This window comes from Cuculus canorus, chromosome 21, assembly GCF_017976375.1.
Source record: "Cuculus canorus isolate bCucCan1 chromosome 21, bCucCan1.pri, whole genome shotgun sequence".
Lineage (NCBI taxonomy): Eukaryota > Metazoa > Chordata > Aves > Cuculiformes > Cuculidae > Cuculus > Cuculus canorus.
In genome coordinates, this window is record NC_071421.1 from 2,291,638 (window position 1) to 2,435,816 (window position 144,179).

Below are 144,179 nucleotides of genomic sequence, written 5' to 3' on the forward strand. Positions count from 1 at the left end.
TCCATGGATACAGGAAGGAGCAGGGTGGGTAAAAATAGCTAAATGAAAATGGTCTGAGTTCCAAGGATTCAACTCTCTGAAAAGAAAAAGATAACTGTTCTTGCTTAAAAACAGTCAGAAAAAGCTGTGTTTTGTGAAGCATTCTTAAGAATGAAGGAGAAGGGGAAGGGGCAATATTTGCTGACTGTAATTTTTCTTCTTTTCTCCAACCAAAACTTGAAATTTTGTCTTATTATACTCATTTCACCCAATCCTCAATGGCCTGGTTCCCAAAAGAGAGAATGCTTTGTCAGTAAAGTCCTCTCCTCAGACCTCAGAGGCTGTTCTGATTAGAGTGGTGTTCTGGGCTAAGTACATGTGAATGCTTGCAGACACAAAATTCTCTCGCTCCCTGACTGATACAAAACACTGCTGATCAATGAATGAGAAAATTCCATAACGTATAGAATAGTCAACTTTTCAGGATTTCAGTTTGCCCAAAGCCAGCAAGCAACTAGATTGAAGTTTCTATATTTTCTTGTACTGAATTGTATATGCTGACATCCCCCTCTGCCGAGTTTCACATCTTACCTATTAACCAGAAAGCTCTTACTACAAGAAAGAGAAAGAAAGAAAGAGAGAGAGAGAAAAAAACCAACCAATTTACTTATTTATATTTTAAGTTTGTGAATTTCTGAACAGATGGCAACACACCACAATGGAAGTTTTATAAAAATTTCCATCTTTTAGCTGAGTGCAGGCCTGAAATTTTTCCCTGGTGAAAATGCGGAGTGTGAGTCATTAAACATGCTATGCGCTATCTGCATGGGATTTTCACTGACTGCATTCAGAGCAGTCAGAGAGTCGTTCTTCCATTACAGTAATGGCTTTTTTATTCTCCCCCCTTCCACCTGGGCAAGTGGCCAATTCCATCATCTCAGCTCAGCAGCAGGAACAGGGAAGGTACAGTCTGAGGAGGGGATGTGATGCACAGACAAGGCAAGAGGCATTGTTCCACAGTCCAAGAGCAGGAGTCAATTTCTAAAGCTTAAGCAATTGTCAAAAGCAATGGCCTGAGTTATGATTTCTCCAGTCCAGTATGAATTCATTAATTGAAAAGTTATGGCCTGGTTCTACAAGTGAGAGGTTAAATTGCCTGCAGAGTGTTCAGCACCTACTTCATCTTGGCCCTGAATTATCATTACAGAGATAGGGAGTCTAAACGTAATCTTTGTTTAGACTCCATTTGAAATTTGGCATGGATTGCTGTGGGACAAACGAGGCCCGGAGATGCTGAGTGTGATTTTCTGCAGGTCTACAGATTTGACCTTGGAGAGCTAGAGGAGTTCAAGCTCTCCAGTCTATAGTACGGTTCATGTTAGTAAAGTTATAGAACTTCACTGGGGGTTGGAATTTAAAGGGATTTTTACATTGAGGCTTCAAGGCATTTGTAAAATCCTGTGGTTCTCTCCAGGGCCCTGACTGCAGCCCCTGATGCCTTCTCCTCACTACGCAGTGTCTTCCTGAGGGCTGCCATGCTCATGGGTTTTGTCAGCCTGCTATTTCTCATACACATGTAGATCAAAATTACTTTGATCTATCAGGATCTCAAATTTGCAGTTTGGAATTTCCTTTGTATCATCTCAAGGTGGTATCTACACCCGTTTGGGAGTGGAGATGTGAAAAAAGCCCAAGACATATTGCCTCTTCATTCCTTACATTAATGGGCATGTTAGAAATGCAGAAAGATGAAAGGATGGATGGATGGATGGATGGATGGATGGATGGATGGATGGATGGATGGATGGATGAATGGTTATATCATCTTCCAAAGTCTCTGTCATTCAGGAACACATTTGTTAAGTGTTCTCAGTCTGCGTGATACTTACTGACATGTAGAAGAGAGGTGAATGGCATCTTGTTGGATGGCCAGAATAATACAGAACACAATTTCCCCTGAAGAAATAGCTCACATACCTTATATAATGAATGAGCTCATTTCGCCTGTGTTTGCCAGAAACAATAAAAGTTAGAAAACGTCCCAGTAATTAAAATAAAGTGTTACCCAGATTTATGGTGAGAAATGTGAAATGTCAGGCAATTGAGCACAGCTCCACACTCACAAATAAGCTTCATGTTCGTTAGAACAGGTTGCATTCATTACTAAGAACAGTGTGGGTCCAGTGCTAGCCCCAGAAGGCAATGAATGGTTTCTCCTGCTCAGGGAAAGAAAGCAGAGGGGAGGGAAAGGTGCCAGCTGGCGTGTGAGCTGATGGATCGTGTGTCCTGGTGGTGATGCTGCAGTATGCACGGTACAGTCATGATCATTGCTTCAAGATGGGCTTTGGATGACATGATGGATAGTTGGAGGGAGAGAGAGTACCATTCTTAGGACTGCCACACGCAGAAAGGAACTCTAATAGAAGTTTTTGAAAGGGTGGAGATGAAAAAGGGGAATCTAAGCAAGGTCAGCCTTTCCTGCAGTCCTTCCTCTCACAGTCACTGCTTATTACTTTTCTAAATACAAAAGCTATACCTATTAATAGTAGAGAAACTCATGAGTTCATTGTTGTTTAAAATAATACTAATCCCTAAGTATTCCAGAGACCATTTTGTTGTCAGAGGGCTGCTAAGATAAGTGAAATGGGTCAATCTATATCTATTCTAGGCCTATAGACTTAGGGAATATTGAAAGTGCAGAAGCGTTGGAAACAGAAGTGAAACTCTCTGCAAGCCTATAGAGTAAGCTCATTTGAGCAGTGCCTGTGAAAGTAAGGCTGAAAAATCCCAGTTGCCTTTCCGCTCTGCATAGCTAGCAGAGGGTAGGCTGCTGAAACATCCTCCTGTTGTGACACAGGAGTTGTGAGATTAAGAATCTGCTGCCTTCACAACTTTTGTGGCTTGTTTTGCCCTCCTCTTTTCTGATATAGATAATTAAAAAGTGAAGAAACTCCACACACAAAACCTAGTCTGACAATTCCAGCTGTCCAGAACCTAAACTGTTAAGTATCTTTTCCTAAAAAGAGAATGGGGCAACGTTAAGTCACAGACTCTTCAGTAAATCCCAGTCTTGTGGAGGAGTTCTACCAGACTGAAGTGTCCCATTCAAAACCAGCCTGTCTTGCCTACAGGACCATGAAAGAGATCTTAGAGACAGAACAAACAAACCAACCTTCTACCTTTTAGTGATGGATTCTCTCCTCGCATAAATTTCATTTGAGAACAGTTGTAGGAATATCAGTGGAGTTTTGTTAGAAATAATTGGTCACTAAGTAAAAGAGTTGATTTTAACTTGCTAAAAGATTTGGATTCTGATCAAGACCTGCAGGGTGGCCTTAAGCCAGTTGTATATCCTCCCTGTTCTTCAGCTCCACATCTATAAAGTGACAATTTGAATTCTTTTTCATCACATGCTTGTAAGAAAAATCTTATTATGTTAATGAGGTGTCCATATGCTTTAATCCAGGTTCATTCAGAAAGCCCATCAATAAAATAAATATGAGATCAACCCATAAGAATTTGTGACAGAGGAGTAGAAATTCCAGATTTTGAGGACAGCAAGTTCTGAATTACTTAAGTGATGAAGCAAGCACTTATCTCCATAGGGTGCCTAGTGCTCTGTGTGTTACAGATAGGAGGCACAGGCCTTTAAAATAAATTGCAAGTTCATGTGTCAGAGCAGCAGAGAGAGGATCACTTTACAACAAAGAACAGATATCATAAATTTCAAGCAGAACATAGGGCTCACTCTGCACCATGATTTTGGATCTGAAACTGTTGGAAAGCGTGTGCCAAAGAACATGAGAAGACAGACTAGCATCAGAAGCCTTAGTGATAACCCAACTAGCAGATAAGGTCTTACAGAGTTGTTATAGCAAAGATGTGCTTAAGCCTATCAATATTATTTGCAAAATATGGATACCATGATGATGACGATGTTGAGAAATTATCTCAAAGATGGAAAAGATTTCAAAGAAGATAGGTGCGTTGCCTGTGAGAGGCTATTTGGGAAGAGAATGTTTGGCCTTTAAAAGTGCAGATGGGTTTCAGGTGAAATGGAGATGAGGCAGAATTAATTGTATGGTTGTACAAGTTGACACATGCTGGTTGTCGAGCCTAGCTCTGTTGCCCTTTTACTCACCACAGCAGCTGCAGCAGATCAAATCAGTGTTCTCACAGCTTCTCTTCATGATAGAGCGTGTGGGAGGGCAAGGGAGGGGAGTTCACCCGCTTTGTTTTGGTGAAGCTCAAAGCTGAGGTTTTACTAATCAGTGAGTTCTGGTGTGCAAGGCTGGCACACTCATTTCCTTTGATACAGGTTGGTTTGGGATACACTAGATAACTGTAAGTTCTGAGTTAGGAGTGATACTTTGCTTATGTTTTAGGTCTAACTTTGTCTTAAATCTGTTGGTTTTTTCTTGCCTAGAATGGTAACAATGACTATTCATTAACAGCCTGTGTAAGGACCATGCTGAGAGGAAACACTGAGGGGGGATAGCAACAGTTCAGTCACTCTTTTTACAGGGACAAGGCTTTGGCTTATTCCTTTCTCTGTCGGATGTGCATGCTATGCCTTGCTTGTTTATTGCTGCATGTGCTGAGAAATGAAAGATTCTGGGTTCATATAAATGACAAAAAGTCTGTGCAGCCCTGAGCCGCTTAACAGGACTGTTGTAAGCTCCTTTGGGAATCCCAAGAGTTCCAGCTTGTATTCCCCTTTCTGACTTTTCCCAGTAAATTAATTTTTTTATTAGCAGTAGGAAGCAGTTGTTTTTTGGTTTTTGGTTTTTAATGAGGCGTTTGGCAGCATCCACTGGGGCATGCAGGTACAGAGCGTGTGGGTGGGAGCAGCAGCCCTGAGCCGCATACCAGGCAACCTGGGATGAACAAATGCTAAGAGAGCTCTTTCATGTGCTTTTAACAGCCCCTCACCTCCTGCATTTCCTAGGATGCCTGATGATTTCTTGCAGTTTCAATGTGAATGTTAGGTGTGAGAACAAGTCAGGTTTTAGGCAGGTCATATGTTCATTATGTGCATTAATCATGGATGTATGCCCCGTAGTCAAACTCTGTGACAATTCAAGCCAGTCGTTTAGTCCGCTAGAGTGGGACAGCTTGTGTTGTGAATAGCTGCTGCACTGTGTTATTGTGATAGCTCTGGTCCTGGCCAGCACTGGGGACTTCTGGAGCAAAAAGCATCAGTTGCTGTAATCTGAGTTTAAAGGCTGAATTTTATCCTAAACTGTTATCCTCTGAGGATCAGGAATAGAGAGGAATATAGGCTGTATATTTATCAAGAGGTCCTGTACTTTGGAAAGAAATAAAAGATGTGGAGGAGATAGACTACGGAGCTGAGCTGGACAGGAACAGAAAACTGTGAATGGGGTTAAGAAAATAATGATGGTTTCTGAACCCATAGCATTATTGTCTTAGTGGTGGCAAAATATGGTAAAACGTACCCAGTTAGCTGAACCAAACCCGTAAAATATAGCATAGCTAGCTGTGATCACTGAAAAGGTCAGGTATTAAACCAACAAGTTTGGTAGAGAAAGGAGAGGCAAGGCCTTGGAAAGGAGCAGCATTCTGGAGAGAGATTGCTTTATCACCTATGCCTAGGCCATGGATGCTAACAGAAAGGTAGATAAGATCCTTCTGTTTTACGTATGCCTTCTTTGTTCCTGTATTCCCAAATTCTGTCACTGACATTTTTTCTTCAGTTTAATCCTTGGTCTTGAGTTTCTCTCAAACTATGGAAGATTGTACATGATGGTCACGCTGGTTCTGCCTCCCTAGGAGATGGTAGGACTCGGTAGGTGGTAGCCACCAGAGAGCTCTTTGGCCTGAAAGGCATTGTGTAAATGGTTGATTTTTCCATTAATTGAAAAAGAGAACATTTTTATTGATGCAAGTCCATGTCTGACCTTCTCAGAAAGTGACATTTTATGTTTGTTTCATCTAAATATGACTGATTCACGACACTTTTTTCTTGTGACAATTTATATGTTTTAAAAATCACTTAGTACTTTTCTAAGCGATATAGGTAGAAAAAAAATTGTTGTCTTTTTAAATGTTTCATAACTTCTTTTAGCCAAAAAAGATAAGAAGTTGGTACACATTTGTGAAATAATCTTCTGTAAGCAGAAACTGTGTTTTGATGAAACATGAAATATTTGCTTGAAGAAGACCGCCTCATTCCCAGAGATGTCTTCTCCAACAGAGAGTTTGAAACCTCATTCTGCAGTTATGGATAGGCTGGCATTCCCTGGTTTCACTGTAAGGGAAATAATCAATGAAAATTATGACATTTAGGAGATGGGCTCTAAAGGAAAGGAGGGGAGGAAATATCCTGGTCGTGCAGAAATTGTTTTACTTCAGTACTGGGATGTCACAATTAGGAGTGAATATAATGAATACATGCGATATAAATGGAGAAATTAGAGGTTCACTGCTATAAAGAATACACTCTCTAACGTGAGCTGCAGGAATTTTGATGTGGCGCATTTGCACCTCATTTTCATTTTTCACTTCCTTTCCTTCTTCACAATCTTCACAACAGGCCCTTCCCAAACGTTTGTGAAGGAGCTGCAATATGCAGCGCAGTCCTTGATAATCCCCAGTTCTTCCTGAGTAAGCAGGCATCTAAAGCCAGAAGGGGACTGGGGTGAAACTATTTAGAATATACATTTCTTGTGCCTGTATAAAAATATGCATAAACATGACACCCTGCACTAGGGGAACGTGTAAAAGGTGGGGCAGGATATTTGTGAGAGGCGAGTTCTGCAAATGAAGGCGATGGGGAGGGAAACAAATTGCCTGTTAAATATGGAAAATGGAGTCTGCTTTTTGTTCTGGGCCTTTGGAATCTGTGGGTGGATTGGAACTGGCAGGCAGGGAGCAAACACCCACCCACCATAGGGCTGTGTGGTTCAGAAGTTTACAAGAGTGTTTGTGTTCCAGGAGCTGTTGGCCTTGAAGCCAATGGAGAGGGGGAGGAGAAGAGGGAGAGAGTGAGAAAAACAGTGTGGTGTTAGGGCCCTTCCTCGGAGATATTTTTCCCCTCTTCTCTCTCCTGCTAGAGGGCTTTGGAACTGGAGCAAGACAAACAGTTACTGGGGGAAAGATTAACATGATTGTAAGATGTGCAGCGCTCATGGTCTGTCATGAGGGGAGGCAGAGACTTCAGAATGCACTGCCACCTTAATCCCAAATGACAGTTCTCACTGCTCCCCCTTCCCCTGCCCTGCTGCTCTTTAATTCCGCATATACAGATATGGAAGTTCTAGTGTATTGTTATCACAGGAGTTGAAAATCAGTTTCTGTCCCACTCTGAATTTAGGTTCAGAAGCTGCCACGCTAATAGGTCACCATCTGGATATTGCAGATACAGCAACTACGGCAGAGAGACCAAACAACTTGCCCAAGGCAACAGGAAGTCTGTGGGAGATCTGAGAATAGACCCCAGATGTCCTGAGTTTTCTGTCTTTAACCACAAGATCATCCTTCCTGTCTTTTTGATAGTCCCCTCTGCTTCAGGAATTCTGTTTATTAATTCTACCCATAAACAAGGCATTGCACGATCCAGTGATTTACTTGCATGAAAGACTCATTTGGGAGCAAAAATGGCACCTCTCTTAAACGAACTGTGGTGACTGCTGTCCTTTCCAAAGGACAGGGGAGAGGGAGTGCAAAAACCAGCTTGCAGCGCCAAGAAGCTTCTCCATTACTATTCAACTTCTGCAAGCATTAATATTGTTCTCTGAAAGGATCAGGAACTCCATACGTGATGTTTGAGTGTATCTGGCTATTTATTATTTTAGTGAGTGAAAAAAAAATGACTGAAATGGAACAAAATCCGTCTGGGGAATTACCTGCTGCTGTTCACCATTGTAGCTGAGCACCTGTGCTGCCAGCCGGTGTGATTGCTGTCCCCTAATGGACTTCACTGAGTGCCCGGTGCCTCTCCATTCTTATAGTCAGAACTTTCCTGGGATGGGGCTGTGAATGGTAGGGAGGGTTTTCTTTCCAATAAAGCACACTCTTTGGTTGGAAATGATGGAATGTATGGAATGTCATAGATGTTTCCTCAAAAGGTGCCATACATAGTTTCTGAAGAATATTATTGAAAATCATTCTTAACTAAAACTTTTTAGATACCCCCGTTACTCAGTGAAGAAAATTCCTAGCCCTGCTGCCTCTTAAGGTTATAACCTCTTTGGCATCAGGAATCAACCAGTATTGGATGACTTAGATTGTTAGGTCACGTCTTCAGACCTTGGCATTGTGGTAATGTCTAAAAATTCCACTCGTGCAATGCACACTATGAACAGAAACTCGAATAGTCCATCTTGACACCAACAGCTTCCTATAGTAAAGCACTTTGGTGATGACACTTTAGGTGTTTCCTCTCAGCACATGAAGACACAACTGGTGACTTAGAGAAATGTAGTTGCTTCTTGCCTTCTCAGAACTCCCCTTGAACACTAAGGCTTGATGTTGAAGTTGGTTACGTGAGCAGGTTGGTTCCCCTCTGCAGAAAGCTTTAACTGTGAGGCCAAAGCTCTTCTGCAGCTCTGTAACACCTTTCCTTTGCTGGGAATCTGATTTCAGAATATACATATCAGAGCATGATCCCTGCCCCATTCCACTGGTTCTAAGTAAATCACCACCTTTCTGGTTTCTGCTTGCTCTTTTGAACAGTTTTTGGATACTGGTCTACGTGTTCCTCCTCTTCTGTCCTGATCTGCCTGTGTTTTCTACCTTTCTACTGCAGTGGTGAGCTTTTGAGTCTGTGTCACTCGACACAGCGAGGGTCTGTCCTGTGACAGGGCTGTAAGTCCCTGCTGCATGACAAACAACAGTTGAGCAGTCGCACCTGCGTGAAGCCGCTCTCCAGCCCATTTTTGAACCACAGAACCTTCATAGCTTCAGTTAGGTTGGAAACGACCTTTAAGATCATTGAGACCAAGAGTTCCGAGACAACAGACAGAGCTTTTTAAGCCCGTTTGTGCTGTTTGTCCTTAAAGCTGGCTGGAATTGTGTTTAGAATCCCAGTTACGGAAGAAAGGGAGAGGCCAATGTTTTTCCTTTGCACATAGTTGGAGCGCGCCTCCCTCCCTCAGCCACCCGGGCCTCTCTCACCGGCGCCGCGGGTGTGCGCGCCTCTCCCGGCAGGGGGCGCTCGGCTCCGGCTCTGCGGGCCCGCGCAGCCGCGGAGGGGCCGGCGTGGCCGCGCTGCCGCGAGCGGGGCTTTTCTAGCGCGGCTCTGCCTCGCTGCGCCGTGGGGGCTCGGGTAGCTCGCCTGCCCTCTGCCTGCTCCTGCGGCAGCTGCATCTCACGCTCCTTTCGCGTGTTAAACGCGCACAGGCGTCGCATGTGGGCCGGGTGTGCGCAGGGAACGCGTGTGCGCTTCTCGCCACGTTGCGCATCCGAGCATCTGCCGTCGGCTGCGCTGTGTTCGGCCACAAATCGTCTCTGTGCGCCTCCGATTTCTGCTTAGAGAGAGGTGTGCGCTCAAAGTTGAACTCGGGCGTTGTAAGCGGGTTTCGGGACCTACGCTTTTTTTTCTGGTGCGCTTGCACTTTGCGTGCGTACGAGGCAGACGCGTTCCCGTCCGTTCCCACCGCCGTCCTGAGAGCGGCCGGCGAGAGGAAAAAGCCGTCGCCCGCCCGCCCCTCCTCGGCGGCGCGGCGGTCCGTGAACCCAGCAGTTTACAGTCCCTCCCTCCCGGCCCGCGCTGCCGGCGGGGCCGCGCCGCGCGCTGCCTGCGCCGAGCGAGGGGGGAGGCGGGCGCTGTTCCTGGAAGAGCCCGGCCCGGGGAGTTGGTCACATTCTTGGCTGGGATTCAATGACTGAGGCAGACACCAACAAACAGAGGGGGGGAGGAGGAGGAGGAGTGAGGGAGGCTGAGCCAGCCCGCATTAGCTCAGCTCTCAGGCACTCTCAGTCTCTGCTGGAAAGAGGAGCTGGGAGGATGTGCGCTCTGTTACCGCGGTTCCCCACGGCACGGCGAGAAGACCGACAGAAATAAGGGAAGAAAGGCGAACCGAGAGACGAGGAGTCCTCCCAGATCACGCTGAGGGACCACGAGGGGGAAGGGAACCTGCTCATCGCCCGTCCGAAGCCCCTGCGCCTGTTTGGAAGTGCCAGAGATTTGGGCCTTTTCTTCTGCGTCCTTCCCTGCCACAGACCAAGCTTTCTTCCTCCTCCTCCTGCTTTTTCCTTCCCACCCCCGCGCCTGCCTTTCGGTGGATATGGACAGAAGGGCGATTACCGCAGAGAAGCAGCAGCCGCCAGAACATATTTGAGACCCGGGTGCTGGGAGCGTGGCACAGACTTCTTGTATTTCCGTGGGTGGCGAGTGAGTGTATGTGTGTGTGAGTGAGTGTGGTGGAGGTGTGGGAGGCGGGATCGGTTTGCCTGGGGGTTGGCTGAGGGGGTGAGTGCTCGGATGAAGACCTCTTTTTGGCGTGACTCTGTGCTCCATCGGGGCATCTTGGAGACTTGGAGGGTTTGAAATTGTAACCAACCGAAAGAAAAGAAAGAAGAGAGAGACACGCATACAAAAGGATTTATTTCCTATTCGTTAGTGGATTGTTAAACCCCAGCGGGAAGGAGAAAAAAAAAGAAGGGTGGGTTCTATTTTGTTCGTAATTTTTTTTTCCTAAAAAAAAAAAAAAATCCCTTAAGTGGATTTGTACGAGGGTGGACGATAACTGGGGATTTTTGCTGTTTGTTTTGGGAATAGAAACTAAAAAATGGAGACTGTAAGTAGAAGCAGCTTCCAGCCTCATCCAGGACTGCAGAAGACCTTGGAACAGTTTCATCTGAGCTCTATGAGCTCCTTGGGTGGCCCTGCTGCTTTCTCAGCACGATGGGCACAGGAGATGTATAAGAAAGACAATGGCAAAGATCCCGCAGAACCTGTACTGCATCTGCCCCCCATCCAGCCGCCTCCGGTGATGCCTGGTCCCTTCTTCATGCCCTCGGACAGATCTACGGAGAGGTGCGAGACCATCCTGGAAGGGGAAACCATCTCCTGCTTCGTGGTGGGTGGAGAGAAGCGGCTTTGCTTGCCCCAGATCCTGAACTCGGTGCTCAGAGACTTCTCCCTGCAGCAGATTAATTCGGTGTGTGATGAGCTACATATTTACTGCTCCAGATGCACTGCTGACCAGCTGGAAATCCTCAAAGTCATGGGCATCCTGCCCTTCTCTGCTCCTTCCTGCGGGCTCATCACTAAAACTGATGCCGAGAGGCTTTGTAACGCCTTGCTTTATGGTGGCACCTACCCTCCTCACTGCAAGAAGGAATTCTCTAGCACGATTGAGCTGGAGCTTACGGAGAAGAGCTTCAAGGTGTATCATGAGTGCTTTGGGAAGTGTAAGGGACTCCTGGTACCAGAGCTTTATAGCAACCCCAGCGCAGCTTGCATCCAGTGCTTGGACTGCAGGCTTATGTACCCACCTCACAAATTTGTGGTCCACTCTCACAAATCCCTGGAAAACAGGACTTGCCACTGGGGCTTTGACTCTGCAAACTGGAGATCCTATATCCTCCTCAGCCAGGATTACACTGGAAAAGAGGAGAAAGCTAGGCTGAGCCAGCTCTTAGATGAAATGAAAGAAAAATTTGACTATAACAACAAATACAAGAGGAAAGCCCCCAGGGTAAGTGATGCCTTCAATTTTAAAGCGGGTGGGGGGAGAAAGGGAAAAGGAATTTAATGTAATTTCGGTAGCATCCGTTGATAGCCCCAATTTGTTACCAGCTGCTTCTCCTTTGAGTTGTTTAGCAATCTAATCGCGTTCTTAATTCTCACCACGTGTGCGGTAATGTAGAGGAGCAGTGTCCGAGGTGGCACCTTTTTTCCTCCGGTTGTTCTGAGCACGGTACTTGGAGTTTGTTTAAATTATTCGTGTGCGTTTGCATATCTCTCCGTTCATGGAACCTCATCTTTGAAAGTCATCACACTACCCTGGAGTTCGGCAGGAAGCGAGTGATTTCGGGTCTTAAGAGCGTCAGCTGGGGGTAAGAACAAGAAGAAGCCAGAAAAAAAATAACTGTTCCTGATGGCTCCAGGCGCAAATCTGGACAGTTCCGGGCTCAGCTGCGTGCGGCAGGGATAGTGGTGGGGGCTAAGTTGTCTGAATGCTTATGTGGAATGAAAGGTGGCTGCTGAGAAAAATTCTGACAGCAGTGCAGGTTCCTGCTGTTCAGATTAGGTGCGCAGAACGCGAATAAAGTCCGTGCTTTTAGAGTATCCCTGTGGAGTCTGACTACCCCCACCAGACAGGCTTTTGTATATTGGATTATGTATGTGTACATTCAGTAAATGAATCTGTCCGGGGCCAGCTGCAGCAGCTTCCCGAGGTTGGCCACGCCGGGCTGAGCCAGACGGCTAAAGTGCCTTTCTTTTTTTTAGGTGTCTTTTGTTTTTCTTTCAGTCTGAGCTGCCTTGAGATCCCAGAATCCCTGGTGTGTGGGTGGGAGGCTGCCTTGGCATCTGGCAGCGCTCCTGATCAATGGGCAGCAGTGCCAGCAGGGCTGAAATTACTGCCTTCAGACACCGGGATGGCTGGCTGAGGGGATGAGCAGTTCCCTTCCCGCTCCTTCCACCCAGGATAAGGTCAAAGCAAACTCTCCCCTACCGAGTTCTACACAGCAGGTCTGTTGGTAGGATTCTGCCTCCTCTGTCAGTCATTTCCGAACTTTCCTTTGGTTTTGCGTGCTTGGAGAGGAGGGGCAATGACTCTAAACCTCAAAAGGAGAAGTGACTCTCAAAGCCCACTGAGAATGTTTGGTAAAATTCTTAATTGACTTACCAAATACTTTTTAAAAGGGGGAGATATACACCCAGACTTAAAGAGAGCTTTTATTTATAAAAAACGCAACAAAAATCCCCAAACCAAACCCGAGGTTTGTAAAAAGGATGCAGTAATTCCACAGCTCTCCTGAGAGGCCTACGGAGCTTGTTTGGTTGGCTCCGCGTTGTTCCAGTGAGGAGTGGAGCCTCGCTCGTTCAAGTTCCAGTTTCTCTCCTGCTTTTGTGCTTAGCCCCCCTTGCAGTCCCTGTCCTCACCCCTCCTTCTCCTCCCGCTGGAGTGTCAGAGCGGTGACAAAGCTGGGCTGTAATGAGCCACATTATCTCCGTGGTTGGAGGTGGATGCGTTTTTAATGGCTTGTCTATTCTCCGTCAGTCATGTGCTAAGATGGAATGGTGGGAGAGATGTATGTGCATGTCTGTGAGAGGAGAATGCAGCTCTGGAAATGGAGACTTTTTTTCTTCTCGGGAAATAAATTTTTTAGGGCATACTTTGTTTGGGAAGCAAAATCAAGAAATCTCCGTGTTCTTTCTCCAGTAAAGTACTGTATCACTAGCTCGGTCATTTCCAGAGTTTAGAGCGTGTGAATGTTAATAGAAGGGTGCCCACAAAGCTCTTACGGCATTCTGTTCAGTTGTAGGATTTATTCAGCACCCCAGGTGAGGTTGCAGGTGGAGATTAAGAAAAGACTACTGAATCCTGGCTTTGTCGGACTTTTTTGGTGACCCTTTAATAGGTCCTAGTTCAGAACGTGCCAACCCTCCTCACCCACCCTCCAAAATCTCCATGCAGTGCAGCAATTCTTGGAGAGTGAGTTCAGGATACCCAATAGCAGACGCCAAAAATGATGCAAGGAAATCGTGGTCATCTGTTTTGCAGAAAATTTTGTGGAAAATCCGTCGTCATAAAATGTTAAGTCTCCTGCACAGATTCATTTGGGAGGTGGCGAGGAGTTTAATGGGGAAGAACAGTGGTAGTAAGTGTGTGCTTAACAATGGAGTAGAGAAAAAAGAACGCTTTTGCATACATCCTGTGCAGAACTGGGCTTAAGTTTCAAGGTTTTTGAGCTGTCTTCAGGGCTCTCCTCTTAATGTGATGCGGTCTGGAGGAGACTGATAGTGCTGGCAGAGTTCTGTACACTTATCCTTCCTTTTTCTGAAATCCTTTTCCAGTGGGTTTAGCCAAGGGATATCATATGCTAAGGTCATTTGTGTTGTAGCAGTGTGTGCAGGTAATTACGGAGATTTAATCAGGCTCTAAGAGTGTTAGACTGTGGCCAGGGGCAAGTAACAGTGGGGTAAAGTTGAGATGCCATGTAAGGAAATGAAAAGATGGTTCCACGTCTGTGGCTGTGTGTTTGCGTTGATTACTGTCGATCTGCTGGGGTTTGGTGTGTCTGTTGGACTGTCTCTGTGGATGAAAGGGTGAAGCACATGTGTCTTTGTGGTGGGATTCCTCTTTGATGTAGAGCTCTTCGTTGCTTTGTTCTGTTTTGTACAGAGGTGTGTCTGTGTGGTGCGTGCCCTAAACTGCCGGGTCAGATATTTGGTCTTCTGCTTACAGAGTGGGCTTTTTATCAGTTTCACAGTGGATGTAAGTGTGGACGAGTATCTATACATTGTTGTGTGTGTTGTGTTTTCCCGAGGGCTCTGGTAGTAGGTTGGTAGCATGAGATGCATGTGACCGTTTTGATGGCTGTTTGAGAAGCAGTGAGGTTTTTGACCTTTTTGTGTGTCTTCATGAGGGTTATATGGTGAAGTGTGTAGATGTCTGCCAGAACAGCTCTGCCTTTTAAGAGTCTGACTTAAATGGAGGAGCTGGCTTGGCACGAGCCCCCATTGCAGACTCAGTGTAAACTCAGTAAAACTGCCTTTTTCCTGTCTCTCTCTCTCTTTTTTTTTTTTCCCCCTCCTTCTTGCCCTTTTTTCCTTCCTAGGAGGCATAGCTTTACCTAGATGCTTCATTCACAACACATATTTCTGTATGCATCGAGTATCTGTTGTGCATGTCTATCTGATAGTCTGTATTGAGAGATGGATATGTAGGTGCAGGTAGGTTGAACCAGATGCATGTTGCCTGGCTTTGCCACTTGAAGAAGAAGCTTTTACATAGATCTGTGTGAAGTCAGCAAAGGGTCTTAACCAAAGACTGGAGGGAGTCGTGGTAGCAGGAACCACAGAGGCACTAGCCACTTTCCTTACCCTCTTCTAAAAATTGGATTTTTGTATCCTCCCTGTTCATCCTTGGATGGGGGGTTGACCTCTCATAAGGTCCTTCACCTTCCTACCGCTTCCCAGAGCCCTTTTTTTCTCTTGAGTGATACGATAACCTCTCCGTTTTCCTTTGTTTGGTTCCTTGTCTGGGTTTTCAATCTTCTCGTGTGCTTGTGCAAGGTTTTTTCTGCTTTGTTTCTCTCCGGTCTTTCAGAGTCTCCATGCACCACAGCTTTTACTTGAGTGGGTGTTGCGCTTCCTTACCTGTCTCTCATTTCATCCACTGATACTAGCGTGGAGCACAACCATTACATTCTGGGCTATTTCTAGACATTTAAAATGTGAATAACTTTGACATGGTTGCAAAACAGAGTCCTAGAAATCCATTAGCAGTACCAAGTTTTTCTTGAGCTTAGCAGCTGGTGCACATTAAGTGTTCCCTTGCTGGTGTGGATGTGGCCTTAGCGTGTCTCTCACACTCTCTTTCTGCTTCTGTGTGACAGACAGTTCTCTGCTTTCTGAATATCAGTGTGCTTCCGCTGCAGTTGGATTAGTTCAAAAAGCAGACCTGAAGGCTTTATTGGTAGCTATTTCCACTAAAGGAGGGTGGATTAGACTCTCTTTTTGAACCCTTTTTCCCCCTCTTTAAATATTGAACCGAGCAGCATTTGACAGCGCTTTTACATTTCCTACCTGTGTGCCAGACATCTGCACTGTTAGCAAAGCTGCGTGTGATCAGACACTGAGGGAATAGGAGAGTGTTCCCTGCACACGTGTGAACACACCCGCACCAGCCCTGCGGTGTTCCCACGGTTCCAGTCCCAGCAGCAGTTCTATGAAGTGGCTGGAAGCTGGAAGGGGCATTCTGGGTACTGACACACAAATGAGCACACAGGGCCTCCCACTTCATTTCACAATGCCTACCAACCCCGTGCTGCCACAACACGCAGCTTTCTTAGCTGGGCTGAGGTTTAGCCAGGTCAAGTGTGCAGCAAAATCAAAGAGCAGAAATTGCTGAAGGTGAAACAGTGCAGTGTGGACCGAGTCATGGGGTGGCTGTGGGATTTGAGGTGCTGTGCTTTATGGCCACTCAAAATGCTGCAATAGGAGAGCTAGAATGTGTGTCCTTCTTTTTCTGTATCCTAGCATCCTGCCTCCTAGCAGCAGTAATCTTTATTTGTTAACAGTATATATCCTATGGTAGATAGAGATTCTGATTTTTATTATCAGGCAGTGGTGGTCAGACAACTGGATGGATTTACTCTTTTTGGTACAAACTGAATCATAGAACAGTTTGGGTTGGAAGGGACACGGAAGATCATCCAGTTCCAGCCCCCCTGCTGTGGGCAGGGACACTGTCCACTGGATCAGGGTAGTCAGAGCCCCATCCAACCTGGCCTTGAAAACCTCCAGGGGTGGGGCAGCCACCACTTCTCTGGGCAACCTGGACCAGTGCCTCATCACCTGCACAGGAAAAGTTTTCTTCCCTATATCTCATCAAAATCTCTCCTCTTTCAGTTTAAAGCCATTCCCACTCATGCTATGCCTGCACTCCCTGATCAAGAGTACCTCTCTAGTTTTCCTGTTGCCCCTTCCTGTACTGGAATGCTGCTATAAAAATGGTGTATAATCTTGATAAATACTCCTGGGAAATTTTGCCTAAAAAATGAGCATTCAATTACTTTTCCATGGAGCAATGAAGGAATTTTGTTCTTTTATCTGGTGTTCAAGAATTATATTGGAGATTCTCCAGTAAAGTATTTTGAAGTCCCTGAACCAAGGATGTTGAAGTCTTGAGGCAGTGGTTTGGTTCGGAATCCTTTTTCAGCTTAAAAGTTGAACTTCAAAACTGATGCCACTCTTTAACTGAACCCTGCATACCTGAGGAAATGTCAGTGTTTAAGCAGACATCAGCATGCAAACAGTTTTACAGATGTTGTGGATCAGGAACAAAGAAGCGCAGGTACGTGCATGTGTCTTAGACAAAGAATGTGCTGGAAATCATGATTTAATGGCGTTGAGTCAACTGTGGCTCTCTGTTGCCCCAAAGTAGTTCCCAAGTCTCTGAATTCAGTCCTCTTGAATTAGAGAGGGAATTATATGCAATCTCTCCTTTTGAAAATCACTGCCTGAAGTATTTGAACATCTGCCTCTCCCTTCATTGTCTGGAATGCCTCACTTGCCTCTCCATTTCTGTGGTTTTGGGCTGGGGTGTATGTTCTGCCCAAACAGTAGCGTGCTTTGAAGATGCATGTAAACACTGTTTATTTTTCGGATGTGTTGGGAGCCTGACACCTGCTCTCTGCCAGGATCCGAACATGGTTATCAGGGGCTGACTGACCGATGAGGGTGTGTTTTGCTTGCTGAGAGTCGTGTTTAGATCAGTGTTGTAAAAGCATCTGGAGGCGTCTGCATGAGGCTGCTCAGAGCATGTCTAGACAGCGCAGCGGTTACGATTCTGGCAACTACTTGTGCCTTATCTGCACCTTCCTTGATTCTCAGCGTGGCTGGAACAGGGGGAACTTTGGGGCTACATCCAGGTGGTTGAGTCCAAGCAAGATTTGGGTATCTAAAGAGGAGCGTTGTTTGTTTATATTGAAAACTTATGTTATTTTTGTCTGTTAGGGAAGTCATTTTGCTAAAGTTAAGGGGTTTGAGTGGTACTGACAAAGGTAAGGTAAGGAGTGGGCTGTTACAGGTGTGATAACTGATGATTGGAACTGACAGTGCTGGCTTAGCTGGCCAGACTGCTTTGTCATCGCACAGAGAATTGTGTCTCAACGTGCACAGTACTTGGACCCAGAGAATATCTTAATTCTCACCTGCTTGGTACTTTTTACAGTGAACTTTGAACTTGACACTGTAACTTTGGAGAGAACTGTCATGGAATAGTTAACGCTAAATCCGACAGGGGGTTCTTGGAAAGAAATTAGAGCTTAGGCAAAAGTAACTTAGACTGAATTGCAGAGAAATCTATCGATAGAATGCTGTCAATTACTGGGCTAATCTATTTTAGCAGAGTGGCCATAGAGCACTTAATTCACATTGATCTTCACATACAGGAAGCATTACTTTAAAATGTAGTAATAGAGCATGCTTTTGTTTTAAATTTGTAAATTATTGTGTGGAAATGCTATTTATTTATTAGATAATTCCTAATTTGTTTGCATATGTTTTCCGAATCTGGGTAATATACATCAATAAATCTGCACCACTTTTAATGGTATTCCGCTGTCAGTCTCTAATACAGTCAGTATGTGTTCTTGGAAAGTAATTACAGACAAGTGACTTTGCTTTGAAAAGATGTGCTCTAGTCCCTTGCCTTCCTCATTTGTACCTTAAAACAGTGTAGTCTTCTGTCTTCCACATTTCATGGTCAGTGTAGAGACTTAAACTCAGATCGTTACTAAAATCGCCTGTTCCTATGTCTTCTGGAACAGACAAGGTTAACTGGAAGGTTTGAGGCTTTGGGGCTGGTTCTGCAGTTCTCACTCAGGCAATCAGCCGGCAGAGTAATTGGAACCAGTTCCCCCACAAACCACAGAAGGCTCGTATGTGTATCAGCTGTCTTCCTGCATGTTGACCGACAGTCACAGAAGAGGGACAGATTCTGAACCAGGACATACTGGAGTTGACACAAGGTAGAATAGTTTGGTGACTCTACCTGATATTCAGAGGCCTGTGCTAAAGCCCATAGCAGAATCTTTAGTTCTGCCACTGCAGTATCCTCATTTTACTCATTAATGGGGTTTTGGTTTCATGGGCATTTATGGTACTCTGATCCTTACTGCCATTACTGAAAGGGGCAGTTGTTTCTGTGAGCTGGCTTCAGCCTGGAAGGATTTTGTCTGTTGGTCACTACATGCAGTGTTGGTGTTGAAGGTTGCGGTGGATATCTAATAGGGTGGGATTTTGTATTCCTGTTTTTAGGATTTGTCAGGGGTTTTTTAATTTGATATTTTTACTGATGAGGCAATATGCCAACAGCTGGGATAAGGGCCAGCCTTTTTTTCTGATGCAAATTCAAGGACCATAGTCTCAGCCTCGAAACTGCACTGGGTGCAGGTGCAGTTCTTGGAGTGTGCCTATTCTGTCGGATTGGGCAACGCTGATGGAGATGGCCCCTCTGCACAGAGCTTACTGGTTTGCTTTGGGTTTTGGTTGGGTGAGGTAACAAAAACACTGCTACGAATTCAGGCTTTGATCCTGTCACTGTTTCATAGGCAGAGCCAATGGGAATTCCCATGAGTGGAGCTCTTATCACTGGCTCCATCTATGGTTTGGTTGCCATCACGTAAAAGTGGGCTTCTCTGAGCAGTGGATGCATATTAAACCAACTTTATAAGCTGTGTAGTTGTATCTTCTGTTAAATGAGGCAGGTCCTGCCCCCTTTACTTGTGTTCAGTAGCCTTTCCTTGTTTGAACAGTCGTCTTTAAAAAGCCAGGGAAAATGTACACAGGGAAAAAGTCTGTGTGTATGTAAAAACTGCAGCATCATTGTGGAGCTAATCAATAACCTGGTTTCTGGCTTTGTGGTTTATTGATTTATATACAGTTACCTTTGCACAGGCTTTGTCGAAAATTTGACTTTGTTTGGGTTTTTTTGTTTTCTTTTTAAGTTTAAGTGCTTTCTCCTTTGGTATGAGAATCATTTGCACTGGAAGCACAGGAATTGATTAGGTTTTAAGTTGTAAAAGACAGTAGAAACATTACCAAGATACAGCCTAGTGCTTGTCTTTCCCTACCGAAGATTTCAGGGATATATTCAGAAGACGTGTTCCCCTGTGCTTTGTTCCTTATCCTCTGCTCAGTCAATGGTATCGTTTTATAGAATAAGGTCATTGACTTGGATTGCTCAGTGGTTTCTCAACCCTTTTCATCAGCCAGTTTGTGTAATGTCTGTCTGAAACATTGAGTAAGGGCATTGAAATAGCAGACAGGATATCAAGTGTTAGGAAGTCTGGGTTAAGTATAACAGACAGTTCTGGCTGGTGAAAGGGGAGCAGCCCCTTGAGCTGGGTTACAGCTCAGTCTCTGTGGAGACGGCAGACTGGTCTCTATGTCCCTGTTATAGCTCTTCCCTCCGTTCTCTCCACACCCATGTCATTAGTTGTGTGTGGGTGCCCTGGTTTTCTAGAGATGTGGCTTCCTTGTTTCTTAGTGGCACAGAATTGTGTGTAATGATGTCTCTTTCTAAGGATTACATAAGTTGAAGATGATTTCTCCACTGGGAGAATTATGCAAGTTTAAACAGAAATGTATTTAGAAAGCTTTTCTGTGTGTGTTTTCCAGCTCACAATGCAGAGGGCAATTTATTTGCATCCTTAATTGGACAACATCTGTTGGGGTTGGGAGAAAAAACATTTCATATCTTCTCAGTGTCATAACCTGCCTTTTTATCGAGTCCCTTACCCCTCTCATCCTAGATTTCCTGTGTTACAGGCTCTGATTCACCGTGCTTAGGTAGGATCAGCCAGGCGCTCAAGCTGGACACTTCTGGGAAGGGATCTGCAGGATTGTTAGCGCATACCAGCATTGGTGCTATGTGCCAGGGGTACTGTTAAAATCGGCAATGATACTACCTCTTTTCATTCCGTCTCTAGATTTTCTCCTTTTATAAGAAGCTGTTGCCTTTATTACCATTAAACAGAAGATAATGATGGTGAAGCTTCCCAATTCTGCCAGCGAAGAGTCTGAAATATTTCTGTAATGCCGCTCTGAGTCATTTTTGACCATTTAGTAAAAACGTTCCTGCTGCTTCTCAGCAAAATTAAGCTGGTTTGTGTCTCTCAACACAGGAGAAACCTACTGCAGTCAAGTGCAGTTATTGAACCTGAAGAGGCCAAAGTAACTTCTTGCTTGTATGTGATCTTCTGCACAAGGCTGTTTGTGTGACTGTGTCCTGCAGTCCATGATCTGGCAGCTGACCTGGGCACAAAACCCTTATTGATTTTGTGGATCCAGAGAGATGGCTATGCAGCTCAGGTGGCATAGATGGGATCAGGATAGTAATTTTCCTTCTATTACTGTGTAATACGAGCGTGCTGCCTGTCTTGGACTGCACACACAATGCTTGTTGGTGCTGTTTTCAGGGTCTAGCTAGCAAAATTAATTCTGTTGAGCATTAAAAAGTACAGGTCGTGTGGGGATCCTGCTGCTTACTAAAAGAGAGATTGTATTGGTACCAATTAGAAGCAATGAATTGCTTTAAATAATTGAGAAGCCCTCTGTAAATGTTGTTTCTCTAGGTTCTGTATTTTTGGACCAGTATCTTTAAGAAAAGCAAACATCGTCAAAATTGTTCAGGTTTACATATTTATAGCAGTAAAATAAGTTTTGTAGATTTTATACAGAGTAATGGGCTAGAAAGGCAGAAAACAGACAACATTAAAGCTACAGTGTGGTCTGATTTCGGTAATTCTCATTGATGTAATGGATTTCAGATTTACACTTTTATTATTAAGAACTTTTCATGAAATTATGTGTTAAACATGCTTTTCTGAAGTGCCATCATTCCACAGTTGAAAAACTTATCTGAGTTGAAAGATAATGGAGTGTCATTCAAGGGAGGGGGGAAAAAAAAAGCATTCGCCATTCTTAGCTCCCCACTAGGAGCTTCAGTTTATTCAGTGGGTGTGAATTATCTCACCATGCTGGTATGATTTAGAAATATTCCTTTGAAATAAATGTATTTAGAGTGGTGCAGAGCTGCTGTGAGAAGTAAATCACGTTCAAAAGAGTACAGACAGCAGCGTCAGGTCCATTATTACTATTTCTTTGTTCCCATTCATTCACTACTAAGAAACATGCCATACGATGAGCCCTTGCACTAATATATCCAAAGATTTAGTCTTGTTTGGCTTTTTGCCTTTTTCTTTTTTTGCCACAACACTGTAGTTTTTTTCAAAACCGGTGAAGCCAAATAATCTTTGGACGGAGTTCAGCAGTAGACAGTGATGTTAGTGGTGAAGTGGTGTGAAGTGCTCTGTTGTGCTCTTCAGTGGGTATGTGGAACTGCTGTTCAAAGGCCTTGGCCCTCATGGCATAGCAAATTAGGAGTTCCTTTTCTAAAAACTGTATTTCTAGAACCGTAGTTATGTGAAGATCTTTTTGATAATGGATTAATTGATCCTTCTTGAGCCCTGCTAATTCTAGAGCCAAGACTGTGTGTATAATGTTACTAAATTTTGAAGGAAAAAAGTTTAAGTATATTTTTATTATTATATAATTTTATTATATAAAATTGTGTGAATACAAAGAAAAAGGTTAGTGACGTGGAGGGAAAATGTGGCAGATGAAGTTGGCAGTGCTGTAACTATTTGCTTATATTTACCATATGACTTGCATCCTTATTTAAAGCATTGTTTAGCTTACCCGTTTGTCTTTTAAGTAAATTCGATCTTTTTGCAGTTATTTTAATAATTAACCTAGAAGTGATGAGTCTGGTATGAATCTGGTCTGCACACCTGTTTAATATTACAGATCAGGCATTCGGTGCTTTGTGGCTTCAGCTTGAAATTCAAGTTGCTTTGAGTCATCCCTTTCCTCCTTTGTTTGGGTGGAAAAAAGGAGTGGCAGCAAACGGCCTGCAGCTAAGAAATGAAAGAGTTGAATTTGGTTTTAGAAATGTTAGTCTTGGCATTTGGGACATTTGCATTTGTACAGACCTTCATGCTTCACTTTATTTTATGTTGAGTTTAGGAGCTTAGTGCTCAGGATAGAAAATGTTACCTATCTTTCCACTGGAAGAGTGGGAAGGAGCTGGAGTCTGAGCTGTGGATTCACATTTTGACCAGATTACATGTGACAAGAGGCCTATAGATTATTGTCTCACCTGTAGTTCCTATGCTGTGCTGCACAACTGACTCCATTTTTTTCTTCCATGCTAATTCCATGGAGCAGAGGACAGTCTGGTCTTTAAAAACCAGAATGGGTCAATGAGAAAGAGCTGCAGTGTTTTCTTTGTTCCGCTTGATTTTGGGTTGGTGTGTGAAGTTCCATCAGTCGAAGGGCAGCTGTGGGAGAAGCTCTGCTCACACAAATGGAGGGGACAGTGTGTAGGAGAGAACAGCAGCAGTATCTTCCCCCGCTTCTTCTCATCCTGGCTGGGTATCATGTAAACAGCCATTGCTTGTGTCGAATTACTGAATTGCTTTGGTGTGTAGAGTCATATTTACGTATTTATGGATGTGTAGATGAGGTTTAACATCTACCATTATAGATGAGAGATAATGCTTCCAATGACTCTGTGGTCTAGACCTTGAGGTCTTTAATCAGTTTATTTTGTCTGGTACGCAGTAAGAATAACCCACTCAACATCAGCTTAGTTGTGCTGTCGTGCAACCTGTGCCAGGAACTGATGGCAGTAATAAAAGAAATAGGAGCTGCTTTGAAAAAGACCCCAAAGTACAGCCATAATCAGACCTAATGCCTTGCTTTAACTTGAGGAATGTCATGAAGCAAGGTTTTGCTCTGTGGTTTGACTTCAGTGAGGCCAGTGGACTTGGTCCAAGATTATCACAATGTATCTTAGAGTAGAAATCACTTCTCATAGCCAGTTTTTGCCCTCTGGTTATGAGCTGAGGGTCAAATTCTGCTGAGATTTTACAGCTGAAAATGCAGAGTAGTTAATGGGATTTCAGTGGAGGTTATATTTTCAGAATTCTGTTTCTATATTCAAATTCTACTGTCACAAATTTATGTGCAAGTTTATAATTTAGAGTTCTAAAAATTTATCAGATTTGCCCTCATTAGCTGAACTCATCTACTGGTGCAGTTTTCTCTTACGATAACTTGATTTCAGTAGATTCACACTAATGAAACTTCCTATATTTCTTTGTTTTGAAGAGGGATGGTTGATAATTCATGTTCTCCTTAAAAAGCAGCTGGATCCCATCCTGACAGATGTGAAAACCCTGACTTTGAAGTTGCTGGATTTTTTGTGTGTGGGTTTGTTTCTTAAAAAAAAAAATCTCTCTTTTGAATGTTCTTACTCCTGCAGTCAAAATCATAATCCCTTGTGTCATCAGAAGTGATTGCTGCAGTCAGTTTGGATGCCGCAAAGTCAGCATTAGGTCTCAGGGAAGAGAAATATGGAGACACGCAGGTCCTTTTTCGAACAAGGTCCTGTTTCTAAACTAAGAAAATGTTGCTTGGGTTTTGTTTTCCTTTTGAAAACAGAAACAATTTTTGCTTTAGATTATAATTGCAAAGTAACAATTGAGTTGCTTCAAATTCACCCCCTACATCCACCTCCATAATCATGTAAAAGATCCTCCAAACCGGTTTGCTGTAATTCCCATTTTGGCAGTGCAGAGTGGCGGTTCTGTGGGTGATGTTCCTGCGGGGCCGAAGCTGAATTGCTACCCTGAAAAAAGGGCTGGCCTGGTAGGTCCTAATCCTAAAGCAGTCATTTGCAGAAGTTGGCTCGTAACGACAGCTGGGTCGCTGCTCTTCCTAGACCAGTTCTGGACACACTGGTGGCTTTTTTTTTTATTATTTTTGGGGGATGGTGGTTTGTTTTTGTGTTTTGGTTTGTTGGTCTGTGTTGTTTTTTTTCCAGGCTCCTGCTGTAGGCTTCTTGCCCGAGTGCATCTCGGGATTTCCCTTTTGCTGAATGAGCTGCTTGTTCGAGAGGGGGAAGTGAGGGCCCTTCTGGATTCGGAGGGAATGGGGGTGGAGGGTGGGAAGATGTCCTGTTTCATATGCAAAGCACACTGAACTGAAAAAAAAAACCCACATGAAAACCTTTTAACAAAACCATCCATGTCACTGCCTGGCAGAGCAGCTGCTGGCTTTGTCGGGGGCAATATTAATGTTTGAGACTTGCAGAGCCTTTAAAAAAATAAGATAAGGGGTGTGTGTTTGGTTTTTTGTTTGTTTGGGTTTTGTTGGGTTTTTTTTTTTTTAGATATAAGCTGAGGTAAAAAAAAAAACACGAACCCGATCTTATCAGTCTCTGTGAATGGAATGTGCTATCAACTGATGCGATATCAACTTCCCCAGCGGAGACCTGAGCCCAGTGAGAGATGCTGTTATGATCTCTCCTTTTTCTGAGATTTGGATGTAAAAACGGCCCCAGTTTGTCAGTTGCTCAGATCAATGTTACCTGGTGTAATTTGATTGCAGTTAAGTTTCTCTTGCCTGGCCTAATAAGTCATGGAGCAAAAGAAAAAGCTTGCTTTCCTGATTTTAACATAATGTTGCTTTGGCTGAGAGCAGTAAAATCTGTAGGAAAAATGAGGAGTCCAGTGTTGAAAATTTCTTTTTTGTTTTGCATCAGGTGGGGGAGTTTCCACAACACTCCAAGTATGGAGGGAAACTGTACTTGTCTGTCTGCAGTCTTCATTCCCCTTGCTGGTCAGGTCAGCAGGAGATAATTAAAAAACAGTTCAAGGTAAAGAAACAACCAAAAAAATCCAGCCCTTGCTTGTATTTGTCTCATTAAAGATATAATAATAATTAGTGTTAAACCCCATTTAATCCATAGTGCAGATGCAAACCCCTAGCTCTTACCATTTCATCATTACTCAGTCTCACCTGTAAAGGCAGATACTGATGCAGAGCATTGCACTGATTTATGGCTGCGGAGGCTGTGTTGTAATTGGTGATGGATGATGTGGAAGTGGTATCAGTATCATCTGTATCAGCATGAGCAATGTGAGGCTGACCCTGTGGCCATTCCTGATGATGTTGGTAAGGCTATGTGTGTTATAAAGTGATTGTTTCCATTTCTGGAATAGATGGGTGCTGCTGTTAGATTAGAAAGTTTCTTCCTGGATTATTGGTATAAGAAGCCTGACCTGAAAAAGCAGGCTATTAAAATGAACAACTCACAGAACTGGCCTTTCTTCTCAGGAAAGGCTGGTTTGCAAGGAGCAAGCTTGGTGGCAATCCCATGTAATCCTGCTTTGGTAATGGTGCAGCTCTGGGTATCAGCAGCGTTCTTATGTTTTTTTCACTGGCAGCATGTAAAATTCTTTGCCTTGAGATACATGGGCTAAATGTCTTGCATTGTTTCTGTTTTTCTAATTTAGAAGTTGGTAATGTAATGATAACACTTTTCAACTGTGAATGTATTTCTGTCAAGTACAACAAGGATGACATTCGGAGGCAGAGGGAAGTGCTCTTCTGCAGGCCTGGCAGAGTTCTGGTTTGTATGATGAACTCGCGTTCTTGCACAACATTTTCAAATGCTATGGAATCTCCTCTTTTAAAAAGGGAAGTACGTTAGCATCATTTCTGCAGTGGTAACCTTCCAAACGGGAGCAGGTATTAATGTTTGCTGTAGTGCCTTCCTCTCTCTGTTAACCTGCCTGAGACAATGAATCCATTTCGTGTTGTCAGGAGGCTGTGTTCCTGACTTGGACTCTCATGTCCAGTTAAATTAAAAAAATCATAATCTGACATCCGTGGAGCAAGTCTTCTACCAGCCAGTTCCATCCTGCACGCTGTGGGTCATTTATGAACAGTGTCGCTAACAGATAATTGCATGTTTTCTTTGACTCCGGTTGGTCTTAGAGACAGAGGGGTTTTTTTCTTGCTACAGGTCTGAAAGTTTTCTCAAACCTGTCTCCATGTTCACACTAGGTTTAGTGGCACAGAGGGGTAGGCATTGGTACTTTTCCTCCTACAGTTATTGAAATGAAGGCATTTTCGTTTTTTTGGCAGGAATTGGTTCTCTTGGATGTAAACCCATGTCTCAGAGTAAATGGGAGCTGCACCTAGGAGCAGACAGCAGTGGTCACAGGTTAAAATAGGGGAACAGTTAGCATGGATATGAAACATCTGCTGCAGTTCTGAGTATTACTGTAGGAACAGTACCTGGTTGCAATCATGTATGTTCTGATGTCCTTAGCAAAATATATTGAAAATCCCAGTTCAAAATACCTATTTCATTCAGAAACAGTCATTGCTTTTCCTTACTACCCTCAGCTTGTTTTGCTTAGCTGCTTTCTGCACAAGGAAGTGCTTGTGTAATGCCCAAGCCGTTCCCATTCCTTGCCGAATGATATGCAAATCTAGTCAATTAAGCAGGGGGGATTTAATTAGCAGTTTAAGTTCATGTGTGAAGTGTCTTGCCTTAATTACTTAACAGTTTTGTTGCAAATTTGCTAAGTTTTTTTTTCCCACAAAACTATCAAAACTGTGATATTATTTTGTGGCGATGTTTCAAGCACTGAGCATTGCCCAGTGCCTATGACCTTTGCACTGCTTCTGCGTGTGCACATCCCTCTGTTTATAAAGCTCTTTTCAAAGCTAAACTATGTTTATTGTCTCAAAGCAGAACAATATGTTAAAAAAGAAAAAGACCCCCAGGATTTTTGTACTTAAAATTTGGAGTAAAAGGCCACTTACGAGTTGTTCCTTGTAGCTGGATGACACCAATGTAAGAGTATCTGTGTACCTGCCTGATATGGCTGTCAGGTGTTTTATTAAATGGTTTCTGTTGTTTCATGTTGTGTTGGGCCAAGTTGCTTTTCTAAACCCCTGCAGAATGTCAGTGTATTGCTGTGTTGGTGGAGTTGCAGTGATGCAAAGAACTCGATATTAATACAAACAGGAATACGTCTGTGCTGGTGCAGAACATGGTGAGGTTTTGTTTCCCATCTCCTCATTTGGAATATCTGAGCATTTAGGAGTGGCACCAGTTAATCCTGTGGTACTCGAAGGCCATCCTTATCGTCCTGATTTACGTATCAGGATGGTGCTGTCTTGTGGTCTTGTGTTTGGTTTCTTAAAAAAGTAAGGGTGGGAAAATGTGCTGTGGAGCGATGTGGTATCACCCATTACCATATCACCACTGATATGATTTAAATATGTGTTGGGATTGTAAAATCATCAGTTACTGTAGCTTCATATTTTATTACTTGTCAGTTTTATGTTGATGGTTGCTTTGCATTCTTGCGCTGATAACCAAAGCAAGAGGACTGTGTTTGTGAAAATACTTTGTTCAAGAGGCTCAGTATGTTTTTCAGATTGCAAAGTCACAAGAAAAACACTTCGAGCTCAAATGGGTGCCTACATCATCTGGCCCAGGACCATACGATTTAAAACATCCAGACTGCAGCTAGATTCCTTCCTTCCTTCCTTCCTTCCTTCCTTCCTTCCTTCCTTCCTTCCTTCCTTCCTTCCTTCCTTCCTTCCTTCCTTCCTTCCTTCCTTCCTTCCTTCCTTCCTTCCTTCCTTCCGTGAATCTCTGGTAGTGGTAGAATGAAGACAGAAACCGAGAAGACAGAGATGAGATTAATTTCTATGAATTCCTCCCTTAATAACCCGAAATTGCATTTGAACATATCCCAGGATAGATGTGACCCTCCCCTCCTCTGGCTCAGCACAGCAGATGGCCTACCTGCCGAGATTCCTGGCACATGGCAGGAGAGGCAGGCGATAAGTGGAGAGGTTTAAGAGTTTGGATGGTCTGCGTGCGTTGTATGCTGATGTTATGTACGAACATCTAATGTTGTTAAGCAGAAGCGAAGCTTGCTCCTTGGAGCAACTGTGATATGTGGTCAGTGACCCCGTGTTTCGTTGAAGGACTTCATTATCATCACGGTCAACCACTGCTCATTGCTGCAGTTTGAAGATGACACAGCAGGAGTACTGGGGAAGGAAGCGGGGTGTTGGGTAGCGGGATGCTGAGCAGGGTTTGCCCAAATGAGCATTTGGGAGCACACCTGGTGCTGTGTGGCTCGCCAGCAGTTTCTTGGGATGATGGGTCCTGTGGCTTGTGTGGTAGGAGGAGTTTTACTGTAGCCTGACTCCACTGCTGTAGGACTGAGCCATTGTGAACTGATACATTGAGGAGTTTCTGGTGTTGATGTCTCATAGCAATGTGCTGACTGTAATTCCTTTCACTGCCTGTTGGCTGCAGGTTTGGGTTATTACATGAACATGCATGGAGGCAGGGCTGGGGAGGAACAGGAACATTTTCACTTACAGTCCACTGCACTGCAGATTTGCAGGCATTACCCCATGGTTGCTTTGAAGGGTCTGTTTTGTAGGATCTGACATAACTTTGATTTTCCTTCAGCACAATTAGAAATTTGCTTGTTTGTCTTGCATAACACACAGACTGCCCAAAACTTTTCTGCGTAGCTGATGGGTACACAGTTCCTCAGTTTAAAGCTTTGAGACTTGAACATGGAGTTTCTGCCAACCATGAGTTTGAGACGCACGGGTGAGGAAGTGCTTTATTAGTTCTAGTGACTGGTTCTCGCTTCTGTGTATCTTGTACGGTATAGATTGTAAATAATTTAAGACACAGGTTAGAGCCTGCAGTAGCAGTGTTAGAATCACTTCAGTCAGCAGACATCCAGTCTGGGCAAAAGGCTAGGATTTCATGTTTCCTTCAGGTCCTTTGATTAGAGGATCCTGCTTAAAGATTTACTGTAGTGCCACATGATGGGATATTAATCTTAATAATTCTTTTCATGAAGACAGAATAAATGTTTCTAAACCAGAACTCCCTGTTGCATATAACTGCTCTTCGGAAATTGCTTTTGTGAAATGAAGCTATGTTAGAAAGAAAGAAAAGATAATGCCACACTTCTGATACTTAGGATTTCAGTCCTAGCTGAGTCTCCACCACCCCAACCCCCAGTATTAGTGGAAATGTCAAAGGATTCGGGAACACAAAGTAATTCTCCCTTTCCACAAAGGTGCAGTCTGTTTTATATAACCCTGTTCAGGTCTTGCTTCCTGATCGCAATGTAAGGGGATCGAGAAAGCAAAAGTTAACCAAAACCATGGAGTTAACTGACCTGCTTGGTTTCCACGTAGTAATGTAAATGCTGTGATTCAGAATCTTTGTTTTCCTTTTAAACATCATACCACTTAAAAAATGTGATAATAAAGAACATCCACCTTTTGATTGCATGTGTTCATTCCTTCATTTTTTTGTGTGATTTCCCAAGTGAGGATCTGGAGGCACTCTCCTCAGATTTATTATTTTTGTTAATCTTATTAAGATCCTGCATTGGTGCCAGGATATTTTTAAATAGAATTTATTTCCACTTCAGCCAGGGCAATCCTTTTGTTGAACCTTCTTTTGGATAGTATTCCCATGTGCTGTGAAGGTGCTGACACATGACCCCGTTACACATAGAAAATCCTAAATGTCCTGCCCCTTGCCAAACCCATCACAAAACTCCCCATCACCCCCTTTTCAGGATCCCAGATGGTAAATAGCAGCAGGAGGTGAAAGGGGAGCTTTGTCTCCATTCTGAGTCCTGTTTTAAGTATTCTGTGTCTGTCTGTATCCCTCTGCTTTTCCCACTCTGCCCATAAATTAGCAAGCCAGCTTTTCTGACAAGGGAAGACAAAATGTCCATAAGCTGCAGTAACATCACCTACTCAAGATAACGTTTTTGAGTGGTCTTCAGTTCTGTTTTATGTGATTGTGGTCTCTTCATTTGGGTAGAACGTCTGTCTGGCCTGCTAATTTCAGGGAACTGCAGCTTTTACTGAATATCTGGCCATGGTTTATAATTTCTGTGGCACCTTCAAAAGGGAAAGTATTCTCACGTTGATGTTTATCAAGTGTTCTGCACCTGGAGTGATTGAGCTTTGATTATATACTAACAAACAAACAAATCCCTAACCCCAAACTAAAATCCCCTACAAAAGTCTGCTTGTCTTCTTCTGGTTTTTTGAAACAAAATTGTGAGAGAAGCAGCAGTTCCTGCTGGATGCGGTGCCCCGGGAGCATCTGGCTTTGAGCACATAAAGGGATTTATCAGCTGGGCAGTGAAAGGAGCAGGGATACAGGCAGTGGATACAGCAGCAGAGACGTGGTTGCTGTGCAGATCTGTGTCCATTTTTAGAAGCCGTGCTTCGCTGCCAGGATTCACCAATCGGGATGTTGTCTTTGCACACTCTTCCCATGGAGTTCCCCTCAGTGGCAAGAATTTCCTCTCGCTTTGTGCAGGAAAGGCGGTGTGGGCTTCTGTGCAGGAGGCAGTTGCGTAGTGTGAGATATGCTGCTGCTCTGGGATGATCCTGGCAGTACCTCTTTGTATTGAGATGGTAGCTTAGTGTGGTGCAAAGGACGTGTAGCATTTATACAGTGATAGTCTCTCAAAGATGGTATCCCATCCAAGGATGTGTGCAAGAACAGCAAAGTTGTGTGCTTTCCAGCTATTTACAGTTTTCATATTGTGTGAATCTGGTAGTTTCTACTTGGAAGCACTGATTTATGCTGGCTGAGCATGTGTCCTTGTTTGTTGGGGACAGGTTGTTTGGTTTTCCTTAATTAAGATGCTGCGTTCTCCTTAGCCCCTTATAATTCCAAATCCACCCTGCATTCATCCGAAACCTGAAATCTGGCAGCTTTGGGAGTGTGGGATTAGTCTTCCCTCTGACCTGGGCTGCAGCTGAAGTAATGACTTTCCAGTTTTTGCTGATTGGAAATTAGAGACTGGTGAACTGAAATACTGACGGCTTAATGAATTCCCTGCACTCCCTGGTGGTTTTTTGGTACATCTTTATTTTAAACTGTTGAATATTAATGAGGAAAGGGGAGTGGGAGTGCAAGGCCTGTTTACTGTCTCCTACTTGAAAAGGGTATTTTTTTTTTTGTTTGTTTGTTTCATTTTATGTTGCAAATATTATAGAAATCCTGTGTGCTTGCCAGGTTCCTACCTAGCCTTTGGATGCCAAGTGAGTGTCAACTGGGAAGCTGCTGGGAGGGATTTAAAGCAATATTGCCTCTTTTGCAAGTGCTGTGGCTCTCAAACCTAGAGTGAATCCACCTTTGAGCATTTTTTAATGAGCCTTCATTTTTAAGTGATGAGAAGGATTATGAGAGAGAGAGAGAGAGAGAGAAGAGTCCGTGTGTCTCTTCCTCTGTTTTCTGGGTAAGAATACTCTGCTTTCTACCTTGGAAGTTAATTAGCAAAGTTTTTTTCCACCCCCGGGATCTCCTGTGTTTTTCCTGACCTGTAATTCTATGTATAGTCATCAAGTAAAATAGATCTGATGGGCTCAGTTCTGACACGTTGTATTCTGACAGCACATTTTGTTCATACTGAGTCAATATTTGTGAAGCCGTAGCTGCTTGGTCACTTTAATTTGACATGTACCTAGCTGCTGCCAAAACTCCTTTTGGCTTCTGCCCTAACACCAGCCTACTGTTCCTGTCACCTCCTCTGACTGTCACCGGTGCCTTTATGGCTGCACAATGTGCAACAGCTCCCCAGGGAGCCAACCTGCCTGAAAATTGGGCATTGTAGAAGGGAGAGTCACAGAAACTAACCAAACACATATGCTGCTGGGCATCCAGATGAAGCAGGTTGGGGTTGGAAGGCTTATGTATTGTTGTCTGAGATTGCCAAAAGTATGAAAGTTTCAGTTCAAAGTATGGTTTACATGCTGGATCTTTATCCAGAAACCCAGGCAATGTCAGGAACAGCCTAGCAGTGGTGGGAGTGTGAATTAGATAAAATCAAATAGTACTTCTTCAGCCCTGGCTTCTGTAATTTCTTAAACTTGCGTGTGGCTACTAACGATTAGGTCAATCTCTTTCCTTTAACACCTTATTAGGCTGTTGCTCTAAACTAGGAGTTTCTGGGAATGCATTTTTTTTTTTGAGAGGCTTTTGATGGATGAAGCTGTAAAATGAATAGAAATAGTGTCTCCCTCTTCCTTTTTCCTCCTACTCAACGCTCACACACAGTCAGCCCTAGGGTCTTTTCTTTCTGTGTGGTTGGCAGAACAGAGAAAGAGAGAGAGAGAGAGGAGACTGTCTGGGCCCCTGGTGCTGTCATGAGAAGAATGGCAGTGCTGTTACCGCTAAATCTAAAGGGACAAGCTTGTGTATGTATGCTGCAGCAGCCAGCGGGCTGAATTAGTGGCATTTAGGCACTGCTAAGAGGCTAATTGAGTCACTGGTACTTGCTGATTAAACCAGCAAATCCAATAATATATGGATGTGCATGTTTGTGTTTGGTTCTGTGCTTGCTGAAAAATAAGCATGCTGGGTTTTCTTTAACATTTTCCATTTTGATGAAGTTATTCAGTAGCTTAAGGAATATCAAAGCATCTAAATAAATATTTGGGGGAGATCTGTCTTCTTTATTCCATTCTTTTCCTCTTGCTCTGTGCCGTGGGATCGGATGAGAAGGCATTAAAACAGTTCCATTGCCGATTGCTGAACTCCACCAGTTTTAAAAATGCCATGTTAAGTGAGCCTGTGGTTTAATATGGGATAATCCGAATTGTGAGGTGACAGAAGGTAAAGAACTGAAGCCGTCCATGATAAATGATACACCCATGCCACACAGGGATGACAAATGAAGCCTGTGTTGGAATTTTTCTTGGCATCCATCTCAAACCACTCCACCTTTCTCAGAATTGTGTTAGTAACGCATAGGTGATGGTTGCACCACTGCTCTGAATATCTAATGGGGTAAATGCACAAACAACTCAACTGTCCTATATAACGATGAGGATTATAATGAAGGCAAAGAAAATTCCAGTTTTAAGCGGAGTATATAAGGAATCTATAAGGCTAACCTAAACTTTAATACACCCCTGCATATATTTTCTAATCCATTGTCACTCCTGAAGTCTACCCACAGGCAGGTCCCGCTTTGCTTACAGTGGTTGTTATGGGGATTGTGGCTTGATTTACTTCAGTGGAATTATTCCTCATTTGCAGCACTCTAACTGGAGAGCAGAATGAGATTCTTGTGTTTTCCTTTGAAGTATGCCAGTGGTCTCAGAGAGGCTGTTGTGTTGAGGGCACATTGCTTTCAGTGATGCTTTTTAATTTTGTTTTTAACGTTTAAGAAGAATAAAGTACCTCTCAATCCAAACCAGAAGGACACGTTTGAAAAAATAGTACGCCTTATAGAGGCGAATGGTGGGTTCAGAACCTTGTGAGTCATTGTGGAGAGATTGACAGTTTGGGAACATGAACGCGGAGGAGTGAGGATGGGATGCTCAGGGGCTGATGAGATAAGGGAGTCTATAGAATGTCAGCAGAGGGGTCAGCAGCAGCGTGCACTCTTTCCAGAGTTAAACTCTGGCATTGGGAAATGGCATTCCTTGATGGCAAACACAATCTGACAGTTCTCAGCTAGCTACAGTATTCTCCTCCTCCTTCCCCCACTCCATATCAGTGGATGCTTTGGAGATCATGTCTGTTCTTGCCTTCAAAGCAGCAACAACAAAATATTTAAAGCCACAAGCACACCCTGGAGGCTCTGCAGGGTAAGTCAGGTTAGCAGGACATTTATGTACTTTACAAACTGTGTCCCTGTTGAGGCAGTGCAGTTCTTGGGGCAGTCAGTCTGGTTTATCACCTGTTCAGAGGTTACAAAACTTTACTCTGTATGTAGCATTTCACTTCTGTCTTTCTTCCTCTTCTTTCTTTTTTTTCTTCTTCCTGTGCATGCGTATGAGAGAGAATTTCCTCCTGTTGGTGGGCAGGCCTGGACTGGACCAGCTCCTGGAATTAACCATATAGGAGTTCATTCATTCCTCCTCTGGAATTTACTTGGTGTTTGCCAGGTAAAACTTGGTCACCGGTGGTGGGGAAGGAACTGTCCTCCCCCTGTTATTACCACAGGTGCAGGAGGGAATACTGCTTTGGTTGGTAGGGCAGGAGCTGGAGTTGAGAAATTCTTTATGGTCCCAGCTCTTCACACCATTTAACTGGGTGACCTTGGGCAAGTTTCTTTGCTTTTCTGTGGAACAGGAATAGCAATGTTTACCTCCCTGCCCAACAGGGGCGTTAAGGGGATTTTTGTGAAGCATTTTACATATATACAGGATTGTGTTATTGCTGAGTATTCTTGTTTCTTTATGAATATGTATGAAAGGTGCTGTTACCTCACCTCAGCATTCACACGCAATTCATTACCTAAATTCAGAGCAATCACAAGCCTGTAATGGAAGAGACAGGGACTGTTGTCCTTGGGAGCTGTTGACATCCTCAGAAGACAAAGTGGCAAACTTAATTTTTCTTTCTCTAGTTAGCACTGTGTTAAAACTACATTTATTCTGAGTGTGCAGTCCTTTTGGTAGTGTTCTGGGGATGGGGCCTGGGAAGGCTCCTGTCAAATTAAGTATGTGTTATTGTTCTGTAGCCCATTCTGTAGATCCTGCAGTACAGCCCTTATTGCTGAGGCAGAGGGGGGAGAAATAATGATGAAACATTGTGCTATAGTTTTATTTTTGAATCCTGACAACAGCGCTTTGCCAGGGGAATCGACAGCACAGAGACCCACAAGAAGGTTGCACAAGTGCTGTCTCCAGGGTGTCACTCTTGTGGTGTCAAGGAAAACTTCCTCTTTTAATCAATACCGCAGTGCAGCTGTGCTGCTTTGAAAGAGTGGTCGTAGCTGGGAGGAGGGTTTCCAGTCTGTAAAGGAAAGAAGGATGCGATCCTCATCTCATTTGATCTTTTACACAGGATGGAAGAAAGGCAGTGGCATTGTAAAGGAGACCATTGCAAGCCTGTGGTGTTGAGGGGGAATTGCCTTTGGCAGAATCTGAAAAATATGGCCATAAGCTTGCCTTAGATGCTCTTCTTGCAGACTGAAACATGCTGAGGATGGAAATGTGGCTCAGAGTGACTTGGTATGACCATGACCTTAGTTTGAACCACTGCACTGATTCATAGTAGTGCTGGTGCCTGTACAGCCCAACAGCGGTGAATTTATTATATATGTATGTGTATATAAGTGTGTGTGCGTGTGTACCCACATGCCACGTGAAGAATCAGTGAATTATTTTTTAAGCTTTTATGGGTGTTACTCTTGATCTCTGCCATTGTTTTACTTGTCCTAGCTACTTAAAAAATAAGGGAGGGGGAAGGGGAGGTGAAAAGCACCTTTTTGCATCAAGCTGTCATAGGACTCCATGTTTGGGTTGAAGCTGTTGAAAGATGAATGCGTGCGAGTACCAAGTGCTTTATAATAAGTGTTCCAGCCCTGTAGTTTGCAGGTCTTCTCAGGTGATATGAGTCAGCTGTATAATGACAGCTATCAGATAACATCTTTGGGTCCCTGCTTAGAGCCAGCAATCATACGTGTTCATCTACTGTGTTGGCAAGGCAAGTTTAGGTCAGATAGAAACCTGTCTATATCTCTGATCTGAATAAACAACTGTGCTTCCTCCTGTTCTGACGTCTTCTGCTTTGTGCTTTCTGGCCAGGGTGTTAATGCTCATTTCTAACATCTCATCGTACTCCCTGCACACACTGTGGGTGCAATTAATTAAAAAGTGAACTTATGACACAGTCTGGTTGGTTTTCACTAGAGGCGGCAGTTGCTAGCTGGATTCTCTTCAGTGTAATATTAGGAAGGTGACTGTTGTTTGTAGTCTCTCTGTGTGCTCTCTTACCCTGATGCAACCATGATCCTGTGAGGTTGGTGGGATCTCACTGGGGTGACCTGCACCAAACAGCCAGGTGTCACATGGCTGGGGGTCTCTGCGTAAAGGAGTAAGAAGCTCTGCTTAACCTGTTCTTTCGGCCCCCTCAACCCCTCAACTTGTTCTCTGTTTTGAATTGTAAGGGTAGGTTTAAAAAGTCATTATGTATCCAATTCATTTTAGAATTGCATCATTAGTAGGCCCCAGGTTGCAGGCTTGTGTAAATCAGAACTTTCTTCAACAATACAAAAGTTTGACATAAAGCAAATACTCCGTTTCCGTGTTTTAAATACCAGAGCACTGATTAGCACTTCCTCTCTGTGTGTATGGCTGACTTCACATTGTTGTATCTATACTAGCATTTGAGGTCTGTGTCACTTAGCACCCGCCTCACCTGTACAGAGGTCTTCTCACACAGCTTTTGTCAAAGCTACCTTTTTGCAAAGCACAAAAGATACTTTCCAATACCCTTGGACCCATTTCGTGGCACTTCTACATTACCTTTCTACTTAAGTCACAGAGGGGGTTTAATGGAACTGAGAAATAGTTTGTACATTTCTTACTAGGAGTAGTATTGCCTTGAACATGCCACTCATACCAGGGCTGATGGTTACTGCAAAGGTCTCAGTCTGGTTTAAGGCTGGAATTCTTACCTTTGAAAGCAAGAGGGGAATTTGAATATGGGCCATTATTCTATATTAAATGTGCCTTCTTAATTTGTAAAGCACTTGCGTGAATGGTGCCCTGAGAGAGTAAGGCTGTGGCAAGAAAAAAGGAAATTTGCAGATTTCTGTTCTGCGAGAGGGCTACTTCTGACGGAGTTGAATTGTTTAGTTGAAATGGGTCTTGTTTGAGAAAGTTAGAAGGGCTTCATTCCTGTCATAACAGAACTGGGTCACTGTCTTTTTTAACTGGGTCATAGGAGTTTCAGCATGGGAGGCCTCTTGGCATGTTTGGTGAGGGTGAGGTATTGCAACAGCCCTGTCCTGTTAACTGACTGCGAGGCATTGTGCCTTCTCCCACAGTGGTCCTGAGGAAACTGCCTGCCCTCCTAATGCCAGGCACTGCCTGGTACAAATGCTTTCTGGTGACTTAAGTGGTTCTGCTGATCCCTAGTGGTGCGCATCTGACCTGGGCCAGAGGCGTGGAGGTCAAGCCTGTCCAAGTTAGCCCTCTGTTTTGGCTTCTGCTGTGGCCAGAGGCTGTCATGTTTCACTGCCCAGGAGGGCAAATGCAAACTGTGACTTGAATGCCATGGGCTCTTTGGATTCACTTACCTATTTCAATGAACCCCACTTGATAAATCCGATGTTACTGTCCCACTGTGTGAGGGTGACTACCGCCCTCAAACTCCAGTCTGGGAAGGCTTTGAGAGTTACAGAGTAAACCCCTCTCATTAGGAAGAGAGTCTCCCCTGTTGTCTGCTCTATGTGAAAAGCGGCAGTGTCTGCAAACCAAAACAACACCCCCGTAGCACAACCACTGGCCAGCTTCCATGAACGAGCCCTATTTCTAGCCCATCCGCCGCCAAACGAGGGGCACAGGCTGTTGTTGAGAGGCTGCTCTCCTGTGTGCATAAAGCCTTGTGATTTGTGTTCAGAGCCGGGAGTCTCCTAGAGTTCAGCTCCGCTGGAACAAAATGTTCAAGACAATGCTGAGGGATCCAGCTGGAGGTTTCACATTAATGCAGTGTCAGCCAGATGGAAATGAGGTGGAGAGGGTTGCAGAGGGGCGGGGGATGGGGATCTCTTCGCTTTAGAGGGAAAAGAAAACAATGGTAACTCTGAAATACATATTCACGTGTACCTATAGTGTTAAATAGGCATGTTCTCATTCAGCCTGGTGCCAGTAAGATGTCAGTTGTGCTTTGTGTGTGGTTGATACAGTAAATAGGGCAGAGACTGCTCTCGGTGAAAAGCCTGTGCAGTTCCACTGGGTTGGGATGTACACTGACATAACTAGAGCATAATTTGCTCATTGCCTGTGATTTTCAAAAGACCTTAGTGAGTTTCTGTGTGTGTCTGGACTTGCCTGGTATTGGCCTGTGTTTCACGCGTTTTCTAAAATTACAAGTAGCTTTTTCAAAACTTCAGAGCCATTTCTAGGTGCAGTGTGCAGCTGGTAAGCCCTGATAGCCCGAATTTGTCCCTTCTGACACCCTTTATGTCTACTGATGTGAACAGACATGCTAATGAATAGCTGAGTGCAGAGCAAGGCCCATCACGTTTTTCAGCCTCTCTTTGCTGGATTGCTGCATACTTTGAAATGGTTGTGATGGGGTAAGGCGGCATCTGTTTAAATGAGATGCTGGTGAAATTAAGCTTCTACCTCCTATTTGTGCTTGTCAGTGCCATTGAGTTTTAGATATCTCACTGCACTTGACACCAAAACTTGACATGATAAAAGTAATTTCACATTAGTAGTACCTTTGAAAAAAAATCTATCCTGTTTCGTCTCTTGCTCGCCATAAGGGACTGGAAATTGTAAAGTCCACTGAGCCTCTGGAAATTTGTAGCCATGTGACCATGGAGAAATAGAGAGCATTAAGTTCTCCTCCACGTTTTGCTTTAAATGAGCCAAAATCCATGGTGTTCATATAAGGACATTGGAAGAAGCTTGGTAGGTGGCTCTTCTACCACAGAAGCTGTTCATATTGTTTGTCTCTTTAATTCTATTGATTTCCCACTTGAACTGAGAAAAAGCAGAACTACCGGAGTGTGGATTCAAAAAGCCAGTTCTGCTTTTGCAGAAAAACAGTTTAGCAAGAAAGAATCTCTATTCTCCCTCTTTAAGAGGAGAGGTCAGCAGGTTCTAGGGAAATCTACTTGTAAAGATTGAGAAATACTTCACGGTCTGTTCCTGTAATGAGTCTGGGTTCAGCAAGAACTTTTAAAAGATGTCTGGAAGCGCTATGGTGTTCTACACTGTGTTTCAGGGCCCTCTGAGTAACATCAATTATTGATTTTACATCATAGAGCCTGGATGGCTGCAGCTGGATGGGCAGTGGCACAGTGTTGCTTTCAGTCCTCTGAGGAATATCTTTGGGGAGAGAGAACCTCCTTCATGCAGTAAAAGAAAGTCTTATAATGTATGCAGAATGAGAAGAGGAAATACAGTGGTTTTCCACTTCGTGACCTTGTCTAAGAATGATAAGTAAGCAAGAGATGTCTTTTCCCTTCTGGAAAATCCATAGGTCGTTCTCCAAGGGACCAAAGTCTTGCAGTATCAGTTGACTTGGGTCATCTTCTGGATGCTGAACTGTTAATTAAATTACCCACAGCACAGGTTCCTGGCTAAAGCCTTTAAAAGTGTTCAGCGCTCTTTCGTCTGTGCCCTAGTATCTTCTGGGAGCAGCTTGCAATTAAGTCAGATCCTGATGAAAGGTGTTGAGGCTCACAAACAGGATGACACTAGTGGTAGTAAAAAGCCAGAAGACTTGGTGATTTACTGGTGGCGAGTCAGTGGGAAAGCCTGTGTCCCTCTTTTAAAGTTCTCCAAAACATGCAGTTCCCAGGCTCCCTTACAGTACTCATTGAGAAGATGAATGTCTGTCTCTTCTCCTCTTGTGTAAGTCCCTGTGGTCTGTGCCATCGTAAGTTGCATTGCTGTGCTCCATTTTCCATTGCCTATGGCTTTGAGGCTTTTGTGCAGCTTCTTTAGAACTTCACAAGTACATCACAAGATGCTATTTTAGGTCACTACAGGATAAAGAGCGTTTAAGATCTTCAGGATGCCCTTTGCTGCTTTCCATTAAGACTGTGGAGATACTCAGAAAACAGAATGAATAAACCCAAACTCTCGGTTGATCTTTGTCCAGCCTGTTCACTTCTAGCACAGATGAGTTCAAAAGGTGTTACTTACTCTTTTTGCAGAGTTTCTTTTGATCCTGACATAAGGTTTTCCAGATAGAGAGCTCTTCTGTTCCCCAAGTCAGGAGCGAGTGCTTCATCAGCCACAAAACTTAAGTGTGTATCTCTCTGTCCCTAAGGCCACACCTCTTAAGCGCCCCACATAGGCCAAGGAGCTGGGCCAAGCAGGGATAAAGATGCTGTAGGCGTCCTTTTTTCTCTCTGGGGGCTTCCCAGTGACTGCGAATGAGGGAATACCACTGATGGGTCTGAACATTGCGTTGGCCGTATTTTGTTATGACGTAGCTTCTCATGTTTAATACATGGAAGGAGCTGTACTTTACTTCTCTGTCAATGTGCCCCTTCTTACATTTGTGGTGCCGCTTCTCTGGGGTGGGGTGGCCAGCTGATGATCAGTGTTGCTTTTAAGGGCAGGCCCATTATGTAGGTGTATTGGAGAAGTACCTGCCTGTAACCAGCTGAAAGGAACCTGCTGGCAAGAGCTTCTTGTTCTGCTCTGCCACATAGCAGTTGATTCCCACTCCTGTGTGAAGCTTATGTAACTGTCTCTGAGGCAGAAGAGGGGTCACTTCAGGTTACTGGTTTGATCTGGTCATGTCTCCTCTCCTCTAATGCTGTCTGGAAGGATTTGTTAGGTCCTTTTTTTAAAAGGAGAGGCCAGGCATGCATGCACTTCCGCACACACACACGGTGCTGCCACACTGGGATTTGAGGGCAAAGGGAAGCCAGGGCTGTGACAGGAGGCGTGATTAGGAATACAATCCTTTCACAGTGCTTTGCTTTTGCATTTAAAGAAACTTCTGTGTGCTCAGCATTCAGATTCACTGCCCCAGTGACATCACAGGCTGTCAGGGTTGCAGTTACAGCAATACCACCAGCAGTGCGTTCCTTTCCTGCTTAGTTTGCCCGAGACTGTTGGAATCATTTACATATGTTAAATAGCCATTGTGTGACCCTGTGACAAAGAGTTTTATTTTATCTGCTCCTTCTAGGAGTAAACTGAGATAGAGAACGACCTGACAGCTTGTCTGTGGCCACACAAGAAGTTATCTAGTGGACCTGCAATTAGAACCCTGGAGTCCAGGCTCTGCTGTGTTCTGATGACATGGTCAGCTCTTCCTCCTGGCAGGCAGCCGAGGAGGAGTGAGTCTTTGCCTCCAGAGTGGTGTTCTGACCTCCCTATTGTGTCTCCAGACCTGAGAATAAAAGCCGGGTGCCATGACTACCAGTCTTCTGTTTTAAGCAGTGAGCTGCAGTGCCCGCCCAGAGGAGAGGGTGCAGTTGGTGAGGAGGTTGACCTGCCAGCTTCCATTGAACTGGTACAGCCTTGCATTAACCGGGTGTAGACTTGGTGGCTGCCCTGTGACTTGTTTTCCTTCCTAGACACTGCTAGAACTCTTTGGATTGCTTTCGTTAGTACTGTTCAAGATAAGTACAGCTTTTCTCCCTTCCTCCTCTCCTACCTTCAACTTCTGAGCTTTCAGTTTTGGGATGTTACTTTGGGGTCTGATTTTCAGGGGATGTATGCCCTGCACTGTGAAAATAGAGGCCTACTGAAATATCCCAAGGGGAGTCTCCAGATGAGCCTTGCTAAGTGTGATTGCCATCATTATCCAGTTGAATCAGAGAGGGGAGTATCACTAAGGGTACAGGAACAGTCAGCGATACAGCAGCCATCGCTGTGGGCAGGAGGATGATGAGACACTTAAAGAGGAGATGAGACAGAGACTAATCCTGGTCTTATGTCAAAAAGCTTTTCTCGTAAAATAATTTCCATTATTTTGATGGGATTCTGTGTTGGAAGCAGTGTTACTTTCAACTCATCTTCCTTTGTCTCTGCTGGCATTTTAGATAGCCATCTAAATACTTTAAAATTATATCTTAATTTCTGTGTTGGATTCTATAGTTTTGGTAGAAAATGAAATACACAAAGACTTTAGAGATTCTCTAAGATAAGAAAACCTGAGGTAACACATTATTTACATTGGTTTAGATAAATACAGGCTTCATTGAAATTTAGAAGACCAGAGAGGAAAAAAACAGATTTCTTTTAAGAAGTGTTTTTTGCCGTGCACAACTAGATGCAATTTCTCTAATCTCTTTTGTCTTTGTCTGTTCCCTTCTTCCTCTCAGTTGTTTCCCAGGGATTAAAATAGATGTTATGCCATTTCACTTTGGAGATCCCAGTTAACAAGGATATAAAGGAAGCTTTATGGCTGAGATCTCTGTTGTTGGGATGTAGGTTTTTCTCTTAGTGGGTCACAAACCTTAAGTTATTGCTCTTCCTTAAAAGGTTCTTGGGTCTGGTCAGATGTTAGGGTGAAAGAGCATGCATGTGCAATTTCAGGTTACATGTGAACAATTTAAGAACTCTGTTCTGCAAGCTCTTTGTGGTTCCTCACTATATGAATTGGCACGTGAAGGTCCAACTGATGTCCGCTGGAGTTCTAAGTCAAGTTTGGGTGTTTGTTGTTTTGTTGGGTTTTTTTTTTTTTTTTAATGTCTGGCACCATTAATGTAACTCCAAGAACACCTACGCCACAGGAAACTTAACTCTTCCGACCTGTGTTGTTCCCTGTGCACCCTTAGCCTTGGCTGATGTGCAGCTGTAACCAGTAAAGCAGTAACCAGACCACAAAATTTTCAAGAAACCTAGAATTTCACAAACAAGCAGGCATGAACCTTTCAGACAAGGTACAACTCTGGGTTTGCAGTAAGCTGTCATTTATTTCCCTCTGTGGCACATTTGAAGCCTCTGAGCCCGCCTCTGTTTTCCCAGCAAGAGCCTGATCTGTGGGCTGCTCTTGGGTAGTGGTTTGCTTGTTTGTTTTTCTCGTGCCCATCTGAATGGATGCCTGTGGACTTAGGAGTGTTGTCCTGTCTTTACAGGTGAGATAGCAGATGTGAAGTTCAGGGTTTTCCTTTCCCCAGCGCTTCAGCAGATAGCTGGGACAAGGGCTTGCAACCTGCGTGAGTGGAGCTGTCATCACTAGCAGGAGACAGACGTACCTTAAGGGAAGTCCATGTGCCGCCTTTGGCCTGGTGTGATCTTGGAAAGACTTACTGTCGCCCTTTGTACACACACAAAATGAAGGAGGATCATGGTGCATCTTTGAGGAAGTAGAAAACCCAGAAACTGACCTCAGTAGGAGAAAGAGAGAAGTTTGTATATCTATTAAAATACTCTGAGCTGCAGTCAGAGTTTCTTATTGGCATAATTTACAGGGAGGAACTAAACAGTGCGAAGTTGACATGTCACAATACTCCTTCCCATGTCCAGTGTTCCTTTGTAAAATGGAAACTAAGTTTGGCTCTGGTTTCCCCACAAACTGTATATCTCTGGGAGGAGCACCTATATGGCATTTTATGCTGTAAGAGCTTTCTGCAGAAGCATGCTGTGCAAGCTAGTATTTACTTAAATGAAATATGCTTATGGTACATTACTTTACAGAGAAGATGCGTAAGGAGATACTGAGCTATTTACCTGAATCTCTTGATTATAGCAAGAATTGAATATAGACAAACTGAAACTTTATTTATCTTGCTTATAGTAAGCCTGGAGTTCATGTTCCTTTCCTTTCGTTCAGCTGTACGTAGTTTGACTGCTGGTGTTCATTCCAGGTTGGACTTGGGTCCATGATGATCTGTCACTTTGTTAAAGAAAATTCAGGGAGGTATGTGTAAATTCCTAATTTTTTGAAGGCAGTAAGTCCAGTTGTGTTCAGGCGCCACTATAAAAGGTACCCACATTCCACAGAGTGCTTTCTCCAAATGTTTCCCAGCACAGTGTTAATTAATTTAAAAAATCTCCCCCACCACCCTAGTGTTAATTTATTTGTACGTGAAGTGCATGTTAAATTCAGTAAATAGCTTCCTGCGTTTTTATAAGTATTCTGAAAGTATCAGACTCTTTGGCAGTGTTGGAAGGATTTGCGTGGTCTTTGTTTAGTGTTGGGACCTAAGTTACATGCGTGCAGTGAAGGAGAAAGATGTACTCTTCTGCTGACCAGATGTTAGATGGAAAGAAAAACAACATACAAAATCTGAAACTAAAAATGGCAGAAAAAAAGGTGTGCTAAGAACTTTTCAACCCTGTGTAGGTTTTACAATGAATAGCGAGAGAACCCAGTTTGGCTGAAATAATTCATCCTTTGTCACAGAAGTGCCTAAAGAGAACTCCAACATGGGAACAGAATTAGAAATGTTTCCATTTTTGAGGATGTAGGGAAAATTGCTGACAAAATTAATTTCTTGAAGAACGCAACGCTCATTTTTAAGGCAAAGAAATATTCCCTTCCAGAACAATGCATACCTCTAAGAGAAGAGATTAGTGTAGTGTATTCTTCCCCAAGTGGAAAACGTGTTCATATTCTTTGGTTCTAGGCATTACTGAATATTGGACTATATTGACCAGTAAACTGATTTCTTTCTGGAGTGCATTCATGCACTTTTTACAGTTTTTATTCTGTTGTAGCAAACCAACAGAAATTTCTTACAAGTTGTCTAATCTACCACACCCTGCACCCGCCTAAGTTTGTCTTGGGTTTGTTCTGTTCTGTCAAGGGCTCTGCTGTGTTACCTTGAGGACACCTGCTAACATTTGGTCTTCTTATTTAGCCAGAGTAAGATCAGAATCACAAGGAAAAGAAAAGTAATGATTATTGCAGAGTCTTCTGTGACTGTGTCTTGCATAGAAAATTATATCTGATCAGGATGAATCCATACAAGAAAAATAAAACTGAAATGATGAATGAACCTGAATAAACCTGCAGGTGAAGAAGAAATTCCCCCCAAGCTAACCCTAGGTATTTTACTCATTTTGCATGTGTGATTGTGCAGCTTGCTGCTAGTGTTGGTGAGTCTGTGCTGCTGTGTTGTGATCATGTACTGTACTGCAGCAAACAAAGAGAGCACCTTGGGCAGACAAGGGAGAAATGAAATCAGACTGAAGTATGTGTGAGGAGAATTCATCCCCTGATTAAAACTAGGTGGTAAAAGTTAAGATGCCTCTGAGCTCCTGTCTGTGCGTTTCTTAGTAAAGTTCATGAGAAATTATGAGATGTATTTAACTGAGAGAAGTACTGAGTTCAGGCTTTCTCTGGTTTTGAAAGGCTGAATTCTTTTCATTTTCTTTTTCTCTGCTCATTAAAAAGGTGCTATTTGTGGTCATTAGGAGGCACCCAGAGCAATTAGGTCCAACTGACCTTCTGATAGCTATTCAAGACAGAAGCTAAGGCTGGATTGCATTGTAAACAACAACAGAAAGGGGGTCGCACTAAACTTTATGGCTTGTTGGTATGCCGGGGGAGATTAGAGGATGATGCAGTCAGCATCCCTGTAAATCTTATTTATCGGTGATGTGGGGGAGGACACCGTATCTGAGGGGAATCCTAGGACAGTGAGGTTGTGAACTTTGGAGTTTTCTCAGTTAAAATGGCAGAGGGAGTCATGGAAGAAGGAGGGAATGAAACAACAGAACAAGGCCAAGTGACTGGGCTCTGAGTGTGAACTGCTTGTGGGCTGGAGTGAGACAGAAGGAGAAGATACCTTTGTAATTGTGGAACATGAGGATGGCCATTGTGCGCATCCATCTCGCCTGTATCCTGTCTCAGAAAGCGGACAGCAGTAAATGCTGAAGGACAGAGCAGAGACTGGGCTAAGCACACAGAGATGCTCTCCCCAGTGTATGTTCCAGCCACGTGTGGCTTAAGGGCTTCCTGAGCTGGAAGTTGCATCTCTGTGTTTAATAGCCTTAAGGGACTTCCCTTCCCCAAGTTTGTCGGTGCTCCATTTCATCAGTGTTGTGTCTCCAGTGAAACGCTAATTCCGATTGAGTACTGGAAAAGTCAAGTTCTCTTCCATCCCTGGCATTTGAACTGCTGTATCTCAGCTGAGCCACGATCAGAGAGTGCGTACATGTAGTCCTGGTCCATTGTAAGTAGATCTCAAACAAAGAACCAAAGCATGTTAGCTGCTATCAGCCTTGTGGCATTTGCATCGGGTGTCTGCACACTTCAGTGCAGATGAACTGGTGATAGTGGTTCCTTTTGTTTCATAATCCTCTGTCCCTGCTGGAAGAACCTTTGGCTTCCATGCTTCTTAACAATAAAGATCTATAGCTGCATTAATTGAAAGAAGCTGTGCTGATTTACCACAGCCTTTGAAGTTGAAGCAGCATGTGACACTGTTCAGGCAAGGAACTGTCTAGAGGAGGGTGGTCAGGGGGTATCAATAAGCAGATCTGTTAAAATGGAGTCATGGATGGATCCACTGCATCCCTGGTGGCAATTCCTGCTTTTTTGGAAAATGACCTAAAATGTTTTTCTAGGTTTCAGTGGGGAGTTTTCCACTTCCTTTGATGTCTGCTTGGGAGAGATGAAAATGGTCTTTGTAGTTTATTCACAAGTTGAATGGTTGTGGCAGTGGGTTAGAGGAAAATAGGAGTCAGGGAAAATAATCTGGAGAGTTAGGGCAAAGCGAGATACAGGAGTTGTGTGGAACTGATGTGGTAGCCGTTAGAGTGCCCTGGGCCTTAGCACAGGCAGCTGTGGTTGGAAGTCCGGAGTCGGTCCCTGCAGGGAAACAGAGCGCAATGGAAAGAAAAGTAGGAGTCTAGCATCTCTCCGACAACAGCTTCCTGCCTGTGCTTTCTGTTCTAGAGTAAAAATGACCGAATAGCAGAGCTGGGCTGTGGAAGTTCTGTCACTGGAGGATAAAATGCCTTGTATTCTAGAGGACTGTATCCCTGCAGGAGCCATTTGGGAATAGATGTTGCTGGGTTTTGTGTGTCCACGAGCCAGTATCTTTAAAACATGGTGATTGTGTCCACTTCTCAGGGCAGGGAGCAGCTTATCCCGTGTTTGCATCAGACATGTTCTAGATTTGTGGTGTAATGTAGATGTTTTACAAAAAGCTAGCTTGCTGCTGTCCCTAATCAGGACACGAATTCCTTGTGCAGAATATAAAGCATGTCGGTACAAATGGGATCAGCTCCTTTAAGGTCTGGAGGTCCCTGCATCCCCCGGCGTGGGATGGGTAGGAAAAGGCTCGGCCCCTTCCAGTTTTATGTGGGGTCAGGCAGTCACTGGGTGGAAGGAGGCTCTCAGTGGAGTCCACCATCTGGCAATCATAAAATGAGTAATCAACATTTTTTGAGGAGGATGGTGAGGAAACAAGCTGCAGAGATTGTGGGGCGGTCAGCCCTGCACAGACACCTATATGGCTCTGCTCCACGTTGGTTGGTGTCTGTGCTGCAGGTCAAAAGTTCAGCCTGTCCTCGCCCCTTCTTTTTGCTTCCAAAGATGGGAATTAGGCCCGGGCCTGGAATGCCGGGAGACAGTAAAATGGCTTGTCCTGGCGAGGCCCTGCTGCCGCCTGCACTGCGGTGGAGGCGGCTGGGATCCTGGGCACTGGGACAGGGACATTGAACACAGCCAGGCCGCCTCCCAGACAATGAACTGGCAAGGTCAGCCTTTTCGGTCACTTTTTTTCCCTGAGCACAATTAGTAGCTTATAAAGGCTGTTACGCTGCTAGACCAGACCCTGGAGGAAAACTAGATGAGGAAGATTGTAGAGGCTGCCGTTCTCTTTTCGGAAGAGACTGTGGGCTGTCAGTAGAGCACTCTGGGCAATGCCGTCACAGAAGCTGACGACATTAAAGGGGAAAATGGGTTGATGATTCAGCAGATCTGATACTTCCTTGAATTTATACCACAGGAACGTAGAAGTTGGAATAAGTTTTTCTCTTTTGCTGACCTGCATGGTGTGTACGATGAGAGCTCCTCCCTCTCCACATTACCCAACGATGCACCCACCCTCATAGCAGGGGGGAAGACTGGCTCACTAGATGTGACAGGAGAAAGATCTGACAGAGGTGCTTTGTTCATTAAACGAATGCCCTCATCGTTTGGCCTGATTCTTCTTGTCATAACGACAATAAGGAGCACGAGTACCTGCAGGAATGCAGCTGCAGCCACTGCAGAGTCAGAGCTCAGGCAGAGACGGGGTTAAGGTATAACAACAAAATCAGGGAGAAATGCTCGAAACCCAGAGCAAGTCTGAAATATGAGAACGTTTTTAAGGTGATGGATGAGCTTTTTATTAACTGCAAAACTCAGTTAATTTCTTTTTCTGAATAATAAAGAGCATTTTAAAGCAGCCAACCTGGTTAATGTGATCCATTCTGTAAACTGTTTTTTCACCCCGTGCAACACAGAGCCTCCAGATTAACAAATACAGTGGAATGCAGAATGCACATCTGGTCTGCATTACTGTGGGCCCGGCTGTAATCACGTGGAGAAAGCTACCTTGGGTTTTATGTAGAAATGTTTGTATTAAACAAAACCCCTGTTGCCAAGCAATTTTTATTAAAACGGCCAGTTTATGTGGAATATTGTGTCCTGCTGAGGCACTCATAGTGCCATGAAAATCCATGCACAGCTTCACTCCCATTACTGACGTTCCAGGGGCCGAGAGAAGCCAGCGTACTAGGGGATGGGGGAATGCTGTCGGAGTTTTTGTCTGCACTAACTCTTTTCTTTTTGGAGTAGTCAGTTCTTGCCATCTTGACAGCCTTGCCTATCTATCATAGTCATAGTGGATTGCTAAGGAAGCTGGAATTACAACCACCATTTTGCCTGAATGGTGCAGCAGATGTGAATGACATGAAATTAAAATGTCAGTGCCTACACTGAGCTAGGCCTCCTGGTGGCCCTCTGCTCAAAAAAGTGGGGAATTAAACCAAAACGTATAGTAGCCAAGGGGAGCGCGGCAGGGGCTAGTTCCGAGTGCTGGAGGGTTTCTAATGATGCGTAGAAGATTAGAAATGCTTACTTTGAAATCCCAATTCTCAGGACATAATTTTAGAAGTTGCTTAGGATAATTCTCTTAGGGACTTAAAATGATTAAGATTTACCATGTGCCTTAAAGATGCTTCACATTAGAATACTGCTCTGACCTGACTAGTGGCGCTTTCCAGAACTGGAGTCTGGAAGCATTACTGTAAATCCAGAAGTTTGGCTTAGTGAAATTTGGATTAATAAATACCCATGAAGCTTCTCTCACACAATGTGTATTTGAATATCTTGGCATACTGGGAAGGTGTCTCATAGTAGAGGGTTAGGAAGTAATAGTAGCAAACCTCCTTTTATTACCAGCCTGCAAGAGTTAGAGCACTGGTACTCGTGGCGGGCTAGGAAAACTTCCACAGAGTTTTTCAAGGATGAAGACGCTGGAGTTGAGGATGTTATTTTTGCATTTCCAACCAAAAATTCATCCATACAGTAAAAACCTTAGCAAGTGGTACTAAAGGTCACGGGACAGGAAGGGGAAGCAGGAGGGCTGGTTTTTTAGCCTTGTGTCAGTCACAACTGTCTGCCGGAAAACCACAGAACCCTGCTTTAGTCAGTGTCCGTGTCCAGTCACAACATACGCAACATGGCCCAGTGGGTTCTTCCTGTCCAGCAGCTCTGCATGTTCCCATACAGAGTACTTTCTTCTCTTATCCAGTGTGTCCAGTGGCAGATCTAGGAGCTGTTACAAAATGTGTGCATGTTTATATCCTGATCTGGCATTAATTGCCTTGTTTTAGGTTTGTTTTGGTTTTTTTAAATGCTTTTACATAGAGAAGCAAAGACTGATGGATGGAGAGGCTTCTTCCAGAGCTGTTTCCTCCATTTCACAATAGAGGCGTATTTGCATGCAGATGAAGGACAACTTGCACAGTTTCTGCCTGGACTGGCTAGAAGAAATGAAATGCTTTTTTTTTTTCCTTCCCCAATAGATGTAACAATCCTGATGTTTTTTCTCATTGTTGTGACTTGCGTGACTATTTCCTTCAGTTTTGTTACGCAAAGGTTTGCTGTACCCTGGAGATGTTGTGAAGCAGCACAGGGCTGTGCATCCAGAAGCACATGACTCACGTGCTGGTGCTTGGCAAAAGTATCTGTGATTGAACAACACCGGAATGTGGCACGTAAAGTGTCTGGAGGGCAGCACTGGAGTGCTGTGCCCACGTCTTCAGAAAACGAACTTTCCCTGCTGTTACTCAGTTGTGCCTTAGGGGAAATGCCTGCAGTGCAGTCTGTGGCGCTGTAGCGAGTCACAGTTCTACTCTAAATATGGAAACGTATGTGTTGATACAGAAGCAATTTCAAAACTGCTGTATTCTTCTTGTTGCAGCAATGACGACCTAAGAACTGGCTCAGTAGATGAGATCTAAAGTTGATTTAGTGCGGTCTGTTCCTAAGAATGGCTAGGTAGGTGCTCCGGGTACAGTTATTACAAAGGCAAACATCCAGTGATGCCTTCCTAGTATGACTTTCCCAGATACTGCACACACATCCAGAACTTCCTGGCCCTTTTTATTATGTCTTGATGGATTTTTCTTCCACAATTCCTGATTGCTTTTGGAGCTTTTGCAAGCTTTTGGCATCCACTGTATCTTATGGCAATGAATTCCCCAGTCATGTCTGGGATATGAAAAACATCCCCTCCTTGTTCCTTCCCCATTTCCCCAGATGTGTCAGAGAACCTACAGGAACAGGGAACTTCTGGCACCTCCACCTTATATAAGAAAAGCTCTCTTTCACACTGCATTTTTTTCAAGAAGTCATGTTCACAGGCCTTTGCTTATCATGCTTATAAAAGCTGCCTTGCCATTTTTTTTTCTAAGCGATGGTCTAAGTATTTCAGCTGATTAATTTTAATACTTGTATGGGGTTTAAGAAGTGCAAGTAAGGAAAAGGAAGTATATTGTGTGCTGTTTAGTGTAACAGCTTGTAATAACAAGAATTACCATGAAGCCTACCTAAAAATAAGGAAGGTTTTTTTTCTTTTTTAAACCCAAGAGGAGAAAATAGTATTGTTAAGCATCCTGGTTCACACTGGAGCCCACAGTGGGCTCTGGATATACACAAAGTGTTGAGCAGTTTGTAGAATGAGGTCCTAAGATTTTACACATCTGGGATCCACAACATGCTGTGTCCACATGGAAAATCTGTGTAATACTTAACCTGCATGGTGAGTTTAAACTCACATGGCTAAGTCAGTGCAGCTGTAGTTGGTATGCGTGCAAAGAGCCCTGGTAAGAATGGGCTTTTTGTTTAGATGTGTTAGTTAGGAACATCTTAAAATTAAGTATAACTAACACAAAGTACAAGTCGATTGCAGTTGACACCAGTTTAGTTTGAAAGTAGTGCAGTTTTTCAGTGAGAAATGGTGTTAGTGCTCCTTTCCTCATGCACAATTTAATTGCTCTTCTTCAGAGAGGAAGTTTAAATTTCCAGCTGAGTGTATGCCAGAGTCCTGACATGCATGACAATTGAACTCTGTCTTCTCTGCTGGCTATTTAACAACACTATTGGCATATAAAAATCACTTAAATTCCATGACTTGGCCTAGCTGAAAGTGATGTTGGATGCAAAGATAAAAATCAGGTAATATGAAGTTGCCTTGTGAGCATAAAACTGAATTTTGCCCTGATACTCTTAGTGCGGTGATTATTTGAAAAAGAAAAGTATCCCTGTCCTGTACTGGTAGTTTGTTCGCTTATTAAATCCATATTCACTCATGCAGTGAGGTGCTGCTTTCCCTTTATTTATACCAAACTTGCTTATTGTATTTAAATTATTTTTATTACCGCAGGAGCCCTGTTTGAGCTTTAGATGTGCCACCTTTTTGGAACACATTTTCTTGGCACAAAGTGGTGTGTTTTGTTGGTCTGTCACATCAAGCAATATCCTTGTCAGTGCCAACTAATTGCTATCAATCAACTGCAGAGCATGAAAGGCTGGTCTGACTGTTTATTAAAGCACGTTAAAAAGCATGGGCCACATGATTTCTTGTAAAATCTGAGGCGAGGAGGGTGATTCTGTAGGAAATGGGCTGACACATCTACATTTTGCATGTAGGAACTGCCGTGCAGGTGGGCAGATGAAGCAGGCGTGAGTGATTTATGTCAGGATTTAGTGCCTGTCACTTAGGGAGTGAGTGTGAAAGTGGTCAGGAAGAAACCGCTCCTCCTCGATTGCTGCAGGGACCATCAGGGACCATCTGCCTGCTTACAAACTCTGCTGGCATGGCTGTTACTGACAGGATGAGAGCGTAGGCCAGCAGAGGAATGCAGGTGATACTGCACATAATAGAGCTAAAACAATCCCCATGCATCTTATTTGGATAATTTAGGTGATAAATGACTGGAGTCTGAATTTTCCCCTCTTGTAAATTCATTTGTATGCAGGCTGTTCGTGTTAGTGTATGCCTGCCTCTTCGATTGTCTTGGCATCCAACTTGGCATTTAAATCTCATATAATTTATTAAGGGAACAGCAGTTCATAGCTTTATTGTCCAGGGCTGCTGCTTTTTCTGCCTGCCTCACTCATGGGTTCAAACCGAGGCATACCTTGGAAGCCTTGCCGGCAGCAGGAGCAAGGAGCTGCAGCCTATGCAACTACCAGGCATCTTTCCCCCATGCAACTGTTGCGTCTGGTACCTTATGTAGATCCAAAGCTGAAAAGGTCAAAGCTTGTGTGTGTGTGTGTTTATTACCTTCTGTTTAGCTCTCAGGAGTCCCATTTCATGAGTGTCATTAGCCCTGGCCAGGGCACCAGGCAGGTCAGGGGTGTTATCTCCTTCTTTATGACTCTTGGGTGGATTTTTTTTTAGGGGAAGTAGTCATTCTTTCTCACAAGCTCATTTGAAAGTTCTAGAAATAATGTTGGCTCTCAGTATTTAAAATGTTTTTACTCTTTAAGAGAAGCCAAGTGTTTACCTTAGTTTTAAAACAAGACGAAACCTTCAAACCTCAAAGCAATTGCAAGACTTCCCATCTGCTATAACAGCAGCCAAAGTGAAGGAGAAAGTGGAGTTGAAAATCGGGGTGAAACAGCTGTGCCTCAGGTTTGTCTTTCTTCTCTAACAACAGGAACCTTTCCTTTTACCAGTGAAGCACTCGCGTGCTGCTGATGCCCAGGACATTCATAAACCAGTGCTAAGGGCCCTCAGGATTTCTTTTTTTCCCTTGAAAATGTGAAACTTAATTCTGGAAAATGTGACTTGCACAAAGCAAATAGGCCTAAATTTTGATGTGGAATGAACAGGCTTAGGGAGAAGAAGCAAGAATCACACACGGTGGCCTTCCTTTGCTCTGTGCTGGATGGTGGAATACACCAGTAATGCGTAATTTGTGTCTTGTATTTAATAGTGACGTTAGCTTTGGAAGATTTAATATCCCTGTAAACAGTATAGAAAAGTATTTTTCCAAATGGATTCCTCTAGGGCTTTATTGATTCGAGACTGTGACAGGGCACTTCTCTGCAAAAATATAGCAAAGCTGCTGTTCTCTGTAACAAAATTTGTATATATCATTAGAGTAATCTCTAAGAGCAGCAATTACTTTACCCAGGCGGACTGTTGGAGAAACGCGTGCTCCCCAGTTGCATATTAGCTTTCAGAATTCCCTGGTATCTTTTCTAAACCATCACAGTGACCGTCTAAGAAAACTCCTGAAAAGTTAGCAGAAGAGCTGGTCGTCAGCTAAGGTGGCCTGACCAACTCTGTAATTGAAAATAGCCTAAATATCGAAGTAAGTCTTTAAACTTCATGTGTTACTTTAAAAACAGGCTAATGTTTTGGAATAGTGTGTTTTCCTTAAAAATGAAAAAATGTATGATCCCAAAAGAAAAATTTACTCAAGTTGTGAAAAAAATTAAGGCTGTGAACAGGCAGGAAAAATGAAGATGGGGTTAATTAAGATAAGGATCTCCATAGGAAAAGTCATAGGATTCTACTACAGTTCCGGTTATAAGTTTTGCTTTCTATTCTCATACATCCAGGCAAACCTCAGTTGTCTTGATTAGAAATGATTGCTTTCTTTTCCAGAGAAGTTGCGCTCTGCAGATGCATTGAACTAAGAGGTTTTGCTGTGATGCTGTTAAAAAAGCAGCATCCTGGAGAGGCAAGAGGCACGTGCTGTGTTAGTCTATGCAGCATTAGTGTTGTGGTATTCTGGTTCTTTAGTGTAACCTCTTCTCTTGAGGAACATGGCTTCAAGTTGGCTGACTTCAGGCCACAGGGATTGTGATACGGGTTTTTCTGGGGTTTACCACTACCAGATAAAGCTTTATTTACTGCATGCTTGAATTGTGTATTTTTAAAGGCGCTAACTCAGAAGCATTTAAAATACTTTTTTTTTTCCCCCAATGAAAGTGAGACCGCTATAAAATTTGTCAGCTCTAGACTTTCCTCCTGATGTCCTCCTGTCCTTTGCAGGCAGGACAGCCTGTGGCCCAGAACTGGGCTCGCCCTGTACTAGCACTTGCACGCTGCTACTCGACAGTATTCTGGTGGAATGAGCTGCTGCCTTTCTTGAGCTGTTCACAATCGGAGTTCAGCATCTTGACTGCTATTGAACTTTCACCTTTTTGTCACAGAATGTTGAAAGCGAGGAAGTGAATATTTGTTTTTGGTTGTCCAAACCCAAACCACCTCAAAAGGGTTCAGTTTCTGGGGAAGCAGTGAGCATGTTGGTAGGTTTGTAGATATGTCATACAGTGTTCCTCAAAATGTTATTCAATCACTGCCTGTATTTTTAGTCACAGTTTATTTGTATTGTGATAGAAGTTGGAGGTACTAAAGGCAGAATAGATGTTCTCACTCCTGAGAACTTTAGTACGTAAACCCAAAGAAAACTGAATTATACGAAGTAAACATGTGGAGGAAGAAAACTGAAGTCCCCAAAATATACTGGTATTTGTCTCCTAAACCCAACCAGAAATCCTTGCTGGTGTCCATTTGCTTGGTTACCAGGCTAGAGCCTTTGGCACGCTGCGAGAAGCAGGAATGCCATTGGGAACATGCTAGCGTTGTGTCCCAGGAAATACCGGTGTTGCAACATTTAGATCCCATCGGATCTGGTTGTCACTGTTTGAATATGGAACAGATCTGATTCCCAGCTGCACTTCCAGAGGAAATGGGAAAAAGGACGGGTCACAGGAGGTGTCCCTGTTGGCTGCATAACCACTTACAGGATTAATTTGCCATTTTGGAGCATCCAGTGACAAGTTCCTGCTCTGTATTTGTATACAACTTGAAAGATGACCGACTTGCATGAGATACCAAAGATGCAAAAGTAGACATACGTATGTTTGGAAGGAAGTGAGAATTGTTTTGCTTCTGCAAGCTGGTGCATTTAAAAGTACGTTGTCAAAAGATTTCCAAACTTGCTTTTCCTTCAAGCAGTTCTGTGAGAGCTTGTTTAGGGGTTAATATTGCAGGCGTGAGTGACTTGAAGTTGTAAGAACCCTTGGAATGTGTAAAGAGGGGAAGGATTCTGTAGATAAGGCTGAACTCTGAACTCAGGGCACAATCCAGTTTCTACATTAATCTCCACCGATACAAACAGCTTCAGCCGTCTGCCCGTGTCAGGACCCTGCTCCTCCCTTGGAGCTGTTCAACTAACAGGAGCTGCACCTGAGAAGAGGGCAGCGAAGGGGCAGCGCATTAGTCTGGAGGTCTGAAGCACGCACAGCAGTAGTGTATGAAAAACAGAGGAGGTGTTCTTCTGAGGGTGCTTCGTCAGTGCAGGGGAGTGGTTGGTTGGGTTTTTAATCAGCCCATTGCTCTGACACCACCATTGCTCCCCCTGCCCATTTTCTGTCCTGTGCAGCTCAGCATTCCCAGTGTTGCAGAAGGGTGAACACTTGGGTGAAAAATGGCATGAAAAGAATCAGGCACGGTTTTGGGTTTTTTGTGTTTTTTTTTTTTTAAACGTAATATTTGTGCTCAGTGTGACTGGAGAAGGCATTGTACTTCAACCTAGGAATTTACATTCTTTTCCAACAGTTTCTTGTGAATTTGGGTGAACTCCTTTAGGACCTGATTTTAATTGAACTTCACTCTTGCCCCTCAGAAACAAGGGTGTGTAAAATAATAGTTTGTTCTCAAATTTCTAAACCTGTGCTACACGCAAAACAAACTGTTATTTGGTCACTCTGCCTGGAGCAGTGTCGCATGGCCGTATTCAAATGAGGAGGTTGCCATGTCATTCTAATTCTCATTTACTCAATATCTTTCCTTCTTACATCATTCCAGCTGGTTTTCTGACCTAGGATGTCATTTATTTCCTTAGAGTCAGGTTATATTGTGATCTTAAGAACTGGGCACGGGCCTGAAAAGCAGAACAATTGGTTTCTATTTCTTTCTGTTGCTGAGTGATGAACTCAAAATCCTTGTCTCTGTTAACCTGTCTGCAAAAATGGAGATAATGCTGCTTGTAGACTTATGTGAAGCACTTGGAAGGTTATCTTTTTTGATAGGCGACTTGTTAGGGGAGGATAAAATGGCTTGAGTGCTTGTGCCAAAACTAGACTGCGCTGAACATTTGGAGAAATGGATTTTAATGTAATTTTTCATTCTTGCTGCTAGTGAAAACCAGAAGGAAAGAAGTGCTTCAAAAAGCAAGGCTGCCTGGCTTTCTCCTTTTAGGGCTCCTGGAAAGCAGGAAGCGCAGCAGTTCCATGAAGGGGGTGCAACCCATGTTTTTAATGAATGAGGTTGGAGGTTCCCTGACAAGACCACATTCTTATCTAAACTGTTTCAAACCCTGCTACCAGTGTTGAAGGACATGGTCCTATGAGATGCAAAAAATACTCTGCTCCTCTACTCCTTCTCACATAGGGATGCTCAGCACCTGCTGATTGGAGCTGAGGCTCTTGAATAGAAGATTCCTAATGAAAGGATTGGACTTGAAGTGGAGACAAGACCAGAAAAAATTACTCTTAGGACGCTATAGACTCCACACAGTACCTTTAACACGTATAGGGCAGGGATGGCAAAACTTGTTGTTGTCAGATGGGAACTGTATTATTTAGAGATCGTTATTATTAGTTCCAGCTGCTTTTTAGTGTCAGACTTGGTGGTGATGTCAAGGGCTCACTATTCCTGGTCTCTCCAAATTCCATATCTCAGAGAAGACTCCGATGGCAGACTGGAATTGATGTTTGTAGTTGCTGTGTTATGGGATGTGGGTAGGTCTGCTCCACACATGGCCATCCTGCCCTAGAAGCTCTTCTACCCTGCCTACATCCTGCCTTGCCCTTAAGAGCTCTTCCAGACAGCTAAGGGTTGTGAAGGGGCAGCAGCTGAGGTAAGGGAGTGTCTGCTGGGCTGTGTAGAAACCTGTCTCTTATCGCCTGCCACTGCTTCTGTGAAAGGTTGCTCAAGGTTTAAAGTTCTGGGTTTGAGTAATCAGGGCAGGCCAGACCTCACAAAGGGGCACAACGGCCGAATACAAGGCTGTAAATACTGTCACTAAGGAGGTGTCTTGGGTTTGTCTGAATTTACAGCCTTTCTGAGGCAATCCCAAACACATTGCTTGGATTCTGCCTTTAAAAGAGAAGTGTCCTCTTGGTTGTATTTTTTAGCCCAGTTTCTGCCCCCTCCCCCCATAGATTTTTTTAAGCAACCATTTTCTCCTAAGCTTCTTCTCTAGGTTTTTTTGTCATTATATCACGTTTCTCAGTGGAGATGCCTTTTTTTCTTTTTCTTCCCCCCAAAAAAGGAAAGCAAAGCAGCCTCTCGTCAGAGGAATGTGCAAGCAGAGTACATTTAAGAGCCACATTCTGTGCTGCCATGGCAACCAGAGTTTTAAAAATGATACCGTCGGTGTTCCAAAATGATGCAACCTACAATGAACATCAGGAATAATTGAGAGAAGTAGAGTGTGCTCTAGGCTCAAGAGAACAAATGATGAGAGGAACCATTTCTCTGTTTTGTTTTCCTCCTTCAAGTGACATTTACTGGTTTTTGGGGATTTTCTGTACTGACAACTCGCACAGGGGTTACTGGCAGGTTCGTTAGAGGCCTTCATGTCGTGTCCCTGAGTGGTTTTATAAGGTGGCCTCCTGGTGATACTGCTGAACCTGTCTGTCTGTCTGTCTAGTTCAACAACTGCAGTGCTGGGATGCAGCTTTGCCAGATCACCAAACTGTGACCCAAGGCCCAAAGCTCGCCTCCTTCCACAGCCTTCCAGCCAGCAATGGTGTGGGTAGCAAGGTAATCTTGTCACAGTGTACAGGCTCTGTCATTATGTAAAGACCATGCATTTAGTATCACCTCTTTTTATGCTTCATTTCCATCTTTCATTATAGTACCAGCAGTGCAGAGGAAGCAGTGGGAAATGGAAGTCTCAGAGGTGGATGATGGTGCATGGGGGAGTCAAGAGGGCTTGGAAACGGCAGAGGTCATGGGTTAAGACCCTCTCCTGGGAAGCACAGCAGCAGTCTGGACTTGTTAATGACACGAGTGGGATTTCTGGTGTTGGGTAGAGAAAGTGAGAAGACTGGGAAAGAGGAGCAGCCCAAGCCTCTGAGGTCTCGTGAAGCCTAATAGTGAACATTGCTGCTAACCCAATGAACGGGAGACCTTCTCTTCCCTCATTTTTTTCCAAATCAGAAAGTAACTTTTTTTCCAGATAGACTGTTCAGTCTGTGTAGGAGAATAAGATTGAATCCTTCTATTGCGTGGGCCCCAAAGAAGAAACCCTATCTGCTAATTAATACTAAAATCCAAATAGCCATGGACCTTTCGAACAGGATTGCTTTCTCTGGGGAAAATCGGTGAGTACATCGCCAGTTTGAGGATAAACATTCCTTTAATGGACAATGGAAGGTTCGCCTCTTTTGCTGCTTCCTTACCAGCCAAACTCAGTATCTTAAACATAGGTTTGTGCATGAATGCAAGGTAAAACAACGAATCATCCCTGACTTCAGCTTTCTTAAAAGCTGTTAAGCTTATCTTTCCTTTTCGGGCTCTGTGTGCATTCTGCTTTCTGTGCCCTGGCAGCTCAACCATCGAGAAGCCTTGAGAAACAGATTCTCCATTCTTTCAAGGTTGTTTAATGAAGTATCTTAAACAACAACAACAATAATAATTAGAGAACCAGCCAGCAGTGAATCGTACAAGGACGTCTGACTCCCATATGCTATAGAATTAGTGAGATTAGACATCCAGCAGCTAATTGCCACCCACGGCTGAACCTCCACACCCCCACGCTTCCTTCCCCCTCCTGCCGCTTCCCTACTCGGAAAGGAAGAAAGAATCATCTTTGTGGTAACATGGAGTTTCTTGCTCATAATTGTTGGAGGCAAATCTGTAAAAGAACACCAAGTTCATGCCCCAACCACTTCCCAAAAGTCTGGTATTAAAAGAATCTGATTTCTTTTCTCTTTTGCTGATGAGACAGATTCAAAGTGTATTTTATGGGCACACCCTTTCAGGTTTCTCTATCTCCTAGCTTGCATTAATTTTTAATCACTTCCTCCAGTTGGCATGCAACAACGCCTCTAAGGACCGGCTGACTTTATTCTCAGGCAAGCACTGCTCAGCCTTTATCAAAAAATCTAAGGTGACGTGACCTCAAAAACTTCAGAAAATGGATTCTAATTTCAGATACACTGGTATGCACTGGCTTCAGGGGAGCAATCCGAGCCTCACTGAGATTGGAATCCGTCCACAAAAAAAGGCCCTTGTACTGCAGAGAAAACTCAGGATTCTGGATTTTCTGGACTAGCTGTGTGTCTGTTAGTGGAGGATTTGTTGTGTAATTATGGAATTGCTGCCCAGTTTTCAGGCAAGAGAGAAGGTCCCGCTGGTCCATTAACCTTGTTGTTTTAGATTTTTGCACTCGTATTTCAGCAACCAGTAGATACTTGGGAGGATGCGAATGTGTATGTGGGTACAGAGTCGAAAGGTCTGTGTATGAAATAGTCTGTAGATGATTGAAGATGCCATTGCATTTCTGAGGTGATGTACCAAACTGATTCCAGTTAGAACACATAACTGGAAAACCACCATGGGGAAAGGGGGGGGTTTATGGTGTATTGAGTGGGAGTGACCTTTCCACCTGAAGAACGTGTCCATGGTGTTTTGAAAGTAACAGGCGCTATGTTTATGGGCTCCACACACTCTTGTTTTAATACTCTGTTCCCAGGCACTGCAGTGGCAGCTTTTAGTGCTGGAACCTCGCTCTCTGACAGCCCTTGCTGCTGGTTCATAGGCTGAGAATTCAGGTCAGAGCCCTGCAAGGAGCCGCAGGTAACATTTAGAGTGGAGCGTGGGGACACAGGCGCTCGCGGACCCAGAAATACAGAAAGCAGCACGCTGCTTCCATGCAAATGTTTCTCCAAACCACTAGCAGGGGGTTGCCTGGCCTGGAGGCATACGAGGAAGTCATGCGGTGCTGCTGAATGGATTTGCCTTGGACATAGTCCCAGCCAGGGAAACCGTGTGACAATTTTAGGGCAAAGGTTCCCCTTGGGTGACATTCGACCGTATTTCAAATGCACTGCGCGCATTGCCGAGCCCGGGCGCGCGGCTCCCTCCGCCTTGAGACAAACGAGGCGACGGAGAATTAACGACGTGTTCGCTGGGGATGACCCCGCTTGTCTCTGAGCTACAAAGGAGCGCCTTGTGCCCGCAGGGCCAGAGCGCGCTGTCCGCAGCGGCTGCCCGCGGGCCTTCACCCAGCCTGACCTACCGAACGCTCGCACGGGGCGACGGCCGCGGCCGCCGCAGGTGGCACGATGCCTGTGAAAGGACACGGGACGTGCATCTTGCATACCGGTATGTCATGCCGGAAAACCACACATGGATTTACCAGGCCGTGTAGGGAAAACAGCCTCTCTTTCCCGGGCCTCCCTGCTGCGGCTTCGCGAATGCCTGGGAAATGCGTCAGCGCTGGCGCGGCGCGGGCAGCCGGGCAGACGGGGCGGAACAGCCGCAGTCTGGGCTCCCAGCCTCCTGGCGAGACGGGAGAAACTCCTAATGGAGTGGCGGAGCCTCCCCTCCCCGCCCTGCAGCGCCGCTGAAAAACACCCTGGCTCCCCGCCATGCCCTTTCGCGGTGACCTTGCCTGCAAATAGCACGCAGGAATTTTTACAGGCACTGTGCACTTGGAAAAAAGGGTTGGAGGGGGTGTCAGGAGGGAGTTGGGGAGGGGCACGCCGGGCCCTTTGCTCCCAGGAGCAAATCGCAACAGCTTCAGACCGTCCCCCCCAAAAAAAAAAAAAAAAAACCAAAAAACACCCCACATTGAGCCGATGAATTACACATTCCTTCTTACTAGGCTTGCTCTTTTTTACAGTGCTATAGATTAATTTCTCTCTTCTGATGGGATGACACATTGTATGTCTCTGAAGATGGATATAACTGATGGGTTTAAAGGGAATTGTTTGGTGGCAGGATGCTGTGATTTTTGCACGTACAGTTATTCTTTGGCATATGTGTAAAAAATACGTACATAAAATGTAGGGAGAGTGAGTGTATGTGTGTATGAATATATAAAAATGTTCATACATCCAGTTATGCACGAACATAATGTAAAGTGATACTGGAATGGCTGTTTACTTCATGTATATACATAAAAAGCAGCAGCAGCCACGTGCTATAAATAACCCCATATTCTTCTCTCAAATTACATCAATTAAGCTTAGAACATTTGATGTAAAAAGTTGGGCTGTTAACCAGTGACTCTGAAACAGAATTTCTGCTGGGACACTGTGATGCAGGCTGTAGAGATCTCTGAGCTTGGGGCACAGGAGCCACACGTAGTTTTGCCTCTGACTGGCTGTGTGACGTTGCACAAACTGCCTTGACTTCTCCATCTTTTATCAGTAATATAAAGTCAGATGATAAGCGGCTCTGGGAGGGATGAGTGTATGACTGATGTCAGCATAGGCACCCCCTGAACCCTTGCCAGGGACTCTGGAAGTGCTGCTGTAGTAGTGTCGGTGCTCCTGCATTTCCATCTAGAGCTTTGGAAGTCATAGGAAAATATTCCTGCCGCTCCATCCTTTGGTGCCATAAAGGATGTTCTTGCTGTAGGTGCATTGTGCAGTGTCTTGGGTATGAGGGTGCTCAGCACTGTGCAGGATTGTGCTTTGCACACATGGCCACCTTGCTCTCGGTCCCTGACTCTGCTCATGCAACGTGTTGGTTGGATCCCACTCTTCAGACATCTATTAGAACTTCATGATACAAAAGGGAAAAATGATTATCTAGAAGTGGCTTTAAGTAAAACTTGTTTTCCCAGTCTGGTGTCCTGTGTTTCTGTCTGTGGCAGCCCACTCCCTGAAGTCAGCAAGCTGCTGTTCACTGCTCTCAGTAGTTCGGCTGTTGAAATCCAGTGGTTTGTGCAAGATACTCATCTCCAAAGGAAGGGCCAAGAACAAGGGTGAAAGAGAGGACAGTCGGCAGATGACTTAAGTGTTTCTGTTAGGCCTTTCTGACAACCCTGATAATTCTGTAATGGCTTCCTAACAAAGGTTAACAGCATTATGTCTGAGAGGTTTTTTGGACTGCTTTTCTTCTTGTGGACTGAAGGGCATGAAAAAGCAGCAGTCAGAACCAGGAGCCTCTGTCTGTGTTTCTGCGCTGGGTTTTCATCTCCTTTACGGAAAGAGAGTAATGGGCTATCTGTCCTTACATGTAAATTTGGCTCTGAGAGTCATCATTACATATTGTGCAATTGGCACCTTTTGCATGAGCAACCCAGAACCTCCCCAGAGGGTTTTGATACCTTAGAGATTGTTTAAAAAAAAAAAAAAGAAAAGAGAAGAGAAGGGATTCTTGTGTTGCGAGATAGGATTTGCTCAGTGTGGCTTTCTCTGACATATGGTGCAGCAGCACCTGTTCTGTAAGAATGATCTCAGTGCAGGGAGCAGATCCTCGAGAATAGAGGAAATTTCATATCTGCTTCCCAGAATTCCACCTGGCTGCCACCTGCTCCCACATTTAATTGGCCCGAGTCCCTTGGCTCCTGCGCCGACCGCGGGGTGAGCAGGAGGAAGCAGAGACAGACAGTGAGTATGCAGTGTTGTGGGGAAACAAAAGGGACTTCAAAAGAGCAGCACAGAGAGAAGCCAGGCTGGCTCATGTCAGACTCGTCAGCTGTCGAGGGGCGGCAAGCGGACGGAGCACACAGCCTGTCCCTCCATGTGAGGACACAGTGCAGCTTCTGGTCCACCTGGGGCCGGTAATCCCAGTAACCGGGTGTAAAATGCAGGGCAGTTCACACTTGAAGAAGGATCTGTTGCCATTTGATACCGGACTAGCAGTTCAGAAGTTTCCATGCTTGTAGTTTTGCAGCACAAAATAATGGTGATAACAGCTGGGAGTATCCAAGTGTAGTTGGCAGCGATTTCCACACACCAGGGATAAACAGCCCGACAAAACTGAAGTGTTTATTTGCATGTGGATGTCACTGCTTGGTAAATTCCAACACATCTGGTTATCACCACTGAGACTTGCCAATAAAGAGGGGGGTGTTAGGCCTCATTTTTCCCAGAACAAAGTGAGTGTGGCTGCTTGCGTAAAGGAGGTTGGAGAAGCTGATACTTAGCAGATTTCAGTCTTCCTTCCCGCCCCCCACCTCTACTGAGCTCAACCACCTTTTTTCACTTACTTAGTATGACCACAAATATTTAACCACGGTGTCTTAACTTAATCTAACCACACTGGGGGCCGTGGTAAAGACGAGCAACTTGGGAAGGGAAAAGCTGCAGTAACACAGGAAACCTCTGGGGCTCTGTTTGGTGAGCTGAGCACTTTGAGACACACAGACCTCCTCGCCTCACATTGGGGTCAATTATGAACAGTGCCCATGTGCTTCACTACTCAAAGCGGCTTTATAGATTGTGGGATGTCAGACACTGAAAAAAGTTAAAAATTAATTATTATTAATAATTTTAAAGCCTTATATGTTGCACAGGTCAGGGTTTTATAATGGCACGTTACTATTATTTCTGTTTCTAAAACTGAGGCAGAAAGGGGAACAGCTCAAAGCTGCTTACTGGAGGCAAAGGGAAACCCTTCACTCCTAGTGCAGTATGTGTATAACAATCTGTTCAGCGGTGTTGTGCTTACAGATAATTTCTCTCTCTTTTTCCACATATATGCTGGACAGCAAGTGGGAGTTAAAGGCTCAGAACACTTGAAAGCAGGACTATGCAGATGCACCCTAGGTTACAGGCATAGCTGATATGCTTAAATTAATTCTTAGTAAAGTCAAGATTCATATCGGGATTGTGCTGTAAAGCGACTAAGGTTTCCAGTTGCGAGTGAGGCTACAATTCCTTGCTGTCCTACAGCAGCTTCTCAGGTGTTCTCTGTGCATTTCTGCCACTGCACATCTGCAGTCTAAATCTTTCAGGGTTCCTGAAGACCAGAACTTCACTGACGAGTGGTAGAAGATCCTTCTCAGTTTGCTCAGGGGAGCCCTTTTCCATTGTGATTGTTTTCTTTTGCTGTGCAGTGCAGCTCTGGGTTTCATTTCAGCACCTGGTTGGTGGTTACTGGGTGGACAACTTCTCCCTCCCAACATGCAGGAAAAGGGAGAAGGAGGACATCCGGAGGAAAAAAAAGTTGCTTACATGGTCTTGGCATGACTGAGACTGTCTGCAAAGGGTTTGCTTGATAATGCTGCAGGCTGGGGCCACAGGGGACACCCAGGCAGTGTGGTGCAGCTCTTGCTGGCTTGCAGCATTAATTTAAGCTTCTCTCTGTGTTGCTGCATTTTCACTTCCTTTTCCAGACAAACAGCAAGCTGTAGGTACACGCTGTTCTTAGGGCTGGTGTGCCCCACACGCATGCTTCTAGAAACAGGGCTGTGCTGCAGCATTGAGGAAAATCTGGGGAAGGGCGAGATAAGGAAACCACCTCAGTTTAATGAGGATGAATTGCTTTTGCTTTGGTTCCAGAACATTCCATTCCTATGTGTAAGACTAATGGTTACTTTGATATATAGAGCAGTATATGAAGTTGTCTTTTACCTTAAACTCCGGGAGGCTTTAGGTTTTCTTTAGAGTGTGCCTACCTGAGATGTCAGAAAAACTCAGGAAGCAGGCGCAGGCCATGCTGAGCTTCCCTGTCATTTATGCCGCTTACATGAAGAAATGTGTGCATGGTTCTTCAGGTGCAGTGCCCAGTGCCAGCGTTTGGGACACTGCTGGATTTAGTGGAGGAAAGAAGAGGCCTCGTTTATCTCTCCCTCAACAACCTGGCTCAACAACAACTTTAGCTTCTCACCTCTCAATTTGGAATTTATTTTAAAAAAATCGTAAGTATTTAAAAAAATTAAGCACACCCTGAATGAGGGGGTCAGATGTCTGCATAAGTCAAGAAGTGGACATCCGCAAGCAGTATCATAGTAATGGTTCCAAGGGAAGCTGTCCTTCTGGGTCAGTTATAACTTTAGAGCAGCCTCTGAGCTGCTCTGTCTTCTTATTTCTGGATATGGACATACCCTCGAAGTGTGCAAGCAGTCACAAAGGGTTTTGTTACACCTGTGGCTGGGCTGAAGCAGAATTTGCACCATTACAGAAACCATTTGAGTAGAATCTATTCTTACAGGGCCTTTTTGTTTACTTTGAGGCTCCGTTATGCTGCTGTAAAGAGGTTTTAATGCAGTTTTGAATGCACTGCACAGTCCGTCACCAGCTTCCGAGCACGCAAATGAGGAAATTAACAGCTGGTTTGAAGTGTGGCTGATTTCCTGAGGACCACTGCTCCCGCTGTAATTGAACACAGGATGATAGTGAAATGCAGTAGCAGAATAGAACGGCAGGAGCTGACCCTCTAAATCATCTTGAAGTCAGACAGCATTAAACAGCTCCCGATGCCGCCTGCCAAGTGTGTATTATCACTGCGTCTCCGAGTAGCTCAGCCTGCTACAGATAAGAAAGGGTTAGTGCCCTCAAAGGAGTGGGGTGGTGTTTGCAGAGGCGTAGGTACCAGTTTAGCAAGTCAATACAGAATCTGTTTCTTTGCCTTTTTTTCCATGTTTGAGGGACAGTCCAGCTGCAGGTGAAACATCTCTCATTCTGAACAGCCAGAGGCAGGCAGCCAGGCCGTGTCTCGAGTGTTGTAGGTGACCCCTATGTGCTGCTGGTACCATGTTTCTCTGCTGGTGTTAAGATACAGTTTTCAATGTGGTGCATTTGGTGTTGTAGTGAGGAGCCCTGCAGTTGCTCCGGTGGAAGCTGGGACTAAGGATATGTAAATTTAATTCCATTGCCACATAAATCCTCTGTAAGCATGATCCAAATTGTGTTAATCCAGATCTGTAAAAGAGGGCCTTTCTTTTCCTTTTCATTGGATTGTAAACTCTTTGGGATAGGAATTGGCATGTATACACGTGTGTTTGTAGCATCGTGCTCTTGTTTGAGGTATCTAAAACTTTTGCAATGTTCATTCTGGACAAACAGGATCAGTTTAAGGTTTTTGGAGATAGCAAGGACTTGTCAGTGAACTGAGAGTTCTTCCCTTCTGCCAGGAGGAAGCAGGGGTACAGATAGCCCAGAACAGTTCTTTGATTGCAGAACAAAGGAGGAAGTCATTAGGCCACACCCTTTATGTGTTCCCTTCCCTGCACGAATGTGAGTTTCGGACTGAAACTTAAAGAATCTTAAAGGCAGAAGAGTGCTTGTTACCTGGAAAAGAATAGACTGAATGGTACAGAGCCTGTGCAAGCTGTCGTGCACCAACCTCATCTGGTTCTGCTACTAACTGAAACAAGAAGTTACATACAATTCTGCTTTTCTCCTTTCCATATTTCTTTTTTCCATTAGCTTTAGAGTCAGTTAATGTTTATACAGACTGAGTCACCCATCCCTACCCAGCCACTAAAGAATGTATTTAATTCACAGCTCAAGAAGCAAACTGAATGTTTAAATTGACTCAACCTTTGTGGAGGCTTTGATCCGTTCTGGAGAAGAGTGACTAAGTGAAGCCAGGGAAAGTCAGCTCGCAATACTCCAGCTTACGGCTTTTGCTGTAGGATCATTTTCACAAAGAACACTGAGTGTTACAAGCAGATTGGGAGTGGCATCGTGAATCCTAGAGCCGGGACAGTGCTTCTTGCCGCACACAACAGTGCAGAATGTCTGGGCAGCAGCCAGTGCCACAAAACACTTGGGTTTCTTCAGGCTGGTTTTAGAAGTGACAGCCCCTTTGAATGCTGGGTTTTGGATACCTGAGAGGGGTTTAATTTTCACAAAGTGCTGAATACACACATTCTGAAAAACAGAACGCTGGAAGCTTGTCATATGAAAATCCTCGGTGGTTGCCTTTTTCAAAATATGCGCTTTTTGGTCGGTGTTTCAAATGTCAAACCAAAGACATTAAAAAAGATGATTAAATATGGTGAAAGACCGCAGCATTAAATCAAGCTTTTTCCTCCCTCCCCCCATTGTTTGTTATACTTTTGGAGCACTGAAGGATTTTAATGCAGCTGGATTTAAGGTGTAAATAACTAAGCTGTGTGTGGCTGGTTGTGGGAAGAACCTTGATCTCTCCTCTGGGGACTCTGCGCTATCTGGAAAGTGTCCTTTCCCGGCTGGAGTGCCATGCTCCTGTCTCTGACCACCCTTCCATTATGATCCAAGCGCTTCATCAACTGCATTTCACAGCCTTGGAGAAGGGAGTGAGTTGTCTCTTCTGAGTCCTGCAATTCCTGTTGTACGTTTCCTGGTGAGCAGCCAGCAATCCCTGCACACTCTTTTCTCCCTCTTATGCACACTCGGTCTCTAGCTTTTCCCTTGCCTTTTGTGCCAAGAATGTGGTGGGGGAAGGGGGGAACCGCACAGGAAATGCCTCTTCTTTTCTCTAACGACATTTCCAGCTGCACTTGGATGGGAGAATTCGAGGAGGGGGAAAGCATCAAATCAGTGGAAAGTTGTTCAGCTGCCAAGTCAAACTGGTACATTTTAGCTCTGGAGACAGTAGAGCCTTTTCTGCTGAATTTTGGCCCACTTTTAAAGTTCCGTTTTTGGAAAAGCAGGGGGAAAAGAAGTCAGTGACATCAGTGCTCCTGGTTTTTATTTATATGCATACTTTTTTCCAGCAAAAGTGAAGCTAAATTGTAGCTTTACTTTTAAAGGTTATAAGTGCTATCGGTTTAGGAGGGCTTAAGAAGGTTGCTGCCTTTTTCTTTCATAGCAAAGAATGTCTGCCTGTCTTTCCATCTTTGGTTTATCTATCCATCCTCTCGCCCCCGTGCAGTGCCAGACCTCCTGCTTACTGCTTTCCATCCTTCTCCTTGGTTGGGTTGTTTGGAAACGTGCCTGTCGCACCCGGGGCATACGTTAGAGCAGCACATTGCAATGCAGAAGCAGCCCTTTCCAAGGAGCTGTGGGTTGATCAGCACAAGGAGAGCCCCACAGTTTATGACCTTCCAAGGAAGCAGAAGGGTTAGCTGCAAAGCAGATAAATGGGAGAGAAGTAGATGGGACAAGAGATGAAAGGTGTTCTAAACAGATAGCATGATTTCTGTTCTTCATCTCGGTCCAACAAGCAGGAGTTCTCCCCAAACTGTTCAAGTGTTGCAGGAGGAGCTGGGCTTTGCCTGTGGCTTGCTACATTTGGAGTTTCTCTCGTTGGTTCAGTGCCAGCATCCTGAGATCTTCTGCGCAATTCATGTTCAAACAGCGTTCTTTTTGCAGCTTATGAGAGTAGCATTTGTGGTGGACCTAGCAGAAGTGGCAAGCAAGAACTAGAACCTTTCCAGCGGTGAATGTTACAGTCTTAAGAGCTGAAGTGCTGTGTATTTTGCAATTGTTTGCCATATAAACTGTGTTCCTTTGCGTAAGGTGCACTGAGACATCAAAGCTCTGCAGCAGCCTTACCTTGTGAAAAAAAAAAAATATTAAAGGGAGGAGGGGGGAAAAGGTTGTTATTAGCAGCCTGGTTGTCTCCATTTAGAAAACCTATTAAAAATGCATCATGCGGAGGAGCCAGTCTGCACAGTGTGTAAAAAGGACGGCTTGCAATAATGCTGTCTGGTGTTTGGAACCACAGCCTCAGACAAAATACATAGGATGGGGAAGAAGGTGGGAATGAAATTCTGAGAAAAGTTGTTTATTGCTAATGCAATCACGTTCTGGACTCAACCCAAACGTGTGACGGTGCGAGGGTTATGGAGCCACTGCAGCAGGCAAAGAGTGCAGCAGGGTAGCGAGGGTATAGGAGATCTCTTTTGTGGTGCTGAGATGATTTACTGGTGAGGTTACAGAGTGAGAGCTGGAGTTGGTCTCAGCTGGATTGATCCCAGTCTCTCTTGAGCTGGGGTTAATCAAAGATGACTTTCTGGAAGTCACATGGCAACACCTTGGTGGGAATCTCCATATGACTTAACTGAAAGGCAAGAGTTGTTTCGTTCTTCTTTCATTTGTAAGGTTAAAAGGAGTGCACAGAGGTAGCAGAATATCCTGAGGAAGAGCACATGGGGAGCAGAGAGTCCATTCTTTAATTCTCTGCGTTTCAGTGAGTCTTCATCTCTCTGCTTCACGGTGGAGTGTGGTTAACACCCTGGCTCAGCATCCAGGTCACCCCCAACAGGGAAGCTGAATCAGTCCCCTGCATACGCATCGTCTTCATGCACATGAGCATTCCAGCTGTCATCAGAAGCATGCAGCATGTTTTCCCTGCGTGCTGCAGGCCTGGCTAAGTGACAGGCCTGATGTGTAGCATCTCACAGGATCCAGCTGTTTGTCTGGGGGCTTTTTTCCCCAAAATCTGCAGTTGCTGCATTTACCACATAACCGTATTCATTCTCTGACAGCATGGAAGAGCAGATGGGGTCTAGTACAATGCCAGCTTCTCTGGGGGTGCTCCACAGCCTTCTGTCTCTATCCTTAAAGAGAAGAAAGGGAAGGGAGTGTTGGAACTTCCTCTTTCCAGGGTTGAGTCACCAGGCTTGTCCAGCACAAGCCGTTTTCAGAGCCTACATGGTAACGTCCTTGGCTGCAAACGGTCTCTGCCCTATGTCTTCTGCTCTCCAAAAAGCTTGACTCCTTTATCTTTCTGCTCACAAGCCTTCCCTGGAGTATTCTGCTGTACCTTACAGCTTTCCAGATGCCAAAAAAAGCCAGCAAGTGCCCGAGGGAGGCCAGCAAGCACCCGAGGGAGCCCTCAGTACCCTGCAGATTGGGAGGGAAGGAGCAGCAGGGCAGCTTGGACTCTACCTCATTCGATAGCAGGGGTTGTTTTCACTTGGCGTTTCCGTGTGCTGTAGCTGTGCTGTTTTTCTTGCCTCATGTCGCAGAAGAATTACTGTGATACTGTGAGGCTAGGAGTTCTGACCTTTTGAAAATCTTTCTTCAAAGGTTTGGGGCTTTTTATGTTGAAAGGCAAATGAAAAATACTATAGAAGCCCCTAAACTGTGATAAATCATTTATTCCAATTAATTCTCTGTTATTCTCCTATCTTGCCCCAGTGTATTGTATGGAGATAGTTTGACTGAAATGCTATATGCGGTGATGGAGCAGGTCAGTATCCAGCAAGGTGTTTTCTCACAATCTCTCTACTTGGAATTTCACTTCAACGTTGGAAACAGTCTCCGCACTTGCAAATATCCATACTTGGTTGCTTAGATAAAGGAGAACTCTCGCTCCATGTGGCTTTTGACCCCTGGCTGAGCTGATTTTATTCTGTACAGTGGGTGAGGGCACAGTCAGAATTGTAGAAGACTTGGGTTTTGGTCTTAGCTGTGCTGGCTTTTGCAGGAAATTATTGTGTCTGCTTCCGCCTGTTTCTCCAATTTCTATGCAAAGTCTGCTATGAATGATGGATGCTGCAGTGTTGTATACTATCGTGACAAACCTCTGCTTACTTAGTGCATTTCTGTGCACATTATTTTTTCTGTCATATTTGAATTTGCCCTTAGTTATCTGTGGCAAGTACAGTTTAAGAATATTATTAGGCTTTTTTTACATATGCATGAGAATGTGCTGGATAAAGTTTCTATCCTTATACATCAGGGTGGAAAAAGAACTGCGGAGTCCTGATTCATGGTATTGTGCAGGAGTCTGGAGACAGTGGACCGTTTCGCGTGTCCTTCTGGGCGTCCTTGTTTTCTGCTCATAACATTTTGTGTTTAAGGTGTGAAGTCTTCTGTGTCCCTCTCCTTTAATTATTAGTTGTTAGCTGCAATCACTGACTTGCTATAAGCTGTATTAGAAGGATGTGACCCAAATAAAACAACAATTTAAGGTCAGTTGGTGATTTACAGTGTCCTTTTTGATACTTGGCTTAAAGAGATTTGCACAGGGTTGGGGCAGCGCGTCGTGCTGTGTGCAGGCTCGAACAGTGGCTGCAGAGCAGCTTCAAAGGCAGTGGAGTACTCCTGTCTATGGGATGTGCTGTGAAATCCACCTGGGGCCAGTGAGCACTGGAGAGCTAGAATGGAGCAGCAGATAAAGATTCTTCCTTTGACTTTGTTTTCAGTTTTTTTTGTATAGTGTCTGGATTTTGAAGTGAGCTGCTTTATTGGAGATTGATAAAGCTTGAAGAACAGCATACTATATGATTATGTGAAAGTGATGAAACTGTTTTTTGGGGTTTTTTTTTAATTGAAAAAGTGTTTTTAAGATGATTTGAGGCAGTAGAAGCTCCAAACTAAGATCCTGTGCTTGAGTTACTGGAGTGCGATACACATTAAAGCCTTTGACCTCTCGTTAAGTTCACCTCCATAGAGAAAGTGAGAAATGAAAAGATAGTATTTACTATGAGAGATAAATATTTGCCATGTGTGGCTTGGCCCATAGGGCAGCTGGAGTCCAGATAGAACCTCCAGAGCTGCGTAAGCATCTTCCAGCATAAGTGCTGTGCCAGTCAGCAGCAGGCTGTTTCCATTGCTTGTTGGTACAGAAAGCTCCAAAGAAAAGTCCTGTTTGCAAGAGCAAGTGTTACCTGAGCATAAGAGGGTGAACAGGAAGGGTTTTACTGTGGGAGAAGGAGCCACCCTGTCCTTGGGGAATTTCCAAGGCTTCTCAAGGCCATCAAGGGTAACGAGCTGGGCCTGGTTTAGGTTGGCACAGGGCAGTTGGGCTGATGGTTGGACTGAATGAGCTTTGAGGTCTTTTCCAACCTTAATGATTCTGTGATCCCCTTTGGGCAGCCCCTATCTGTCAGAGGGGAAGAACAAGTTAATATAATGGTAGTGGCTTACCACGGTACCAGACAGTGTTCTGGAGCTACTCGCCTTGGTAATCCCTGTCTAGAAACATTGCCTTTTTTGCTATAGCTGGAGGACATCCAAGTCCAAAGGACTGAAGCCACAGCTCACGGGTGGGTGGATCTCTACCTGCTCCTCCAAGGCACTGAGAGTTTTGCTTTGGCCGTGTTATCACTTATACAGGGACGATAACACCTGTGAGTGAGGAATTACTCAGATGAGTTGCTGTGTGGAAGAGAGTTGGGAGAAGGAATGTTCCTTCTTTTAGACCAGCTTTACGCTGAAAATGTTTGCCACTAGTTTTATTTCTCTTTGGAAACCAGCATAACCTTTGTGAGAGTTGTCTTTGTATTTATCCCACGTCACAGATGTCTTTTTAATAGGGAACAGAATGTATTTAGGTCCAATTTTTGTGCAAATACTATTTGCAAAGAAATCTGAATGAGCTGTTTGGTTTTTGTTCAAGGCCCCTAGGACTATGTGGTCTGGTTAGTATTCTAGAAAACCCTCTGAGCCTCATGGGTACCTGATCCCTCTCCTTTTGGAAGTGGCCATGCCCTGGTAACTGTGGGGGGGGAGGGCGTGGGGAGAGCAGGCAGGTAAAAAGCAAGAAGTTAGGGAAGCTTTTATTGCTGTAAAATTGTATCTGTGGTGTAGGACAGAGGATACAAGGTTCTGTAAGGTCCTTGGGCAGGCCCCACAGTCAGTACAGAATAGATGGGACTGCTGCCTTCATCCCGAGGAGCTGAGAACAATACCTTGCAGGATCAGATGTGCTTGGCAGCCTGCGGGTATCCTGGATGTTTCTTTCTATGTCTCCGTGTTTCACTTGAGTCTGCCTTGGGCCAGGCTGTGTTTGTGGAGCTGGAGGCTGGCTCAGACTTGCTGTTATGTCGGTTTCTATGGAGGAAAGAAAAACATAGGGGTTGCCAGACCTGGAAGAGTATTAAAAACAGAGAGGGAGGAAGGCAGGGGGGGTGGTGAGGGGAGTGTGGGGTGGAGAAGAAATGTGATCCTCATGCTCTGGAGGTGAAATCTTGATCTCACCCCTCTCCCTCATTATTGAATTGTACATGGTGGGTTTTGTCTTCCCAGGCTCACAAAGTCAAACGGAAAGTTCTGTCTCTGTAACAGAGGTGTGCTTTCGGCAAGGGGGATCCCACCTTGAAGCTGATGTCGTTGGTGGCTAACCCCAGCTGGTCTGCCCCTTGGTGTGGGAACAGGTCAGGGCTCACCAGAGTGGATCACAGAGCGGCTTTAGGTTGTATTTCTGTCACAGCCTCGGGATGATCTGCGGAATTAGAGATTAACGGAACCAGTGTTTCTTGCAGGTGGTTCCAAACTCTCTCTTGCCTTGCTTAGATTTTGAAGTCAGTCTCTGCCAGCTCGGTGCTCCACTATTTGAGGAGTTTCAAACTGCTGCCCCCTCCATCCATCTACATTGTAATTTCCATTTCAGTACAAGTGTTTTCAGTGCTTCAGTAGTAACTTCTGGCATAAGATAAAAGCTCTTGCAACTCTTCCGTTAATGGAAGTGAATGGGTTTTATCATCTTGCTCTCCATCTGCCTGGTACAGAAGACATCTTTTAAGATCCTGACTCCAGGGAGTTCTTGTAGCTTCCTGTAAAGTGGCAAGGCATTACGTGTCCTGATCGGATGCAGGAGGAACCGAAACAAATCAAGAAGAAATTATCTGCCCTCAGGTTAATACTCTGGCCTCTGTCCCCTTGAGAGATGTCCATTTTTAAATGTATTGCTTCATAGTTGTGTGTTTGGATGATTTCCAAAGCTGTTTGTGTCTCTGGCCTTGTTAACACAGAACAGCTCCATCCATCGGTGCAAACCTGTCCTCGTACACCCTGCACAGTGGGAATCCTGCAGCTTTGTGGGATTTGCTCCTCCCTTTGGGCTGCTGTACAGCTGATAGTGAGACCCCCACCCTGAACCCACTGATGACAGGAGCTGGAGCAGTTCTGAACAAGAGGTTCTTGACACAAGGTACCTTCACCATGAGAGTGGTGAAGCACTGGAATAGGTTGCCCAGGGAAGCTGTGACTGCCCCGTCCCTGGAGGTGTTCAAGTCCAGGCTGGATGGGCCTTGGGCATCCTGATCTAGGGGGGATGTTGTTGCCCATGGCAGGGGCTTTGAGGTTCCTTCCAACCCAAACTATTCTAAGAGGTGGTTGTCTTTGCAGTGTCCCAGACCTCAAACAGGAAGGAAATTCGGGGCTATTCAGGTGTTGTTATAATAATTCAGAGTTGGACTGTGGGCACTGAGATTGGGAACCTTGTTTTCTGACCAGGCCTGTAGCTGGGTTTCAGGGAAGCTGGGAGCAATTTATGGTTTTGTGTAGAAACCAGACAGAATTTCTGTGGTTTTTTTCCCCTGAGTTTTGGTTTTATTGCCCTCAGAAATAGTCCAAGGACGTATACAGGCATGTGCAGCTGAAATTAAAAAATCCATTGGTGCAGTTTCTCACGGTAGAATATTTTTTAATCCTCATTATGAAGAATTTCCCTCTTTTTAAAACCTAAAGGTGCCTCGCTCTGAAATGCTGAGTCACAGAACTTTGATATCTTTGCCTTTAGGAGAAATCATTAGTTCTGTGTTGTGTAAACTTTCCTGGGCTGGTAAAAGTGTGTCACAGTTTTGGCTCTTCTTGCTTCCATGTTTTACTTTAGAAATCAACTCAAATCAAGGAACAGCCCTGTACTCTTTGGACATAATTATTTGCACCTTATGGCTCAGTGTGATTGCCTTTAAAGGTGGATCACCTTCTCAGAAATAGTAAAAAAGCAGGCACTATTTCATATGTTGTGTTTACAAAGAAAAGATTATTTAAAAAAAAAGAAAAGAAACCCATCAGAACCCTACATGTTAAAGACAACCTAAAAGTAAATGTATGCTTGCTCCAGGCAGCCTACTGTGTCTTTTCTTTTTTATGAAATAGAGCTAATTTTCTTTCCAAACAATGTTGCATCTGCCTGTCCTACACTGATGTTTTTACCAGGTGATAAGAGAGGTGGAAGTACAGGACAAGGTACAAACATACATGGTGGATCATCCTCTGGCTGGAGACAAGGAATGGAAAAATGACCTAGCTTGCATGGGTTTTTGTTATGGTTAGTGTTGTTTGAACTGTCCATACAGATCTTACGTAGTATGTGGCTATTCCTGTTGGATGTCCTGATGTCCTGTAGGATGACATGACACTTTTGGACAGTGTCAGTCTGAAAAGCGTTTTAGCTGCAGACCACAGGTCAGCATGGAAAAGAGCCGAGGAAACAGGGCTTTTCTCCAAATAGCAGCTGGGTTTAGAACAAAGCCCAGAACACTCAGTAAACTTCACGTTTGCCCTTATATTGTGATGGTTCAGACACCAATTGCATGAGAAGCAGCTCCAAACAGCTTTGTTGCAGCATGGTCTGGAGAGTGAGACATTTCTGTGGTAATCCCCCTTATTCCAGCAGCCGAGCCCAGTGCTGGGAGAGGAGGATCCTGTGCCATTGCCCAATGAAGGATGCGCTGCTGTGTGGTGTTTTGGGATGCGTGCTGTGTTTGGGACGGAGGAATGGAAACTGGATAGTACCTAGCACATAGGGAGGCTGATTGGTTTGCCCTTCTGTATGAGCACGATAAATATGAATATTTGTGATAACTCTGCTAATAATGTGTAGCTGAAAGGGTCTGATGGGTGTGCAGAGAAAAGCAGCGCTGGGCCCCAGCTGTGCACGCCTGGCAATCAGGTGTGTGGTAGGGGGGCACAAGCCTGCAAGAGCAGGAACTCTGCTGCCCTAGAATCTCCTTGGTTCCCAGCACTCCCTTCAGTAAACACAGGCCTCTGCTGGCAGCTAAAGCAGGGCAAGAGTTTATTTTTATTTCTTGGAATTTGGTAGACCTGAAATCTCTGTTAAATGTTAACTTTCAAAAGACACATACATCAGCATTCTGAGCCACCGCTGGTATGAGAAAAGGAGAGATCACAGGGAACACAAGTTGCCCTTTCCCAGCCTTCTGCCCCTTCCTCTCCGTGCATTTCTGTGTGACCTGTAGAAGAATCTGCAGACACCCGTTGCACCTTCTAGTAATTATAATTTGTACTTTTAATGTGATGATAGAAGAAACTGAGCTAGCAAAGATCTAATCCCATTCCCCTTTTTTTTTTTCAAATGTGTGCATTTCAGTGACTGTGGTGGCTGCCGTAGGAAAACCCAGCAGTTCTGAGTCAGTCACTGAAGTGCAGGCCCACAGATTGAGGGCAAAACAGGTGTTTGGGCTTGGCTGAACTGTTAGCAAAACTGGCACTAAGGGTCTCTCCGGACTCAGTTTGTAAACTGCATCTGCAGATGTAACGTTTAACAGAGACTTTGTTAAAAAGACAGTTTTGCGCTCAGAAACAGCGAGTCATCCAGAACTTAAGGTTAAGTTTGAACGGTTTGCCATCCAGATGAAGCTCTATTCTGTAAAGACCTGAGAGGATAAATGTCTTCCTATAGCATAGATAGGTTAATTTGTACTTTGAAGAGTTTCAGCTAGTCATCTTAATTATTTGTTTCTCTTTCTTCTTAACAACAATTTGGAACTACTCCAGGTTTATATCAAGCCAGGACGCTGGATATACAATTGAAAGAATTGACTTTGTGTTGAGTCCTGTCCCTATTCTGAGTGTTTGTGGTTCAGGAGGATAATATGCGCAAGTGAATGGTCTGATTTTTTCCCCTGAGTTTCAGATTTTATTCTCTCTGACAGCTCTGCAAATCTGGAATGGCTCCATTGACATCCTCTTGGCATTCATTTGTTGACATTTGTTTCTTTCTGTGCATCGTAGTATGTCCTTTCCTGAACTTCCACTGTGATTATCAGCTCCATTTCACAGTAACACTAAGACCAGATTCATTATTATTCCTACTGGAAACCAGAATTGTGACCTTCTGTGTTTAGTGTTTAGTAAATGCGTAGAGAGGCATTCACTTCCTTATTTCTTGAAATCTAATTTGGCAGAAAATGAGGCAAATGAATGAGACATTTCAGAGAAGGACAGAGGTAATGAATGCGTGGAGCGGCAGTCAAGATAGCTCTTGTACAACCTGTTTGTCTTCTCACAACACTGTACGTGTAGAAACGAAAGCCATATGAACTCCCTTCACCCAGTACAGCCTTTCAACATACCTGAAATCTTATGAAGTATGAGGGCAGAAAAGTCTTCTAAATTGAGGAATAGAGAGGTTTTCACTTAAGCAGGAGGACAATCCCATGCAGTGAATGCTCGTGTGCAAAGATGGTGTGTTGGTGCTGTGTCAGTATGCACATACTGGTCTTGTCATCTCCTGCATAGGTTCTTCTGTGGGTTGGAAGATTGTGCCCCAAATGTTTTCTGTATTAGATACCTTGTGAAAAGAGTTCCTCATATTTGGGGAAGAGCAGAAGTGATGGAAGAATCAGGAGTTTTCAGAGTTCATGTTTTTGCTGTTGTTTGTTTTAAAAGATGAATTCCAAAGTGCCTCAGCTATGTAGTAAAAACAGTAATACTTACTTTGCCCTCTTTCACTTCCCGTGTTATCTGTACATTCCATCATTCCAGCTGCTCATATTGGATTTGGGCAGAAACATTTGCTTCTCAAGAAGATTGTTTATACTAAACACATTTGCTACCTTACAGTAAGCCTGCATTGCAACCCTGAACTCTATTGACAAAGCTGGAATGCTGACCAGCTGTCTGGGAGTCAGCACCAGCTGCAGGGATACGGCATTGGGTGTTTATAGTGCATCCTGGAATCTCCAGTTAAGGCTCCGCAGGCTGTAAGTATCTTTTTAATTTACACAGATGTTTCTTCATCATCTATTCTTCTCAGGCTGTTGGAATGATCAACAATTTAGTCTAATTGTCCTGGATGTTTGGGTTGTAAGGCTGTTTATTTTGTCTGTATGTCTGGAATATTCACTCTTTCAAGGACTTGACTTGACTCCACAGACCGCACATGATTTAGAGAGGAATGGGCTGTATGTTTGTTAAAAACCTTGAAGATGATATTACTAAACTTGGGTTTGTGCACTGTTCTTCCAGTCCTGGCTCTGCCACGTGGCAGCTTGCTTCACCCACCTGCGTGCCACGTATGTAGAAGGATAGTGATGATGATAATTACCAGTTAGTGTAACGACCTGGGATCCATGGATAAGGAACGGCTGTTATGCTGCTCATAGAGAATAATCTCCCTTTTCTGCAGACTAAGATCCCCGTAGCCAGTCTGTACAGTACTGTATCTTCTGGGTCTGATTATCTTAAATACAGCCCAAATTTGGCAGAATAAAGAACTGAACATGCTTTGCCAAGCTCTGATTGTCCTTGGCATTGAGCAAACAAACTATGGTGCAGATAGTGGAGGAACTTGGGCATTTTGCAGGTCCAGCCTAGCCCTTAAAACACAGGTTCAGAGCTCATGGTAGCAGGTCTTGCGCAGGAAATCTGTAGTCTTTCCTGGACTCTCACAGGATGAGTTTCCTATTGCTTGATGACTGAATTTGCTTTGCGAATGGGAGTCATATAACCTTTTGCCTACTCTGACTGAATTTATTTTCCACATTAGTTTTTGCACTAATAAATACATGTTGCATACAATGCAGATACCCAGAAGTTGTTGCGTTTACAGAGGTAAATATTTGACTTTTGCATTGCTCTTGAATCTTTTAGCTGTAGCACAGGCGGGAAATTCTTTTAGCATCTAGAATATATGTGTGTCTGTAGCAGCACCTGCAGAAGTTACGAATCAAACCACCTAGCCCAAGAACCTCCGTTTGTTGTGGCAGCCCTGACTCCGTGCCTTTCGCTTTTCAGAGAGGTCCTTTCGTGTGCATGAGCTGCAGTTTCTTAGTTGGCATTGCCTGATGGTAAAAGAGGTGGAGGTTGTTGTGGTTTGGATTTCAAAAAATAAAACTTACATTACTGGTAGTATGCGTTTTGTTTCATAATTAACATATTGATTGTAGGTAAACATTTGTAGTATCTCGTGAGGCTGACAAAGCAAACAGCTTTGGGAGGGGGCTGGTGGCTCTTGGAGAACGCAGCCTGGCACACCTCAGTTGGCGAAGTGCACTGGAGGAGATCTGGTTTGTGTCAGGGACTGCTGGTAAAAATGGACTTTTCTTACATCTGAGGAAGGGAGAGTGAATAGAAGCTAAAAAAAGCAATGGAGTAATTATTCCCTTTTCAACAAATCCTATGGATCATTAATAGCTGTAGTCAAACAACCCTTCTTCACCTCCCTTGATCCTGATGGATAATCAATTGTCTAGGACAACTGATGTGTAATAAAATACCTGTTAGTGCAAGAAACTCCAATGCATGGAGAAGCAAAGAGCCTTTAATGACTGTAAGACTATTATTTAATCCCAGTATGTTCCTCAGAGAGTTTTTGAGTTTATACAAGTGTCTCTGTCCACAATACATTAGGTTTACAACTAATGGCTGTTTTTTACTGATTAAAAGTATTTACGAAGTGACTCAGTTACTGCTTTTTAGCACAACTGGTAAAAGTAGATGTGTGTGGCACCTTGTGCTAGCAAATAAGGGTGGTGGTTCTGCCATGGAGTTTTTGGTGCCTGTGGTATGCACACAGGGGGCACCGGTGGAGTTTCACAGAATCACTAGGTTGGAAAAGACCTCCAGGATCATCGAGTCCAACCATTCGTATCAACCACTAAACCATGCCCCTGAGCATCTCATCCACCTGTCTTTTAAATACCTCCAGGGATGGTGACTCGACCCCCTTCCTGGGCAGCCTCTGCCAGGGCCTAATGACTCTTTCTGTGAAAAATATTTTCCTGATGTCCAGCCTGAACCTCCCCTGACAGAGCTTGAGGCCATTCCCCCTTGTCCTGCCCTCTGTCACTTGGGAGAAGAGGCCAGCACCCTCCTCTTTACAACCTCCTTTAAGGTAGTTGTTGGGAAGGGACAGGAAAGAGCGCACTCTTGGAATGCTCCCCTACACACTATGAATTTATTTGGTAAAGGTTTTCTTATTACCGGGAATAGTAATTTGAAAGATTACAGCCCACCTGAAATAGGCCGTTCATTAAGTAACATTTGAAATATGAAGTTAGTGAGTTGGTTTCTCACTTACTATGTTCCTCCACGGTCAGTGGTGGGACTGGGCAGCTTTTGGGAAGGTTGCAGAGCTGTGAGTTTTGTGTGCTTTCCACCCCACAGCTGATCTGTGGCTGGCATGCTTTCATGGTTGCGTTCCATGTAAATACATTGCCTTGGTTTGTGTTTGTTGTTGGTAAGTACTTAGCCAAATTTCTTTGGTGGAGTTGTGGTGATGAGTGATGGTTTCTCAGGTTGCAGTTGGGTCTGACAACTGGAGCACGAGGAGAGTTGTATGCTGCGTGTTTGTTGGGGGGATTGGGGCGCTCTGAGCCAGTGCAAGAGGGGGCATGAACAGTGGTTGGTACTGAGAGTTGACCTTTTTAAGCCTGAGGCAGTCATGAAGCATTGTTAGAGCTGAATACTCCAAGCTATGCAGCACAGGAGTGTGGGCAACAAATGACAGAAGTGTGTATACGTGTTTCTGTGCAAGAGTAATGGCTGATAGGAACGGTGTGAGCCAATCTTTCCTCCCATTCCAGTGGCCCTGTGTCAGCTGTAGATCTCCTGCATCAATGGCTGCAATTGGCTCTTCTTGTTTGATGCTCTCAAGTGAGCTGGGTGGGATTTCTCCCTGTCAGGTGTTCAGTAACCTGCAGGGTGAGGAAGGCATGGATGAGTTTTGGTGTCTAACTTAGGGCCAGTATTGTGCATCTTTGAAATCTTTCATTCCCTATTCTGTTTTATTTGGCTTTTTTTCTCAAACTGTGAGCAGTAGCACGTCCTACCCTGTCTCAGCTTTCCAAAAGTTCCTTGAGTTCCTTTCTGTTTTCTCTTTATTTTACCTAATGTTCTCTTCCTTCTCTCCTTCCTCCCTCCCTCTCCCCCCAGAAGTTTGATCCCTCTGTAGCATATTTCATCCTAATTAAGCTATAATGTACAATTCATCATTCTGTGCCAAACCATGAATCTTTTGCTTGGGGAGGGAGGACAGAAATTTGAACAAATAAAAGGTTTTATTTTGCATGGAAACTTGGCAGGCTTTGGTGTGCCAGCTTCCAGACACAACTAACACTGGGCTTACTTTGAGCAGGGGGGTGATTTAAAGGAATACACCTCTTGCTGGAAATAGTAGAACTTATTTACTTCCTGTTACTCATTCTCTTTTACCACTTTTACCAAAGTTGTCTATTTTGCAACAGATTACTTCTATTTGCGTTCCTCTTATATATCTTTAAGGATAACAACCAGTGGAAAGAGCTCTTTCCTGCTTCTTTTCTCTGTGTGTGCAAGTTGTGGTAGCATTTTGCAGGTCTGTAGATCTCAGACACTTTGCAAATATGTATTAATTACAGACTGCTCATGGGTGGTCTTGAAATGTTCTTGCAGAGAAACAATGGCAGTGCCATCCAGTGCATGACTCTACTCTTGGTATTAAGCCTGGTTCGTAGTACAGACTAACTACATTGTGTACTACCCAGAAGTCATCCTTGACCATGAGGGAACAGCTCCCTAAGGAAGAACTGTCAACCTGTCGCAGCTGGACGCGGAACATCTGTACATACTCTACGGCCCACCAACGTTAGCATTACGTGAAAGTGGGGCCAGCTGTCCTGAGGTGCAGTAACAGCAGATCTTGGGAGGAATAGTATTTTAAAATACATAATGTTACTTTTCTGATCCTAGAGGTTCTGTAGGATAAAATACAGTATGTTGTGGTTTCACATCTCTGGTGTTCTCTGTTGGTCTCCCATAACTCTGAAATGGCGTGGTTTAAAAATGTTTTGCAGGCCCCTCCTTTATTTCATTTCATTGAAGGTGAGAAAATGTCCAGCCTGTGATTGATGTTTTTTTGGATTGTGTTCAGACGTTTTACTTAGCTAGGATGGAGAGGGTTCTTACATTTGAATCAGATCCAGCATTCCCTGTGCTGCAAAGCTCCTGCTGGCTTCTTACTGACTTTTTGCTCTTAAATTCAAAAAGAAAAAAAAGGAGAAAAAGCAGCAAAAAGTACAGCAAACCCGAACTATTTCAGTTGATTCTGTGTTGAAGCTGAAATATAGAACTTCAGAAAAGGCAGGTTTCTGTTTTCTGTCTTCCTTTTTCCATTGTCTTGTGGCACTGCCTGGATTGCCCGGCATTTTCTTGCAGCGCAGTGCTGGGTGATCGGGTGGCTTCAATACGAGCAGTGTTAGCGGATGGTTCTTTCAATGAAGTGTTCAGTGAGAGTTGGAAAACTTGCCCAGCTGAGGAGTTGACCCTGTTAGGCCGTATTCTGAAGCTTGTGTTAAATGCTAAGCCTGAACTGGGACCTCATTCCAGGAAAAAGAGATGTGCACATCTCTGTGGGAGTTTGGGAAAGGTGTGTCCCAGAAGAAGCAGATTTTACGCAAAACCCCTCCTGATATTTTTGCAGAATGAGGTTTGGAAAACTGACTTAGAATGCAGGCCTGGTTGCATCCTTAATGCTGGAGCAGCTTTCAAGCAGCTCTATAATTTGGAATGTGAGTGACGTCAGTTCTTCTGGCCATCTGGTTAGAAAATCTAGTTGTAACTGAAAATATCCAGCCCTTTTTTCTCCATTGCTGGGTGGTGACTACACACTTATGTAATTTAACAGCTCAAATTCTTTTCCATTCTGGTGATCTCTTCACAAAGCCATAACAGAGGGGATGCTGCTGAAAGGATATCATCAACGTAGTCAGCATTAGCAATTTGTCGGCCAAAGGGTATCCACTTCAGAGGAAAGTGCAAGGCTGGGGGATAGAAGCTAGAGTTGCATTTGTTCTGGTACTTGTTTGTTATGTGGACTGGAAGAAGTATGTTCCTATTTTCTGCCTCGGTTTCCCCCACTTATTAAATAGCGATAACGGCACTTCCATCACAGGCATTGTTGGGATCTAATGAGTCATGCTTTGAGGCACTTCGAAAGGCAGTAAGGTAGCGTTAGAGTTACTGACTGCCGTGTTCTGCTCATTCCCTACTTTTTATTTTTCTCCTTGTTTTTCTGCTCAGCACATCCAAACACCCTATTTTAATGCTGTCCTTTAAATACTTCTAGAGCCTCACCACGCCTTCTGCAGAGGTCGTGGAGTGGATCATAAAATGGTATTGATGAAAAAATGCATGAAAGTGCATTCTCATAGCATATGAAAAATAAAGGGATGGGAACTGTCAGCCATTTCATAAAGCCTCTTTAACAGCAAAAACTCTGAAGAGCCCAAGAACAGGCTGTAAACTAAGAAGGTGCAAACATAGCCATGCAAACAATATTCATCTAAAACATTCTTTTTTCACTTTACTCAGACTCCTAGTAAATACTTCTTTCCAAGAAGAATAACCCCAGTACCCCGTGTTTCATTTTTATAGTCCAGTGTTTCCTCTAATTCTTGATGAAGGTAAATCTTCCCGCATTACTGATCCTTGGTGCCAGCAGAGCCCTGAGCCCAGCATCTCTTTGGCTGCCCCCGCCAGCGCAGCCCCGTTATCCGCTGAAGTGCCAGATGTCCTTAGTGACCATGAAAAGAGAACTGATACCACTAGGGATAAGTGCGATAAAGAATGTGTCAGGGAGGAGCTGAAGTTTTAGGATCTAGGGAAAAAAAAGGACGTTTTACATATTCCTTTTAGATTCTTAGGTCGTACGTGTTAAATTTTAACTTGGAACGGAAGGAACTACTCCATTTTATTATTCCAAAGGAATCTATGAAGGGGACAGCAGTAAAAACAAAATTATAAATGAAATAGAGAACAACTTGCTCAGTGGATGTAAGAAATGATCACATTGTTCTGCCCCTTCCCCTTTTTTTAAAAGCAAACAAACACTTTGTGTTGAAGTAGAGGGGTTTGGAAATGAAGAACAGAAGGTAAAGGAGCCCCAGGCACACAGGCACTTCCCTGCGGGGGAGCTGGGGGCCGAGCAGCGGCTGATTGAGTAAAAGCCACGGAGCTTCTGTGAGGACAGGGGCGCTCCCCCTCAGTGGCGGAGGGAGCGCTGCATCCCGGGGGAAGCGCTGCCTGTGGCTGTAGAGCGGCCCCAGGGCTGTGTGTTTGCTCCCTGACACACTTGCTGATGTGCCACCGCTCCTGTGCTCTAAAATATCAATTAGAAGGCACAGTCGTCAGTAAATAAATAACAAGGAAAACTTCCAGTCTTAAGGAAGTCTGTGGTAGGCAGGAAATGTCCTCATTTGTATAATAGCAAAAACATTCACCGCACAATAATCCTCCTTTTTTTTTCTTCTCTGAAAGCTTTTCTGCCTGTCCTGCGTAGATGAAAACTTTAAGTGACCGTTCAGCTGGCCGTTGCACCCAGCGCTGCGGAACAATAAATCTTCGTAGTGCTTCACTTGTTGTAATGCACCATTTTGGTGCATTAACACTGAGCTGGAGCTCTAGAGCTTACATTTTTTTTCCTAAAGCACTAGAAAGAATGATTTCAGATTAGGGGGGAAAAAAAGGAGGGGGAATTACTCAGTGGTTAGGTTTAATTGTTTGAATCCTTACAGTGTTTCATGAGAAAATGTACTGAGGAGATGTGCAGAATAGTGGGAAATGTGATGGAAAGGTATAATTTGACCACCTACCACTTGCAGCTGAAAAGTAATTCTAAGGGCTGCATGCCTATCAGGATTAATTACTGTTTCATTACTGAAAATGCCTTCTTTTTCACTCCTGCAATCCGTCATGATGGGCTCTAGGCATCAGAGGTGGTTGCTTGAGGGAAAAGGGGAGCTATAGCCCAACGCTGCAGCCCAACACCGCCGAGGAGTGCAGCAGCACCTTTTGTTGGGTGGTGCAGTTTTGGAGCCTTCAGCTGTGAGAAGAATGGGGAGCAGGGCTGGAAGGGCAGTCCCCCCCACCCCGTGACGGGGCAGCCCCGCGTCTCTAGACAGTTTATGGCCCCCCTGTCTGGTCATTTACCTCCGGCTGAACTCTGGCGATGGACGTGGCCAAGTGTTTCATTTGGACAAGAAAAAAAGAGCATTATTGAAAGGGACTGACCTTTCCATCACCCTGTTCTGTCGTCATGGTGCTTTTATAGCATTTCTCTCGACCAACCCCTTCCCTTTTCTAAACCACAATCATTCCCCTCCTCCCCTCCATCCTCCCAGGAGACTCGGTGGTTTCTCTTTATTTTCGTAGACACCTGCACTGCTGCATTTGTCCCCGAAAACCTGGTGAGCTTCTGACAGAAGCTGAAATGATCAGCTGAGGGCCGTCTGCAGAGCCTGGAGACAGTGGATTTCCCTGTCCTCTGGGCACACAGGCTGTGCCTTGCGGAGCAGGCATAGGAGGGAGGCTGAGATCAGAGGAGCCTCAGGAATGGCTTTCCTCTTCTGTTCCAGGAAGAGCTGCTGAGGGTCTCTCGCATGGCAGTTTTGCTGCACTACTGAACATTTGTTTTATAAATAGAGAGGCTTTTAGCTTGTAGAGCGGGAGTCTAGTCCCTTTCCTGTGATCTGAAATCCGTTTGGGTGGTGGGAAATGATCCGGCTGAGCCCACCAGCCTTTTTCAGAATGGACAGTTAACTGTGTTAAGGTACAGGGCTGTCAGCACTGATGTAATAATTCAAGGCGAGCAGATGTGTTCTGGACACCTGCCTGTATGTAAGCAGTGGATAGAGAATGCACGGTAAATGTGTTTGTCATTCTGAGTGAAAAGTCAGGGATGAGCACATGATTATTGATTTTCCTTGAGTATACAGTGAAGGTATTTTTGTCGGTGCAGTGGTAACAGTGAACATCTCCATTTACTATAGTTCGTTTTCATTTCCTTTACAAAAATTTTAGCCAATCTAGAGGTTGAATAGCTTCTGTTGAACATTAGAGATTTACAAAATATTGGGAGTGTTGTGGATTCCCTAAACCAGATTAAATCTCCACAGACTTGGAGATGCAGAAACTGGATTTTGCTGAAACTTTTGATGAACCTCAGCATTCAGAAGTGTACAGTGAGCCTGTTCTTGGTCTGAAATACTTAGCTGGCAGTTCTGGATGGTGCCTGTTTGTCCACTTGGAACATCTTTCTTTACAATTTCCAGTATGAGGCTGGAATCTTAAGAAGGGGTTAATTTTGTTCAGTCACTCAGGTGAAACCTTGACTGGCGAGGTAGCCATCCTCGCCCAGGTTGTGTCTCCGCTATTTTTATTTTGCACCTCTGCAAATTTTAATCTCTGTAGTAATCACACTCATTAGGCGTGAGGATTGAATGGAAGCCAATAGAAAGAAGAAAGAAGACGAACAGCTGCCAGGTTATTCCAGCAGCCACGGAGCTGGGTTATTGATGAACTGTGGGCTGAAAGCCAAGAATTCCTGGCTTCTAAAAGATCCGGGCGGGAGGGGGAGAGATGGAGGGGATAGGAGAGGAGTGGTGCTTGCGCTGCACACGGGGAAGAGCCAGACAGCAAAATTGATTGTTACTTTAATGTGATCTGACATAAGAGAAAGTGGAAGTGGAGGACAGAGGAAAACTGCAGACTCAGCACTGCATTAGAAGCACTTTGACTTTATAGAATATATTGGCATCCTCTTCCTCTCCTGGAGACAGGTTTGTAGAATCCTTTCTAGGGAAAAAGAAAACAAGGGAGTGAGTACGTGTAGTTTATTTGCACAGTGTCCTTCTAGGCTGGTGGGTACACAGGTGAGCCTGGTCAGCCACCTCTCACAGATGCCGTGCATAAACCCTTCAGAATGAGTAAATCCACAACTGTAGCAGGTAAAAGGAGTCAGGCATGGGGTAAAACCCTTCAAAGCTGTAAGTTGTGTGTGACAGCTAAACCACTTTTACCCAAGGATAACTTAGTTTATTTGTAGTCTGCATTTGGAATGTGGTTTCAGGCATTTACAGGTAAAACATCTCTGCTGACCAAAGGAAGTTGCCTGTCACTCTGGTTGCTACCCTAAGGGCCTTCTGTATAGTGGCAGAAATGGACGTTGCAGTTCTGAACCAGAACGTTATTTCTGTCCTACTGAAAGCCATTCATTAAAGTAGTTCTTCAGCCTCATTGTTTCATACGGAGGAGAAAATAGAACAAAAATAAATTTGCCTTATGCATGAGGCGTAGAAGTGTTGTCAATGATGGTGACAAATCTTGTTCAGCTGGCAGGAGTGGGCTGGGAAAAAAAGATATGTGAACATTGCCCCTTCAGATACGGACCAGCCTTGCAGAGAGTTCTGGCCAGGTTTTTGAGAGTATTTAGACACCATTTCTTTCTGTAGAAACCTTGTCCATGAACCTGAATAAACTTAGGAAAGTTACTGGCTGCCTCCAGTGTAGGCGTCTTTAGTCTGTGCTAACTGATAGATGATCTGGTGAGGTTCAAAGCACTGACTTTCAAATGAATTGCAGTCTAAAAAGGCCTTTCTGTTTATCTCAAGTGTAGACAACTCCACTGTAAACATCTAAAAGCAGATGACACCTCCTCCATGGTGAACCCAACTGTAAATAGCTGTGTTCTGCACAGAGGTGCTCAGGTTAGAATGTGGCACCTAAAATCCCTGTTGGAGAGCATAGAGAGAAGCTCTGTCACACTAGATCAGCTACAGAGCCGTTTGGTGTGGTGTCTTATGTGAGCTCTGTCAGGAAAAGGAGGAAAGAAAGAGCAGCTCTTGTGGAATGTCCAGTTTTGGAGAACATCATTGTAGGCTAACTTAGGTTTTTCTCTTCAATTAAACTACCTGCTGCTGCTGTTAAGAGTGATAAACTGAGACATTTGGAGTTGCTGGGATTTTCCACAACTATTTCCTGCCTTAGTTTTCCGTAACTATTCAGAAGTTGCTGAAAAAGGTTTAAAAATTCAATATTCAACATGCAGAAGACAAAACTCATGAGCTCCATCTTGAATTGTTTCCCAGCTGGAATTAATGGTGCTTAACCCTATTAAAGAATTAGGAAAATGAGATTCTTTGGGTTTTGTTTTCTATGAAAACATTCGTCTCATTTCTGCAGTGCCTTTTATTTGAAAATCTCAAACTCCTTTAGCAATTCCGATAGTGTTTACACTAATGGAGTTTAATGAACCCTCTGCGTTATGTGATTTACCTAAAGCCGTTCAAATAACATCAGTAGTAGAGCCAGGAATAAAATACAATAATCCTGACCTTCAGGCCTTTGTCACTGTTACTCTTGCCCTAAAGCAGATAAACAGATCATTATCCCAGCGACAGGAGGGGGGAGGAGTGGGTCTCTTCTGTTTTAATACTTTTTCTGTGAAAACAAGCTATTGGAAATACCCACGAGAAGGGCATGTGCCCTTCCCGTCAGCAAGAATGAAGGGAAAGTAGCTAGAACCTGTGAATTCTGCACAAAACCTAGATCTGTGAGCCTGGGTTTAAAAAGCAGGCATTCCTGGTTTAATTCTGTGGATCTGAAAATGAAGCTGTTGGCATTTATGCCATGTCCCTGCTTACTCTGAGTGGTGCTTGAAGCCTCTTGTTAAGAGTTTGGGTTTTAGAGTGATAGGCAAAGTGAAAAAATGAACCGTAGAAAGAGTGAAGTTGCTGTTTTGGTATGGGGTTTTTTTTGGAGAATTTTTTGTCCAGTTTTAATATTAATTATAAGAAAACAGGGGAAGAAAGAACACATTGACAGGAATGCTTTCCCACCCACCTGAACGCTCCCCGAGCTTGCATTCCACATCAGTCCCATTAGCTCTACAGTGACTGCTGCTACCAGCACATGATTTTAGTCTCTAATCCTATTAGTCATGACCCAAATCAGCTTTAAAATGGTTAAATGCATAGAAGAGGAGTAGGAGTAAAGTGTCAAGAATAGCTTGGAAGGAGATGTTATCCCACATACCAAGGAGCTTGTATCTCAGAGGTGTCACAGTGATGGAAGTGAGGAGAGGACTGCATGGCCAAGTAGGCTTTTCAGATAAATATTGACTTCCAGTGGAACATGCATTTCTCCATTGATTGAAAATATCCCTTGACAGCCCTGATATAGAGATCCATGAAGTCCAGGAGAAGCTATTCTTGTTCTGCATCCTTAAAAATGAAACCCATCCAAACTGCCAGTGATTTCTTGTGGTTAGCTGGGGGGATCAGGAGCCAGCAGCCTTCATCCTTATCTCTGGCATTCACTGGAGTGAGTCACTTGGCCTGCCTTTGTGCCATATGAAGATGGGAATGGGCCTTATGCATTTGGTGGCACAGCTTGTTGGCTCTTCAGACAGGTCATGACTGAAGTTGCTGTAAAATTAGACTGAATTTCTGGAATTGTTACAAAATAGTGTTTTTGGCCTTCATGTTTGGTTTGCTCTATGTCGAGCTGGGAAATGCTGCTCCATTTACATTTTTTATGTTTCTCACCACTCTAAACATGCTATCGTGCTGTCTTTGTGTGGATGAAAAGAACCACAGACCTACAAAGGAGGAAGTGGAAAACTGTAGGAAAGAACGTCAAGAGACCTGACAGGGTCTGAGGTGCCTGGAGATCTGCAGTGTATGTGTTAGAGTGAAGTGAGTGTCAGAAACCCCACCTCCAGGGTTGTCTGGAGGGTGCTAATGTATTCGCATTAAGTGCAGCCCTTAATTCATTTGCATCTCTTCATTTCTTGGTACTTACTGATAGCTTTGCAGCTGCTTTAGAGGAAAGGTGACCCAGAAGGCAGCAGGTTTCAAGCTACTTTAAAAGCATACATTTACTGGAGATAGACATTGCTGCAGCTCTGATTTTAGAGGAGAAGGAGGAGGACTTAACGTCGCAGCTATCCCTTTAAGGGTTGTGGTTATAGCCCATGTTTTAATCGCTGCTTTGATCTGATTAAATCCTCAGCCACAGAGAAATCAGCTTAGAGAAACATGTCTCCTGTTGAACCTGAGCAACAGCAGTTCCGAAAACCAAGCCAAGCCAAATACCATTAGAAAAAAAGAAAAGCTTTAGCTCTCACCAATAGCGTGGGGCTGCTGTAGATCACACAGCGCTGCCGTACAACAGAGTGTTTCATGTCTGCTGATGGTGGAGATCCAAATGAAAACCACCTAACTATCCTGTGGTTTCATCTCCCAGGCAAGCAGATTAAACCTGGCCCAGACGTAAAATGAAACCTTCTGCATTCTGTTGGCTTTTTATTCTTGCCCTTTCTGCCTCTTGCTATGGAGGTTGGAGAAAGAGGAGGAGTTACTGTGCCTTGTCGGGGAGATGGGGATCAAATCAAGTTTTAATCTTCTTTCAAACTGTCTGCTGCCTTATTGCACTCAATCTCCTTTCAAGATGTTGTTCACATCCATACATGGTCTCTCTACCAAGATTATAACACAAGAAGGATCCCATCAAATGATTCTGATGGCACTCAACAAAGATCCTTAATATGTGGATCAATATTAAAGCTGTATAGAGGGGAAAAAGAAGGTGGGGAACCACCACCTATTTAAAGCTCCCAGCTGCCTCCTTGGTCATCTGAAGGGGCTGGAAGAGGGGCCTGTGCATCAGACTGGTAAAAACACAGGAGGTGGGGGACACCTTTTTTGTTTTAATTGTGATGCTGCAGGGGAGATGGGGCACTTCCAAACCCACCCCTCAATCTGCTGAGAGTATGGCCAGCCAGCTCTTCTGGGAAGGCAGCCTCTGACAAAAGACATGAGAAAGGCAAGAAGACAGAGGGCCCCAACCTATTGTTTCCTCTCTTCACTCTGAATAATCCTGACTCCTGTGACCTCCTGGCTCGTTCCCTCCAATGAGGATTTTGGGGCAGCTGCTGCCCTCAACAGCTGAGCCACACGTTATTTGCCTAGTTTCCCCACAGTTCCTTTCTCCCTCTCCAGCAGCAGCAGTTGGAATGATAAACTTATCTCCTGCTCATGCTGATGTTCACGGTGTTTACTTTCATGGAGCAAGGGCCTGATTGTCTTTTCCTTCTCCCAAGACTTTTGGGTCAGGCAGTTATTGCTCATTATACCACAACTTTGGCAAAAATACAGCATGATTCCCTTCTGCCCAGAGTATCGGAGGCCACAAACCTACACTAATGGAAGGGTTTGCTTGCTTCATTTTGGCTGCTTGTGGTGGGTTTTAACGTACAGTACTGCTCAAAGTGGGTTTAAATGTACAGCAGTGCTTGAAACCTTTTCTATTTCAGTCACTGCGTTATAGGCTTCATTATAGAAAAGTTCAAGTCACAACTGCTTTTGAGGCTTCACAGTGTCAGAGACAAGAAGAAAATAAATGGTGAGACTTTGAAGCCATCGCGATACCAGGGATGGATTTCTGTTCTGTTTTGATTCCCAGGATGTGTTTGATGCAGTGTTAGAGATGCGTGATAGTATTAATTTCATGGGAAGAAAGAAAGAAAGGCAGACTTAGACTGTTACCTTGGAAATCTCGCTTACTTTGCAGTTTCAGCATCAGTTGAGTTGACATGAGAAAAAAAAAAATCCATCCCATGGTTCAAGAAAAGAAAAGGGTGAGAGGGAATTTGGCATTTATAGCTCCAAACTTTCTCTAAACTCCTTTCTTTGTATTCCTAATCTTAGGCTGCAGTCCTGACTCCGTGGTGGTTTGTAATTAAACCCGAACTGTGAAGGTTCCGTGGAGCCCTTGTTGCCTACCAGGTTAAACTTGAGTCTGGTTTCTGTCATGGAACGTTTCAGCTCAGTTGCCCCTTGAGGAAGTGTGGGAACAGACAGTCCATTCATATTGAACAGATGACCTGGGCTTAAAAAAACCCCTTTTTGTCCATTAAGCTTATGGCTAAGATATTATGGAAACGGCTTAATAATGTGCCCTAACATTTATACTACGCTATTTTCTTACTTTAATTTTCCAGGCAATTAAAAATAATTGAAAGTTACTGCCAAGCCCCCTGAAGATATACGTTTTCTTTCAAATAAGCTTATTTTCATACTTGTGAGGTCACCAGATATTTATTTGACCATCTTTATAGGGGTCAGGCGCATTACACACGCAGAACGGAGGTGTGGAATAGAACTTCCATTGTAACAAGAAAGTGAGAAGTAAGAGGAAAGAAACAGTACAGATCATGCCCGGTGGGTGTTCATCTTTATTATTTGGGCACAACAACCATAAATCATCATACAGATACCAACCCAGGCCTAAATTCTACAATTCACTTAAGTACTGAAAGCCAATTCTGTGTTTAAAGCCTATTAATTTTGAATAGATGCAAACACAAGTTTGATTGGTTTCTCTGATATGAAGGGTGAATTTGGGCCAGCAAAGACCTCCGGGGGTTACTGAGACGACTCGGGTCAGTCCTGTGCTCCCTTGGGTCCTTGGGGTTCTGCTGGCCGCCTGATGTCCTTAGGAGTCTCTGTGGCCATGAGGAGAAATGCAGTTGGGGGAGAAAGTGGGAATTACATTGGTGGATACAGCCTGTGTCTAGTCAGAGCTCTCTAATCTGCTTTCCTATTAATAGAGCTGTAGCAGACATGGCCCATGTGGCTGCGCAGTCACGCCGCACTGCAATAGTGCTTAGCTACTTCTCCCTCGAAAGGCTTAAAATCCATCACGTTATACAAGAGCCAAAAGCCTTCTTGTAGTGTCCCAGATTTCCCCCTCCTGTCCATCCCATTCCCCTTCGAATTATAATCTCTTTTTGCTGCCTTCTTTGATGTTAGACAGAATAGGTTTTGAAATACGTTGTGCCTCCCTGTCCACACTCACATATGTTTCTTCGGCATTGCCTCTTAAATCTCTCCTTGGTAGTCAAAAAGTGACTTTGTGTTTGGGAAAAAAACCAAAAAATAGGTGGGCTTTATATCAGTATCGTGTGTATTGAATGAGTCAGTTTGCTAAAAGCTTCTCTGAAATCAATGTTGATGTTAATCGTCTCAGGGTAGGGGGTAATAATACTTCCCTCGGTTATTTTAATTCTTTATAGCTGTTGCAAATGTTTCTCTTTTCTCAAAATACCCAACCATTTTGAAGGACAAGAGTCCTTTTCAGGTGGATCCCTCCTGCATGGTAAATGCGCTCACTAAAATTAGTTAGGTCCAGAGCAAACCCTTTCTGACAGAGGAGGGCTGATATGGTGCGTATGTGTCCTGGACAGAGCAAAGGGCCCTCTTCATTCCTCCTTCTTCCCTCTTAACCCACCCCATCCTCCCCCTCAGCTCCACATCTGGTGGAAGGCGCATGTGATGCTTATTTCCAAAGGCAGCAAAAGCAGCTTGGGAAGTCTAAGACTGTAAGTGGTTGTCTGCCGTTATCCTGGAGCTCTGGGGAGGTTTCAGCAGTAATAACTGTTACTTAAAGTAGATGAGCTTCTTGTGGCTTTCTGAGAATTGTGGAGCACGTTAGTTGTCGGGTGCTTAAGGAAGCATCTGCCTGTCTGGAGCTTTCAAAACATTTTGTAAGCAAAGAATTTAGGTTTTTCCTGTCTTCTATATATGGATGGTGAGAAGTTACTCCTCCAAAACTGTGTTCTTCCAGAAATGGCCTGCTTGACTGAGAGGATAGGGAGGAAAAACGAGTTCCTTTTAATGATATTAAATTTACTCAGTATCTTATGTAAAGGTATTGGTACCTGAAATATCCTCAACTGTGTGATTACTACTCTTCTCCATCAGTCAACTTCTGATGCAAAGGCACCAGGTGGTAGTTTCCACTAGAACGGGACAGCTAAATAGGGCCTTGGACTATTTTGCTTCACTAGGATTCAGGATTTTCCATTACACCGTCTTTTAACCTTAATAGGATTTGTAACTATTAATCCACAATCAATGTATTGACAGTACACTTTCACCGCTACATATTTAAAGCAGTCTTGAGGTTAAAAACTGCATTGGCTGTTGGTTAGAACAGAAAATCCAGACTTGCTGGTGATGCATTAGACTCAGACAGTGACTTTTTGCTAATTGCAGTTGTTTCCCTCTACCTTGTTGTACCCGGGCTTCACAGCAGGGAGCCTGGCTCCCAGTCCTGTGACAAGACACACAGACTGTCTCTTCCGGAACGCTCTTAGGCGGTCGTGTAGTCACTTCAAGTAAATTAAATGCAAGGGAAAAATACGTGTGCCTAAGACAAATCTGCCTTCCTGCAGCCTTGAGGGTCCAGATTCTTTCGTAGGGATTTTATTCTAGTATATTGTTTCTTACCAAAATGACACTGCGGCCAAATCAGATCTGCTGATAACTTGTGTTTTCATTCCATAAAAGGGTGGGGATGCAGAGCAGGGTATCGGAAAGAGCCCTATCCATAAATTCAGGTAAGTCTGGACCACAGTGCAGACAAGTGGGGTCATATTTGCTCTCTTCCACTTAGAGCACTAAGATTTGTCTTAGGCACAAAGGGGCAACGGAACAGCTTTTTGTCAGCCTAAGTCGGGGACAGCAGTTTAAGGACATGATGATGGATCACTTCAGCTTCTGAAAAGCAGATTGTGCACCCTGGGGAGCTCTGCAGGCACGGTAAGAGCTGGGGAAGAACCCAAGGCAGGGCAGTTAAACTCGGCAGCTGCCTGCCTGATACTGCAGGAGAGTTTGGTCTGTCGATGCTCTGCCAGTTCTGCCCCTCTCTCCTTCCCCGGCTCCATAACCTGCCTGGTTGCCAAAGTTCGTTGTGCATTAGTTGGTGTTAGGGGAAGAACACTGTGCCTGGTCGAGAGCTGATATTAGTGGAGCTCACATGGGGAATAGTTGTCCTTTTATGTAACATTTGAAATGAAAATGAGATTCTTGGCTGGCGGAGTGGACATGTCTCCACAACACAGGAACTGGTGCCTTGGAGAGCATTTGGAGCTGGAACCGAAGTGCGGTTACAGCGGGAGAGCCTGGTTTCATTTCAAAGAAAATGGGAGGAGAAAAATTTGTCTGCAAACAGCTTTTTTAATTCCCAGAACCGTGACCCCACTAACAATTCAGCAAAGACTGAGCACAGCAGAGCTGTGGTGAATCTGATAGCGTAACTTTCCTCAGGTTCGGTTATAGCAGGAGCCAATCCCTCAGTCCCTTCCAGCCGCCAGACCTGCTCTTTTCTCCTGGAACCCCCGTGGGGGCGGTGCGCAGGCGCGTACGACTGCTTCAGTTGTGTTCCTTGTCAGCCCTACTCCCCTTCCCTCCGCTCCCTTCCCATGGACGGGGCACCTACAAGTTCCCAGGCAGCCATTACCAGTAAAAATGACCAGGGCCGTTCTTTCTCCTTAGCCCCTCTGGCCTGGCTTTGTCCCTGGCTCTTCTCAGCCAATGGGAAGTGGGAGTTAAACTTGTTTTGTTTTGTTTTGTTTTAAACCACAGAGCAGGGAATTCTTTTCAAGCTGTAACTTTTAGTTTCCACTGGAAGGGCAAACCAGACTCTTGGCCAGTGGAGAAGAGGCTTCTAGTTGCATCAGCCAAGAGCCAGAGCACAAGTACCTCACATAACAAATAATCAGCTGTCTTTGCAGATGCTTCTTTCAAAGAAAAATAAAAGAGATCAGATACTATTTTATGTGAGGGATTTAGCACTGACGTCGAGGTAGGTGACAGTGCATCCGTACATGGCTTTTCCTTTCTTTCTGGCTCTCTTTCTGGCTCTCCATGGCTCATCGTGGTGTTCCCATCTGTGCAGACTGTGATGGTTCTGTGCTGCTTATGCTTGCTCATAGCAGAGGGATTTCAATAGAAGACTGAGAGGAGCAGAATCCCTTTGAGTGGGAAATACTGATTTTGTGGAGCAGCTACTAAAGATTCGTAGAATTTCGAGGCTAGAAGAATGGCTGTTAAAAAATTAATATTTGTAGAAGATTTGGAGAGTTTTAAGGATTTATAGGATTAGATCTGTATCAAAGAGTAATTTTATATGAGAGATTTACAAGCACAAGAGTGAAATAAAAGAGTAATTGTTGAGATCAGGGATTAAACACCCAGTAGAAGTGGCTGAGCATTTTCTCTCAGTGCAAGTTTCCAGGTTGCAGTGAAATCGCCATGGCCCAGAGGAATCCTGGAAGGCTCACCAGTCTGTATGAAATAGGAAAAGTGGGGAGATATTTGCATTTCCTCCCTCTATTTCTGGATTTGGGGTTTACCTGGCGGGTGGTTGCTGGTTTTGCCGTACCACACCTTCCTAGCAGAGCCTTTCTGTTTGCTCCTTGGGATAAGCCCAGTGATCAAGTGTCATCTGGCCCAGTTCTTGTACTAAAGAATAAAAAGAAAGAAATGTTGAGACAGGAGAGAGGACTCTTTTTCATTCTTTAATGATAGCTGAGAAGCTTTGCGCGTGGATGATGACTTATGCTAGAGGCTGTGTAGAAAATAATTTAAATCAGCCTTTACAAGGTGAATTTATCAAAGGGGCGTCTGTAGGAATTTGCTTTAAACTGGGATAGTGTCTGAAGTAAAACAGTCTGATCCCTTTTTGCTTCCTCTGTGGTAATTTTGGATGTGACTCCATGGCAATTAAAGATTTTTGCACAGGTGTGAGAAAAATTCAGTTCCCAAGTTTTTAAAGTAACTTCCTATACTCCATATGATGAAGGCATTACCTCTTCACACAGCATCCCTTGAGACTGGTTGGGAAACTGCGTTGACATTGCTATCAGAGAAATTAAATTGGGCCTTTACACCACCAAAAGATCCCCTGTCAGGAAGAGACAAAGGCCTCGTAGGCTCATCAGTAGGAAGGGAGAGTAGGTTGGTTCCCGTGAGGGTTTTTTTCACAGCTCCTTTTTACGCCTGTGCTGAACAGGCGCTCTTGAAGTGCTCTCAGCTGCGGTTGGTGAAGATTCCCCACGGGTCAGACGGGGGGGACACACTGGCAGCCAGCATGTGTGCTGTGAAGGCAAGAATAGAAAGCAAATACTTCCCGTAATCACATGTCCCAGAATGACAGGGTAAAATGAGTGCTTACGCTTCCACCAGAGCACTGAGAAATGGGAAGATGGAGAGTCTGGACTGCTGCCCAATGAAACCAAAATTGGAAAACAGGAAAATAAAACAAATGCTGCATGCACTGCCTGGAACTGGCACTGCAACGGGGTGGGTTTCTTCTCTATAGAATACATACAGGAGACAGGCAGTGAATCTTCTTACAGCTCTGGAGAACAGCGTTATTTTTAGCTTTTTTATTATTGAGACAACCCTTCATAGCTTTCAATCTTTTTTTTTTTTTTTAATCCATGTGAAAGTGCAGTCCTTACAAAGACCTCTAATACCTCAATAATCAGTTCTGGACCATGTCACAAAGAGGCTTTAGGAAGCAAGTGGTCTGTCCATCCGTTCATGTGCTTGGAAAGGCTTAAAGAATGCGGATAAAGGGCCCTTTTCCCACGTGTTGGCGGTACCTCTTATTTTGAGTGTTGTAGTTTGATTTTCACTAGGAATCTGAAGTCAACTTGAGACGCACAGTGCACTCTTCATCCTCACTTTGTTCAGCCTGTATTTGGACAGATTCAGGCCTGCAATTCATAAAAGCCCCATGTGGAGGATTCTGAATTCAGTTCCCAAGTTCAGGAATTGATGGCAGTGTGCTTCAAATGAGACCAGATAATTTTTAATCAGAGGCTCCCTCGGTCAGTAGGAGGACCCTGCTTGCCCAGCGGACCCGAAGCGATCCCCCAGTGCAGACCAGTTGGGTCTGGTGCTGTGCTGCTGCGCAGGCTGGAGCACAGCCTTAGCACAAACGCCACCATGGGCGTGTGATGCCAGTGGTAAACTGTGCTCACTATCGGCCTTTTGCTCTTTCAGTGTATTTTTATCTGCTGGAGTCTGACACGTTGTGAACCCAAGCAGTGTCTCTCTGGGGTTTCTCTAGGCTTACATCAGACCGGCGTCTGGTCTTGTGGTTTGTGCCCCTAATGAGGGAGCTGCAGTATTTTCACACCCAGACAGGGTATGGGACGAGACAGGAAGCCTCACCCTTTCTCGTGGTGTAACCGAACTCAGCTCTTTGCAGGAGCCTGCAGCACAAGCAATAACTCGAACAAATGAACCTATGTGATCTATGGATTTACAGGCCTTTTATTTGCCTATTCTGTTATACCTGCTTCCCTGACCGCAGGGTGTTGAGCGGAGACGGTTCTGATTTACACCAGAGTTAGGAATATGAAACGGAGTTCTTCAGCCTCCCAGTATTTTCCCAAATAATTGTTTTAGGGGACCAAAATACAGATTTCTGTCTGTTGGGATAGTGCGAGAGCTTTTGGGGATGTTAAATCTTTTGTTTTTAAAGATGCCCCATAGGATGCTGTGATTTCTGCTGGTGTGCTGTCTGCATTTCCCGTCCGTCTTTGAAAGGAGTGGCCTGGGCAAGGGACAGATTCCCCGGCCTCATCAAAGGATCTTGGTTAGACACAGACTGTATGTTCCGAACTGTTCAGGTATTGTGCTGAGCGGGTGCTGCTTGGGCTGCTGGTTCTGTTCACAGTACCGGGCACTGGGCTCAGGCCTTGCCTGTCTGAGAAGCAGAGGGTCAAAAAGTCTTTCTCCTGATCTCATGGTTTATTACTGCAATACTTTATAGAAGTAGAGAATCCGATCAGACATGTCAGACGTGGCCCGGCCTGGCTGGAGGCCAGACTGGGCGGCTTCACTTCAGTTTGCCTTAAAATGGCTGGCGTTTAAGTTCACGTGCCCACATTTCCCTTTGGAATGTACTTTAAAAAAAATCCATTTTAGGTAACTTTTTACAGTTTTCTGTATCTGTTTTCCCTAAAAAATCAATTGCTTCAGAAAGCAACAGTCTAAAAGCTTCAGTAAGCGTTTCATACAGCTCTTTTGAACCGGCTTTGTAACGTGGAGTTCCTTATGCCTGTGGATTGGAAAGCTCCACATTATCAAAGTCCTTTGCCCAGCACAAAGCCCATTTGATGACAGATTATTAAGTTGCCTGTAATGGAAGAAAAACTGAATAGGAAATAAGGAAATATGTATTTTGGTCTTCTAGGGTTTGAGTTCAAGTTTTTTGCAAGTCTTTACAAAGACGGCAAAAAAGTGACGTCAGATTTTCAGTATTTCTTTTGCAACTTTGTGCATTTCATTATTTGGCAAAGAGGGAAAATGAAATAGAATCATCCATCTTTGAGCCAATACCAGGGTTTGCTGGCTGCAGTGGCTGGGCTGGAAGTGTCACAGTGGGGTGTATTGGTGCCTGGAGGCTGTCCTACAGTGGGATGTAATCGGTGAGTCATGAAGAGAAGATCCTGTGTTCAGTATTGGTCTTGTTCTGTGTCTAAGTGTCTTCCTGGAGTTGTGAGCAGATTGGCTTTTGCCTCTTCCAGCATCAGAGGGCTGAACAATGCAAAAGAACTGCGTCGAGGAGCCGTGCTGACCTGATTTGGGTCATTACAGCTGGGATTTTTGATGCGTTCATGACAACCACAGTGTTTGTGGAGGGGGACACAAGCGTCTTTGGTGGGATGTCCAAGCAGATGGAACTACCCAAGAGCAAAATTTAACCAAAAATGACTATAGGCTGCAGTTAGAAGGCTTCTGTTCCACGAGTTTCAGAGGTGAAATCCCATTTCTTGAGTAATAGCAACATATGGTGCCTCAGTATTTCATAGACCATGGGATCTACGGGACTGCCACATTTTTGCGTTGTTAAAATGGGTTTTTGAGCATGTACTGAGAGGCGGTTCCCACCTTAGCCAGCAGATGACCTGCATAACCAAAGTGTGTGGAAGGAAAACTGGCAAACGTCATCACAGCAGTTCACAGATCGGGATGGCGGCAGCCCTTTCTTGAGTCTGGCTGAAGGGTTTTACCACTTGGGACAGCAATGGTTTGTTAGGAATTCTGGAGTCCTGTGGTGGGACGTGACCTGAAGTTAGAAATATCTACAAACCCCATTGAGCACCTGCTTCCCTCTCCTCCTTTTTCATCCTGTTTCCGCTGCTGGGGATGCAAACCTGTGTTTTCCCCATGTGTGCACCTTCTTTAGTGCTTTTCTCCCTAGCAGCAGCTCCTGGTTTCAGATCGATACGGGCTCCTGGCAACAAAAGGTTCAGCATCATTTCCTAGGTCTGCTGAAATGCTTTGTCCTCAGAGCCCTCCTGATCCCTGGTGTCAGCTGTGATAAGGAAGGGGAGCAGTGGGGAAAGCTGGAGACAGCCATGATTTCTTGAAAAATGCAAAATGAGATCATACTATTGAAATCTCTCTGCAGCCTTTCTAAGGCCTGGCCCTTGCTCTCCATTCCCCCAAGCTGCTCGTGTTCACACGTGGTGCTGCACGGGCTCTGGCTGGGTGCGCCGGGAGCGAGCACCAGCCCCGCCGTGGCCGTCCCCACGCCTGCCCAAACAGCGTGTTCCGCAACAGCCGAGCGCGGCTGGTCGGGAGGAGGACCAGGTTCCATGCTGAGTCTTGCCACCTGTTGCCTTTTCCATTCCAAGCCCCCTTCCTCCCCACCCTCCGCCTGAGTTCCCCTCCCCACAGCTCTCCATCCCCAGTGGAGAGGGCTGGGAGCAGTAGGCACTTGCCAAATACCTTTCTCATGCTGTCACTAATTCTGCACAGACAGCATCTCTGAAAGCAAAAACAAATCTTTTCCAATGCATTGTCCTGCCTTTTCTACAAGAAGTGTTTAGAAATGCCCTTTCTGGTTGAGTCGATGGGAGGGCCCTCGCCACCGCCACTCCAGGAGCCAGCCCTAGGGCAGCCTGAAGCTGTGCCCAAGGAATCCTTTGCAAATCCAATTGGAGCTGGCATTTGGCACTGGCACGGGCTAATTTTGTACTCGGGGTTACACATATACACACCCGGGTCATTCTTCTTCATCTGCTGCATATGGAAAGCTGCCTCGAGCTCCAGAGTGCCAGGGAATGTTTGACTGGAACCTCCCGACATGGTTTGTTGCTGTTGCTGTGCAGATGGGCCCGGAGGAGTGGTCAGGGCAGTGTGAGCTGCCAGCTGAACTGGCCTTAGCTGGGTCCTCGCCGGCTTGAGCTGTGGTTCCAGCACTGCTGCCCTGCTTCCATGAAAGCTGTAGACTGTTCACAGACGTGAGGCTGTAATTTCCTCCTAGTTAAGGTGTGCAAAAGGCATGTGTTGCTCTCGATGCAGAGCTGTGGGGTTTGCCTGGGAGCTGGCGTGGAGGCTGGAGAAGCGCGTTTAGCAGTACTGCCTTCAGTTCCATGTGTACTCTCCAGGTAAAGTCGTTTAGATCACAGCTTTCAGGAACAAATAATCATTTGGAGAAGCAGTCTGGGTTCCCAATTTAAGACACCTTCAAGGGGACTCATTTTCAGAACACAAGACATTGGCAAATAAAATCCTTTCTTTTCTTGGCAAATAGACCTGATTTTGAAGCATTTCAGGCTCTCCAAATGTTGCCGTGCCTGTGTTTTACAAACACACCTGTATAAATACGTGTTTGCCCACAAAAATCACAGTGAGGTGGAAGGATGAAGAAATTTAATGCAAATACAATTGAATACTACTTAACTGCAGCATGGTTCCGCCAGGCTGAATGGGAATATGGAAAGGTAGCGAGTTTGGAATTGCAGAAAGACAAAGGAATAGAAGCCAAGGTGTGTGTTTCTCTTATTATTTCTATTTGTGATGCTGCATAAGGTCCAGAACCTTCTCGTTCCCTGCTGATCAGCGTGTTTGTACTGGCAGGGCTTCAAGCTGGGATCCCCACTGCACCAGTTAAACCAGTAGTTACCAATTTTTTTGCAAGCCACGCTGGGACTATAGGAATTTTATTCCTTCACAGTGTTGAAGGAAAGGGGGTTTGCTTGCCAAGGGGCTTTCTTATGCTTGAGGATGATTTATGGGCCAAGCTGAGCCACTTGTGGAAAAGGCAAAGCAGCTCTTGGCAGCACCCCCAGAATCCACTGCAGCTGTGGGGTAGTGAAGTCATCGGCATAACAACCACTGCAAACAGAATAACAAAGTCTGTTCTGTTCTCATTTAAAATAATCTTTCCAGTTCAGCAACCACATTAAACCTTACCTTTCTGCATACAAAAATCATAAAAGGCAGATAGTACTCTGCAGCCTGGTGCAAATGTTTCACTTCTGTTAGTGCCTGTAACCACCACACTTTGTCGGAGTATCTTAAATGAAGGAATGAAGCCACATTATGTCATAGTTTGTGTCTGTCCCTTGTTTTCACTCCTTTGTTTTTGCTTAGGTTTAAAAACACAGAAAAAAGCTCAGCGTTTCTTTCTTTTAAATATGAAATTTCCTTATCAACTTGCTTCTAAACCGATGGCAAAATGAGTAATTCTGACTTTGATTTATCCTGCCTGTCTTTGTTTCAGGTCCCTTCAGATCCTCCTGCTTCCAAAAAGTCCAAACTAGATGACTCTGCTTCCCAGTCTCCAGCTTCTACTGAGAAAGAAAAACAGTCCAGTTGGTTACGGTCCTTATCCAGTTCGTCTAATAAGGTGATTCTGAGTATTTTGTAATTAAAAGAGAGCTGGAATTAGCATGTGGCATCCCTCTACTGAAACCAGGATTGAGAATGAGAGAAAGACCTTGCCCGGTTTCTCTAAGTTAATGCTATTTCTGTCCTTTCCCTGGTAACCACTGAGCTGTACAGTCCTCCCGGTTTCCTTGCCATCCTCCAGTGTTTGCTGACCTTGATTGTGACAATGAAGTGAGCGATCCCTTCATGCCTTTGAGGTGCAGGAATGCTGAAAGACTCAAGAGCCTTTTGTATTCTCTGCAAATTAAACATAACTGGCAGAGACAAAACTGGTGAGGTTTTACATTAGTACAGTTCACCTCTTCCAGTGGAATCTACTGAGTAGGTCCCAGCCAGTGGTGAGAGCAGTGTTAGAGATAACAAGATGTGTACTAGAAAGCATCACTAGCACACCATTGGGGTTTATACTTTGTATTTACTTACTTCTCGTTTCCCTTCCCTCCCAGAGTATCGGCTGTGTCCACCCCCGTCAGCGCCTCTCCGCTTTCCGGCCCTGGTCCCCTGCTGTATCAGCAAATGAGAAAGAGCTCTCATCCCACCTTCCCGCATTGATCCGAGACAGGTACGGAGACATGAACTGAGGGGAGAGTGCGGTTGGCAGCCACGGAGATGTACTGGACAGCAAGTTGCTTTATGTTTGTTCCCTTGCACTGTTCACTAACTGGTAGCTTTGTAATTCACTTGGTCCGTCCGCTAGGATGGGATTAAAAAGCGTTTGCAGCTGCAGTGTTTTAATTTGCAGAAGGGAAACAAACACAAGTTCTGGTATTATGTGTGTTCATTAAATATGTTTTCTTAGTAAAACTTGCTGTAAAAGTCTGAAATGAGGGTTGCTTCTATCACCTCGTGATCACTTTGGGTGCAGTCTTCGGGTGTTCTCGGCGTCGCTGTCTAAAGCGGTTATTGATGACCGAGTTCTTCTTAGGGCAGGCGGTCAGGGACCAGCCAGCATTTCCAGGCAACTGCCACTTGGTGCCTGCAGCAGCTCGCAGCTCTGGCTGGCACGTGTGTTGCCAGCACAGCTGCATCCTTCATCCTATGTGGACAATACCATAGGAGGACGAAGGACTGAACGGAGAGCACAGGCTGTCCCGTTCCCTTGTGATGCCAGAGGTCCTGGCAGAGCACACTGGGCAAGAGAGCCCGCAGGAGGCTTCTCAGCTTGCAGGACCCATCAGATGTTGTGGGCCAGATTCTGAACAGGAACTTGGTTACCCTGGTACAGGAATGAGTCACTGCCCAGAATAGGTGGGACTGCTGGTGTCGCAGTTAGAATGGAAAGTGTCGGGGGCAATTGCACATTTCTGTGCCAGACTCGAGCTGCTCAGTCTGAAAACTCCTCATGCCAGATTTCTGCCTAAGGGTAATGGTTTCTTTGGAAAGTTTGACTAAAGTGGCCAGGTGGTTTTGGGGAGCGTTATGGAGAACATATGTTGCTGCCCTCGTGAACAAGTTTCTGAGAAGCTGTGGGGATTGATTGGGGGAGGGAAGGAAAATAAAAGCAAGGCTGCCACGATATCCTGGGTTCTAAACAGGCTTTTCAGTTCAGTAGGGAGAGAAAGGCTGAACTGGGGTGAGAGGCACCCTCGGTATCCATGGGAGACATTTGGCCAATTTGAGTCTTGGGGGGGAAAAACCCACCCCCCCAGGACCAGGAGAAATGTCAGCGTATGACTGCAGAGCCATCATGTCGTAGCTGCTGAACTAGAGGTGCAAAGACAGTCTGCTCTGTGGATCTGACATTACAACGTTACTGTCCTTCAGTGTAGGTTTGTTGGGGTTTTACCTGTGGTTTTACGTTCATGTGCTCTTGATTCATGCTCTGTGAAAGACTTCAGTGCTATTTGCACTCCTGTGGCCTTTCTGAAGGAAGTGCCGTTTCCAAGTTTGCAAAACATTTGTGGATCGACAGAAGTAAAACTGGGCAGTGAGGTTAAACAGGAGTGCGTGAAGATCACAACGCGACTTCATTATAAGTACTCTGCTCTGAGAGATATCCTCTCTTTGGTGCTCCTAGAGTATGTGGCGCTTTGAATGTGACCCCTTCTGAACTGGGTGGAGATGAGCTGTGTAAATCATCCTCATGTTTAATTGGGTGCAAAATGCTAAGCAAATACAGAGGCAGGTTCTTAACTGGTACAACTCAGTGCAGCTTTACTGTCATTCCTGTAAGCGTCTTGCAGTTCCAGGGTAGCACGTGCATTGGGATGCACTTTAAAGCCAAGATGATGACTCTTTTCTCCTTTTGCCTTCCCTTCTACAACAGTTTCTACTCCTACAAAAGCTTTGAGAATGCCGTGGCCCCCAACGTGGCCCTGGCACCGCCAGCCCAACAGAAAATCATCAGCACCGCACCCTGCGCCACCGTGGTGTCCCGGAGCGGCGAAGCTCTGAGCAGCACTGCCCAGCCGCGGAAGAGGAAACACGCTGCGGAGAACACTGCTGCCCCAGAAGCAGCAGCCACTGCTGCGGCCCCTGTTACTGCCACTGAAGAGGAGAAGGAGTCGGAAGCTGAAATTGAAGTAGAAACTAGGGAAGAATGTAAGTGACCGTTATATCTGCCTCTGCTTTGGCTTCTTTGTGCTGGGTTTTCCTCAGTGATACACTGGAGTCAGCTCTTCACCTTCTGTTGGGATTACATACGACTCTGGCAGCCTAATACCTCACCGGGATGTAGAAATGCAGCCTGAAGTAATAACAAAAACCCAGAATGGAACATAAGTTGGGGGAGCATCCCGGGAGAGGAGTGTGCATGACTAAAAGAAGCGCCCGAACCGCGGAAGTCCCTTAGCCTGGGGCCTTTTGGGAGAGCAGGTCCCTTAAGTCAGCCGTTTTGCATTGCCATCACATTTCAACTATCAAAGCATAAAGCGAGTATTTTCGTTCTTCTGGGTTTTTTAACTGACTGTCCAAAAGGGCCTCAGCGTATTTTGAGATGTATTCGATTTAGATGTCTGCTTTTATTAATTTTCAGTGTCTCTGTTTTTCAGTCACCTCCTCCTTATCCTCGCTCTCCTCCCCGTCCTTTACTTCGTCCAGCTCCGCAAAGGACATGAGCTCGCCTGGGATGCAGGCCCCGGTCGCGGTCAGCAGTTCGTACGAGGCCGTGCCGCACTCTGACTCCCACAGCAGCGGGCTGGAGGCCGAGCTGGAGCACCTGCGGCAGGCCCTGGACAGCGGCCTCGACACGAAAGAAGCCAAAGAAAAATTCCTCCATGAAGTTGTTAAAATGAGAGTGAAGCAGGAAGAGAAGCTGAACGCTGCCTTGCAAGCCAAGCGCAGTCTACATCAGGTGATGCTGACAAATAGCTTTCCCTTCCCACTGCCTGCAGATCCCCTTCCAGGTAGAAACCATGAGGCAGGGTCATGTGAGAAAGAATTGCCTCATTTTTCCCAAATAGCAACAGCCTTTCCCGGCAAACTGTTTGTAAATTCAGCTGGGAAACAAAGTCTACAGGAACCATTCCTACATCTTTAAGCCTGCCACCTGGTTTTGCCTGAGGGTGTAAATCCATGGTTACCAAAATCAACATCATCTCATTACTGAGAACATCTTCTAGTCCAGCACAGTTAATTCTGTTCTCATTTCACCGAACAAGAAACGTTTCGGTCCTGCTGGAGGCTTTAGCTGTACTTTAAAAAGATTTGTAACAGCCGTGCTGTTGCCCGGCTGAGAGGGGGCACTTCCTGGGCCACAGGGACACACGTTGAAGCCCCGATGAGGAGCTGAACTACGATCTTTGCTAAGCTGCTCACGAGCCAGGCGTCACCTCATTCAGTGAAACAGCTCCGTATTTCTGGAAGCCCTCGATCGTGTCTGAGGAAGAGCAGTCAGGCAGAAGAGGCTGCAGGGCCATGCTGGCCGTGGCAAATCCAGAGCGCGGTGGCTGCACAGAGGGGGCAGGTGGACACTTTCTTTTGTTTGAGCTGGGGCAGAAGCAGCTGGTGGGCATGGGAGGCAGAGCCAGTGCCGGAGGCGCTTGTCCTCTCTGGATCCTCTGTGTGGGGCTGTAACCAAGCCGGAGGGGTCGCCCGCTGGACGTGCCTGGGGCTGGCTGTGACCTGGGGGCCTTGTTTGGTCTTGCATGGGAGATGGAAAACCAGCGAGTGTGTCGGTTGGAGCGGGCCTGCAGTCCCGTCAGCTGGCGGAGTGCAGTTCCTTTGGGGAGTAGAACAGGACAGGAGCTCGGTGTCAGGTATGCCGTGTGGCTGCCGGTTTAACACGACACCAAACGCCCCCAATCCTCAAATCCCCAGGAGGACACTCAGGTATTCCACTGGTGGGCAGGAGGAGGTGAAAGAGGGAGTGTACGAAGCACACAGATATGATCATAATTAGAATGTTAATAAATGGTTGACAAGTGACATTTCAGTGGGAGCTGCCGCATCCCTCTCCTGTGGACGGCTGTGAGGGGTGCGCTGTGGGACCAGGCCAGGGAAGGGAGGCCTAGAGCCGCCGCCTCAGCTGAACTGCTGCTTTGTTGTTGTCTGAAGCAAATCACTTAATTCCCTTGTGTTTCAGTAAATAGTTGTTTCATTTTATGTATTTAAAAGTAAATATTTGTAAGTAACATATATTTAAAGCTAATTTTTAAATATCTAATCTAAACGCACAGCATGTACTGAAAGCAAAGTCAGAATTAGATGAAGCAGTTGATGAAGCAGAACTGAGTGTTGAGGCCTTAAATCGAGCAACATGCCGGGGTGCAAGGGGGATATGGTGTCTGGCCATCATTTTCAACATGGGCAGCTGTGGGTTTCCAGTTCCCGTACAGAGATGGTCATGTGTGCCTCCCTCCACCGGCAGCGCTGCGCTGGCGAGCGCCCGGCTGGGCAGTGAGATCGTCAGGGGAGTGCGTTTCCCATGACCCGGTGGCAGTGTTACTTAACAGAAGCACATTACTGTGAGGTTTGACTCTGACAGAGGAAACGCTGCTTCTGGGGAAAAATATCGAGCTTTGGTTTCCGATTTAACCAGTTAGGAGCCAGACCTGTAGTGAGCCACGCTGGTGCTTGCGATGAACGTGACTTTTAACAACAGCTTCTTAAAACTTAGGAGTTTCTTCCTGTGCACCTTTAAGTTCTGTACAGTTACCCCATCAGGTAATGGTTCGCAGCAATTTCCAGAGTTCCAATTTAGGTTAAGGTTTTAGCCTGGTGCATTCCCAATGCTGTGACGGTGCAGCCCCATCGCCTGGTTGCCCAGAGACTTGGGGCACCACACCAGTTACCGCAGCAAAGCAAGACCTGGACTGAGGGAGAAGATACGCAACTCAGTTTGTCCCACACTTGCCTTAAGTGCGTTTGTGGGGGCTTGATAAAACAAACCTGCTTACTGAGCTCCTCAGCAACTTTCTTGTTCAGCTTTGCTGCACACAAAGGGCAATTATCATCGCGTGTGAATTCAGTGTCTTCTGTGAAGTGCAGGCATTACAGTTGGTGCGTTTGAAACTTCGAGCTGGTGCAGAGCACATTGCTGGGAGCTCTCTCCAACTGCAGTTCATCTTTATTCAGTCACAGATGGTCACAGCTATTTTGCTTGACAAAGCAAAATGTGGCTGTAGCAAATAGCTTTTCATTATCCAGGAATTCAGGGTATCTTGAATGTAGGCTCTCGTGTTGATTTAAAGGAGAAAAGCTTGTACAAAGTTCAGAATGAGGTTTAGACAGGAGCCATTTCGGTCATAACCAACAGAAGGTGGGAATTTAGTTTGGATCGCTTCCTCTGCAGTTCTGTTTCCTTGCGCTAATGTCTCTGCTCCTCGGTTCTCACAAGTCAACTGCTTTTGTGTTTTAGGAGCTGGAATTCCTGAGAGTGGCTAAGAAAGAGAAACTGAGAGAAGCAACGGAGGCAAAGCGCAACTTAAGGAAAGAGATTGAACGTCTGAGAGCTGAAAATGAGAAGAAAATGAAGGAAGCCAACGAGTCTCGGATACGACTGAAGAGGGAACTGGAACAAGCCAGGCAGATCCGGGTTTGTGACAAGGGCTGTGAAGCAGGGAGGCTCCGGGCCAAGTACTCAGCCCAGGTAAGACCCAAACACCGAAAGCTGTAACAGCCCGTGAGTGTACTTGTTCTGCAGCTTTGGGGACAGCTAAGTGTCTTTCTACCCGCTCATGCCTGTGGCCTTGTTTTGTCCGATTAGATACAGGTCCTACTCCTATCCAATCGTGTCCTTACCCCCGATCACATCAATTTACAGTCCCATCCCAATGCAAGCTGTTTGCCTGCACCCCATGCCTGTGTCAGCCCCACAGCTCTGCCTGGAACTCTGCGTGTTTGTCAGCTGAAAAATAGCCATTTACAGAGAGCCAAGACAAATGCTGGATGCTATTTGAGTCCCAGCACTACCCTGTTGGCGCTGCCAGTGCATCGGGATCCATTTCAGTACTGTAACATTGGGCAGAGCCGCTTTCTGTAGTGGTGTTTTTCCTTAAGGCCTAGACCCACAGGAATGATTTAAAGCATGGGCAGACCCCAGGCCCCGCGGCAGGCACCGCGCCGGGCTGGGAGGGAGCGGTGTTTGCAGCTGTAAAGCAGAAGAGCAAACTGTCAGATTTCCAGGGTGATCCCAGTGGAAGTTGTAGTAATGCAGGAACGTGTTGTTACAAGCAATGTGCATGCTTTAAGCTTTCAAACTAAAAAGCCCTCCCTACCCTCTCCGCATCAGATTTTCTTGTAACAAAAGATTTTGAAGCTTATTTAAAACCGCCCAACACCAAGTGACCCGAGAGCCTGGGCTGCGCATCCCTGAGCCGCCTGGCTGTGTGCTGGCATTGCCTGGCACGTGGAATGCAAAGGCACCCACTGCTCCCAGCCCCCTGCCACAGCCCGGCCTAACAGGCTGAGCCGAGAGCAGCCTCTTGGACTTCTGTGAGAAACAGCCCTGAGGAGGAATCCACGGCACGCCCTGCCTTCCCCTTTCTCAGCTGCCCCGTAAAGCAGCTCCGTCCCGCACCCACCGTTAGCCCCCTGCTCCCACCTAAATCCCCCTCCCCCAAACCACAGCCTTGTGTAAAAGGCAGGGGCGTCAGTGAGGGTCAGCGGCGCTCCAAGGACAGGGCCACACCGGCTGCCGGGGAGCACAGCGCGGGCGCTTCCACGCGAATGCCACAGGGGTGGGGTAGGTCTCCAAGATGAACTTGCACAGTGTAACACACCTGAATTAACATTAAGGGAGCTCTTCTGGGCCACGTTTACTGTAGGAGCTTTTCTGCCACCCGTGTTGTTAAACACATGCTTCAAGAACTGAAGGCTGAGCTACAGCCATTCTCTGCGGTTACTTTAAGGGGGGGGGGGGCGGGAAAGAAAAAGACACAGCAGTCAGAAATGCTTCTAACGCTGAGCTCTCAATACCGGGAAGGGGAGGGGGTCTGCTTGTACCACGACGAGACAGGTCCGACCAGACCAGAAGCAGGAAATGATGCGGGCTTCCTCTCCAGCATCACAGGATGTCTCACTGATAAGAGGTGTCCAGACTAAACATAACCAGATTGCGAGCTGCTGTGCTGGGCGTTGCCGGCAGTTCATTTCCACTGGAGCAAAAAACCCAAGGCAACAGCAAGTGCTGATAAAAGTAAACGCCCTGGGTACCCAACAGAGCTCTCCCCGTCTGCAGGTGCGTCCTGCCTTCCCGTGGGATGCGCAGGGAAGTGTTCGGCAATGTGGATTTTCAGTCTACAACTCAATTCCCTGGAAAGGAATAAATGGGGTTTCCCAATGTGAAGGGCTGAGATAATCTCGAATAGACGCTGACCATCGTGACTGTCTGTTAGAAGGCGCGTCCGGCACATTTGCAGCGTCAGCCGCGGTCAGCTGCGTGCATGTAGGCTTCTGTCACAGCACCAGTGCAGCGGCACCAGGACCTCCCTCGGCCCCGGGTGCTTGGGCAGAATATCCCAGGGCAGCTCCCGACCCCGAGGTGGGATGTGCTGCTTTAGTCAGTAGGCACCCAGCGGCTTCTGCAGGGCGCTCGATAGGACAATACTTGATGTGACTTTGCCGTCTGAATTGTACAGGACAGCAACGTGACTTAAGAGCTTAAGGCAAGTTCTGTAAGGAATTTAAAGGTTTATGCCCCTTCTCTCCCTCACTTGGAGAGCACACAGGAAGTTTGTCACATGTGTTGTGTTTATCACTTGTTATTTTTGAGGAAACCACAACTATCTAGCTAGGCTCTGTCTGAGAGAAACGGCGACAAATTCAGGGTTGCAAAGGTCTTTGTTGTAAGCCTCATGTCTCGGGTGCTGCACCCCCACTGCACTGCCTGCCGCCTTCTTTACCTCCATTCCAAGATCCACACATGGATTGGGGTTGGGGGGTAGCCCTCAGCTTAGCCCCAGACGGGAGAGTTTTCCTGTCCTCTGTTAAATGGCAATCTTTGATAACTGCCACTCTTATCTGTTCACAGCCTAATGCTCCACACTTAAAACTGGTGCAGTTTTCCCAACATTTACACCCTGGAATACCAGGGAGTTTCTCTGCTCTTTTTACCAGTCAGGGAGAAAGAGCAAGGATGAGGCCTTTGGGGTGGCCGAAGCCATCTGCCCGTCTCGCTGTAAGGCAGAGGATGGCAGTTAGGGCTCAGCAGTGATTGCCTCTACAGCTCCTTGGAAGCTGTACTTCTGCAAGTCCATTTCTGCCTGGTTCTGACATGTTGGGCCCAGGTCAGCCCCCTTCCTGCCCTCCAAAGTTCAGCTGCTTTGTGTAAGCTGAAATGATCATTTTCACTGTTGCTTGGGGAGTCCCTGCGTCCCAACCTTTTCACATCCATATCCACACCCCCTTGCCATCCGCCCTGCACCTCCACACCCGCCCTGCCCACCTCCCTCCCTATGCAGGTAAGTTCCTCACATCAGATGGAGGCCAGAGTGGTTCTTCTACAGGAGAGGACACTGACCCTCAGCTGCCACAGGCCTTCGCACAGGCAGCTGGGGTTGATGTGGTCACTCGTTAACAACCTCTGTTAAATGATCTGAAGGAAATGACTCTGCCTGGGCAAATGTGGCTTGTAGCCTCCAGTGAATGGCAATAACAGCAACGGCTGAAGCAGCACAGGGACTGCATTCTGTACACGAGGGCACTTGGTTATCCTGGGTTTCACCCTCCTTTCTGGAACTTAAATAATTCTCATAGCTTAAGAATGGCAAAGCTAAACAGTTCCTGCAGTGCACCGGCCCAGCTGGGAGCAATGTAGGGAAAAGGGAATGCCAGCCGTGCCTCAGCTTTGGTAACAGCACGGTGCAAGTCCCTGGTTCCGGTCCTCTTCTCCCCTTGTGCGAAGGTCCTGGGGTGTGTTACAGCCTATGCAGTCACAATAGAATGGCAATACTGAACCAGTTGGTGATGTTTCTCCATCTGCTTCTCTCCAGATTGAGGACCTCCAGGTCAAGCTCCAGCACGCAGAGGCTGACAGGGAGCAGCTCCGGGCTGACCTGATGCACGAAAGGGAGGCTCGGGAACACTTGGAAAAAGTAGTCAAGGAACTTCAGGAACAACTGTGGCCTAAACCGAGCAGTCAAGCCAGCAGCGAGAACACAGCGAGCAACATGGAGAACTAAAGCGCCTCTCGCCAGACCCATCCGAACGACAGATCTGCACAGTAAGGGAGGACGTGTGGGTACATGTTTAAGTGCATGTGTGAGTAGTGGTGTCTCGGCACACAGACCTATCGCTATGGATTCTGATTAGGTGAAGGCAGATGTTACTCTTTAGAACAGAAGCACTGAATTATGCCTCTTTTTTCCCGATCCGTATAGCACAACATCTTACTGTGCCTATAAAACACAAAGTGTTTATAAACAAAATACTTCTAAGTCCACAGCAAATTTTCTACTGGCAAACTCCAAGCAAGCAGCATCGTCCAGCTCAAATCAGAGTCAAAGGCAAGCATGGCAGTGTTTGTGTGTTGCCCTTCTGCCTGTTGGAACATTTTCGAATTTAAAAACAAACTTTTCTTATAAGCTATTTAAAATGATTCATTACACGGACTTGGTATTAAAGAAAAATTAACAAGATTTTTATAATGAACCTTTAGAAGCAAAACAAAAAAAAAACCTTTGATGCACAATTTTTAAGGACTCATTATAGGCTTTGGGGTTCCTCACAGAGAAGCCCTCTGGCGATGATGCCATTTCATTAGCAGTTTTCCAGCCATCGAGGAAGCCATCGCAGTTTTAATCCCGTCACGTGGTCATATGAGAAGTTCAGAGTGCGTTTCAAAGTTGATTTTTTCCTTCAAAAGAATTCTCTTCATTTCCTGTCCCAAACACGAGAAGGAAGGTGCAGGACTGTGCAGGGTGGGTGGGAGTGGGGAGCGGGGACGGGCAGAGAAGCCGTGCGCTTTAGAGTTACAAACCCAGCCTTACAGCCGTCAGTGTTTGCGCATCACGCCACCTCTTCTGAAGCCATCTTCACGAATGGATGTGTTCAAAGGACTCGCTTCATCCAAGAGCACTTCAGCTTTAGGAAAAGAAAGAAGGAAAGAAAGGAGGGAAAGGGATGTCCTGTTCAGTCGGTTGAGAAGCAAAGCAGAAGGCACTTGCGTTTTGAAGTCATTCTGAAATCTTTACTTCAGCTCTCCATTTTCTGGCAAACTCATGGATCGCTGTTGCACCGTCTCACCCTACGTTCAGTATTTCCCTGCGTTCATTGTGGACTGGCAGTCAGGGTTTCTGTGCTCACTGAGAGTGCAACATCGTGTTATCGGCTACTATAGAAAAGAAAAACGTTTTTGCTGCTGTGAATGTCTACATCATTTTTTAAAAAAAACTCTTGTTTTTAAAGAAAGAAATTACTTTAATTTTGGGATCCAAGCCTTGGCCCGCAATAGAAATGCAGCATGGCCTCACTTTGTCTTAGTGTCGGTGATGTGGATGTTTTTATTTTTTAACCTGCACTTTGTCAGAATGTTTCTCTGCATTTTATTCCATGTTTCTGAAGTTTACAAGTCGCGTATTCTAGCCCCTGCCCTGCTCGCCAAGTGTGACCACCACCAGCCCAGTTTGCCACCACACGACACCTCACATGGTCTCTGACATTTATGCAAAGTGAGGGTTCGGCAGGTCTAGAACGCCACCACCTACGGTCACCTGAGCGGCACCGCTGGTCCAGCTCTGCCCGGTCTGCGCGGCTTTGTACCCAGTAGGAGCTCTGGGAAGTGCTTATCGCACACAGCTGGTGCTTTACTGAACAAGAGAAGAGCTCTTTTCACCCATAAACACTCACCTCTTACACTCAAGCTGATCAGCATGAAGTGAAAATCTGGTGTGGGGCTATAGACGTGCCTTCCAGCTCACTCGTCCTGTTGGCATCCTCCCCAGGCAACGCTGCCACTTTTTTACCTTAAAGAAGAAAAAGAAAAAAAAAAGCCCCCCGATGCATCCTCACACACAAAAGTTCCTCCAAACAAAGAACCCCATTTCCAGTGATCTTTATTTGCTTTTGGACATGAATACAAACTGTGTAAGCTTAAAAGTTATTTCCCAGTAGACAGAAAGCGGCTTCCAATCCTAAAATTACAGTATTTACTGACCTTAGAGTTGTGTTGTTTTCTTTAAACAAGAGCTGTTTGCTTGAAACCATTATAACTGTTATCATAACTGTGAGCATTAACAGAGAAGTTCATATATATATGATTTAGGTACAAAACCGAGAAATACAAAAGGAGTAGAATTACTGGGACAATGCAAAACAGTTGGGAGCAAGAACCAGTGACACTGAGTAAATGACACCCGCGAACCTGTCCGTTCGCCCTGGGGCTCGCCCCGGGTGCTCGGGATGAGACCGAGTCTCAAGGCAGATCTCCTCCTCTAAAGTGCAATGCAAAAGGAATTTTCATTATGCTTAAGCAGATTTTTTTTAATGTGGTGGTTTGTTTGTTTGTGTTTTTTTTGCTTCTTTGTATGTTTTTTTTCTGCGATTATTAAATCATATGCATGAAATTAAAGTCTCTGCCATACGTATATTCATTAATGGGCATTATTACTGTCTTATGTAAAGGGTTTATTGTGTTATGCAGTATGCATCAAATGTTCTCAGCCTTATGATTTCCAGAGCTGTATTATTCACTTATTTCTTCAAGGGAAACTAAATTCTCGTTGATGGTTGTGTGTTTCCGCAGTCCCAGACGCTGGGCTTCACTGCCATGCACAGAAATTACACACAGAACAAATGCATTCTCACTCTCGCAGCTTCGGGGAACCTCACTTCAGCAATGGTGTGGGTCCACCACACCACCTCTCCCCTTTGTGACTCCACAAAAAAAAAGCAACGCATCCCTCCCTCTCTGGTTTGTACGGGGAAAGCGGCCCTTGACACAGGTCCTGCGGGTCTAGGGGAGCACACCCACTCACTGGCACGATTCCATCTGTGCACGGGGCGATTTTATCCTCCAAAATAAATGAAATCTGCAGTTTTCAAATGTAAAAAATAGACAAGTTAAATAGTCTTACTAAGTGGCTCGTCAGACACGCAGCGTCACCTGTGCTTCATGGGTGCACGGGATAGGGTTGGTGAAGGCTCCAAAAGGCACTCGCATCTCCTGGGACAAGCCCGGGGAATGCTTGCTTGCTGGGAGTGACGGTGATTCCATGAAGTGTCACCTGTGGCACATGGACTTCAGACTGTCTGAGGTTTGGATTCTGTAGTTATTTGATCCTTGGGAGCAAATACAGCCAAGTCAAAACGTTTCTATAAATTAAGGCTTAGAGAAAAGAAGTGAGGGAAGGTGCTGGAGGCGGGGAGTTCTGTGTGCAATTTCTGTGGCTGCCACACCTCAGTCAAACCGCAGCCCATTTGGACAGAACGGCTTTCCTCTCGCTGTACTTTTGAGTCCCTGCTGCATTCTGTTTGCGCTCCGGCCCGAGTGCGGGAATTACAGTCACAGCTTCTCGTTTCATCTGCTCTTTAGTTTCCTTTAATAAGTTAGAAGGGAGAAGAGGTGTTTCATACAGGCTGTTGACTCTCCCTGTACTTAAAAATATATTACTTAATACTTGTATATTCAGTTTAATTACTCATTGTTTCTATTACTGAAAGAAGACTTAACGAAGGGAAAAAAACCAACAGCAATAACATTCATATCTCTGGAGCAGCTAACTAGTATACAGAATATTCTGCTTTTCGAACAGAACTAGCCAATGTAAAAAAAAAAAGTTAAGAGTAAATTCAACCTGTAAATACTTTTGTTCATTTTACACTGTTGTATTATAAGTGTATATGGTGTTTACTTTTTCAAAACTCTTTCTTACCTGGTAGTTGTCTTGTTTTATGAGTTGTGTTTTTAACTAAGAAGAACCTTTGCTGTCTGTTAGGAAAAACAAAACAAAATCTTTTTGCAAGTTTTCGATGTGGGTTAAACTCTCTCCATCCATTTGCATTTTATTTGTCCTTATTTTCACTGTAAAGTATTTTATTACCAGAAGGTCGATTTTCTTTCCATTCTGCCCTCCCACCAGTCCATGTGTTTGAGAGAGAAGGTTTTTGTTGGCTTGGTTGTTTTGTTTTGTTTTTTAAATCAAAAGAACTCACAGAAATGACATTTTTTCAATTGAAGAAAAATAAATCTTTACATTTATAATAGCCAATAGCATTTCAGCACATTTTGTTATCCCGGTCTCTCCTATGCTGCTGCTAATGACAATATTATGACTTACTCTACTATTTAGAACTATTTTTATGTAAGTAATGTATGCTTTCTTGTTTATAAATGCCTGATTTAAAAAAAAAATAAGAAAAAAGCTTGGCATATTTATCTATTTCGCTGTGTACCTTGATAGTCCTTTTCCACCCCCTTTTCCACATCCCCTGCCCTTGAAGCAGATAATATTGTAAAATAAAGGACTTTATGAGATTATGTATGAAAATAGCTATGCTTATATACCACAGTGACTGAATGTACAGTGTATAGACGCATTACCTAAAATAAAACTGTTTGTCCAGAAAAAAGTAACCAGACATGGTATGGTTCTTGAGTTCCCTGTGTTGGCGGTCATGGCCTCGCCGTGCAGGACAGGCCGACCTCCGAGACCTCTGGAGAAGCGCCTTGTGTTCCTGGGTGGGAATCCCATGTTCCTCTGGGTACTGCAAGTTAAACAGCGCAAACTCATGTGTGTGCAGGCAGTGTCCCTAAGGCACTGATCCTGCCCTGCCCTACGCCAGCGCCAGGGTGCAGGCTCTGAGCACCCAGTGGCACACACAGCAGTGCTGGATGGAGTCTGGCACCCGCTACCCTTGCCCCAGACACGCCCCAGCCCGGCAGCCTGACCGGGTGCTCCTGGGAATTGAGCAGGGCCGCCAGAGTGGGACACGGCCGCACCACCTCAGGAAGGGCTTTCAGACAGGGGCCTCTGCCCCCCAGCTCTGCGTGGGGACCCAGAAGAGCTCATGCAGACGCTCCAGTGCTAGCGCTGCTCCCATGTCTCCACACGCCATGTGCCACCTCTACAGACACACTTAGTGCCGTGTGCCAGCACTACTGCGTGTTCATCGTTTGCACGGATCGCCAACTCGTGCTCTATGAAGTGTCACACCCATTGCTGCCTGCACACCAAGGTCCGGTTTTGAGCGCATGTGATTTATCCATACAGCCATCCTCTAACACACACCCGTGCAATAACAACAAAACCCATGCTGGCTATAGGCAGAAGGAACATTAAATTCTCTCGGATGCCAGAGGGAAGGTCAGGTTTCCCACCATGTCTCACCTCTTCTGGCACACCAGACCATGAAATCGGCCTTACCAGCCCCCATGTGCTGAGGGACAGGCCTTCCTCGCACTGTTCCCGACAGCCCACGCACAGGCCTCTCTAAGCATCATTTACACACGCAATTGTCAGGTCTGCCCGCGAGAACCCTATAAGGAGACAGGGACTGAAGTGGGAGCGACGCATACCACTTTGTGGGGAAATTCTAACAAAGAAGTGAAATTTCTCTTGAATAGAGGGAATCATAAGCACAAGTTTATACCAGGTCAAAGAAAAAGAAATGCAAGAGGGGAAAACTGCACAAAGCAGAAGATGGAAACATATGTTAAAGTAATTCTCTCCTGGTTTTCTGAGAAGTGGCTGTGGAGTTTCCACAGCTCTGGTACATTTCTCAACGTGCCCTTGTAAAACAGTGGAAAAGCCAGTGAGGGACCAAACAGCTGAACAAAAGCTCCGCTTTTACTCGTGACTCACAGCAGTGCTGCTGTCTGAGGGCCGGTTTGGTTCTGTTTCTGCCACCTGGATAACGGCAGTGGGCCGTGTTTGGTCACCCTGACGGCACTGTACCTGCGTCCCTCCAGCACTCCCCACAACAGCACTGCTCTGTGGGCTTTTTCTTCTCCCCCGACCCCTCGCTGATGAGCTGAGCACAGGCACAAACAGCCACAAGTTGTGTTTTCATAGGGATTGGAGACTCAAAAGCAACCTCATCATTCTCACCCTCTTCTGACTGAACAAACCTACAGAACCTTTGCTCACAAGCAGTGCTGGAACTACAGGCCCACAGCCTCCTGTGGGATGAGGAGCTCTTGGAGAAACATCAGTACATGCCACATTCTGTATGGAGAGTTCAGAGCAAAGCCCTTTTCCTCTTGGTTTTGCCAGAGCTGCCGATAGAGACATTCGATTGTTGCACAGTACAAATGGGTTTTCTTCAACACGGAGAAACTGCAGCAGAGCACTTTGTGTCAGCCACCATTAGCCCTACACCACAGTTTAACCTGAATTCCAAATGCTTACCCTGGCAAAGTCAGACATTTTCTCCATTCTTTCTCTTCAGCTGTTGTATTAAAAGCCCATTTTGAAGCAAAATGGCTTTAAAGAAAGAAAGATGTTCTCGCATCACAAGGGGCAGGAGTCACAGTCCCAGCTCTTTAAAGAATTCACCAGCTCATTTTCTGAGCATAAAATTGCAGAATGCCTTCAATGAGGTACGTGAGGAAACTTCAACTTCATTTACTATTCTACTACAGATCAGCAGAATAACTCAGATTCACACAGACACAGATCCTACACCACTCCATTAATGGAAGAACACTTGAAAATCATTTATACAAGGAGGCAAAGACAAGATGCAAATTTTTTCACACCATGACAACGGCTCCAATCCCACTTGACCCTCAGTGCTCGCACAGGACCGCTGCAGGCCAGCGCTTGGGACTGATACCAAAGCAGCCTTTCCTGGCAGAGGACAACTCCATCAGGAGAACAGGTTGTATTTCTGGCATTACAGACAGAACGGCACCTCTCTTGGCCCTGGGCTGGTGCAGGGTTGCCGACTCTGGTAAGGAAAACCACACTTCTGCAGTTCTCAGAAGAGTTTCAGAGTAAACCTTGTTTGCCTTTGTTGCTGGAGTTAGCTGAGGCGAACTTGGAAAAAAGGCTTGGCCTCACATATGGAAATCTCTGGTGTCTGAAAGCAGCTACCCAGTCCTATTGGACACCTTGCTTTTTCTTGGACCATCCCTTTTCAGCTATCCCAAATTCATCTGGCTGTTCCACGTTCTAGGAGCTTTTATTTAACTGACCTAGATTACAAGCACAAACACGCAAAGCAAAAACTCTCATTTCATTTGCCTCCACTGTCCTGAACCCGAGCCTTTCCGATGGGAGCTGTATCCTCGAGTGAAAGTCACAGATCCTCATGGAGTGAGGGGGAAAGATTGGCAAAACTTGGCCGAGACCCACAAAATTACTATAATTTTTTTTTTTTTTTGCTAACTGCCTTACATATAAAAAAAAAAAAAAATCACATAAAAGCCCAGTCCTCCTCACTTGCCAGCTACAGCTGCGTATCAAGGACGCCAGTTTAATCTGACATTGTAAATTAGGTGTTCAGAAGTGGTTTGAGCCTAAACAGGCAGCTGGGGCCATACTGAGAAGAGCCATATTTTCCAAAGACATTAAGTCAAGCGCCTGTCACAGCATTTCTTCCTGGGCAGCAAGAAATTGAGATGTCCAAAACACTCATTGTCACTCATAAAAAGCTTTTCTTTTTCTTTTACCTCATTTTCCTCACCTTTTCTGGATTTTTATAGTCTTTCTTTTGGCAACACGCCTGTACTGATGCAGCTGCAGTTCATGCAAAGGTCCTCACTGCCTCACAAACCCCTCTGTGTGTCACCTGAAATGCCCATTTGCACATAACCACCAGAGCAAGTGAACTGCCCTTTAAAACACAGGGCAAATTACAGAGAGTGAACATGGGAAAGTGAAGCAAGTTCTCTGACATGGCTTGTTCAAGGATTAAACAAGAGTTAATGAAGAATTGTCCAGCCTGCTTGAGAATGCAATTCTATAGATATTCTTACACACAGCACTTGTGGCCACTGGAGGAACCCAGCTGTTGTCCAGAGCAGAACTACACATGGAAGGGAGGAGCCACCCTCTCCCAGTGTTACTTCTCTGACTTGTCATGCTATTCCTGTCACAGGAGCAAAATAAAACCCAAATTGGGACTGACAATTCTTAAAAGCAGAGACTGAAAACATTACTATATACTCCGTCACTAAGGAACTGAGTGCAACACAGTGGTAAGAAAGCCTAGTTGAGCTGTCTCGTGTTTGTGGCTAAAGGAGTAACTGGGTTCTGACATTTCTAGTTATTCTGCCAGCATAACTTTAATTTACTTGATATAAGACTGAAAACACTAGGAATCAGACATCAACCCACACAGCCGAACACTTTTGAGTACCTCCAAAACCACAAGTGCATTCACACAATATCTTCTCGTACACTCAGCAGGAACAGCACTGGAGGGAATGTTGCATATACTGGCTGTCCAGTTGCTGCTATAATTAATTGCATTTTCTACATCACAAGAAGCCCTGCAGGTGTGTACAGGACTGGCCAGTCGATTGGTTGTAGCCTATTTTCATATCCCAACCCACCTACTACCATCCCTGTTCACATGGAAGCAAGAGCTCCTGCAGAACTGTGGACATTCTCACGTGGGAAGCTCCAAGTACGTTGAGCACCTCAGGTGGGATCCTGCTGGGAACCAGCCTAAGAATGAGCATGGCTCAGTGAGCTGTAGCCCAGCCACAATCAAAAATCCAGGGATCCATTCTTCCAGAGCACAATAAAACCAATTTGGGATCAATTGACACTGAGTTCAGCAGAAGCTGGCAGCACACACAGGAACCTGACTCTCAGAACTCGGTACACTCAATCAACCCTTGAGTTCAACTTGATTTTTCACAGAATAGGAATAGTTAAAAAGCCTGACAGAGGCCCCAGCCCTCTTTGTGCCCAGTTCTCTCCAAGTGGTTAGTGAGTGACAGACCATGCCCCAAAGAGCTTTCACATAAACAGGAACAACAAAGAACGAGGGGAAAAAAAATCAATAGCAGGGTGACCTGAACCAACCCAACCTCAATCTGGTTGCTGGAGATCAGAAATAAAACCCTCATTTGCTGAAGCCTGAAGTATAGACTCTTCATCTGTTATTGAACAGATTATGTTATTCAATCACCAGGAAAAACCACCCCAAAAAACCAAACCCACACGCACACTCCTAGGGTTGCTCATTCTGAACATGCCATGTACAGAGTAAATTAAAATGCTTGCACAGAGCACACCGGAAAGAAACAGCTACCGAGTAGCAACAATGGCATTGAACAACAGCTCAGCACTGCTCCTCAGACGTTTCCATTGCCCTGTGAGCACCACCCCTTGTTTACACCTAACAGATGGAGCAAAGGGAAAACTGAACACATACATAGCAGAGAAGAGTTCCGACAGGGATTTTTAGTTGAAATGATGAGAGCCCTTGTTACTGCCCATGATCTCCAAAGCACACCTTTTATGTGTTCATTTGCTGAAAAGATATTAAAGAAATACATCCTGGCACATCTGCAAGAAAGGGATAAAACTCGCAGAAGATGATAGGAACCAGGGAAGCAGTAAAAACCCAGGAGTGTCAGAGTTAATGATGATATGTGAGTAATCCAGTTATAAAGGCTCTGTCAGTAGGAAGAGAGCACAAATATAATAAAACACAGCTGTGTGACGTACACTCCAGTGGAATTTTTATTAGATGGCTTATGTGCACTTTAAGTGTACCTGACTGCAATGCAAATTCCCACACACTTTTATTTGGGAGGGAAAAAAGTTTCCACAGATCTCTGCACTGAGCTGATTTAGTTGAGTTGTTCTGTACAGCATCCACGGGTTCTCTGGCTCATCTTTTTTGATTTACTTTTGTATTTGTTTTCTGCTGACTCAGCTCCTTAATCTGGAACTGTGAGGATTTCATGCTTTTAAGCACCTCCCCAGAGCCTATTCTGGCCCCTCTACCTCTTATCCCAAATGTCTACTCTCGTATCTCCCGTATGCGTGAACTGCAAGAGAAAAAGCCCACAGGGCAAGAGGAACCTACACGGGACAAGAGATTTTGCTACTTCAAAGGAAGCAGGTTTGTTTTAAAAATCTGCTTATTTCTGTAAACACCATAAAGACAAGCTGGAGTGGTCATCATTATTTTGGGAAGAAAGCTTACAAACAGAAAATCAGAGACCCAGTTGACCTACACGGACATTGAGTTCGTGATCCTAGAGTATATCCACGTGGCTGCAGGACTCCACTTCAAGACCTGTAACGCTAGATACTCTTGAGTAGCAGAAATTCCTTTATTGGCCAGTTGCCAAAAAAATGTCAGTAAATCCCACCTTTATGTAGCCAAGTTATAAACCCAGGTACTACACAACCCAGTACTACTACAACTACACAACAAACAAAGCCATTGGCCACACAGCCCACAGATGAAAAAGATTGGACCAGCACAAATGAATTCTTTTTTGTAGTATCTCAAGTCACAACCTCCGTGCTGTTGGATACATGGATCTACGCTCTTATTTGCTCATATACCAAGTCAGAAGCTCCCACCAAACATCTCCATAGCTGCACTGGTGGCCTTTGGAATGTCTTGTGCAGTCCCAGTAAGGGGATGTGTCCTTTTACAGATGGCAACGCTGTAACCTCTCCTAGACTGAGCTCCTGGATTTCAACACTGCTTTGCAAAACAGGTAACCAGTAAGACAGAGAGGTCAAATTTACAAAAAATTTACACAAAACCCAGAGTGATGGGCTACCCTTCCTTGCATATCAAAAAACCCATACAGGCTTTGCCCCTGCCTCTGCACACAAGACCTGTTGACTTCTGGTAGATCTGTACTGGATTACAAGCTATGCAGCACAACTGCATTGCCCAAGGATTCAACACATGCATCATTTTTAAGCAATGGAGTTATACCACACTGCCTCCGAAGTACACAATTACTGTCTCTGCTTATGTCATCAAAGTTGCTTTCTGTACAATCCTTTGCACATAAAAAATGGGATGAGATGAACAATAAAACACTTCTGGCTACACCGAAAAAAAAGAAAAAGAATATGGAATGCTGCATTAAGATGGCCAGCAGACACAAGATTCCCAACTGGAACTGGCACCCTAGAAGTTGCAAGCAGGTAGAAGTAAAGCATGGCTCCCCCACCTGCCTTGTCCATGAACTGAGCTTACGATAAACAGATTCCTTGAGCTCTAACTCTCAGTGTGTAAAGCAGGGATCCCATGCTGCTTAATTCAATTTGGCAGATAACATTGGTGAAAGGCATTGATTTTTTCCCCTCACTCCCCCTTTCTCTTCCATCAATTTTCCCAGATAAGAAGCCTGTGGCTCAGACCCTGCTGGTGACGGATGCCTTGTAATTGCTTTGAATGGATTATCACCAGACATCTAGCAGGCATTTACAGTGCTACAGCTGTAATCAGAAACAGTCTCACCCAGTAGAAGGACTCTGAGGACAAGACAGCCGTTTCTGTTGCCTCCGCCTCGTCTCTCTCTTCTTCTATTAAGCCTAACTTTATTTATTTATGTTTTTATTACAGTAATATCTGGGACAGCAATTAAAACCAGGGTCCAGATGGGCTAAGTGCCACTGGAACCCTAAGAACCTATCTCTGCTTCTGCCAATACTGAGTACAATTCAGGCTACGAGAGGACTGCCCTCCCATTCTGCTGAATTTTACTTTTTTCTAAATAAGGATCCACCCATTTCAATGGGGAGCATCAGCAAAAATCTGGAAATTAAAAAAAGACACATTATGTTTTGGTAGTTACTAGCTAAAGCATATTGGATAAGACACTTCTTGCCTCGGCCAACTCCTGCTTTTCTCACTCTGCCTAGACTGAATCTTCAGTTTGTTTACAAAGGTCACAGTGACATTCTAATTTGATACCTGGAATTCAATTTGTATGGCTGGGGGGAGGAAACATCAATAAGTAAGCGTGAGACAGACTGTTACACAGGAACAGAATCAAGCAATTTTATCTACGGTATTTTATATTAATTTTGTTCAATTAACTGTAGCTGCCCAATACCAAGAGGCAGCAGATCCACATCCATGATGCTTAAACTGAAAATTGTGATGATGAACAGCAACAGTTGTTTGCCCTGCAAAGTTTCATTAGGGATAGCTTAAGGAACAAACCTCAAAAAGCATATCTGATTGTTCAAAAATTAAACATTCACAGTACCTGCCTATGAACACACACATGCATTCACCCTGTACCATGACTACACCATCAGACCTTGGCACAGAGATATCCGCACGTGGCCCCCTTTCCAGGACTTCCTTCAAGAGGCGAATGTCGGAAGGAAGGGCGTCGTGCCTCTCCCTGTCACCACCTCCCTTTCCTTTAGCAGATCACTTCCCTGAGCGGAGAAACACCATGACAGAACTCAACAGGGGAAAACTGACCCTGTTCTATATTTTCTGACACTGTTTGGAAGATCTCATTCACCAGGGTTTCTTCCTCCAACATGAACTTGATGTTAGGATTCCTATGCTATACAACAGAAACCTTGCATTCTCTTCTCCAAAGAAACAGGAATCAGATGCTTTAATCCCCTTTGTTTTCTTAGTTTTTTAGTGCTTATGTCACAGCCCTGGGTTTAATTCAGTTGCTCATGCAGCATCACAGTTTGGTCAGTCTGTATAGGTTACTTACATGGGCAATGGTACCTCAATAGGAAAGGTTTCATGTTTAGTACAAACAGTACAAGCTTCATGCTTCCGATCTTTAATTCTAACAGAAAATCAATCCTACTTTCAAACAAGTTTCATCTAACACTGTGTTCCAGCTCAAAGCTCCCTCTGCTATCTTTGAAAACAACATCAAATCTTTTTTGGAGCAAATGAAGAGCTGCTGTCAGTTTGGTGCTTGGACCATCCGTGAAAATCCTTCCCCACGTACTACACACCCACTTGTCTAACAAAACACTGACGGGCCCCATTTTAAGCAATGCTGATTTCTCCGAACTTCAGTGAATAACTGAGAATGGTTCATACTGGCTTGTTACATGTGCAGAAGTTGACTAAGATAAAAAGGAAGTTTTTTTAAAACTCATATGACACCACAAGTAACATGAAAATCCTTTCCAGTTTCTACACCTCCAGAAGCAGAATGAAGGCGGGGGAGGAGGGGGCAGTGGATTTGCTACCAAACATGTACAAACTGGCTCTGTAGGGCTTGTGCAGCTGGGAGATAATGTGCTTTGCAGGTCATTGGCTCTTAAGCACTGTGTTATCTCTCTGTAACATACACCTTGTTGTGCTCTTACTGCTTAATTACAGCTGATATGCAGGCCATAATATTGCTTATCATTAGCCAGAGGATGACAATTACAATTTAAGATTAAACTGTTTTCTTTTTTTCTTTAGCCAAGTCTCTGTATGACACTTCCTTAGCCCACAAAAAGATTTGCACATGCAGAACAAATCCATATACTAATTGGTTATGTGCCCTTCATAATGATGTATCATTTAGGAAGCGTGCATTGCCTTACGAGCACCGTGAACAGTAGTTGGTATTGCAAAGAGCCTATATCTGGACCTGGAGGGTCATCTGGTCAGCTACACGTGCCTGAAAAAACTCCAGACAGCAATAAAGACAATGAAATACTGCGATTTTCTACATGGGGCAGGCTCTGGCCTGGTGACTGTCAAGAGCAGTGCCTCAACTTGCAGTAAGCTGAGTCCTTCCTTTCAGCCATCCTTATTCAACCCACCTTCTACTCCAGCAGCTTCACCCCCTCTTCTTCATTCTTCTCCTCCCCGTTTTCTATGAAGGCTCGATAATGTAGTAGATGACATCTGTCACACAGGCAGAGCAGCAGCTGCATGCAGCCATCCTCCCCCTATTATTCTCTTGCATTATGATGCACTGCAGAAATTTGAGGCTTAGTTCGGCAGAACACTGAAGTATACACTTGACTTGAAAACAGCGCTTCATACGTGCCAAAGCCTTTTTGCTTTATCAGGGCTTTTGTTACAGAAATGCACATAGTTAGGAGGGACCCTAGAGCTGGAAAGTAGTTTGAAAAACCGGACTACCAAAGAATCAAGCTGAACAGGCATTAAGTAGCTACACCCTTCTCAAGAAATAGAGATGTGTTATTCTGCACATACAACCCAGAGACTTAAAGGTTTAACTACTGATCACCATCATAAAGCCTAATAAGGGCTGTGTTTCTGTAACTCTGCTAAGCATTTATGAAATTCCCTTGGAGCATAAATGAACACACACGTGATAACATACAGTTATGATTACTCTTAATGTCAGAGGCCAATGATTTAAATCTCATGTCCTGTGGTTTGTCAACTCCCAATTTACCCTATCCGGCACAGCATAAGAGCACAACACATACATCTTCCAAAAACGTGTTCTGATCTTTCACCTACAGTAGATTAAAAATAGCCCAGAGCAAGAGCTTTTAGCATTTTGTCATAGCAATTTCTCCATCAAATATGATAGATAGCCAGCTACATAGAAAAAGAATGAACCAACCCAGACATCAGATAATGAAAAAGTCTGAATTACACCTCCAAGAAGCAAGAGTTTTAACTCAGGGTGGAAATCCCCTCTTAGCTCACCTGATGTGCTGCAGCACAGAGCAGGCCCTAACACTTGTCCAAGTAAGGCATTTCTTTCCTCCCTGCATATTTTTCCTTTAAACCTCTTAACAGTTTGGGAGCTCAAGCAAGTCCCTAGTTCTAGTTTGGATTTTGCAATCTTCTAGCATGATCTTGGGCAGACTGATAATTTCAAATTTCATTTAAAAAATTATTACTTAGAGACAGGTGCTAAGTTTGGCTACCCAGCGTAATTATAAGAGCTTCAGCCACTGGCATGTTCTGAAACACACCTGCCTACAGTGTCTCAAGTTAAAAGCCCAAAAGTGAATACCCTAAACAAAACTTCTCCTAATAACCTCACTGAATCTTTTGTTAATCTCTGTTGTTAAGCTTTGCAACTCTCACTTTTATGTATGTGTTGGTGATCTTGCAGCAGTGAGATGTGCATAACCATTATTAAAGCAGGTAATGCCTCTTCACTACCAGTGAAACAAGACTCTTGACAACAAGCTATCCTGATCTTTTGCTGCTAGGTACTAATAGTTTCCTTCCAAAACCAAAAATCAGAGCAAGACCTATCTACGTTCAATTTCACTAACCTAATTTCAGACAGTTTTGACAATGTGTTAAACACTGATTTTACCGTAAGTTTCTGGATTTTGCATCATCAACATTTTTAAGATGACTTCTTAGATGACTTCCAAGATGACTTCTACTCTTATTTATTGCAGTGGTTTTTAAAGGAGCTAAACTAGTAAGAAAGTGCTGCAAAAGACTCAGCTGTCAGCAGCCTACAACAGATGCGATTCCCTCTGCACTACACACATTCATTAGCAAGGTGCAGGAATTGAAGAAATATTATTAAATCCAAAGGATGACGTAACTGCCTGGAAGTGAATCTATTTTTCTAATGTTATCAGTTGGTTTCATAAAAGGTATTGTCTATTGCTGTAAACTATGCTTTGCTGGTATCCTTAGATCACCACAACCACAACTGCCAATGTGGAATAGATGTTCAAAGTATTTATTCAGGAAACTAAAGCTTCCAAAGCTGCAGCTGCTTCCATATTTATTCAGAATGATGCATGCTTTCCCAGCAGCTTACAAAGGCCGGGACATCTGTTTACCAGACACCTTTATGGCATTCCACCTCTCTGAGCAGTGTGCTAAGATTTAAGGAGTTACTGCGTTAAATCTTGCAGAGGTGCTAAATAAACTGCACCCAAAAAAAGCACAGAACTGCTCATAACCCTTCCCTCCTTCCTTGTCTCCGTTCTCAAAAGACTCAGCAGCACTACAGTCACGGTATTTATTAAATATAAACCAACCAGTAAAAGCAGACACCAAATCATTTAACAGCTCTCTGCTTCTCACAGATTCTGCTGAGCATATGATGCAGCACAACACATCCATGTGTGTCCCCAGAGATACTCAGACTGACAGAGAAAAGGTGGCCTGGGGGGACAACACACACAAGAGCAAACCAAACTAAACCCAGCAACGCTCTGTACCCAAGAACTCTAGAAATGCTCGAGAAGCTAAGAATTCATACACTCACTCCAACAATTCAGGTCCCAGCTTTCAAGTTCTCCACAGAGGTTGCCCTTTTACTCCAAAGTGATCTCACATCCCATTTGTTAGAACACGAGTAGACACAATATTGTAGATTATCTATATTAACAGAAACACAGAAAACCAGTTTGGGAAGCCCTCCAAACCGCACCTTTAGCGGAGATGGGTAGCATAAGTCTTACTCATGCAATTTATCAATAGGAGCACTTATTTTCAGAATCACATGAGACTAAAACTGGAGTTTCACCTATGAATCAGAACTGAGTAAAGACTACAGAATTCTACCCATTATTTCCAACTGGCTTCACTTTTTCAAAACACATTATCATTTTGAGCGAGTTTTGCCTCTGGACCAGGAAGCTACAGTCTGGCTGCTTTGTCTTCCACCATCACAACTCTAACAACCTGCAATGTCAGAAAATTCCACAACTTTTTAACTGGATGCTCACCAAGCAAAGGGGCCTCACCTTACCGTCCACATGCCAGCTCTTGGATCGGAGCAGAAAACATCAGGGAAAATATATTTAGGGTTCTGACTCAATGATATTTAAAGCTCTCTTCTAACACAAACCATTCTATGATGCTCCTAGTATTTGTGTTTATATTTTTCCATAGGCGTTTTTATACACCTCAGGGAGTCCCTACAGGGCCAAACTAATGTGGTTTCACAAGATGGTATTACCCGGTCATCTTGGTTTTGATCAAGAGAAGAGATTCTGTGCTATTTTAATGCTTATTTTTATGTTATTTTAGCCCCATGAATAGGCCTGTGGAAGGAGAAGAGGTCATGAATAATGAACACAAATGCCAGGATGGTTGGGTTAATTCAGATTTAACTGAAAACTGCAGTAGGCTTAATTCTCCCTCAGAGCTTTGGGGCTTGGAGGGGTGGGGCAGAGGGTGGCATAGGCTCCTCTAGTCCCAGATAACAGCAGTACAGCTTTCTATTTGATATAGCAGTGTTTTCTGGCTAACACAGTCATGCGAAGAACTGTCTGCCATACAAAAAGCTGCAGTTTCACATTCTGCAGCAGCGAGAGAGGACGCACACACAAAGGTACAGCTGCTAAACTTCACACCACAAGCCTATCCAAACAGAGGAAATGCGGGTGAGTCAAGCCAAACACAAAAGCATCATTAAATGAAAGATGGAAGGGACAAGAAAGGAGAACACATTTATCACAAATATACTGGAAGATATTTGTGATTTTTTATCACTCATATTTTGGTATATCATTGATTATTTACATGTGGGTAGAATTTGGAGGATCAAATTGAGTGTGAGACTCAGACCCAGCCCCAAACAATTTGTGACTTCACCTGCTGAACACTTTCCTGAATGGAGACTGTGTTAACCTACAGGGCAGACTGGTCTTTAATGTAGCCCTGGAGACACAGGAGTGTCCAGGCTGCATTTGTGCAGTCTAATAAGCACTAATCTGATAAAGACTTAACCACACAGGCTGTATGCGTCAACGAAGACAGTGCAGCAAGTGGATATTACAAGGATACTGCTTATCTAGCTGAGAACAAATGAAAAGTCATTCAAAGAACTTGGTGCTTTAGAGATAAAAGTCTTGTAGAGTGGACACAAGGAGATGAGGTTATCATGACAGGCAGACTTAAAAAAGCCCAACATCTTTATTATAGTTGCAATTATAAGATAAAGTGGCAGACTTGTAACATCATGAAAATGCTTTATAAGCAAACTTTGGCCAATCTAGTTTTGTTTTCTGGATCATATTTCAGGCTTTTTTCTGCCCCAGCATACCCTGGTTTCACTGACAGACATGAAAAGTCTTCATGTACAGAATCATGGAATCGCTTATGTCGGAAAAGATCTTTAAAATCATCAAGTCCAATCATAAACCTACCACTGCCAAGGCCAAGTACTTTTGTTTCTGTGATAGAATACTGGTTTCAAACAGGACTCCAGCACTGAAAATGAGCCCTTCTGTTTGGAGCAGGACAGCTATTAAGACATCTTCGTTCATTCCTCATATGATGAACACCTGTGTCTCTCTCCAGCTGACTCAGTGGCAGCTACAGGCACCCCAGGCTTTCAAAACTAACACTCAATGTCTCTATAACATTAAGCCATTGATGATTAGTTCTGAAATTTTAAACAAAAGAAATTCCCTTCTCAGACACATGAGGGCTAAAGGAAATTTTACATAACCCTTTCTTCTTCCTGTATCTTGAAAACCTCCCTTCATTGAAGTCCAAATCCTGCAGAAAGGTCTGCTTTGTCACCTAGTGAAATAAAGCACTGCTCAGTTTCATTTCCCCAACACTGAAATGCTTAAATTCCCTGCTTTACAAAAGAATTGCAACTCAGAGCTAGACTCGGTGGTTTCAGTTCTCAGGAGGTTTGTTTCCCACAGCTGCTCTTCAGCCAAGCTGTGAACAAACCTGAAAATTCATTTGAAAAACCCTCTATGGTTTCTCATGCTTTCGCAATTACATTATAGCTCTTTCCTCAACATTTACCACCGCCTCCTGCAGGGAATTCCCCCAGCACATGGGCAAAATTTACCAGGAAGGCTTGTAAACCTCAATAAGTGTTTTATCTCAAACAATGCAAAAACCTGGTTTTGAATAAGTCTGGGAAACTTTCTTTTACAAGCTCTGTGATTTTGTTATAGAAGCTTGGGCTTCCAAAGTTCTGTCCTGTGGGCCAGACTTGGAGCCCACTGAAGTGATCAGAAAGACTCACATTAGTGTTCAGGGGCTCAGTTGGAATCAGAGGGTGCCAGTGACTCAGTTGGAAAGTACTCTGTGAGCTGAGGTTGAGGACATTTACCCTCTGTGACCAGCCATCGGGGTACTTCATAGGAAATGCCAGATGAGCCACTCTATAGGGCTAAAGCTTGAAATACATATGAAAAAGCCACACCTGCAATCTCTATATTGGGCCCATACCTATTTCTTGTGTTCATTTTTACAGGCCATCAAATAAATAGAAGGGGGAATGTAAGAACTTCTTCCACAGGTTAACTCTCAAAACTGTAGTGTTTTGGGGTGGCAATTTCCCACTACATACAAACAGTTCTAGAAAAGTACATCTTTGATCTTTCTTTACAGTCAGCACATCACAAAATAATTAATACTGTTCAAACACTTATTACATATTCATACACACTGCTGCATCAAGTTCTGCCTATGAACATAGTTGTAAATAGTCATAAGCATTTCTACCTGATCAAAGGAAATTACTGACCACAGAAACACCTCCAATGACACCCGCTGGAGCCTAATTTACAATAAATGTCATGTCAAAACCTCCCAACGTGTGTTTGGTGGTGCTATCACATTCTTTATAAACTAAAGATGACTTGAAAGCAAAAGGAGGCTGGGGGTAGCCAGATTTTAGCTACACATAACAGGTACTTACACCAGTAAATTAAACGTGAGTAGGAGTGCTCCCAAAGGTTAAGGGCAGCTGACAGAGAACAGCTCACACCTGTCTTAGAAATCTCCCTCAAGTCCCTGAAATAGGGTGACTGCACACAAACTGCTTGTTGGGAACCATCTCCAACTTCAAGCCATACCTGGGAACAGTTTAGAAAAATACTAGCTGGCACAGGCCAAAATGCTGCCAAGAAACATTCCATCACTTCAGCAGTACAGTATCACGTTCCACGTTTGAGGAACATTCCTCGGAACATTCCCAGGCATCCCTGATTTTACTAGGATGGATATAGCTTAAGATTTCCAGATATACACTAGAATTAAGTTTTGCTACTTGGACACTATCTTCTGAACAGAGAACCCAAGCAAAAAAAAAAATACAGGCTCTATTATAGCAGAAATTAATATTACGGTTACAATACTTCCTAAAAGGGATCCAGGCCCAGTCTGGAACAAGCCCCATGTAGCACTTGCCAGAGCACCCTATGCTCATTAGACTTTTATTCTATACCCTTGCACTACTCTTGTGTTGGACTAAAAAATGACAACAGTACTTCAGCCAGACAGCTTGCAGATTCATCTCAAACACCACCGGCAGAAGATATTAACTTTGGAATTAAAAAAAGATCTCAAAGCACGAATCAATACCTGCTCTAACGAGAAATGCTAAGAAGTCTCTGCTAGTGAAAGCACAAACCAAACAACGCTTCCTGCCCACAAGTCTCTGCAGTTTCCTCTTTCCTCCTTTTCACCCTTTTAGTCCCTTTTGATCAGTAAAACAAAGGTGTCATTTTAACAGTGAGAAACCAGTTCTAGCTGCCACGTAGCTGCACTGTCGGGTTGTAACACAAAGTTCTATGAAAACAGTGTTAATATTAAATGACGTTCAGAAAGGCAAATAGAACTTGAGGATCACTAGAAAAGGAAAACAAAACAGATAGTGGTTTTACATCACAGAAAAACTTCTACGCAGAGAGCGGTTAAGTAACCTGAAACTCCTTGCCACAGCATGTTGCAGGTGATAAAATTCAAAAAGCAATTTTAGAAATAGAAGAAACATCAACAAATCCCACATAAAAAAGTGTCACTTTTGGCTCAAGACCTTGAAATATGGAGACTGGAAATCTATACCAAGCCAAGTCTCACTACACGTTTGGTTTGTTCTACTCCTTCCTGGGTACAGGACGTGAGCAATTCCCTGAGGCAGGATACTGGGCCAGACAAATCTTCTGCCTGATGCTGTAGATCTGTTCTCATGTTGATTTAATTTAGCCTGCATGGAAACTGTGGTGAGGAGCTGGTACCGCAGGCTTCCTCGCCGCCAGCCAGACTTAGCGTCCTGTGCGGTGTCTGCTCACACCAGGCCTGTATGCCAGCTCCTGCTCTGCTGCCCCAGCAGCAAATTCCTATCTGCTAGGACAGAGCAGTTGGGAGGTTGTATAGCTGTGCTACATAGTAACCTAATACACAGATACATGAATATCACACAATGTTTTAGGTACTCTCAGCACATTTTACCGCAGCCTGGTAAGGGAGACATCATCACCACTCACCTCACAGAAGAAAATTAAGGTGGTTTGGTGGTTTTGATTTTGTGTTTTTCTTAACATTCCTTCCATAATCTGGTTAACAAATCATACATTCGAAACTTATGCAAAAAAGCACTATCAGAGAAATGTATTCAAAGTAATTAATCAGAGTGTAAAACACTTTATATAAAAATATTTTTAAATGGCTTAAAAATCTTGAGTTATTGGAAACAACACAATTCTCATTTGCTTCCTTTGATTTCTAATTCCTGATGTACTTGGATTGCATCTTCAAGAGTATTTTTTCCGCCAACTTCAAAAGCCACAGAAACTTAGCTTTTAGAACACGGAACAAATAGAACTATGACATGAATCTAGAGGCGGGCTTGACAAAAGCTCTGAAGTATCACAATGTTAAGAACCAAAGAGTTGGCAAAATACCTCATATTCAAAGAGGTGAACAAATACGAATGGTGCTAGATGGACTTGAACGGCTGTACAGGTTTCACCCCAAGATTTTAAAAACTCTGTCAAACCATTGCAGTGAAGAACTAACCTTCTCCATGGGAAAAAAAACTATTTTTGGTGAAAATGATATTTCATCAAAGCTCTATTTTCCATTAAACACAGTTTTGACGGAAATTTTTCAACTACCCTTATTCAATGTTATGCTCGGTAGTTGAAAATGTTAACAGGGTTTTTTTTGGCTGTCTCTGCAACTAGATGACTTATCAAAGATGGGAAACGGGAAAAAAAAATCTGATTTAAGACTGGTATCTCTGTCGTTTCATATTACATACATCTCTGGAAATAATTTTTACTGAAGTTTAATGGAATACATGATGGTGACACAGCACACCAATGCTGCTTCAACAAAGCTGTTCATACTCCCTTTCATGATTCCCCCCGACAAGAGCACTAGCAAAGCATTTCTTTATTAGTACAGCACTGGAGACTTTCAGTTTGGCTTAAACTAGGGGTAATTTTTCACCTGGTCAGGTCCTGATACCACTGGTCAGTGTGACAATTTTGAGAGTCCTGTACGGAGTGGCCCCTTCCTCAAACCCTAAAGGAAAGCATCCGGGACAGGACTATGCAGACACTGCTGGAATTACACTGGACTGCCTAGGCTGTGCTCCAAAGGCTGGCTGGCTCTATCATATTACAGATCAGTCTGAAGTAAAAGCGAGGGGAGAAAAGGAATCAGAGGGTGCAAAAGAGAAGTATTTGGAAAATCGGAAACCCTCCATTGGAGAAAAGGAGAAAGAAGACTAGGGAACTTCTGAGTAGTGTATTTTATGCAGCACTTTTTTTTCACACTTTCCAAAATATCTTTACAAGGTTTCAGGGCCTTGCAGCCTCCCCTACTGCTTGCTGAACCTTGCCTAAACTAGCAAGCACTTCGGAACATGGTTGATCTCATTAGTAACGGGGTGAAAGAGAAACTTCAGTCATGACCTTCACACAGCTTAGTCTTGGCCTTTGCCTGAGACTGCAAAGAGAAGATGAACCAGCAGAGGCCTAGAGGACTCTCACAGCTATTCCACCCTTGGTGCTTCTGGCTCACTGAAATCAGGATATCAGCTGGTGTAAATCTGTGTATCTCCACTGAAATCATGGGCCACATTCATTGCTGGTAGGAACCATAAAAAGAGAGTCACATAAGGTTACAGGAACTGAACATGACCTCTATTTTGCTGTCAGTATTGGAGTGCATATTTCTCACGCCCCTCCATCCTCTTTACCCCCTCTTCAGATGAACCTATGCAGTCACAATTATTAGCAATAATCCAAGCTCACATTTAGTGATAGTGTGATGAGAGGGAGTCTGTAAGTTCTTTTTAACCCCACAAAATTATTCATACAGCTCATTTACAAGACAGGCATATGCCAGCAAAAATCAGGCATAGTCTCTATACAGAGACTTTGGACCTAAGGGGAAAAAAAAGAAAACCAAATCAGAAGGCAGGTCTGAGAAAAGGAACACTACCATAGAACGTCCTTCTCTGACAAGACTACTAAAAATGACATGGGGCCACAACAACCTGTTTCCAAATCTCAGAGATGCGTACACAAGTACACATAGACACACACAAGAGTTTTCTACCAATTGTCTCGATGGAACCCCTAAATACCCACCGACGTTATTATAAATCCTTCCTTCCTGCAAGCCAGCATTCCCCAGCCTGCTCCATCTCTCACTTCCCCCACAAAAATGACAGACTGACTCTAATCTCCCACCTGCATAAGTCTCCTACAGACAACCACAAATATTTTAGCTATGCTGATTTATGGAAGCACAAGCAAGACGAAACCAGGAGATAGATCCTCCATGCACAATAACTGATGGCTCGCTGCAAATCTTTCCATTTAAAGCACTGTCACTCTTGCAGTTCCGTAAAGAGAAAAAAAGAGGAATAAAGTAACATGCAGTATTGCAGCTTATGGCAGCTCCTGGAAAAACATAGTATATCTGCAACCTGATTTCTTCTAAGTTTTCTTGCCTAAAATCCTTGCTACTAATTGAAGAAATTCTATTTGAGAGAGGATATGAAAACAGCTGCAAGACCTCATATGCCTCCCTCCGCTACCCCTTTCTCCAGCCATCCTACTTTCTGACTTTAACTGACCATGGCAATCTTGATTTACAGGCAATGGGAAGTTGTCATCTTCACCAGTGCTTTGCAGCTGATGCTGCCTGCTTTAGTACCCATGGACTGAAAGAACAAATGAATATGGGGATTCCCTGCTCAGATTTAACTACAGCAGTAAAAAACTCAAGCTGTAGCTCCCAATTCCAGAACAGTTAACAGCAAAGACCTTCCTGAATTCAGCGGACTAAGCTTTGAAGGCCACTAGGCACAGGCAATTCCTCTTGACCTTTGAGAATACCCTTCACAGCTGGGATTAGTCTGACAAGAATGAGATCAGGCCCATTTTGCTTACTCATGGCAGACAAACAAAAAAAGACACAAACTGCACAATAAGAGACCTGTCACCATCTGGTTCAGAGCCTCCACGCAGCGTAAGGGCCCCACAGAGGCAAGAGCTTTCAGAGGGGATTGAATTCATTTAACTGCTCTATGCCAAGCTGTTTTAAGATTTCTGTTTTGCACAAGGACATCAACAGGGACAAATAATGCTGCTGTGGCAACACATTATTACCCTTCTGCCGAGTACAGACTGTCACAGTTTCAAAGAGCTGGGCTGAGAGCTGAAGTCACAGAGCAAATAAAAGGATTTTGGCATTCTCAGCTCTACCACCATCAGCTTCCCAGCACTGTTTCCTCCTCTGCACCTTCCTTGCAGGTGGCTCTCTTCCCTGCCAGCCTGCTGAAAGCCACAATTTCACCTGGTGTCACAAGCATGTGACTAGCAATGTCCAACAGAACAGCTGCATGCTTCCTGCTGTAGTGCTGGTAGCTGACTAGTAAGAAAAGCCTTACAGTGAGATCACTGATCCTTTTGTTCAAGTCCAAAATTTAGTTGACTTACCAAAAATTTCTCTGGGAACAAAGCATCATTTTCATATCTTGGCTCCAAGATATTAGCTAGAAAAAAGAAAGAAAGAGGGATAGTTTGTTAAAAAGAAGAGCAACAGATATCGCATTTCTTTGGAACGCAGAACAGCATAGGCAGACCTGAAATGCAATGGTTAATTTAGGGCATGCTACATTGTCTACATGGTCTATTATACAGAATTCTGGACTCAATTTCCTCCCCAGGCTCTGTGAATAATCACTTCTTTTCTCTAGATCTTACATTCCTCATTCAGTAAAATGGGGAAAATCATATATACCCTCTTTAGAAATGCACGTAATGACAAACATTTATGCAATAGCTAATTGTGCAATATAATTAATAAAGGAGGAGACCAGCTGCCAAGTATTTCAGGACATGCTCCCATCTATATCAGTGACGAAGTTACACATGTTCACTTTAGGTTTCGATCCAATGCTCACTAGTGAAACTTGAGAATACCTGCTCTGACAGGAAATTTTGATTTCCCTTGCTAGGAAAAAAGTGAAACAAAACAGTGGCAACATTTTGTACTTGTGCTCATCAGTTTGTAAAACCAACTCAAAGATGTGAAAAGAAAATCCTTAGTTGAGAAGAAAATAAAAAAACCCCAAAAACTCAGTGACAGACACTTCAGTACAGCCTTAAGACTTAATTACACATTGATTTTCTGTTAAATGCCATCTGGATTTTGCTTTAAAAGTAACTTTGTATACTGCTTGTGGATTTACTTGGGTCACTTGCTTGAAGTGGTGAAATAACGCTTGCACGAAGAAGGATCTCAATAAGAAACAGTATAAAAAGAGATTAAAAGAGGATTTTGAGAAGTTCGGCAGAGGGACAGAATGATCACCAACCTGAGGGCAGCAGAATGGTCCCTACCTTTCCATCCCAACTATCTTTTAGCATTAAAACTTTTCAGTTCATATGTGAGACTGATAGGTGTCAGAATTTTCCAAGTCACTTTTTATTTGTACCATCTAGAGTATAAAACAATAACATCTCAAGATGTAGGTGAACAGCACCATCCCAAACAAGGTGCTGGTTTGCGCACAGATGCACGATAAAGCTTAAATTGACGCTCCCGGGATGACACTTTGTTCTTTACATCTCAGAACCTATACTGCCTGTCTCTATAGCTGTGCTGCAACAGACGAGTTGGGCCAAAGAACTGATTCATTCTGCTATGGCAAGAAAACCTGAAGGCAGAGTCTTTGACAAGTACAAATTTTAATTAATGTACTCGCTGTGAAGTAGCTGCCGCCAGGAAAAAATGAACAGAATTTTGGCTTAAATAGCCCAGACATCAAAGAACAGTTCCAAAGAGGTCTGCATAAAAAAAAAAAAAATCTGTGTGGTAGCAACTCAAAGGGAAAAAAAGAAAGGTCTCGGCCAAACCATGAAACATCAAGGAAACGGAAATGAAAAAAAAAATAAAAAATCTATTGCTTTTTTATTTCTGCTAGTCTTCACACATGGGCAATGATTTCAAATAACTGTACACAATACCACTAAAGACTTGGGTTATATGTGAACCCATACATGTCAGAACACTAGAAGAGAGTCACACAAGACGATGATCGCTATGTGAGAAACACATGTACAAAGTACAAATAGGTGTTGTGGCCAGGGTTCAGGACTGAGCCTGCCAGATGCAAGAGACAGAGCATCACTGCTAACAGTCCTTGTTCAAATTCTGTTATTTGGAGTGGATCTGAGCAATTTTTGCTGAAACTTCTTTTATTTCCCCCAAATAATATGCCCAAAATAGCATGTCCACACACTCATGCATATAAAAGATGAAACAAAGGATCCAACTCTTGTTAAATTAAAATAAAAGTTACTTCAAATGACAGCATGATGCCAAAACATACAGATGAAATCTATTTCCATTAGCATTGTATTATGTCTGCAACTAAGGCTATCACATATATCCAGCCTCTTGGTACCTAAAGATTCTGTCATGGACCTATCAAAGGCTAGATACGGCCGTATGAGATGCAGAACACAGGATCTCATCACTCAGCATACACAGAGTGTGAAAGTAAGCAACACACTCATATTAGTAAAGCTAAAGTATTATTTAGCTGGTCAGATCGCATTTGGATCACAGAATGGAAAGTTTGCCACACAAGACAGAAATCTATGGGAAAAATCAGTAAAGTTTAGGTAAATGGATTTCATTTACATCCAGATCAGTCAGTGTGGAGACGCTGGACATCCTGTATCCCAGTTAGGAATGTGCAGATGAAGCCAGAGATATTTTCAGTTATTCAAGACTTTACAGGATTTGTCTACCCATGATCAAATGGCACTGGAAAAGTCTCTCCGCCTCGCGCCCCTCTCTGCCTCAGCACGATTCCACTGGCATGTTGGTGCTCGGAGGAGGCCCTCTCTGATCATAGAGTCCCAGGTGACTCTCTGGATATCAAGGCTTCTCCAGAAGCTGTGCAGACTGAGACAACCCCAAGTAAAACCTTCACTGTGGTTACATGACTTGCATAATCTAGTCAAGTAGACAATCCAATAGCAACACTTCCAGAAAGCCAAAGAAAAGTTAGAGAAAAGGGATGAAAAGAACCATTTGTAAACAACTGCATGGAAACCACTCCCATAAAAGCTTCCCTCTGCAGATTACCCTCTTCAAGCTGGAGTATGGTGCTACTGAGAGCTTTCTTATTTAGGCCTAGCGTGCACTATATGTGTTTTCAGCACCTGCTGGTGCTCAAACAATGAAGTAGGTGATCTCTCTACTCTACATTCAGGAAGTTAGAATGGTAAAATAAAGGAGGGGTCCACAAAGCCTCAGCAGTTCGCAGACTCTACCTACTTCAAAGGAAAACTAGGAAGGGCAGTGGCAGACTCTTGCTGTGAAGAAATTGTTGCTGCTCCAACCCACCATGCCAGATTGTAGGATGCTGCTGTGAGGTCACCTGAACAGATTCACTACAGAACTCAAAGCCACAAAGTGACCTATTTTACCTCTGACAATGAAGTAAGACACTAGGAATAATTTCCAGAGAAGTACCTGGTCACTGGCTGCAGTAAAATCTCCATGTAGTTAGCTCAGCCCTCCTAGTAGTGCCTGTGATGTTAGCAACTTTGGAGGCAAAGCCAACCTAGAGCAGCTTGACTGACAAATGAAACTGCACCTCCAAGGGCAAGAAACATGGCCCCAGGAAAGGAATTGGAGTTGTTCAAGGCCAGGCCAGATGGAGCTTTGAGCAACCTGATCCAGTACAAGGTGTCCAGGCCCACGGCAGGGGGTTGGCTTTGAGGTCCCTTCCAACCCAAACCATTCCAGGATTCTACTTCTCTGACATTCTGTAACAAACTAAACACAACTGGCTACTGCTTTGTTCTGACAGTGGAGATCTTCAGAACATGCAACACAGAGCCTGCATCCTACAGCAATCCTCACCTCAGTTCTTTTTGTTTCCTCCTGAAGCCTGCTTGATGTCACTAACACGTCCATCTCAGTGCTGTGCGTGAAAGCATTGTACACTGGCTGACTCGCTAGCACATTTTTCTTATGCTGCTGGGTGCACTTCTCTTAGCATCCAATATTTTTGGTTTTGCCTTTAAAAACAGCATGCGTAATGGAGAAGTTGGGAATACTTTTTTGTGCAGAGGAGAGGAAAATGTATTTCAAACTGAGCAAGGAAGCAGTTGTTCCAAACACGAAGAGAAATGGCTCATGCAAGAAAAACTGTGTACAGTGTTCTGCACATGTGAGAAAATTCTGACAAAGTGAGGGGATCTGTAACTTTGCAACCTCAAGATTTACCCCCGGTATAGGGACCAAGGACACTCCTGATATGCTCCAGGTGTGGATTCCTTATGCCAGGAGAGAGAGCTTTGTTAAGCATCGGCTGAGCAGGCGTTTGCCTGCTCCTTTCACTGCAGGTTGCAGAACTGATGGTATAATAGGCAGAATCCATAACTGCAAAGAATGCGCCTTTAAACATGAGGTTCAGATGGTTCTGATCAAAGAAAATAAATTGGAAAAGCAAACAAACCCATTTAGTAAGCCAAGTTTCATCATGAAAAGCAAGGGGGTCTTTTTTCTTTGCCTGCTATTGCCCTTATTATCCTTAAAATAATGGGAAGGAGATTTCAATATAAGCCATAAAAAAAGCTGTGGCCAGCCTACAGAGCACATTAACCAGAGGGAAGGGTAAACTACTCTGCATGTTCTAACGACTGAAATGATTTAACATCCGCTAGCATAGCTCACTTATAAAAGCTTTCATAAGTTTGAGCACTGTATTTTACTCACTTGAGAATTCCTGTCAGCTGTTAAGACACTTCCAACAGGGCAGAAGAATGGTACAACTCCAATAATTAATTTCAGAATTTGTCAGAATATTAGAGAAAATCATTGCAACTTTTTTTCCTAAGGTATTACATCTAAAATATTTCTTGAGGAGTGGTATAAGGAAATATTTGCACATGGCAAACAGGCTGCAATCTGAGTAAGAACAAATGCACCATGGTTCACAGGGCTGATGGAAGCACTTCTCCAGACAGTCACAGACAACTAGGAAGGTCTGTTGTGGGTTTTATTTTTGGCTTGGTTAAATATGATATATAAGATTATCAAATATACTGTGGAGAGACAAAGCAGTACAGAGCAGAGACAAGATCTGGGCTATTTAATGAAACACCTTCTGTAAAAAACTCAGCTGTGCAAAATGGCTGTATCTTGCAAACCTCTATGGGCCTGAGCAGAGGGTCCAACCAGCAAACTGGTGTTCATATTTATCGACGAGTTCTATGACGTACAAGCTTTTTCCCCACCTTTGGATAAAACCAGGAAGCAAAGGGACATCCTACACTAACACCTGGGAATACAGGGATCAACTCTCTGCCCTGCCACCAAGGGCAATTTGCCATTCAGCTCAAGACAGGCTGACCTCCAGCCCCCAAGCAGCACAAACCCCTGGTTCCAGGCACACAGTCTAGGCTTAAAAGCTATCAAAACCAGATAGCTTGGGAAAGATGGGACACGCAGAGCCTTGTGGTTAAATCTGGAAGTATCCATGATCAGCCCAGGACAAGCCAACATTCATACCGTGTGATCTGCATTTCTACTGCTTATTTGGCTTCAAGATTTTTTGCAGCATATTGAAAGGTAACGTAGACAAGCAGTTTACACAAACCAGAAAAGAGAACTCCTGAGCTCCATTTGTGGCTGTGATACCAGCTGTTTTGTGCAAAATCTGACAGGTCACTTACCACAATATCTGCGTATAAAGAAGATGTAAATAATAGTTTCAGATGCATTGGGTGAGCACACACAGGTGAGCCGAGGTTTAGAAATGCTTCAAAATCCTTCAGCTGCAAACACTGAAGAAAAGTAAACACACTAGAAAGATTCTGGTGTTCCAACAGATTTGTCTCACTGTAACTGGGAAGTTCACACATGCAAAGTACGCATTGCTTCTTTTCTTGAACCAAATTCATTTCTGTTACCACTGCAATCAGAAAGCCTCATTTAGTGCTTACATGGCCCAAGAACTTGGATGTATGGTGGTTGGTCACGAGAAAAAAAATGCAGCCTGTTTATCTGCAAGGTAGGCTAACCGCATAGTGTTGTAAATGCCAAGAATGGGGAAGGTACAGGGCCTGAGAAACAGAGAATATTTTACCTCACTGTGAAGACAGCGAACACAGAATTGCTTGCAGCAGGGCAGGAAATCATCTCAAAGATCTCTCCACAATCTTGGCACTTCCTACACAGATCCTCATTCTCCCTACTAATGCTCACGGAGCTGGAAGATTGCAACAGCTCCCGTGCTTGTCCAGTGGGACGAGGAACAAAAGGCTTGAGCAAGACAATCATGGATGTAAGTCGCTGAAACTATGTGGTAAACTTGACCATTTTTCTTTTTTTAACATCTCGGCTTAAGAACAGTCAGTTGTTCTGTGTGGCCAAGACAATGTCTCTTGCTTAGAGCACAAGGCAAAGAGAGGCATTCTGATGGAAGAGTGAAGAGCCCTAAAGTCAAGATACATATTTTGAGAGGCTGGGCCAAGTGGCATATGCCTGTCCAGTAATTCCTTCTGCCTTCATCTTCTGAACCGTGTAATAGCGTGTGACTAATATCAGTCCTCCCACTTCTTCAGCCTAGTCATTTCAGCTGATATTTTAAAGCGTACCACACTATGTGCTGACATGCCTCCACCCTCTGCTCGCTTTCCTGTTCTAGAGAGAGACAGAGAGAGAATGACTCATGCATCTCCTACTATTCAAGCCTTTTAAGTAAATTCAAAGGAAAGTTTTAAAGGTGTTCTCTTGATTTGGGAATGCCTGGGTGGGGTTTTCTTTTTCTGTGTGTGCTTGTTTTGTTAAATTACATGTAATTTTCCAACCTCTATGATACCGAGACATTTTAATAATTCATTAACCTTTCTGACACTGTCAAATTGCAATTTGGAAATGTCAGAGGTACCCACCGGTACAGGCATTTGTGGATGCCTATAGGAAAGGAAACGGAAAAAAAAAAAAAAAGAAGGATGGTAGAATTAGATAGCTAAATGCCACGTCTGGCTTGTACTCCATTTGACAGCTGTAATTAAAAGCTTAGGTGGTGGAAAGAAGAAAGCGAAAAACCTGAAAGCAAATGCATTTTAGACCTGATACCAATGCTAACTGACTTCAGAATGATCTAAAAGAACAGAATCGTAGAATGGTTTGGGTTGGAAAGGACCTCAAAGCCCATCCAGTCCCACCCCCTGCCATGGGCAGGGACACCTCCCGCTGGATCAGGAGCTCAAAGGCCCATTCTTGAACCCCTCCAGGGATGGGGCAGCCACCACTGCTCTGGGCAACCCGTTCCAGGGCCTCAACACTCTCATAGTGAAGAAATTCTTCCCTTACCTCCAGTCTAAATGCGCCCCTCTCCAGTTTATACCCATTGCCCCAGTTCCCAGGGTCACCTTTTCTATCCTTTCTTTAAAAAAGGATTATTTAACCATAGAATAGTTTGGGTTGGAAGGGACTTTAAAGGCCCCCCAGTACCACCCGGCCTGTGACGGGCAGGGACACCCCCGGCCCCGGCTGCCCCCGCGCCCCTCAGGCGACGGCGTTTCCCGCGCTCCAGGCTGGGGTGGGGGGGGGTGGGGCAGCGCGGAGCCTCCCGGGCCGCCCCCGCCCAGCGCAGCCGCGGCGCCCCCTGGCGGGAGGCACTGCCCCCCCAACATAGTGAGGAAATTCCTCATGTCCAGTCTAAATCTGCCCCTCTCCAGTTTATACCCATCGAGCCCAGTCCCATCCCCACAAGCCTTTGTGAACAGCCCCTCCCCAGCTTTCTTGTAGCCCCTTTCAGTACTGGACGGTCACTGTAAGGCTTCCTTAAGCCTTCTCCAGGCTGAACAACCCCAACTCTCTCAGCCTGTTCTCGTACGGGAGGTGCTGCAGCCCTCCGATCATCCTTGTAGCCTCCTCTGGACCCGTTCCAACAGCTCCATCTCCTTCTTAGGTTGAGGATTCCAGAGCTGGACCCGATCCTCCAGATGAGGTCTCCCAAGAAAGGAGCACAGGGGCAGAATCCACTGCCCACACTGCTTTGGATGCGGCC

The 144,179-nt window shown here is 44.5% G+C and overlaps 1 protein-coding gene across 2 annotated transcripts; it reads left to right on the top strand.

The window, feature by feature from the left end:
* Positions 1 to 9,783: 9,783 nt before the first annotated feature.
* SKI (SKI proto-oncogene) lies at positions 9,784 to 115,968 on the top strand. Of its 2 annotated transcripts, XM_054085480.1 has the most exons (8): positions 9,784 to 10,607; positions 10,724 to 11,645; positions 102,495 to 102,620; positions 103,108 to 103,223; positions 104,928 to 105,202; positions 105,652 to 105,953; positions 108,459 to 108,689; positions 112,033 to 115,968. In XM_054085480.1, the coding sequence occupies exons 2-8, from the start codon at positions 10,734 to 10,736 to the stop codon at positions 112,219 to 112,221; spliced, it is 2,151 nt and encodes a 716-aa protein (XP_053941455.1). In that variant the 5' UTR covers positions 9,784 to 10,607; positions 10,724 to 10,733; the 3' UTR covers positions 112,222 to 115,968. The 2 variants fall into 2 exon arrangements, with proteins under 2 accessions (XP_053941455.1, XP_009559842.2); XM_009561547.2 differs by having other exon boundaries at positions 9,785 to 11,645.
* The last annotated feature ends 28,211 nt before the right edge of the window (positions 115,969 to 144,179 follow it).

Bases quoted from the DNA above. Each gene is read 5' to 3' on its own strand.
- SKI (XM_054085480.1), top strand. From the start codon at position 10,734: ATGGAGACTGTAAGTAGAAGCAGCTTCCAGCCTCATCCAGGACTGCAG. The intron at 103,224-104,927 runs GTACGGAGACAT...CTTCTACAACAG, and splicing joins CCCGCATTGATCCGAGACAG to TTTCTACTCCTACAAAAGCT. The intron at 105,954-108,458 runs GTGATGCTGACA...TTTGTGTTTTAG, and splicing joins CCAAGCGCAGTCTACATCAG to GAGCTGGAATTCCTGAGAGT.